Source organism: Necator americanus, chromosome IV (genome assembly GCF_031761385.1).
Source record: "Necator americanus strain Aroian chromosome IV, whole genome shotgun sequence".
NCBI lineage: Eukaryota > Metazoa > Nematoda > Chromadorea > Rhabditida > Ancylostomatidae > Necator > Necator americanus.
The window spans coordinates 20,239,567-20,341,671 of NC_087374.1; the positions used below are offsets into that span (position 1 = coordinate 20,239,567).

At 40.6% G+C, this 102,105-nt stretch overlaps 13 protein-coding genes across 18 annotated transcripts; 7 read left to right on the plus strand and 6 right to left on the minus strand.

The window, feature by feature from the left end:
• Positions 1-16,540: 16,540 nt before the first annotated feature.
• RB195_002058 (uncharacterized protein) lies at positions 16,541-24,118 on the minus strand (the record flags this gene model as incomplete). 2 transcript variants are annotated; one of them, XM_064199129.1, is made up of 11 exons in its annotated part: positions 16,541-16,588; positions 17,430-17,627; positions 18,549-18,642; positions 18,736-18,926; positions 19,025-19,158; positions 19,358-19,451; positions 19,509-19,633; positions 21,041-21,133; positions 21,325-21,446; positions 21,750-21,817; positions 24,059-24,118. In XM_064199129.1, 11 exons carry the CDS (start codon positions 24,116-24,118, stop codon positions 16,541-16,543), a joined length of 1,227 nt encoding a protein of 408 aa, XP_064055010.1. The 2 variants fall into 2 exon arrangements, with proteins under 2 accessions (XP_064055010.1, XP_013305237.1); XM_013449783.2 differs by lacking the exons at positions 21,041-21,133; positions 24,059-24,118 and adding an exon at positions 21,879-21,881.
• Positions 24,119-24,949: 831 nt separating this feature from the next.
• On the minus strand, positions 24,950-29,609 carry RB195_002059 (uncharacterized protein; the record flags this gene model as incomplete). 2 transcript variants are annotated; one of them, XM_064199130.1, is made up of 12 exons in its annotated part: positions 24,950-25,039; positions 25,090-25,180; positions 25,359-25,456; positions 25,881-25,999; positions 26,067-26,187; positions 26,273-26,434; positions 26,567-26,705; positions 28,582-28,671; positions 29,076-29,211; positions 29,270-29,369; positions 29,532-29,555; positions 29,598-29,609. In XM_064199130.1, the coding sequence occupies 12 exons, from the start codon at positions 29,607-29,609 to the stop codon at positions 24,950-24,952; spliced, it is 1,182 nt and encodes a 393-aa protein (XP_064055011.1). The 2 variants fall into 2 exon arrangements, with proteins under 2 accessions (XP_064055011.1, XP_013305236.2); XM_013449782.2 differs by lacking the exons at positions 29,532-29,555; positions 29,598-29,609.
• Positions 29,610-30,020: 411 nt separating this feature from the next.
• Positions 30,021-37,126, plus strand: RB195_002060 (uncharacterized protein; the record flags this gene model as incomplete). Of its 2 annotated transcripts, XM_064199131.1 has the most annotated exons (12): positions 30,021-30,110; positions 30,212-30,337; positions 30,934-31,095; positions 31,156-31,274; positions 31,359-31,446; positions 31,668-31,739; positions 31,795-31,860; positions 32,131-32,229; positions 34,562-34,599; positions 34,657-34,679; positions 34,943-34,997; positions 36,988-37,126. In XM_064199131.1, 12 exons carry the CDS (start codon positions 30,021-30,023, stop codon positions 37,124-37,126), a joined length of 1,077 nt encoding a protein of 358 aa, XP_064055012.1. The 2 variants fall into 2 exon arrangements, with proteins under 2 accessions (XP_064055012.1, XP_013305235.1); XM_013449781.2 differs by lacking the exons at positions 34,657-34,679; positions 34,943-34,997; positions 36,988-37,126 and having other exon boundaries at positions 34,562-34,603.
• Positions 37,127-37,427: 301 nt separating this feature from the next.
• Positions 37,428-37,631, minus strand: RB195_002061 (uncharacterized protein; the record flags this gene model as incomplete). The annotated part of the gene is made up of 1 exon (XM_064199132.1): positions 37,428-37,631. One exon carries the CDS (start codon positions 37,629-37,631, stop codon positions 37,428-37,430), a length of 204 nt encoding a protein of 67 aa, XP_064055013.1.
• A 5,620-nt stretch (positions 37,632-43,251) lies between these two features.
• On the plus strand, positions 43,252-62,279 carry RB195_002062 (uncharacterized protein; the record flags this gene model as incomplete). The annotated part of the gene is made up of 6 exons (XM_013449779.2): positions 43,252-43,310; positions 54,139-54,271; positions 59,629-59,701; positions 59,885-60,014; positions 60,291-60,489; positions 62,241-62,279. The coding sequence occupies 6 exons, from the start codon at positions 43,252-43,254 to the stop codon at positions 62,277-62,279; spliced, it is 633 nt and encodes a 210-aa protein (XP_013305233.2).
• Positions 44,132-44,842, minus strand: RB195_002063 (uncharacterized protein; the record flags this gene model as incomplete). Its single annotated transcript, XM_064199133.1, has 3 exons — positions 44,132-44,457; positions 44,535-44,701; positions 44,781-44,842. The coding sequence occupies 3 exons, from the start codon at positions 44,840-44,842 to the stop codon at positions 44,132-44,134; spliced, it is 555 nt and encodes a 184-aa protein (XP_064055014.1).
• RB195_002064 (uncharacterized protein) lies at positions 47,814-50,373 on the plus strand (the record flags this gene model as incomplete). Its single annotated transcript, XM_064199134.1, has 3 exons — positions 47,814-47,897; positions 47,985-48,173; positions 50,056-50,373. The coding sequence occupies 3 exons, from the start codon at positions 47,814-47,816 to the stop codon at positions 50,371-50,373; spliced, it is 591 nt and encodes a 196-aa protein (XP_064055015.1).
• On the plus strand, positions 50,400-50,717 carry RB195_002065 (uncharacterized protein; the record flags this gene model as incomplete). The annotated part of the gene is made up of 1 exon (XM_064199135.1): positions 50,400-50,717. The coding sequence occupies one exon, from the start codon at positions 50,400-50,402 to the stop codon at positions 50,715-50,717; it is 318 nt and encodes a 105-aa protein (XP_064055016.1).
• A 5,874-nt stretch (positions 62,280-68,153) lies between the features above and the next one.
• Positions 68,154-72,581, plus strand: RB195_002066 (uncharacterized protein; the record flags this gene model as incomplete). The annotated part of the gene is made up of 9 exons (XM_013449778.2): positions 68,154-68,224; positions 68,294-68,368; positions 68,425-68,537; positions 68,607-68,727; positions 70,013-70,165; positions 70,237-70,387; positions 70,461-70,553; positions 72,199-72,323; positions 72,422-72,581. The coding sequence occupies 9 exons, from the start codon at positions 68,154-68,156 to the stop codon at positions 72,579-72,581; spliced, it is 1,062 nt and encodes a 353-aa protein (XP_013305232.2).
• A 2,228-nt stretch (positions 72,582-74,809) lies between these two features.
• On the plus strand, positions 74,810-80,352 carry RB195_002067 (uncharacterized protein; the record flags this gene model as incomplete). The annotated part of the gene is made up of 20 exons (XM_013449777.2): positions 74,810-74,897; positions 74,955-75,019; positions 75,109-75,166; positions 75,250-75,383; positions 76,569-76,660; positions 76,877-77,006; positions 77,070-77,178; positions 77,288-77,447; positions 77,608-77,700; positions 77,768-77,846; positions 77,993-78,179; positions 78,238-78,329; positions 78,383-78,483; positions 78,605-78,707; positions 78,782-78,976; positions 79,039-79,149; positions 79,330-79,487; positions 79,740-79,890; positions 80,014-80,115; positions 80,191-80,352. The coding sequence occupies 20 exons, from the start codon at positions 74,810-74,812 to the stop codon at positions 80,350-80,352; spliced, it is 2,370 nt and encodes a 789-aa protein (XP_013305231.2).
• Positions 80,353-81,879: 1,527 nt separating this feature from the next.
• RB195_002068 (uncharacterized protein) lies at positions 81,880-83,470 on the minus strand (the record flags this gene model as incomplete). The annotated part of the gene is made up of 2 exons (XM_064199136.1): positions 81,880-83,226; positions 83,318-83,470. The coding sequence occupies 2 exons, from the start codon at positions 83,468-83,470 to the stop codon at positions 81,880-81,882; spliced, it is 1,500 nt and encodes a 499-aa protein (XP_064055018.1).
• Positions 81,880-88,276, minus strand: RB195_002069 (uncharacterized protein; the record flags this gene model as incomplete). Of its 2 annotated transcripts, XM_064199138.1 has the most annotated exons (5): positions 83,512-84,064; positions 84,174-84,755; positions 84,824-84,996; positions 85,916-86,100; positions 88,207-88,276. In XM_064199138.1, the coding sequence occupies 5 exons, from the start codon at positions 88,274-88,276 to the stop codon at positions 83,512-83,514; spliced, it is 1,563 nt and encodes a 520-aa protein (XP_064055019.1). The 2 variants fall into 2 exon arrangements, with proteins under 2 accessions (XP_064055017.1, XP_064055019.1); XM_064199137.1 differs by lacking the exons at positions 84,824-84,996; positions 85,916-86,100; positions 88,207-88,276 and adding an exon at positions 81,880-83,128 and having other exon boundaries at positions 83,744-84,064; positions 84,108-84,781.
• A 1,407-nt stretch (positions 88,277-89,683) lies between these two features.
• RB195_002070 (uncharacterized protein) lies at positions 89,684-93,065 on the plus strand (the record flags this gene model as incomplete). 2 transcript variants are annotated; one of them, XM_064199139.1, is made up of 7 exons in its annotated part: positions 89,684-89,743; positions 89,834-89,932; positions 90,102-90,281; positions 91,071-91,226; positions 91,285-91,371; positions 91,527-91,685; positions 92,991-93,065. In XM_064199139.1, the coding sequence occupies 7 exons, from the start codon at positions 89,684-89,686 to the stop codon at positions 93,063-93,065; spliced, it is 816 nt and encodes a 271-aa protein (XP_064055020.1). The 2 variants fall into 2 exon arrangements, with proteins under 2 accessions (XP_064055020.1, XP_013305230.1); XM_013449776.1 differs by lacking the exon at positions 92,991-93,065 and having other exon boundaries at positions 91,527-91,760.
• Between the last annotated feature and the right edge of the window lie 9,040 nt (positions 93,066-102,105).

Sequence of the window (102,105 nt, forward strand, 5' to 3'; positions counted from 1 at the left end):
CAATATATATATATATATATATATATATATATTGAATGACAACAGAATAACATAATAATTGCTAGCAAGGTGAATATTCAAGAAATGATAGACAACGACAGAAGATCCAATATTTCAAAACAACGACACTTTCAAACAAAAAAAAAACTCCCTGCGATATCCTTTGACACAAATGCAAATGATAAGGCTACGGATGGAGAAGAATCCAAAAACATACATTTCGTCCGTAAGGTCACTGCTTCTTCAGTCATCTGATGAACACTTTAGAGGACGGAATTTTTTTCAAATTTTCGCGATAGATACTCTATTACAATAGAGTAAATGGACAGTAGAGAACAATAATATTATTCATGATATTTATGATACGGAAAGACAAGGGTAAACTAAGCTGCGCTGATATTCACAATCACATAACCGCGCTTAAATCGATTTTCAAATCAAATAACTTTATTTCGCTTGACGTTATCGATCGATATTGGTTGTTAAAGGCATCATCCCACGAATCTGACGTGATATGGATTTCCGATGGTCAAAGACTATAGGAGATCGTAGATTGCAAAAATGGGTGGGATCGCACTCATTTTCTCCTAATCGTCGTAAAAAAAATGGCCCGAAAGAGGCGGCTTTGAGCGTTCCGGGGCGCTGTTGTCTACGAAGAGTTCTATTGGAGCGCGCCAGCCTTGTGCACGCGCTACATTTTTCAGGCCGTTCCTTTTTTTGGCAATTAGGAAGAGATCACCCTCTTCTCCACGATCTACAATCCCGTATAGGCCTGTACCGTCCCAGATTCGTGGGGTGATACCTTTAGACCGTCGTCCAACGTATATGTGCAGGAGTTCTAATAAATTTGAAAAATGATCATACCATCCTAGAAGATCAGCAGCCAGAGCTGCACCACAATAATGATCCTATTCACTACCGCCTTGAATAAATAATACATCTGCTATTCCTTAAACCCACTCTTTTCAGAAAAAAAAAACGTTAACGTTTGTATGCATCACATCACTGCCGCCTTTCTTTCGTACTTACTTATTCTACGAGAAAAATGCCGTATGCCGCTCAAATAACAGCTACGTATAGCCGAAAAAAAAAACAAAAACCAAAAGAGGACATCATTGTCTCCTGTAAATCTAATTGTCGTATTATTATTAACATTACTATTATTATTATTATCATTATTGTTATTACTATCGGTCTAATTGTTTCAAACATTTCAATGTTGCTTATTAAAGAAAAGAGAGCATGAATAAACAAATTTAGTGGTTCATTTTTGTCCCAAGATGTTGACGGGACGGTTGAGAGACGGTTTATTATGTGACGAATTGAAGATTGCAGCAAACAAACCTAAAAATACGTATGCTTTCATAATATGACTGATGCCAGGTCAATCATAACACGAAAGTTCTTTCAAGGGGCTTCAAGGTGCTTATTTGTGAATACAGACATGATACAAAGTCATTAGTTCGAAGAAAGCATTACCTGTCCCTATAATTTTTGAAAATAGGCAGGGCATTTCATTAAATTACAGTCGCACGAGAACTTGCGAAGACTTATCTGAGGGAAAGCGGACACGAGGAGTTATCAACCTCACGTAGATGGAGTAGGCACAAACAGCTTCTCTCGCATAAGAGACTTTAGAGAAAGACAGGAGAGAAGAAAACAAATAAACATCATAGCCTATAGACCGACAAAATCATACTCCAATTTTGTTATGAACATAGGTGAACACATTACTCTATAAGCAAACCATAATTTTTGTCTTAACCTAAGAAATCCGGGGATTAGTTTCATAACGTTTTCCGCTGCGGCCACTTGTTACGCATCTCTCTTCATTTTTATCCTTTCCTCCTTCAGCTTCACTTTTTTCTCTTCCTTGATTTCTCCTTATTCTTATCCGTTCATTTGTTTTTCCATTCTACAAAGACACCAATGATGCACAAAACAGGTGAAAAACATGTTACTCAATAGGTACCTTATTCCGGGGAACGGTAAAGAGGGTCCCGGCGGATTCTCCGCGAATACCTCCGAGACATTACGTATCCACTGGACATGCCGCTGGATACGCGACCATACCTCGATGAGGTCGCGCTCCAGTCGTTCATAGAGACCGAGACAACCGTCTTAGATGCTCTTCGGGAAATAGAGGTGCAAAGAACTACACAGTTATAAGGAAACATGTAAAGAAGAATGCTGCGAGTTGTCGAAATTACAGAATAAATTTAGAAAATGTAGTTAAAAGTACATATCATTTTGTTTGGTTTTGAAGTAAGAGGACAGGAATAGGTTTTTTCTAGATTTTACTTTCAGGAACTCTAGAAATCTTACCACATTAACTCTTTCTCATATAAGAGGTCGGAGATACAGAGGGAATACCTGTCCGGGAATAAATTAGGGTACAAAAAAAAACGTGGGACTTGCAGGATAACGAAAGTCCTCATTCCCATTACTTTTGAAAGTTGGAATGTTCCGTTTTTAACGAATTTTATCATACTTAATTTGGAACTACTAGATGCACCTTTATCTCTTATTTTACGTGAAGATTTCTCTTGCTTCTGGTATGGTTACAGCGTTGAGGTCACCTCATATCACAAAATTCCAGTGGATGTTTCTAATTCTCCACAACAATTTTGTAGTTTGTGTATCATAACTGAGCCGGTGACGCAGAGTATGATGTTCAGCGGTAACCACGCAGAGTCAGAAATTTAGGTAGTAACGAAGGGAAATCTTTTTCCCGCACCACCGGTAGTTGCTCTGATCAGGGCATGCTCGAAAATCTGCCGGGACCCTCTTTACACGTATCCCCTTATTCTAGTATGGGCACTTGTTTAATGAAGAGCTTAAAGAGCTAAGGAGCTAGCGCAATACACCAAATCCAAGTCATCGCTTCCTTTATTCATAGAAATAAAAGAAAACATTTCCCCTAACGAGTAGATGAAGAGAATGGTAAGAGGTTCGGCTGAGAGTCAACGGCCGAAAGAGCACCGGAGCCAACCAAGTCTTCGGCACATTCAGCACACGGTGAAGCCAGACTTATTTGGTAGGATAACTGACACCTTGACTGGCTCCCGCAAATCATCGTGGAAGGAGGGAGGGGGGGGGGAGTGCTCAGGAGGTACCAAGCGAATTGAGGCGAATTGGGGCGAATTGGGTGCAGCCAATGTGTGTGCCAGTAGCAGCAATCGCCACTACGCCTGTCCACGCGCACTGTCCATCCTAGGCTCCGCCCACTCCTTCCACCGAAGACGCGAATGATATTTCTACCTGGATACCCTGACAGAACGAGTTTGTAAGGAAATGAAAAATTAAAAAAAAATGAAAAATATGAAATGAAAAAATTAGAAATGAGCTCCACAATGGGAAATCCGTTTGTAAATGAAGATTGCTCGGTAAAAATAACGATATATATATATATATATATATATATAAACTTTTCCATTACTTCACTCCATATTTCCTCATGTTTAGAAAAAATTTCTGTCAAGAAACAATCTTTGACCCGCGATCATACGGCGTCCTGTCCGCAAGATATGCTTCCAGGAATACTGTGTGCCTGCAAGACAGTTTTCGCACTTGCCGGGACGATTGATAGCATCAATACCACTCGAACACCAAAAAAAGAATCTAACATAAACTAATATTACTTATTATATATTACTAATACTACATAGCACTTGAAAAATAAAGCGAGTACCAATGGGATTTCAAAAACAAATAAAACCAAGCTCTAAACTCTTTATGTTCTGAATCCGATAAGAAATAAGCTATCTCATATCTCCCCATGCACATTTTCTCCATCTACGCGGATTGCAATGATCATTATCGCATTCTGGAGTTCATATACCTTTGATCAATCTGCCCAGGCTCAGCTGCGGAAAGTAGATGGGCGGGGCATCCTGCATACGTGGCGGAAATATCCGCTGTCGCTGCCGACCGCAGCGCAGTTATCGACACAACTCATAAGGAGATATTCTGACAACCGCTTTGGGTGCCTCCCGATGCGCACCCATCGTGGAGGTAGTCCATGAGTCTATAAATCTTAAACTATTCCGAGTTGAGGTCGAACGCTATGCATGCGCATCTACATAGTCACTGATCAGCCCCATGCACTTTATCCTCTATCTATTTAACTAACGCAATTCCAAGCAGTTATGGTATTAATGAGATCAGACATGATAGAATGAATCACTAAGCTGGAAATCGACCAGCTGTAAATAAAGTACGGCTGTCATCCTCTGCCGATGTGATTCCACAAGTTCGAGGCGAATTTTTTCGAGATTTATGATGGACGGTTATGATTATATGATTTAGTCTGTCACGTTTGCGTGTTTGTTTGTGTGTGTGTCACGAAATTCGAAAAAGGGAGTGCTGCTAGTCCCAAGGCGTTGCATTGGTGCACCGGCAACAGAAAGCTGTAAAAGGGGTTGTGACGGTCCGGTGTTGTGGAATTGGTGTTTCTTGGTGTAGTAGTACCACGCAGTAACTTCGTGTGGATGTTGCAAAAGGTAAATGTGACGTTGCAACCGTTTCATATTCGTGCCCACTGGGCGTGTGGCATTTCACCTCCACGACAACTACACGCACCTACTTCTTTGCACGTTTCCTTCAGGATGGATGCCGATGGACCCGTGGCTCCCCATATTGTAGCTATCTGGCGCCGGCGCCCCAATCCGACGCCGAGTGGACCCGTCGCACCCCCTTTTTCGAATATCGTGACACACAGACAAACAAACAAACAAACAAACAAACACAGCCTAAGTTCGTTATTATGTACCAGTCTGAATGTCCGGCTAAAGCCGGACTTCAGACTTTCGGTGGTTTCAGCTTCGCTTCCCTTCGCTGATCAATGAAAGTTAATAGTGGTGGTGTTTTCTGTAAAATTAGATTTGTGTTTTTTTAACAACGCTTTCCTTCTCTTCTTTATATTATAAATTAAGGCGGAAGATTACGGAGTACGGAGTTTTCCTTCTAAACGCGTCAGTTCTCTATTTGGAGAATATTCGACCATCAACTACAAATACTCCTTCGATGCCAGAATAATATAGATACAATTTGAAAGCATTACTCGAAGTATGGGTATTCCTTCTGGTGTTGCTACTATTTAAGCAGCCGTTTGGATGCGTGTTTCCACTTTCTGAGAACGGCATGCTACAAACTTGAGGCGAACGAAGAAGCAAATATGCACACCGAGGAGTCATAAAGGTGAAGAGCAAAGCGCCAAGTGGTTACGGCTATGAAACGGCTGCAACCATTTATCTTTTACGTCATGCACACTGAGTTATGGCGCATCAATGACCGGGTCCACCGCCGCCGGTGGATCCGCCGCACCCCATATCATGGATATCTGGCGCCGGCGCACCAATCTGATGCCGTTGGACCCGTTGCACCCTCTTCCATAGGTTTCTGGCGCCGGCGCACCAATCTGACGTCGTTGGACCCGTCGCACCCCCTTCTATGAGTATTTGGCGCCGGTGGACCCGACGCACCCCATATTATGGATATCTGGCGCCGGTGGACCCGTCCCACCCCCTTCATTAGGTATCTGGCGCCGGCGCGCCAATCCGACACCGGTTGGACCCGTCGCACCCCCTTTTTCGAATTTCGTGACACACACACACACACACACACACACACACACACACACACACACACACACACACACACACACACACACACACACACACACACACACACACACACACACACACACACACACACACACACACACACACACACACACACACACACACACACACACACACACACACACACACACACACACACACACACACACACACACACACACACACACGTGACAGAATAAGCCCGTTATTATGTACATGATCATGATCAGAATGACTGTCAAGATGAGCACCAAAGGATCAATTCCGAGCCCATTGGATGAGTTGGGAAAAGGTTCTGAACTCTTCTGATGATCCATGATCCTTCCAGCCTCAAGATCTTATTCCTTTTTACTTTTGTCAGCTTTACCTTTTCTATGCATACACGTATTGTGAGAAATATATTGTTTTTCCTCTAACGTGCTATATGATTAGTTTTTTTTCGTCAATGCTGCATTAGCATTAATCGTTGATTATATATGTATATCAACATAGATATATACGTATACTTATATATGTATATATATATATATATATATATACATATACTTAACATAGATATAACTTAACTACTAGATACTTAACATATAACAACATAGATATATACATATACTTATATATGTATATATATATATATACATATATAAGTATATGTATATATCTATGTTGATATACATATATAATCAACGATTAATGCTAATGCAGCATTGACGAAAAAAAACTAATCATATAGCACGTTAGAGGAAAAACAATATATTTCTCACAATACGTGTATGCATAGAAAAGGTAAAGCTGACAAAAGTAAAAAGGAATAAGATCTTGAGGCTGGAAGGATCATGGATCATCAGAAGAGTTCAGAACCTTTTCCCAACTCATCCAATGGGCTCGGAATTGATCCTTTGGTGCTCATCTTGACAGTCATTCTCCTATGAATACCAATGACTTTTATGGAATTGCTATTGATATCCGTTCTACTTTACCTGACCCTTCGCAATCTGCAGCTGCATTTTTAACGAGAGTATCAGCATCGAACTCCGGTGCTGAAACTGCGTGCCACCTTATACTAAAGACAGAGAAGTATGTTTAAAGAACGTACTGGATGGTAGTGTTTTAAAAAATCCACTGATTTACACTAAATTTACACCTCTTGTCACAATGAAGATTACTGACACATATACTCACGAGGGACGAGAACATTGTGCAAAGATGAAGAACTTTGCAGGAGCAGTGCTTGATATTTTAAAGATAATTAAATCAGTCACAGAAGATTGTTCCAACATTCTCTTTGTGGACTATCATCCACAAAGAGAATGTTGGAACACTGTGCCTGCGGCAGAAAAAATTACAATTTTTCTGCCGAGATGCCATTGATGTTACGTTCACTATGCTAAAGATCTCTTTGTGATTCACGTGGAAAATAAATGTTTTTTTCTCTGTAACTTGGATCACATTTTTATGTAATCGTGCCATAGATATACATCCATTACAGTAAACCCGCTCAAGCTCATCTCCTAATGTCTTCCAATTCCAATGCTCTGCCATTAGCTCGACGTCAAATTGACACTCACCTCGATTGCACGTCGGGGTTGTTTTGGCAGCGGATAATTCAGTTAGAACTCAATGAATGGTATCTTTTTGAAAATAGAGGGAGATGTATATGAGAATCAGAAGTTCCATGACTGGAAGGATTTCCAGAAATCACAAAAACAAGTGAAACATAAAGTAATTCTTTGAAGTGATGCTGGCTGCACGGCCCATTGCAATTCTGTACCTCTTCCAGTTAAATCCAGACCTTTATTGCTACCTCACAATAGTAGCCTGCCCAAAGGTCAATAAAAGGTTTGCTTCAAGGGCAGCTAACAACTTCGCTGTACGACTTCTGAAAGGAATAATGGCTCGGTTACCGGTAAACGCTAGTATGTATGCCACAATAACAGCGATACAATGGGAGCGGAGTATAGCGACGGAGCAGAGGAAGCGTGGCATGTGGAGAACGTGGACTTGCTGCGACTGCGTAGCAATCGCCAAGCCAATATTACGGACGACTATACATCGCAATATACACATCACCATATGGATTAGAAAAATTAAACCTTCAGCATTTATTCCAAGGAATTTGCTTTAAAAAAACCAGCTTTACTTCATCACCATGCAGTGAATTATTCCAAGTTAAGTGAAAATAAGGGAATTGTCGTTAAAATGTCATAATAGTGGAAAAGCAATGCTAAGATGCTGCATTCCAGGAAAAGCCACATTTGAAACTGTGGCCGGTAACAGGATAACAACTAGCTAGAAAAAATGCCATTTCGCAGCTGAAGATACGTGAACTACGTAGTCGTCGAAGCCTTACACGGTGGAGTGGAGAACATTGTTGCTCGTCTGTAAACAGGATACATTTGTTCACTTTGCCATTACGGATTAATTAGAAAATGTTGTTGTGGTTAGGACTGCACATGTAAAAAATCAAGCATACAAAATGTCATGCAGCATGTGTAGCGGCACATTACGTTGGAAAATACGGGCGATACCAACTTTCCTGTGGCGTTCCTATTAGTAATATCAACCTGCGACTTGTAACAAGCTGATTTTACCACGACATTTTCAGATTTCTGCAAAACCATAGATTTCGGAAATAATTGCTTGCTTTATCAGCGTCACAGTTCTGCAAATAATAGTCGTAAGGTGTTCTTAACAATTAGCAGGTCACACATAATTGTTCACTGGCTACGTTCTTCATTAGCTTAAAACGAAACATATAGTAGGGACAAAACTACATGAAGCACGGTGCAGTTGCGTAAGCGGTAGCACTCGATTAGAATCGAAGGAAGACCCTTGCCTGCGCCATACTTCGCTGAAGTTTGCGATGGTCCCACCTCGATTCCAGCAGCTTTCTCTGCTGAGTTGCGCAGAAGTGCGGTGGGACCCTTAGCTATCTCATCAGGTCTTAGATCGTTTTAACCCAATTGTATTTCTCGGTTCTAAACTACCCTCCCTCTAGGTTTAACCCGATGTAAGATCAGTACCTCATTTAATCATGAGTCACGCGTTTCCTAGAAAATGGGAACTTATTCCCATAAATTTGCATTAAAACATAGCATCCTTTCATTGGACGCAGACATTAGCTGAGAACCACTCGTCCGCACACTGTGCTAAATTTATCGAGCAAATGCGGTATACGCAAACACTAGTCACCATACGAATAACGAAGTGCGTGGTTCTCATTTCATCATTATCCATAAACGCATAAATATGCACAAGGATTTGGACTTTCGTGCTCTCGGATCACTATCGTTGGAAGGAAATGCCCGCCGGCTTATGAAAATTGAAATATGAGCAAACAGCATATGCGATATAGAGAGTGAAAGAAGGCCGTAACCGGGGATGCCGCAAGCAGTTATAGGGTCCAATTATTCTTAGCCGTTCAGAGTGGGTAAGAGGGTACAGAGTAAAGAATTAGTACCAAATGAGTGGTTGGAGTGTTACTATCTATGTACTAAGAGTGTTACTATCCATGTACCTATGCCACTATTAAAAGCTATTCTGGAATAGGTAAACAAATAAATAATGCTAGGATGGTGCTGCTGTTCAACACATGATTAGTCCCACATGATATTTCGTGTTTTATTTCACATACTCGTGTGATTTTTTCTTCACTGCGAAAACGATCCTATAATAATAACTTGTTTCCCATCTTTTCGTAGCATAGAACAGCTTTATTTCCTTTTTTGTAGTTTTTCTTTTTCCTCGAGGTCATAGTTAAATTTTACTTCAAACTATTTAAAATTTCCATGCATTTTCAGAGCTGCGGTCAACCGCAACATTCTCAAAATGGAAGTGGAAATTCTAGTAGGCTTCCTTTGAGGAGTATGATGAGGAAACGAAACTAGAGAAGAATGGAAGACGATTTAGCAATTATGCTGATCAAGCAAGATCCTCCTTGTTGCCAAAAAAACATCAGTTCGTCGTATGCTCATTTAAGTTCATGATAAACGAAGACGAAAAGAAAAGTATATCAATAGCCTTCGGTCAATGTTAAAAGGTGAGTAATATCGGAAGTCAGAAGAAAAACGGAAGAAGAAATCTTATCCCCTTCTCACATATTTTACTTCATATATTTCACTTCATTCTTTCAGACAGTGTCTGTGGAGAAAAGTTACAGCTCTAGAGGACTGCTGTTCAGGTAGAACACTTTCTAAGCTGGAACATTCCAAAAAAATATCATGCAAAAGGTTGCATCGTTTTCTGATGGAGCGGGAGACTGTGTGCAAACTGCTGCGAATAGATTGACTTAGATCGAATTCCATCTTCTGTTAGTTCTGGATGCTCCACGTTTTAGTGTCGATTCAAAATTATGAGAAAACAGACACATTCAACAACAAAAAACAAACCAAAATGCTCATCATAAGGGAATGAATTCTATTTCTGAAAAGCGGGAGAACAGAACACGATGAAGATAATGTTTGTCTTGAGAACAAAATAAATTAGAAAAGTAGTGCGAAAGTCCATTTTCCAAGTCTTCTGATATTATCCCAAGACCATATTTTTGCAGTGACGCTAGGAGGCGAGTCCAAATATCCTCCCATCCATACATGAATGGGCCTAAGGGAACTGTCCTAATGGAGCACCTCAGATCAAAAGCACTCTTTTATGAGAGTCATTTTGTGGAACAAAATGGGTTTCTTAAAGCTATGAGCTACGCTGGTGCAGCGTGTAATTTGAGAAGTTATAGCGCAAAAGTGGTCTACCCAAGGGAAATTTTGAAAACGATGGAATAAGAAAATGGTTGTGGAACTTCATGGGAGAAATGCGCAGCCTTATGGCTCCTCGTTATCGTTTTTCGTTTGTTTGCCTCACTAGTCAATGAGGTTCGAAGAACTGCAGAGATTACAGACGTACATGCATAAGTAAGATCGCGAGAAAGTCATTTGGGCGAAACACCACCGTCGCATGGTTGGAATCGCTGCGTGTGTTAGATCAGTCTCTGCTACTCGCCTGTGTATTCTGCTAACCTTTTGCGATAGCAATTTCTCGACAGTATCTCTAGATGGTTGATTTCTAGAAGTTTTAGCGGAAAAGGAAAGCGAAGATATAGGTTTTTTCTTCACGAAAAGTGGAAAAAAGAAAAGAAGAAAAAGTGTGTAAAAATCAAATCAAAGCAGTATTTTGAGAACTTTCTAAATCATGTGATTCCAAGCCGAAACAAATCACTAGCCAGCATGGACATGCTGCTGCGAAGGAATTCCCACGGAGTTACAAAAAAATCTTTCAACTCATCCACCGTAACCTAATAACAAAGAAAACTTCACTAACAGTTCTTTAATCACTCTGATTCACAATGGGAGAGGAAAAGAGTAACAAAAAATCCAAAAAATACCCGGAAGTCTACTGAATGTTTAAGTGATGAGCTTCTGCTAGAAACTCAAGTCTCAGTTATGCATACTTAAGTCCTGTCTCCACATGAATCATCCAGAAAAACATGGATGCGTCCAATACAATTCCTCCTCTTTAAGCCACGTCAACACAAATATTACTACAAAAGATATGTTTGTAAGAAATTTTGATTGCTATACTAGATATTGTGTTTACAAAATTAAACGGCATTACAAATGCTCGAAAGCAGCAACGAATTTGACGATGTTGGGATCTCCCCACCAAAGGTAATGGTGTAGATCAGAACTATAAGCGCATTTACGCTCAATTCTCCTTCTAGTTGTGATTGAAAATGGCGTGGAAAACGGTGTTGTTAATAGAAATTTCCTAAGAGGGATGAAATCACGTGTCACGTACGCGAACTCAGACGACATGTCTGACAGCGAGCGGGAGAGACAGTGCTGGCGCTTCAATGATTGTCCGCTCTCTCGCAGACGGCGCGTATGCGTGTGCTCGCGTACGAGATACGTTCCTAGGTGCTTCGTGGGGGAATTCGCCTGAAAAAGACGTTTCTTACTCCGCTTCTCAGAAGAGTTAGGAAGAATATAGCGCGGTCCTGCCCGGTACACGTGATCTATACGCCTACGGCCGCTCGCAGAGTTCACAGCCGCGCACCCTTGCGGATCTGAACTCTGCAGGCAGCCTTATTGAACGCACGGTTGTGAACGGTCAATAACCATCAAGCGCAGTCCCGTGCGCGGCTGTGAGCACTGCGGGCAGGCCAACCCTATCATTTCGTTGAGAGGTCTCGACAAAAGTCAGTTTCTTCATATGCCGCTTTTAAGAACGGAAATACAAAATAAGTAAGAAGGACACAATGACTGTTTGTAGTAATTAGCCGAAATATTGCTTTTAGTGTATGTTACATCGTATCATTATGTGGTTTGCGAGATGTTTCATGCACAGTTTTTTCCTGAATTAAGTCATAGTGAGCTTTAGCTCACATTTCAACACTCACATCACTGTATCATGACCCATCAGCCATAGTATTCGCTCTACGGAACAAATTCAATCTCAAAAACAATATCGAACAAGTCAGGACATCGGATCGATAAGAGCGAGCTCAACATCAGTACATCCTTCGTCGAACAAAAGAATCGAAATTACGAAGAAAGAAGTTAAAGAAGTCAGATACAGAAGTCGAAATTACAAAGTCAAGTGAGATCAAATTGAGCTATTAAAGTTACCAATCTGTATATTGCTGGAAGCGTATCCTATAAAAAACCTGCAATATTTTTTTCCTGGTTCACTAACACTAGAAAAGTCAAGAAAACGACATAGTAAGATAACAAGCATGAAGTTCCTCCCGATGAAGACGAAGGAAGAGTCTTAGGAAGGTCCTTAATACCTTTATACCAAAAGAAACATCTACGAAGGAGTCTTGTAACCTTAGCGAAATAGAAAAACCTACTAAACAGCATTTTTCAATCAGCATGTATTACATATTGATCTAGAATCACAAAACAACCGATATATCATTACTTGTTAAGACTGATACACATGTCGTGTTACACGTGCAAGTTAATGTATTTTCCGAGAAATCATTTTCAGAAGGAAAAGTTAGTTCTAGACCGAAAAATACTCAACAATAACAACAAAAACCGCTACTGGAGTCAAGGTCAAGCTAGTTAAAATTCCTGAAAATTTTCGTTCGCTCATTTTCTACAGCCTTCTCATTTCACAAAGTTTTAATCTCGCTAAGCATAAGCACCATGAGACTCGACATGAGGCTCGAATTCCACCTCATGATTATTGATGGGTTTTTACGAATGAAGTGTTTTATGAGGACGAAGATCTAGTGTGGGATTTGGTTCTGTGTGATCCTGAAGAAAAGACGTAAGAGTAAGCAAATATAACAAAAAGGAACGAATGGGCAAAAGTCATCATGCAGCTGTATTCAGAATATTCAATATTTATTTATTTAGTATATATGTAGGTAAAATTATTGAAATTGAAATCACTTGTTTTTCTCGCAGTTCTTATGAACAACTGTTTTTCTCGGAGTTCTTATGAACAACATGTTATGTACTTAGGGAAACTAACGATTTTATACATCAGCTTCCTTTTGTTTACGCTAAAAACAGGAAAATCCACGCCAGGAGCAATGAAATCTGCGAAAGTAGTCAACGATTGCAACGTAATAATGAAGTAATGGAATCGCCAGAGGGTGTTTTCCTGTGTCACCGCTCTGATGACGTGTTTACCCATCTTCAATAAATTGCTTGCAACAAAACAGCTATCCTTTTATTATCCTTAGGTTATCTTTAGGATTTAATAACATTGAGAACATAGAGAATATAAGAGGCAGTAAAAAATGCGCGTTTAAGAAAGCATCATTTACAGGAGTATAAATGATGATTTGGCTTTCGTGAAAAAATGGAAGTATTTAGGCTCTGTTAGAAAAATCAGCAGCACTGTCCTTTTAGGTACTAGTAAAACGTGGAAATGCTCTTTGAAGCGCTTTAGAGGAGTTAAACATAGTTTCTGTGCATGAAAAATCGTGCATTTATTCTCAACGAAAATAGCGACGGAAAAGAAACCATAACATTTTCCGCCCCATTGTTGAGTTGTACTTCTTGCATCGGGTTGAAAATCGGGTAAGATAGGGGTAGTACATGAAACCTATTTTGTTCAAGGTCTCTACCTCATATTTTTCAATGAAAAAGTACGTTGTGCAAAAGTACGTCAACGACTTTATCTTGGACAGATCCGAATCTACTATTAAGTTGCAACCCCAGAAATGTCGAGAGTAGAAGAAACAGGACACGCAGGTAGTCGACAAATATCCATCACTCGGAAATGAACTGATTCAATTAAATATATAAACTAATGTTCCGTCGGCATGACATGGTGATAAACCCTCCTTTAATTTAAAAAAAAAGAAAGCTTGTAACCGACGTGCAGCTAAGGAGACTAGCTCCGAACTCCCCGTATTTTAGAAATGTGAACCAAAAACGTTTCCCAAACCATGTTTCAAAATCATCTTATTTGGTGTGAATTGAAGGTGTTCAAATAGAGAGGAGTGGTAAAAATAGATGATAGCATCCGTCATCGAACCACTTTTTTACTCGTTTTCTCTCTTCTCAGTTTCGTTGAAAAGAAGTAATGTGAAATATGAAGACTTCGCTAAGCCTCTTACTATCTAGCTCATATTTCCCTTTATCTCTACTAAAAATCCTACATGTCGCTGCTCAAAGGGCAGGTGTAGTGTAGCGGTTAGAGGCTCCGCTTCCTGCACGATCAATCGGAGGTTCGAATACGCTCTAGTGCTCACCAAGCCTTTCATCCCTCCGGGGTCGATAAATTGGTACCAGACTCGTCTGGGAGGATAAAAACACTGGCTTGACACATCAGTTAGCCACCGCAAGTTATTGTATAGGCCAGTTACATGTTCGTAAACCTCAAATGGTTCTGAATCGAAGTGAACGTGGGGGCGCATCCCAAGCGGATTGATTAACGCCAGAAGCTTTTTATGCTTTATCTCGGCTGAAAGTAATACATTATATACTAGGAATAATAGCTTATTGAACATTGCTACAAATTCCCGAGTTTTGCATTTTGTATTTTGTATTTTGGGCTATTATCTGACAGACAAAGAAAATTCCTTTTCAGTTGCAAACAAAGAAATGGCAATGTTAATTTTCTCCAAACTTCTGTGACCAAGATTCCCCAAAGATCCGATAACGTTGCACCAGTACTCTGCCAATCCCTAATTCGAAAAGGTAAACAAGGAGGGCGATACAATCCCGATTCATACGGTCGATCTGTTGCGATGAAAATCTCTGCCTGCTGGGAAGCCATGACAAAATCACATGCCAGAACAATTATGGTTCATCACATAAAGGACATCTCACATGCTATGTCTATACGCTATTTTCTCTCCAAACACTGGTACATTCTTTGTCAACACGACTGAGATGTCGCCACATTGCACATTCTACAATACTCAGAGCATTCTCACGCAAATATTGCTCGAGAAGTTAAACCCTGACCAACTTACACCACGAGTGCGCGTGTCGACACCAAATGGTTCAAATGTTGTGATCCCTACGTGCTACGGATGCCCTTTTCCGTATCACATCTGTTTCCTCTTCGTTTTTTTTTTTAATACATCTCATTAATTCCGCACAGACTGTAGCTGTGACCGTAATCCTTTCATTCAGGGCGAAATCGATCAGCAAAAGATCGTAAGGTTTTTGAAGTCGATCAGTACCCTCAAGGACTCCATTCTATCGGAGCTTATCACCCCATAGCCTTTCAAAATGCTCACAAAACCCCATTATGCGATCAGCACCTTTGAGCCCCTCCCACTTATAACACAGGATCGCAGTGAACCTTCCGGGCACAGGTCTGAGTGGTATTAGCCATTAGGTTCTATTGTCGTAATAAATTAGTCACTGCATAGAACCAGTTCCTATGGTGTAGTCATAACTGTATGAATATACGAAGCGTCACACATCGTTGGTAATGGCGTTCTAACGCAGTGCTAGGCCAGAAGTTGCTCGGAACGATTAAAGCACCCTTTGCGCTGTACTTTTTACGAGATGAAGTGAGACGTTTGGTGTATTATTCAGTTGCGACAGTTCGTCAACTACAAACAGTTCCACAGCTACCAAGCTTCAAATTCAGAAAAGTCAGTACTGTCCTCTCATCATGATGATATAAACTGCTGCACATTTGCGCAGTATCATAAATTTTCCTGTCATACATGAACTAGACCCATCACTGTTAAATATCTATATAAGAAAATAATAAACTAGCCAAACTTGCAAGGAATCACTGGGTGGTCGCCCCACATGCTCTACAACCAACATGTTAAAAACAGAAACAATTCCCAACAGCGGTTACCCAAAAGGTCAAGAGCGAATTTATGTTCTAGATATGTTGCTGTACATGCTATACAACAAATCCACTGTCACACTTTTATAAGCACTCCCCATCGATATCCCAGATTACAGATATCTGAGGTATTTGACGAGAATATATTAATAACTCAATAGGATAGAGATAACACCAAAAGCAAGTCACAACACCTAATCGCAATTAATTTCCAAGCATAAATGATCAACGAAATAATATTGTATCAAATATAACTACATTTCTAATCTAACCAATCAACAAGGCAAGCTAATAGAATCGCAGATTCGGTGTTTCGGCAAGTCAACAACACACCACCATAAGGGCAAGAATGCTAGTTCTAATATTGAATAAATAAAGTAACAATATACAACAAGCAACAAAATTGAATTTGGGAATAAATGCCTTAGCTAATAGCGTATTCGTTCGTATAATATTGCTTAACACAACAATCAGAAGCACGCAATCAATAAGTGAGTAAGAACGCAGTTGTAATTATTATCCATACCAGCTAGGATAAGGAGAATAATAAATATCATCCTGCTACTATTTATACGTATGCTAGGAGAATTAAATAGAAAGGAAGAAATGAAAACGTTGAATTGAAAAAAGTGAAAAAAAACTAGAAAAACTACTCATTTAGCTTTGACAGTAGCGGCGAACCCTGTGGTCAGTTGAAACGCCTAAAAAAAAAACTTTTTTTTTTTACAGAATGAAAGGTTGGATGGGAGAAACAGTCAAGCTCTAACAACAGCTTAAAAACCGCCTAAAAATCATAAGTGTGATAAGGAGGAGCCGGATCCTTCTCAGCTGAAGGGGGTCTAGTTAATGAGATGCAGCTCAAGTGATAAGGATCCCTTCGAAAACCGTCCCAAAAGTGAAGGGTGTCCTTTCGCGAACCATCCAAAACGTGGAGGAGACCCGTATAAGACCGTCCAAAAGTGAAAGGGGTTCCGACTATCGCATCTATGCTAAAAATTCGACTTTCTTCGAATGATTACCACAAATTAGTGCTAAAGTATTTGAAAGTTATAAGCACATAAGTTAATATTGAGTTTGAAACAACCCATAAGAGCTAGACTATTATTCTCGTATTTGCACGTTTCGCGCTGAAAGTTGATTATCTGAAAGCAATTGAGCTGCCTTTATCAAAAATGAAGCATTAGAAAAACAATTTCTAAGCTAGAAGATACACTAACTGCTCAACACTTTATCGTTATAAGTTGTGAGAAAAACCAAACTTTTGAAGAGTTTTAAGTATATTAAAAACCCTTCGTTTACGGTACAGTTGATAGATGTGTTAAACCCAACCCATCAAAAAATTCACCAAACTACGGCCTTTGTAAACTGAAACAGCATGTACTTTTCTCAGCGGAAAAAAGGACTACAAGGTACCGTCGAAAATAGACAGAACTATAAAGCAGAGTATGAATAATTTCATAGTTTGCGCGAAGCTTCTGCCGTATGCATTCTAATAATTAGTCACACCATCCTATTACTTATTTCATTTTGAAAAACACTTACTTTTACGATGGCATTATACACATTGCTGGTTTCGTATCGTCCAACGCCATAAAAATGGAATTCTTCAGGCTTAGCATATTTACGTTTTATGCGGGAGCGCAGTGACATTGCGGGATTGGTCGCAAAATCGTACATCATTAGAATCCAGCTGTCATGCGATTTCAAGCTGTCGTAGTACTCTGGTGCAATGTGACGAATCTTGAAAGGTATATAGAAGAATCAAAGTTATGAAAACTCCACCAATCATAAGGTTGATGAAAAGTGCATAAACAGCTGTATATAGAGCAAAACGCACTACATCGCTACTTAGAGTTGGAGTTATTTTTAGAGGATGCAACAATATACAATGTCTAAAAAGATCTAAGTGAGATCCTTGTTATTAGGACAACGTTCAATTCTCAATGAATGGAACAGATACATTCAAAATAGTTTGAGACTTTCAAAAACTGAATAGTTAGTTTCAGAACTAGGAATATGTTTTTGATCAAAGTTTTTCTATATCACAAACAACGATGAATAATCCAATATGAAATTTCCGAGATGCGCAATACACAAAATGTTGCTTTCCAAAATATTTTCTAAACAAACAGTCAGCAGATAGAAAAACAAATGAGTCATTACGAATCATGATAGAAATCACTGTCTAAGACTCAGCTGAAGAAAAAACAACGCTTTTGTATTAGGGTATTGTCATCGGTATGAAGTTGACGTCATGACATTAAAGGCATCACTCCACGAATCTGAGGTGGTACGGATTTTAGGTGGAGTATTCGTATTCGGGATGGGAGACTATGGAGAGGGGGATGATTCCGTCTATTTCTTCCTAATTGCCACAAAAAAACGGCCCGGAAGATACAGCTTCAGGCGTTCTGGCGCACTATTTTCTACAAGGAGCTTGATTGGAGCGCGCCAGCCTTGTGCGGCGCCGCATCTTTCAGGCCGTTTTTTTACGACAATTAGGAAGAAATGGATGGAATCACCCCCTCTCCATAGTATCCCATTTCGTATACGAATACTCCACCTGAAATCTGCACCACCTCAGATTCGTGAAGTGATGCCGTTAATGCAATGTTTCAACGTAAAATGCAAAGCAACACCATGGCAAGAGATTACACCCACCTTTGGCAAGTTTGCACCAGAAACAAATGGAAAATCGTGGTGTTCGACGTGATAGCCGACGTTGAACGTTACGAGATTGATTGGCCCATAGTAACTTAATGAAACATTGCATTAGATATTTCCATAGTAATTTAGAAATTGGAAAAATTGGAAAATTCAGCACCAGTTAGAATCATATGTTCTCTACCTGTAAGTTTCTTGTCCGGGCTTGAATACATAATGCTCCGAAACAAAATGTCCAGAGAGAGGATGCAAACCTAAGCCGATGACAAAGCCGACGAACAAGTAGACAAATGATTTAACGCCGAAATATGAGTAAATAATGTAATCGAAGCTCAATTGCAACACGATATTGACCAGTTCTAGATCCGTTAACGACTAAATAAAGCATATTGAAAGCATGATTGCACATAACAAAATAAGTATAATTACATATTTTTAAAGAAAAAAAGCAGGGGTCTAATCCTCAGAATAACCTTTGGATAGATAACCAGTGGGCGAATCCCATAAAATACCGGTTGTAGCACCATCCAAATCACTTTTCCCAATGTCGTACAAAACGTTCGTGCCTCCCATTCTGTTGGTACATCTGTATCTATTTTATCCTCTCCTAAAAAATTACTCAAAACAATCTTGGAGGTTTAAGGACGTAAACTCACGTTGACGCTAAATCTGCCTACAATAATCGTCTTATAGTTCCTAACAAAATTTTTTTTTAGTTATTATTAGAGCTCCCTAAGCAGAAACACTTGCATGATTAGGTGTTGCTAAGAAACACCCAGCCCCACCGACGAATACCATTCACTTACCAAGATTTCTATGATGTTCAATGTGATATTTTTTGAAGGAGACTGACATTGGTACACACATTGGTAAATTAGCAATGAAGCCAAACAAACGATTCTAAAAGAGTCGAAATCATTTAATGAACCGCTAGTACCTAAATGTGAGAAAACATACAGCAAACGGTCGAGCAGTCCCGTATGCTTGGTTATGGCTGATTTCGTGCACTGCCAGTGTGAGAGCATGGTTGAATGTACCAGAGACAAAGTATGCTTGCAACAGAATCAAAATCCAATCAGCATCTTAATTGGAACTTTTGGACATAAACGAACGTATCTTTAAGCATGAAAAGTTCAAAAACTTAATGGATTTTTAATATGGCTAATTATAAAAAGGAAACTGCGTTTTCCATTTTTGACAGTGCTTAAATTATTTCTTTTTGGTGCCGTTGTTTTAAATGTCTCACTATCAGCAAAGTAAACATATGAAACAACCAGATTCTATTATTACTACTTGTTATTAATACTTTATTACTTGTTTGAACCATTTTGGATAATTTCATTGAAAAGTGAGATTAAACTTAACGGTACCTCCAAACACAATATTACACTGCTTCAAAGAAAGAAGTATAATTAGCAGAAAGAGTTTTGGACCAATAATATTAATATACAGGATTTTAAAAAAGCGTAAAAAAAAGTGACTTAGTTATCGCACAATCATGCAATTGACACGTGAGAGTAATATAAGCAAATTTGGACGAATGTTATTATTCTGATAGTTTTTACAAGCGCAAAAGTTAGATCTTCCTTGAATCTTGGCGTAATCACTGAGGGTATTTGATTGATATTGTCAAGCATTATCGGCTACTGAGGTAGGTACAACGATTTGGGCTCTTTTGGTTTTTGTTCCTGGGTATAATATCTTAGGGGATGATGACTTGTTCTAGATGAGGCATTTGAGAGGATGTATTACAAATGTTCTTACTTTCCAGGCTCTGACAAAGGCGACAACACCAGAACGTTAGCCTAAATAAAAGAGTAAAATCTTGGCTGTTGCTTGACAATATCAATCAGATGTTTTCACTTGTCAAAAAAATTGACGGGTTTCGAAACTGAGCAAAAGAGGCAATGAGGTACTTGAAAGGGCAAGAGCCAAAGAACGCCTCTTGCCCCTCTTCTGCTCGGATAACTGAGAAAAAAATCTTCCGATAATGACTTGCAGGAATGTTTGCCAGCAACCAGAAGCAGAAACAGTGCAACTCCCTTCCTTCCCCCCTCCCACCCCCAATCACCCAATGCAAGTGATGAAGTGATTACAAAACTCCTAAACTGATAAGCCTGGCAGGTTCCTCTGCTTTCTAGTTTTTTCCGGAAAGGGTGTTCTTTTCTCCGGAAGTACTGTAAAGTTCTATGAAGAAAAATAAATGTTGAAAACGCTATGATAATGACGTCACACCTGAAAAAGAAAAAACGTGTACGTAGGAATTCCCCCCTCCCCTCCCACTACGTCCTGGTGCAGTTATCACTGTTTGTATTGTGTGAACTTGTCCGCGCTCGGCAAATAAAAGATAGTGAATTTCAGTGGCAAAAGCAACTAGTACTAAAACAGTCTTTATTTTTCAGCTTTGTAACGTCCACGTGGCTTCAACTGAACATTCAAAACTACGTCTTTTATAAAGATTGGTCCTTTTGTCAAAAAAAGAAACTGACCAGAAAAGGAATCACTGAATTTCCTAATTAAGAATATCTCCAGTCCCATGAGTTTTAATGTGTTACCTGTTGCAGTAGCTCTGATTACGATAACTGCAAGAGAAACCCATTAATTAATAAGATAAGAGATAACGTTAGCCGTGAAACTTGAGCGTTCACACATCGAGTTTTATTGCAATAGTTGGAAGAAATATTGTTTGTACAAAGCGAAAAAATTGCACTATGATCAATAATAGATGTAGCGAATAAGAAGAGAAGCGGAAGATCAATGGCACCAATCTTACCTCTTAGCAACCAAGCATAGATGATTTGTGCGAGCACCATAAACACAACGACAATTTTGAAAGAAGAGTCCTGTCCGAATAAGTTTTTGATTTGGGGATATTTTCGAAGCATCTCTTTCCGTCTTAAATATACATACAATAATAGAGAATTAGTTGCTGATAGGGCTACAAACTGTGCAGCACGTGCAAATTGTTTGTCTAGCACATATAACTTGTACTGCGGTCACTGGATAACCACGCATAAATAAACCACACGAAGTGTTACTGTTCTCTGATCGAATACTCGATGTTAAACAGCTTTGCAACAAAAGATGCGCGTGAGGAGTCGCTTTAACACATGTTGGATAAATAGACCGCAGAAGTTTTTTTTGTTCCTTACTCTTGTTAGGACATTTTTTCAAAAGCAAGGATAAGTACTTTGACACCTGCTTGCGTGCGGCTCCTCATCGTATGACCACACGAAGTCCGCCTTTGTCACGGCCTGACCCATCTCCTGGAGAGAAGTGACGATTAGAATATGAAAAGCAAAGGCAATCAGTGCACCTGATGCGCACCATGCTTAAATTACTAAAATGTTAACTCATTCATAGCATCAAAAAGTGTGTCATGATGAAAAAAGAAGCTATGAGCGGAGTAACTGTAATCAAATGCCTGTAATTGTAAAGCTTATAACTTCTAATATATTGGTGCTAAGCACATGTGATTTCAGTACAAATGAGCAACGTAAGTATAAAAGATAAGAGACAGGGACAAGCAACAACAAATCAACAACGGCTTAAAATCAAGTGTTTTAAAGATTATGAAGAACTATGATTCTTAACACCACTGTGCTGGTTGACTGTTAAATTGCTAACAAAAGTACATTCAGTTAAACGTAATTTAAAGGCATCACCCCACGAATCTGAGGTGGTACGGATTTCAAGTGGAGTACTCGTATACGGGATGGGAGACTATGGAGAGGGGGGTGATTCCGTCCATTTCTTCCTAATTGCCGTAAAAAAGGCCCGGAAGATACGGCTTCAAGCGTTTTGGCGCACTATTTTCTACAGGGAGTTCCACTGGAGCGCGCCAACCTTGTGCGGCGCCGTATCTTCAGGGCCATTTTTTACGGCAATTAGGAAGAAATGGACGGAACCACCCCCCTCTCCATAGTCTCCCATCCCGTATACGAATACTCCACCTGAAATCTGCACCACCTCAGATTCGTGGGGTGATGCCTTTAAGAATCAACTAGTCCCACTGCACGTCAGTCCCACTGTATGTGTGGTATACATGGTAATATGGTGGTATGTCGAATAGATGTTGACGCAAAGATTCTGAACATTCTGCTCGAATGCCCGTTTTTTTAAAATTGTTTCTGTCCATCTATACTATTATTCTGTGTTATATATTCTATAATACTGGGAGAAATAGAAATTTTGACAGCAACACTCTCAAGAAGTAAAAGTTAAAGAGATTTCTAAGTTTTACAGAGCGATTCCTGCAAGAATTATTTTCGAGCAAGCAGCTCCAAACCAACGATATAACAGTTTTTGAAGTAAAAAATTGTGCTATCTCCTGAGGAGAGGACGTCCTTTGAAAAATCTAGAACTGGGAGGAGCTAGCATGAGATGTGAGCGGATTTTCCGCTGACATTGATAGGTCATCACTTGGAAAAAAGCGTCATGAATACCACCCATCCACCCTAAAATGCAAAAAAGAAACCATTCGCTCTGAGAAAGAGTTATCAAGAACACTAACTGAAAAGAGGTTAAGCAGACGTTAGGTTACGACACGTGCCATATATTCTTTGCAGTCAACGACGTTTATTCTAACACGCGAAGAACGCGCTTCGAATGTTTTCATTTGCTAAAAAAAACGGACAGCAGATAAATGAATATCACGCATTCATTAACTACTTTTTAGTGAGCAAAGCAGACATGTAGAAGAGCTCATGAGAAATAAGCCCTTTTGGAATATTTTAGAAGACATTTTTGGCATGATCGTAGATCGTATGATTGAAATTAGTAAAACAGAAGTAAATGGAAGTGGACTAGCCTCTTCAACAACCACACTACTTTTCAATGACCACGAAATAAGGGTGTGAAAGAGATACTCGTAAAATAAAATGTAGTACTCCGGAAGTCTTCAGGCAACAGGTTAGGTGGGTCCATCCGTAACTACACAACTAGATTAAGACTATGAATTTTGGCGGAATTCAAGCTTTCGGTTGAGGGAGCGCATTATCGCGAGACGGAATGGAAATATAAGAATTCATCGCCGTCTGTCTAGATGATCAGTTATGAAATAAAACCACCGAGAATTGTATTAAATGAAGAAGAACCAGGGGACTGACAGGAAGGAAGAAGATAGCACTATCATATCGGAGCAAGTTTTCGGTGGCAGCGTCAGTCAGTGCTTGTGCGAAAAGGGTAGCGCGATACGAAGGACGAGAAGTGAAGTGCTTCGAGAGGTACAACTTTATGGACAATAACAACAACAACAAAACAAACAAACAACTGGTAGTGTCACTGCTGAGGGCTACACAAGTCAAACAACGTTTAGATACGTAATTTCGCAACGTGTTTTACGTGTTTGTTCACAGAACTTCCTCAACGTGGACGTCTCTGATTTACGCTAGCGTTTCTTGAAGTTTTATGCAAATCCCACTATCCGTAATCACCATGGTGGAATTCCTGATGAGTGTTCAAGAAGAAAAAAGAACGGACGCGCCTGTCATTGCTTTCACGCCCACCTCTTCTGATACCACTATGGAATTACAGACATGACAAAGGGGCTCCACTGCGTACACCATTCTACATCGTCATCGGTTAGTCATTTGTTCATCAACACTCACACTGGATTTCTCAAATATTGAAAATGTTCAGCGCAGAAGTTATTTTTGTCGACTTTTTATTTTTGCCAAAAAAGGTAATACGCTTTAGCCCACTACGTCTCATTTCTTTTGAAATGATGTCTTGAAATTCTCCATGAAATCCACTTCCCTTTAAAATTGAACACTCATGAAACTCTCAGCGCAATTGGACAGCTCATCGCAATGTTTTTTTCAGATAGGCTAAAACTCAACCAAATCAGTACAAGCATCACTATAGTTGTGTCAAAACGACATAAAGCACAGAGAGTTGCGTAGGCGGCTGCGCTCGAAGCGGCGCGGTAGAGCATAGCAGTTGGGGTCATGTAGGCTACCGCCTCTGCAGTTCGCCATGGTCCCACCTCGATTCCAACTGCTATCTGCACAGCACTGCTTCCAGCGCAGCCGCTTACCCAGCGGTCTGTGCTTCATGTAATCTTGACCCAACTATAACTCTGCGAATACTGTCACTCTAATTCTAACTACTTAGAACATTAAACACAGCATACTTCAATAAAACGGAAAGGTCTGTCAGCATGCATGTGTCAAATAACATTTACGAAGATCTTTTATGAGCAATAAGTAAAACATGAAACATAACAATACCAAACTATGCCGAAACAGAGGGAAACGTGCTCCCTCTCCCAGTTGCCGTACTCAGAAGAGCTAATAAATCTCACTAAACAACAAGCTACTAAGTAAATAAATACAGCGCTTATTTGACTGCATCGAATTTTTCACTATTCTAGACTAGAGGAAAATACTGGACCACTCCTAAGCTTCCGCAGCTACTGGTTCCTCATTTCCTTCCGTTTTCTTTTCTTCCTTCTTCTTAGCGGACTTTTTATTACGGCGCCTCTCAATCTGAAGTGGAAAGTGATTTGCATATTAAATCAGACGAAAAATAAGTGAACCTTCTCAATTTCTTCTTCTGATGCAATCGGAAGCCAAGTGTCGATGTTGAGAGCATAATGCTCTTCACCAGGAATCGTCATCAAGAGCGCTCTGCAAAAGAAAAACATATGTTAAAATTCCACTGATCATTTATAACAATGATACATCATTCTTTCTTCGTTCAGATGCAGTAACAAATAGTGCGACATAAGGCTGACTATTCCATCCAAAATTCAAAGAAGTCTTTAGAATTTCCTTTGGAAATTGTACGAAATAAGCTGATATAAACCTGTTTATGAATGGTCCCAATGCTGGACTCCGGTGTGCACAGACAGCCTTCACCACTGCAGCAATATTCCCCTCGACTTCTTCATCAGGCATTCCAAGCTGAACAAACCACCCTTCCCAGAAATCAGACACAAGTTGTTCAAAAAGCTTACAGAGAGCCTGCCAAAAACAACTTTTGGAGACCTATGTATGAAAAAGTAGGAACGTTCCTAACACCGTTTTTCTGGACAGTTTGGGGGAATTGGGCGTGGCCACGCTCATGCCCGTAATCTACGCCCGGACGTCTATGTTTTACATAAGGTTTCCACACCACGTCAATTTTGCGATACGTTGCCTTTAAGAAAAATGCCTACATCAGTGGACAAAAAGAGGTTCTGAAAGGATGTCAAAGTTCGAAACAACATACTTCACTAATTAGGGAGAAAATAAAGAAAAAGATTTTTTATATATTCGGTCCTAAGATTTAAGAAATGACCAAAGCAATCATGGAATATGCTCATTCGAAATCTAACAATGAGCTCACCCGGCCAATAACAGCATCAGTGAGCCCCCAAATAGGATATACAGGATCCCCTTTGATTGCAAGCTTCACTCCGCTCTTGAATTTGTGTATCACGTCATGCAGATCTTCACCAAGACCTCCTAGGCAAAAATAGCATGACACTGAAGTAACGGAAATTCACGGGAAAACGGCAAAATTCGGACCAACCATTAGATCGAGTGGGGAATTTTGTCCTCAGTATTCCTCTGAGAGGAAGAATGAAAGACGCCATGTCGACATGTGCAACACAAAAATCGTAATCATCTGTTCGGAACTGTCCTTTAATAATCTGCAAAAGTTGTTGAAGTCATAACTGATCGAACAACAGAGCTGCAAAAACATCCAAAAGAGCAGGAAACAAACTGACCACAAACCTTTTTAACAACATCCTGACCTAATGCTATCTCAGCACCCGAATCCACTGCCAATTCCTGGAGTTTCGGATCATTAACGAACGCCAAGATCGTTCGCTTTTCATTGTGACTGAATGGAAAAGGAACAGGGACAATTTCGTCAGAATTTGTGACCATTTTAGTCTAAAATAAAGTAGAGCATTTCATTTTAGTCTACAACAAGGTAGGTAAAGTACCGGTAAAGTAAGTACCCTTGAACAAACAAAATATTACCAACAGGAATACAATGTTGGAGTTCAATATAAGAAACAAAACCTGTCTCTCTGTTTGCATGTTCAGCTCCAGTCGTAATCGCAGCGGTGCATTGGGATGGTTATAAATAGAAGGCCGCTGCAGCTCACGATGCATAGCTAACGCTTCAGGTACCGAATAAAACTGCGTCTTGACTTTTTTTCTGAAAAGACTAGAACATGTGTCTTATGAAAGATAACTAAAGCAAGTGTTTCTTTTCAGCCTCTTCATCTTTGTCTCTGAAAGTGATGCAGAAAAGCGGTCTCATATAAATCTGCTTAAACGGCTGCGCGGGCGGTCGCGTCGGGGCGCTGGCCCACAGCCACTTCTGCAAAATCGGTGGCCCTTTGTAGGGCCTTTTGTGCTAAAAAGCACTCGTAGCTATTCCAGGTGAAGTAAATAGGTGAGAGTGATAACCTCTACCTTCGCTACACCTGCTACATTAACTATTCTAGCTTTAAGTGTCTGCTAACTAGGATAAGTTATTTCTAGATATGTGTTCTATGTTGTGACTTCTTTCTTACTTGAAAAGTCTTTATTTCTTGACATGTGCTGGCATGGAGTTGTTTTTGGTAGGAACGTTAATGATTCGTGGCTTCTGCAACTCACGGCTCGCACAATCCTGTCTGTTAACGCATTCTTTATGTAGTTGAAAATTGGGTTTTTTTTTACGAGTTGTTACCATATGTCCGCACATTTACACTGACGTTTATCTCTACCCTTAAAGACTGCTTTTCACTTTAATCTCCTTTTCCGTTTGTTTTTAATTATTGACTTGTCGAAGATACGGTTTTCGGAGAGCATACTGTTTTACTGGAATAATGATTTACAATCGTTCGAAGTAAGGATTTCGTGAAATCCTTAATGATTTTTGTCTATTGCAACACTCGTTAACATCCATCTATGTCCGTATTTCTTTCCTCTCCATCTACTTTGGCTTGTACTTTATTTTTTATGTATTATAAGAGTGTCAACATGTTAAATGCATGGTTATCGTTATTGAAAGTCTATTTCGGAGTCACATAATTAAAAATCGTACCTTCAGTAATTCAATAATTATTTTCGTAGATTATGGAGAGGGGGGTCGTTCCGCTCATCTCTACCTAAATCACTGCAAGCATTCGGCGCCTGAATGCTGTTTTGTACTACGCCTTCTATTGCAGCGCGCCACCCTTGCATGCGTAGCCTCCCTTACTACCTATCGGGGCAGTCCCAATTGATTTTCGACGAATCTCAGGGCGGAGGCGGCGCAAGGCGTGGAGCGTTGCAATAGGTGGCGTCGTACAAAACAGAATTCTGGAGGAAGATGTTTGCAGTGATGCAGGAAGAGATGAGCGGAACTACCCCTGTCTCCGTACCGTCCTATGACCTCGTATACGGATACTCTACCTAAAATCCGTACCACCCCAGATTCGTGGTATGCTGCCTTTAAAGGGTAGAGATAAACATTAGTGAAAATGTGTAGGCACATGGCAACAACTCCTAAAAGAAACCCAATTTTCAACTACTTAAAGAATGCGTTAACAAACAGGATTGTGCCAGCCGTGAATTGCAGAAGCCACGAATCATTAACGTTCCTACCAAAAACAACTCCATGCCAGCACATGTCAAGAAATAAAGACTTTTCAAGTAAGAAAGAAGTCACAACATAGAACACATATCTAGAAATATCTTAGTTAGCAGACACTTAAAGCTAGAATAGTTAATGTAGCAGGTGTAGCGAAGGTAGAGGTTATCACTCTCACCTATTTACTTCACGTGGAATAGTTATGAGTGCTTTTTAGCACAAAAGGCCCTACAAAGGGCCACCGATTTTGCAGAAGTGGCTGTGGGCCAGCGCCCCGACGCGACCGCCCGCGCAGCCGTTTAAGTAGATTTATATGAGACCGCTTTTCTGCATCACTTTCAGAGACAAAGATGAAGAGGCTGAAAAGAAACACTTACTTTAGTTATCTTTCATAAGACACATGTTCTAGTCTTTTCAGAAAAAAGTCAAGACGCAATTTTACTCGGTACACAGAAAAACATATTTACCACACCTCATAAAAATGTTAGTTAGAGGTTTATCTGGTAAATCGACCTCATCGTCTCGATTTAACCGGCCAGGGAATTGTTGCGACGGTGACAACCTATAACAGGAAGGACCAGTCAAGAAAGCCATATTCGAGTCATGAACATTTTCGTTCCAGTCAGCCAATTGTTCTGAGGAAATTGGCAGTCGTAAAAGTTTTAAATAGGACGTTCAGAGTTTTACACACTAGACATCATCGATTTTCAAGTAAAGTCAACACAGGTTGATTCCGAATAAAGAAACTACTTTTATCATTTTTGTCAGTTTTCTATGGAACTACTTTAAACCTGGAGTAGACAAGTATACTGTTACAATTCATTTACGATAGCCTTCCAAAAGAAACAAACATTTCATAGTACTGTCAGAGTCTTTTGAGCATTACTATCAATTACAACAGTTATTCATAAGTTGCGTTAGAAAGTTGTGCGCTTAAAACTTCACATCTAGAACGGCGAAACTCACAGATTCTTCATCCTACGTATGTTTACCCGTTCCATAAAAGTGTACTGCTTTCGAGCAGCTTCTCTTTCCTCCCTCTTAAGTCGACGCTCAAGTTTCTGTTGACGTGTGATCGTCTGTTTCAATGCGCGCTTACGACCTGCAATAGGATAATAAGCTATTTCTTTCGCTCCCACACAGTTAATCTACATGTATACCTCTTTGTTGAGCGAATTCACCAACAGCTGGTCGCAGTAGATCCGTGGAAACGAGAATGCCATATGACGATGCCACTGTGGTTCGTAATAATGGTAACATCTGAATTACCATGTGTCGTCACCGTTCAAAATAAAGTTTAAACATCCATGTGGTATCGAAACGAGACATAAAGTCGTTCGAAAAGAGCGGTTCGGGAGAAAATAAAGGTAGTGAAGCAAGACTAGCACAACACTATAATGATGAGGAACGGTAATAACAAACCTTAGTAGCACATTGCAGACCGTACTGTTAGACAGGACGAAAAAAAGCGATGTGCAGTACAGAGACCCATCCAATCATGCAAAAAAAAAAAACTAACGCTGACATACAACAAACGTAGTCAGTAATGTTTCTGAGAAAGTACGTTGGTTTATCGGAGAAGCAGGGAAAAATACGTGATTCTGCACACTAGATACTGTACTATTTCATGAAGTCCGCCATTCGTGAATCGATATCGAAGCTGCACTCGACGTAGCACCGGTCGATTTCGCCATCGATCATCTACGCACCAGAACGATTGTATGAGTTGCACAGTTTGTTTAGTGTTCTTTCAGTTGAGCTGGTTCATTCTGTTGCTGCAGTGATTGCAGTGTTAGAGTTCCTTCGACGCAATTTCCACTCCTGTTTCTATCCGTGGCTCTTGTTCTGATGCTATAGCCCTGACCCATCCCTTCATACAACTTGAATTTGTGTTGTTTTCCGGGAAAGAGGATGACTACTGAGGCGACTATTCCGGACAGCGAGAAAGTGCGCATTGTCTCAGATTTCCTTCAACATGCTCCACCGGGTGAATTCAATGAGGTGAGAGTTTTTGTGTGATTTTACTGTTTCTTGTTTATGGTTTGTTATATTATAATATTGTTATTTCTTTTATACATCAAGTCAGTTACCAATTATTTGAGGTCTTCAATGCCGTGCGCATGCTGCTTAACAATGATCAGTTACTGAAGGAAGGGTGTGCTCATGCCATTACCAAATATAACGAAAGCCAATTTATACCAGTGAAAATTGAAGGAGTTGAAAAGCAGGTATCTTTTTTTTCACTTTTGTCTTTCATGACCATAGTTTTCAGTCGTCAGCATTCAAGTTTTATTGGTTTTTTTTTCTTAGGAAAAATGCGGATGACTGTTATTTTTAGGTTATGAACTTTTCAAACGTTTCAAATGTACAAGTTCATGATTCTCTTTATCTCTTGTCCTGTTAGAAAGAAATAACTGGCATCTTCGCGAAGCTTTTGCCGATTAAGGGGTCTAGAGTTTAGCGGCTCAAGAATGTTGCGGCTATTAGAAGAAAGATTATTTGATACTTTGCAGTTTGGAGCCGTGTTACTTCATTATATTTAATTTTCGGTTGCGAAAGTACCGAATCTCTGTATCTGGAACTTTTAGCAGTACATGGTGTGTTTGTACATATACGAACTTGTAGCCTCTCGCAAAATTCCATGCTAATCACTTACATGCCTCTTTCTGGCGGTTGAACAAGTTTTCCAGCATGTTTTGTCCTAAGCTATTATAACAACCTATAGCTTTCTAATTAATTTTCAAGACTTCAAGATGACAAATCTCATTTGCTTTGTTCCATAAAACTACGAAATCCCGTGGCTTTTATAAGAAAATCTCGTCAGACCTTGGTCACGCCCTTCAACGACATTGGTGGTGGACGCTACGTCGATGATGCCTCAAAGAAGTCTTTCAAATACGACCATCTTCGTAAAGAAGCAAGCGATATCCAGTCAAGTGCAGCTGAGTCGGGCCTTGTTGAATCTTGGCGCGCCGCTTTGCAAAAGGTAATTGACATCGCTTTTTTTATATGAAAAGAAGTTTCTATTTTTGCTTTTTTTGTGAAGGAATTGGATGCGTATATCGATGATCACTATTCTAAATCTGGTGTCGGATGTGTTTTCATTCGTCACGGCAACTTTACATTGTGTATAGAGTCACATCAGTTCCAACCTAAAAACTTCTGGTTTGTTTATTTTATTGTTTCTAATTCTCTCAATTAAACAGCATAATTAGCATAATTCTTCTATTTTATTTCCGACATGTTTAGCAATGGACGCTGGCGATCTGAGTGGAAAATTCCTGTTGGTGATGGTAAAACCGGTAGTCAAGAATTAGTTGGGAAAGTCAAAGTGCAGGTAAACTTCTCAGAAATTCACATTTTTGTTGCAGTATGTCATGTTACTTCTCAGAAATTCACATTTTTTTTGCAGTATGTCATGTTACTTAACCTTATTTCTTTGCGAACTTTCATCCGTAGTTTATTTTTGTGGAGTTCCCTTGTCATTTTTCTTTCTTTTTTTTCTAAAAAGAAAAAAGTTTTTTTTCTTTTTAGAAAAAAGAAAGTTCCGATTTTAAGGTGCACTATTACGAGGATGGTAATGTGCAACTGTTTTCCGAGAAAGATTTCAATCTGAAGATACAAGTTACTGTAAGTTCTTTGTTCCCGAAGAATATTTCGCAGATAAATCATTTTGCGTCTTCAGAGTGATCTCGAAAAAACTGCTAAGGACATACTATCCACGATTCGTGATGAGGAAGGAAAATATCAGGTATTTTAGTCGTACTTAGAAGTCGAATTATTAGTTCTCTTTTTCTTACCTTTGTCCACTGCCTTCCATGTGCAATTTTAATATTGCATTGAGTATTGCATGCTGCGTTGTCCGATAGTAGAAATCTTTTATCACGTTTTTGTTAAATAAACAGGATCGGGCTGCTGTTTCGTCTCTGATTGTTTCATCTAAGTGTATTATTTTATTTCGGCATCAATTTTGACTGTTGATTTCCGGATGGTGTTTACTTACACCATGATTATATTTCAGCAAGCTGTACAAGAAAACTATGCCTCGATGTCCGACAACACTTTTAAGGCACTTCGGAGACAACTACCAGTCATTCGTGCTAAGATGGACTGGCACAAGGCAAGTACCATGTTTTGTTCCATCTCTCCGTAGTGACTCATGACCGCTTTTGAGAATGGACAAATGAATATGTTTTTCCTGCAACGAATAAAAAGGAGAATTAAATCAGTTATCAGATCTCTCCGCTATGACTACAAAAAATGGCTTTGAGCTATAGAACAGAGTTGACACCATTTACAGTGGTATTCAGGGAAGAAGTTCCGGTGAAACTTTTAGAAATTTGGGGAAAATTGATGTGTTGAATTGAGTTAATATAGTGCGACTCAGGTAATTTTTTTTGGACAATTTTAAGCTGTGTCTGTTTCTGTTTCTGTTTAACCATACATCTCATAGTTACAGATAAAGACAAAAACAAGCACTTGGGTTTTGTGAAGTGGCTTCCAACTTTTTCCAACTCACCTATTATTATACTCCTAAAACATTTATGAACATTCTCGCAGTTACTACGCTACTCTGGCATGTCCGTACTTGAATGCATGTACGTTAGTTGTTGAACCGTTGCAAATTTTATATCTGATAGACACGGCACTAGTTTGAAATCTTTTTTCTGTTGCTTCTTTTGAACGACTCCCTCCACAATATTTCGTCAATTACTTTGCACTAGTGGAATATGTTCGTCCTCAAAACTATACATCTACGTCTTCCCCGTCGTAGTGCAATGTTGTGGCTCGCTCTTTCCCTAACAAAAAATTACAGGAGAGGCTTAAGGATTCAATGTCATCCTTTCTATGTGTCGGTGGAAATAAGAAGTTTACCAATTGATCTCGTCGCGGAAAAAAAAACTTCTATTTAAAGTGTATGACATAATTTTTTTATCCGATGAAGCTATACGGATTATGATCATTTATGAAATGTGTAAAAATATTAAATTTGCTGAAATTTTTGTAGTGTATCTTATGTGCTATAGAGAAACTGAACCGAGTATTGTGCGGAATAAATATCGCGTTTATTCAGAGATATGTTTTGTCTATGTTTGAAGAGCCAATTAATTAAATGACATTTTGAGTGATTGCGTGCGCCAATGTATGCTAAAAAGCGCCAACATATCGTTTTTTTTACTACGTTTTTGCTTATTTCTCGCTCACTTCCCCATTAATTCCGGTCCAGTAGATCGATGATTGTGGTAAAGAACATTGCTGTATGTTCTGTCTAGTTGATTTTATATTTATCGTATTCACTGCTTCAGGATCCATTCGTCACAGTAGTTTTTCAGTTAAAGGCATCACCCCGCGAATCTGAGGTGGTGCAGATTTCAGGTGGAGTATTCGTATACAGGATGGGAGACTACGGAGAGGAAGGTGATTCCGTTCATTTCTTCCTAATTGCCGTAAAAAACGGCCCGAAAGATACGGCTTCATTCGTTTTGGCGCACCATTTTGTACAAGAGGTTCGATTGGAGCGCGCCAGTCTTGTGCGGCGCCGCATCTTCCGGGCCGTTTTTCACGGCAATTAGCAAGAAATGGACGAAATCACCTCCCTCTCCGTAGTCTCCCATCCCGTATACGAATACTCCACCTGAAATCTGCACCACCTCAGATTCGTGGGGTGATGCCTTTAACATGATCTGGCGGTTGATTCGCGCGTATCCGTGAATTATTTCGCGGATATCGATTATTTTGAAAAAAAAAACATGAAGAAAGCAGAAAGATAGTTCCCTATTGCGATGCCTAGAACGTCATGTGTTATGAAAGCTCGGAAAATTACATTATTAACGTTTTCGAAGAGTTTTGGGAAACATGCTTGATTAGTTTGCCCGGAAAGTAATAATACACTTGGGAAAGTACCGCCTCCGTACCAAACCGTATTCGCATCTATCAGTTGTGTAAGAAAGTAGGCGATGAAGAACGAAAGTTCTACTCTCTGCTTGATGAAGCTCAAGAAAATCAATTAAAAACTGGAAGTTTAACTGTTATGTGAAATCTCACAGCGCTCTTACCACTAGCCAACATCTTGTAGATGTCAGCCGTACTTTAATAGTGCATCCGCCAAATATCCTACGACTCGGCAACATTCTATTTTATCGTCTTCCTGGTTCTCACACAACTCGTAATGAGCATGATAAAGTGGCAAAGAGAATGCATTGGTTATTGGTTGCATTGTTATTATTCGGTATAGCTCAGAATACCACCATATTCGTTTCTTAGCTAATTAAACAGAGCTGAAGGAACGCAGAAGACGAATTTGTAGTTATACCGTTCTTTGCTAAATGAAAAAAAACGAAGCAAGTTTGTTCCGGATCTAATCTTTGAAATAAACGTGAACAAACATACTCACTTTCGGGGTTTGATGAATGGCTTTCCTTATATTTTTAGCAAGGTGATATCTCTTTCAGGTACAATCCTATAGGATTGGTCAGGAAATGAAGCCGCAGTGAGTATGGCTCGTCGAAAAATACCCTCGCTTAAGTGCTGTTATTTCTTCGTTCAGTTCCAGTTTGTTAATGTTATTGAGTTGGTTCTCAACACTATATGCGTGATTCTCTTTCCGCTTTAGTTATCTGGACTAGACTGATGAATCAACGTTCATCACGTTTCTCCGTAAATTGTGTAGATCTTAGCCAAGAAACCAGTGTTTCAGTAAACCGCAATGATTACTATATGTAATTTTGCTAATTTGTTCTGATTGGAAGGCACGTTCCTCATCGTGCTGTTTTCTCCAATTTTTTCTCTCTCTTCTCTCGTACGATTTCAGCTATAGGTGTTGTTTTGTTTAGGTTGCTGCTCCAAACAGTCGATACTGCTGAAAAGTTTTACAAGGAAATTTTTCATGTTTCTATACACATCCTCATATTTAAAACTTTTTCTGTGTCACATGTGTAAAGTTTCTTTCCTCAGTAATATCTCGCTGGCCAAATACTTTTTGAGTAAAAGTTACCTAATTATCGAATGCTTGTATATTTTAATAAATTTTTTACGTTTTGCGGTGATTCTCTTTTCTCCTAGAGATGTTTGGCATTCTCATACACTTTCACACTAGATATTTGATTACAGTATGCTCCAGGGTTTTTAGTCGGGTCGAAATGACATGAAGCAGTTGCGTGAGCGACTGCGTTCAAAGGAACACGGTGGAGACAGCGGTTGGAATCGACGTGGGACCATCGCGAACTGCAGCGATGGGTGGTGGTAGTAAGGATCCTCACTCGATCCTAACCGCGCCGTTTCCGGTGCAGCCGCTTAGGCAACTGCACTGTGCTTCATTTCGTTTTGACCTTACTATACCTTACTATATGTCTCCGTCAGAATTTGGTTGACATTGTGATCAGCTGTGTTAGGAAATTTTATGCTTTTCTATCTAAGACTATTTTCAGCGGAAACGTTTTCATTCTTGTTTTGTGATGCAGAGTTCGATGTTTTGTGTTTGGTGTCTCTGCGGTTTTTCTTCTATGCTATTGGTATCTAAAATAGGGATAGATAGCGCACTGCAGTCTCATGCCATACGCATCCTCATATCCTTGGATATTTTGTCACTTCTGGACATCTTTTCTTGTTCTCAAGTTCTTTTGCGATTGAACAGGGCTCAGGAAAAGAAGTTTTGGCTACAGGGACGCGAACCACACGAGACTGAAGGAAAATCTATTATGTAGCGGGTAGTTTCTTGTGCAGTCCAGTTCTGCTGAAAAACACCCTAAATCAAGGGTATTATTTCCAATGATTTGCGTGTTTACTACTACTTTTCTTATTCTGAATCATCCTTTGACTGCGATTGCCCGCATTCTTGAGCAGAACTTTGTCAACCTACGATTTTCAGGTGAAACTTGCACAGAAGTGTCGTTATTCCATATTCTGACGTCTGATCTGAACAGTCTCTCGATGACGAATATCTTCAAGTCCTTTATCATCTCAGTCCAGAACTCCTGTTTTCACTGAGGTGTCCTTTTCCAGCTTGAACCCGACAGACTCCTCAGAACACTTTGAAGAAGGCAGTCTGCTGATCTTCTTAATATATGACCAAAGAAGCGAAGGCTGTGGCCAGTTTCAATAGCGGTGCAGCATGTTGGTATCTTCCATGTGTTATCCGCCACTACACCACATCGATTTCTGCATAAAGAGCTTTATTACAGCATTTTCTGGGGCAGATGTAGCCAAGCAGAAGTATAAGCAGTTTCCTTTCCGTGCAGTCAAGCTTCTCCACCACTCGTGGACAGTGCAGCCGAAGTCTCCGATTAGTACATCATCATGGGACGAATTGCGGATTGGTAGACTCGCAATTTGACATTGTTAGCAATGAATTTCTGCCACAGGAACTTCGTTAAAGAGTTGAATCCAGAAGTGGTCTTAACGCATTAGGCTGCAGCTGGCTTCAATGTAAAGTTGACAGTGTATTGAAGTTTCGTATTGCTTTCCGCCAATATAACAACGTCGTGGGCATTCTCAGGTCGATCAATGAGCATCCTGGTGGTGCTAAGACGTTGTCGACAAGACACTGATCGACTGTTCCTCGCATGATGTCATCTATGGCGAAGTTTGGCAGAGAACTTCTTACAACTATCCCTTCTCTCACTCCACTTACCACTTGGCACGAATGCTGCAGTTATTTGTTTGTTCAGCTCAACAAGTAGGGGGGGGGGCGGACTTTTCTGCTTCTCCATCGGTGCGTAGCACGTTGAGAAGACAGCCTCCAAGACTCGAAAACGGCTCCAAAGTCCGGGAAGACTGTTCGCACTGGCTTCGAATACCGCTGCCAAATTTTGATCACTCTTCTGGCGAAAAACACCGGTTCAATCGTAGATGGGATAGGGCGAAGCCAGCTTGCTTTTAGGGCTTCGTTTCTTCGCGAAGCTCAACAAGTTGGTCCAGGACAATCTGCTCCAAAGTCGTACATAACACGCAGCAAGGAGTTTCCTCGATTGTTCCAATGGTCCGTGACGGATAACTTCTTGTGTGGGTATCTACGGTAGCGTGTCTACATTAGTCATCCTTCCGTCTATCCATGTTGAACGGATGATCTTAATCTCACAAATGGCAGACGAAGGAAGAGATTTCACCACTTCTGCGCTACTTCCGTTGTCTCCACCAGATTTTCCATTTTTCATCTTTTTGATGCAGGCAAGAACTTCCTATTCGGTCGGTGGCTCCCCGATATTCCAGTCTATAAACGTGCTCGATTTCGGGAAATGACGACACTTGTTCATTCGTTCGTTCATTAAAGTCTTAAGATGATTTTTCCAAATTGGTAGGGTTGCTCCATCGACACTCACTTCATACGGCAGTGTTGAGGACTACTGAACACCTTTTCTTCTTGCCGCCATAATGTTTTGGTAAAGCGTAGAGCTTCCGCGGGTTCTTGTCTTGCGACGCCTTTTCAAACTTCTTCGCTCTTCTTTTGATGTCTATTCGTTGTTGTGGTCTTGTTGCAGCCGACGACGCAACTTTCTTCTCAAGCGCTTTTCCGGTTGAAATCATCACGGCTGCGAGCAGCACATAAGCAGTTATATCCAGATTCTGTTTGACAAACAGATGCAAAGACAAACTTCTTTCGCGACATTAGAACCAGCAGCGTTTCTCTTGCAGCATCATGTTTACACTTTGTGAAGTAATCTGCATCGCACAGTTTCTTTCTGGTCCGTACTCTAACATGAGTAAACACCCATTGGCAGAATTTCCTTCTGCATTCTTCATCTTTCAGACCTGCCATGTCGATTTTCGATTGAGTTGGAACACCTAAGTTTCTCTTGGGGAATCGCATCTTCAAGCTGAGAAGAACTCGACGGTGGTCAGTTTCAAGTCCGACGTCCCTAACAGCTTTACATTTCCTTACTTCCGACTGAAGAATATTCCTCGTCAGGTGTAGTAGAGCTGAAGTTTGAGAGTTCTCGTCTTTCGCTCGCGCTGCTCTTCAGGTGCCAAAAATGTTCACCTTTGCAACGTAAGCTGATGACGTCGATTATCCTTTTGTACTTGAAAGCGATGATGAATCATGTCTGTTCACAAAAGTCGACTAGACGGTTACCCGTATCCGGAGAGAGCTAAGCTTTGTGAAATCATTTCTCTAGTACATCGGACTGATGTCGTAGATGCGATAGTCTGAACCGCTGCTCTGACCCCTTTCAATTTTCGACGGTTGACGTAGGGACTCTCCTCACCTGAGGGGGCCCGGCTTCTTCCTATTTAATCTATGATTGCTGTTCAAGTCCAGTCTTCCCATTCGCGTCGATTTCGTCAATGACCACCTGTTGGCTGGGTATTCTTGGCGTAAAAGCACTGAATTCATCATAGAAAGCGTCTTTATTGTTGTGTTCAGCGTTTTCCTTAGGTGGATAAGCGCTTATGATCCAGAGTTTGGTCATCTGCGATGCCGGCGTAGTATGATCGGGTCAAAAAAGTATGAAGCACGGTGGAGTTGCGTAAGCGGTTTGCTCGAAGCGGCGCGACGGAGATAACGGTTAGAATCGATGTGGGAGCATTGTGAACTGCAGCGATGGATGGTGCGAGCAAGGGTCCTCCTGCGATCCTTAACGAAGCCCTCCATCGCGGGGCTTCGAGCGCAGCCGCTTATGCAAATTGCACGGTGATTCTTGTCGTTTTGACCGTATTATACAAACGCAAATCTAAACGTTCAGCCAAATTTCTCCACTCGGTTTTTGTAGTCATTTCTGGCAGCTATCACTCAGTCTCCTATCATCTTTTCATCAGCATCGCCGCAGTATAGTCGAATCAAAACGACGTGAATCGTGAGTGTAGCTGCAGTGCATTTGCGCGCGCTCGAAGCGGCGCTGTGAAGGCAACAGTTCGAAACGAGTTGGCACCGTCCGATGGGTGCTGCCTGCAAGGGTTTCACCACGCTCCTAGCCGCTACTCTCCAGCAAAGCGCCTCGAGAGAAGCCGCATACTTAATTGCATACGTGCTTCATGTTGTTTTGACCCTACTATAGATAGTGTAGCATCCGACACTGATGACTGGCTGGTCTCTGATGCGTGTTTCCTGTAGTGCACCAGACGACAAACAAAGATCTCTTAGAAGCCTAGACAGGGCGGCTTGTTGGAGCTCCTTTGACATTGACGAATGGTTGTTGCCAAAGAATCCAAGCTCCCTCAAAGGGGTTGATCTTTCGGGTTATTGGCGCCGGAGATGTGCTGGACGACAGCTTTTTGTAAGGTATGGGGACTTGGCGCCATATAACTGTGCAGGTTATATAGCTCGTACGTTCTCAAAGCGTACACTCGAATGCGTGATTGCGTTTAGTGAAAGCACGGCACCACGTGCAGATAGCAGTCAGGCTTGTGTTGGTGACATCTTGTATTGCAAACAAGTTGTGCACTTTGTTTTATGTTCTTCATCCTATTATGTCCCTATAAATTGCAATTCCTAGCTATTTTGCTCTAATTTTGAGCCGTATTTTTTTTTGAAAGCAGTTGTTCTGTTTTTGCCTGCGCGCCTCGAAGGAAATTTTTTGCGTTTCCATTGCATTTCGATGAGCGAGTTTTATTAATTCACTATCATGTCGGACGAGCACAACACTTTCGTCTTCTGACTTAGACAGCCCAACTTTTGACGTCCGATGTTTTTTTTTTTTCATTGAAATGAAAGACAGGAAGGCTAACGGTGGACGTGTTTTAGAATGTTGTTATGGTTCTTTGAAAAATACATTTAGTTTTCTAGATGTTGTAATATATACAAGTGTGTAATATGCTGCTATATCATGCTATAAATAGCGGGCTTAGTCTGTCGCGTGTGTGGGGTGTGTGTGATGTGTGTCACGAAATTTGAAAGAGGGGGTAGTCCCAAGGCGTCGGATTGATGCGCTGGCATAGTAGAGCGGTAAAATAGCGTGCGACGGGTCCAACAGCTTTGAATTGGTGCACCGACGCCAAAAAGCTATAAAATGGAGTGCGATGGGTTCACCGGCTTCGAATTAGTGCGCTAGCGCCAGAAAGTTACGAAATGGGGTGCGATGGGTCCAATGGCGTCGAATTGGTACGCCGGCGTTGTTGAGCGATAAAATGGGGTGCGAAGGGTTCATCTGGGAATTGCTGCGTCATAGTGCAGTAGTATCGCGCGCTAACTTCGTGTGTATGTCACAAAAGGTAAGTGGGACGTTGCAACGTTTTGGGGTGGGGAAAAGCAACGCGCCCAATGCGCGCGTTGCTTTTCCCCACTATGTCTAATTCTCGCCTTTGTTTCCTTGCACATTTGCCTCAGACTGATAACATGCCGTCCTCAGAAAGTGAAAACACGAACGAAACCGGCTGCTTAAATAGTGGCGAACAGCTTATGTGATCTGACGTGGAACGTTATCTTTATCACCACGATAACATTGTTCACGTTATTCCATGTTAATACATCATCCTGTGATAACTGTTGGGAGAGAACCCACACTTCGAATAATACTCTCAAATTGTGTCCATATTATGTGGGTATCGAGGGAATGTTTGGAACTGAAGTTTTAAATGTAAAACTTCTCTAAATGTAGAACTGACGCGTTTAGAGACAATCTATAAAATCTTTCGCCTAAATTTATAGAAAAAAAAGAAAGGAGGAAGCGTTGTTGGAAAAACACAATCCTAATTTTATAGAAAATGCCACTTCTATTAATTTTCGTTCATCAACGAAGGCGAGGGAAGTGAACACCACAGAAAAAATATATACCACATATTATATGTACAAGTCAATGTCTCTCTTTTTCCACCCAATGTTCTCTTTTTTGAATCATGACAAACGCGTGGTCGAACTGTATTAGCTGGCTGAACTCAATATTAGCAAACAATTACTGTGAGAAACTGAACCAGTCTTTGAATTATTTGCTTCCGGAATGTACTAAAATTTTGGCTTCGTTGATTTTGAGACGGTTATATGATAGATTCCGAAATTGAAGAAGCCTTTTTACGAATTCTCTTTTTGGATGCACGGTGTTTTTTTTAGACTCGTAGAGGCTGTCGAAAAATAGATTTTTCTAGTGTAACCTAGCATTCAAGACATGAACCGTTTGCAGACTCAGCAATAAAACTCAAAAACATGTAGCAACGATGTCAATTTCTGTTTTGCCGTTCGACTTGAAGTCCTCGATAAGGACGTTAGCAATCGACGAAAACATGTTGCGCTAATCGATGAAAGAACATTTATAGCGAACCGCGCTGGCAACGAATTCTGTTTTTGCCTGAAATGGCGACATCTAGATCAGTCTTGTGTTCCATTATGCTTCTGCGCGTGTTCCTATTCGCTAACGATCACGGACAAGCTTCGTTTTTTTCCGCGGGTAATTGTTTAGTGGATTTTCTTTTAGCTTTTTCCATAGCTTTCAGTAGATTTTCTTTTCTTCCGTAGTTTCATGATATCTGCGCTCATACCAACTGACTATTTCTTATAAGTAGAATTTGGTGAAAGTTGATTCAATTTTTCGCAAAGAAAAAATATTGCAGTTGCTGCGGTAAAGGCCGTGCATTCTTTGGTTTACATTTCATTCCAGTTTCTTTTTCTTTTGTTTTCATATTTACATTGTTATTAAAGCTTTGCACTTTTCTGACTCATTGACGGTGTCGGTGTCATCAAGGTTGACGGATCTGCTACGTTTATTTTGATTGCTTTTCAAAAGTTCTGTGGTTCATATTTGCCTCCGATCAGGTGTTCTACCCTCTAGATGCTACTTTTGAAAATAAAAAAATTATCGTCGATTAAGGTTCAGTTATAGCCAAGAGATGCAATCAATCTCGAAATGCCGAAAATGTTCTATTAACGACAATACTGGTTTGGAAATGTTATTTGTGCGAGGGTATACTATTCACATAATTGTCATCAGCTAATTTCGTTGACAATTTTTCCAATTTCTCGTTCTGTTCTATTCCACAACAATCACCCACCAAATCCACTCTGAATGGATGTTAATGATTGAATTTTTTTGCTCAGTATGTTATTCGCCTGATATGCTTGTTGTTCTGTTCGACCAATTCAGTGCTATTCTTGTCAAGCTACCCTTGCAATATTGATTGGCTGTCATTTGCATCCAAACCAGATCTTCGTAAAAAGAGAGCGCCATCTGACTAGTTTCTTTTTTGACTGGAGAATTGATGAAACATTCTGTAACAGTGAAATATGAATATATTCCAGCAGAAGTAAATATAAGATGATAAAAATCATCTAATCATAAATACAAACCATATCATAGTATTACAAATCACTGTCGTTCACAACTATTGTGTATTATATACAACTAACAAAAATGTACACTTTTGTTGCTGTTTACCCCTGTTTATGCTCTTTTTCTTTGAAAGTGACAGCATTTTTTTTTTCAATGACTACTAACATGGTACTGCATGTGATCCTCATCCCATTCTTCAATTTTTTCATAACCTCAACTTTGCGGATCGGTTGTGTTTATGGCAGACCGTAGTTGCAGGATTCGGAGTTCTATTTGAGTTGATTTCTAGGACTACGTATTTGCACTACGTCGCACGGAGTAGAGGCTGTATTGTTCTGATTTTTGCTCTTATGCGTCGAATAACATTCACTTTGATTCACAAGAGGAACTGTTCGTGACCATTGAAAGGACAAACCCCTCTCTAGGGTTGTAGATCTTTGAAACATTGCCATAGAAATTTATATCGCAAGAGGCAGATCGTCTTTTATAGCGTCGAATTCCTTCATTTTGTGGGATTATTGTTTCCCTACTGCGTCATTGTCCACAATATGTATACAAAGCAATTTCTACTCATTAGTTCATATGTAAATTTGCCTCACTCTCTCTCTTGTGAATGCTCGTATTTCTAGAATAAGAAAAAAATACTGATTCATCACTTCCTTTTTTCTTCTCTTTCCGTCGTTATGCGTTTCGACTCTACTGGACATTAGGCTTCAAATTATTCTACAATAAGTCAAACTGCTTCCCGAGCTTTGCGATGCCATATTAGCGTAAAATGTTCCCTGTTTTTGTTCCCTCCACTGCTTTTTCTCTCCTGATTGTTATGTATGGTTCTGAGTTAGATAAAACTCGTTTTTTTAACTCACTTCGAGCCCTTTGCAACAGCAATTTTCTATTTTGTTCTTCGCAGAATTCTAGAATGATTTTAGTAGTTTTAGTATATTTCAGAAATGGCATACGGAACTTTAATTGCGACAGCTACAGCAAGTATTGCAACTAATATATCAAAGTAAGTAGAATTTCTTGTTCGATTCAATGTGACAAGTTTAGCTGTGAATCTGGACTATTGTCTAAATGCCTGCGTTTCTTTATTCATCTCTGAGGAGTTAATGTAAACAAACAAGTTAAACTAAGAGTTGTATGGGCGCCTCCAAACGACCTGAGGCCTCATGCAATTGCGTAAGCGGCTGCGCTCAAAGCGGTGCGGTGGAGCCAGCGGTTACGATCGAAGTGGGACCATCACCAGCCACACTTGGACTGCAGTGATCAGATGGCGAAGTTCTCACCTAGATTGAACCCACTATTTCCACCATGCTTGGCCGTCATGCTGATATGGTAGGGCAAAACGAGTTGGAGCCTGATTCGGTTGAGTAATGCACCCATCTTTGCAGTCCAAATGTGGCTAGCGATGGTCCCACCTCGTCGTTTCGAGCTAGCCTTCTCAACCGTACCAGTCTTCGGGTCGTTTCATCATGGCGGTCACAAGATTTTCTTTATTACACTTCTGCTTTATCATCGGTCTTCTTCTAGTTTTCTGCCTCATGATTTCTTTTTCTCCCTACATTACTAACAGTTTGCACCTCACGATCAAGAGTCTTCTTCTTCTGCCTAACGTTTGTCTCGCGTTGTTCCAGGATCCGCCTTTTTGCTTCTCGTGTTCCATTTGGTTCGATCTATCGCATCAGCCGTAGACACACGCGCATCTATCATATCCAGCTTCGCACGCTCCAACCAGCGAATCCTTTGCCCCCGCACGGCCTCACTTTTCAAACGTCGAGCTTCAGAGCGATTTTAGCAACAGAAAATTCCTCTCGCAGCAAGACGACCAAATCATCTCAGTCGCACCCCCTTCATCTTTTCAGTAATCGGGAACATGCCGAAGATGGAGGGCACAGTGTCGTTGGATACTTTGTCTTTTAGCGTTCCACCTACCGTCCACCTCAACATCCGCGTCTCCATAGTGTGCAGCACTTTTTCCAAGCCTTTCGTCGTCGGCCAGCACTCGCATCCGTAAAGAACAACAGGACGCACAACCGTAATGTAGATCTTCAACTTCAGTCGAACAGGGACTTTCTTTTCGCTCAGTACGCCTGTTGCCATTTTCCATTTCATCCATGCCGCATTAACACGTGCTCGACTTTCTTGATCAATGTCACCTGTGGAAGTCACTTTGGGTCCAAGGTACTTGAAACAGTCAAATTGTTTAATTCGCTGTCATCGTCACGAACTGAACCATCCTCTATCCTTGGTCCGCACTCCATGAACTCAGTTTTTGATACATTGAGGCGCAATTTATGTTGCTGCAGCCGATCCTTCCAACACTGTACTTGTTTTTGAAGATCATCTCGAGACACCGACGCGAACATGATATCGTAGGCAAAGAGTCCACGGACGCTGCTTCTGGATTCCTTTCGTTATCGTCTCCATGCACAGTAGTCTACAGCAAGGATGAGAATGATAAATCCTGATAAACTCCTACCTGTACAGGGAATGGCCTGCTTGTTCCAGCAGCACACCGTACAACGCTGGTAGATTTCGCATAAAGCAGCTTCGTCCACCGCTATGCGACCTCATGGACGTAACAGCTCATGTGCGGTACGGTCGAAAGCTTTCTCGAGATTGAGACAAGCAAGATGCACACCGCGGTTCTTCTCTCGATGTTTCTCTAGGAGGATACGGGCATCATGGATAGCATCTATAGTGCTGCAGTCCTTCACGAAAGCTGCACTGGTTGAGTGAAACGCTGACAATCTTTCCCAGACGAACTTCCACGACACGCTCAAAAAACCTTCATCGTATGCGGTCAGCAATGTCTCCTTTCCCTTTCCAACGTCTGGAGTCCGTCCTTCTGCAACGATCTTGTTAAATAGAATTGCGAGCCACACGGACCCTCAATCTCCCAGCAGCTTCCAGACATCAGTAGGTATGTCATCAAGACCGCTTACTTTGTTCGACTTTATTTGCGAGGCTAACACTGACATCGACTGCAGTAATTGGTGAAACAGGACCCCCGACGCAGGGAATAGTTGGAAGGATGGCAGAACTCTTCGTTAAACAACTGATCCACCTCTCGAGGATCTGACTAGGTTATCAGCTCCCTTAACGACCTTGGTGTGCCCCATTTCCAATGTTGAGCGGTGAGGGAGTTGTGTGGTTACGCGTGAAAGTGACTGCAAAAGTGCCCTGTCCCCGCATCACAATTCAATTTTTTTAAACCATATCATCAATATTGTGAGTACTACTTTCCTCAGAATCCCAACACTTTTGGTATTGGGCTGTTTAAAGTGTTAACAATTATTAATAATTGATATAGAATTTGATCGCTTTGATAATTTCTGTCTTTGTTTAAGCATATTCTTCGTCTGTATGCAGTAAGTCTTTCATGCAATAAGTTTTGAGTCTTTCGCTGTCTGTGTATTTAGGATTATAATTATGATAACATAAACTTTAAAAAAATGGTGATAAGAACGAAAGTGCTGTAAAAAATTTAACCTGTAGAACCCAATTTCCAAGATCTCATTTTATGTGTTTTCTTTCAATTTTGCTACCAATGCTTTTACAATAGTGATGAGGTTAGAACTATACGTGCGATAGAAGAGGAGTTAGACCCCTCTCAACTGAAGGGGGTCTTGCTCATGGGGTGCAGATCGAATGATGAGGATTCCTTCGCCAACCGTTAAAAAGCGAAATTGGTCCTTCGTCAACCGTTCAAAGGCAAAGAGAGTCGCAGCACTGGCTCCCTTCACCTTTGGACGGTTGACGTATGTGTGGTCAGAGCTGTTATCAGACTAACTTGTCGAATGTAGTTATCTGTTTTTCAGATTAAATCAATTTGTTACCAGAAGATAACATACTGTTAAGTATCTTCTCTAATGTTACAAAGTATAAATACACAACCGTAGGGTCAATAACGATTTAAAAGATTTTGATTTAAAAGCTGAAAACTTTTCCTTTTGTGCTACGTGAATCGTTAAGTACATCTTATGGCTGGTGTTTAGTTGCATCTGGTTGGTGGGAAAAGTTCTCATCATTTACACCGGATTTTTAAATCTAGCCTATGGAATTCATGTTGGTCTGCTGAATAACAGTTTTCCATAGGCCGCATTAATTTTTCATATCAACTTCTTTGCCTCTGCTCCTCTGATAAACTTGAAAAAAATATTTTGAAACTGTTCGTTGATTTCGCTTCACAGCCCACCTTAGTTAAAGGCAGCACCTGACGAATCTGGAGTGGTACGGATTTATTTCCTACAAGGAGTTCGACTGGAGCGCGCCAGCCCTGTGCCACCGCATCTTGCGGGCCGTTTTTTACGGCAATTACGAAGGAATGGACGGAATCACACCCCTCTCCATAATCTACTATCCCGTTTACGAAAATTCCACCTGAAATCCGTACCATCTCAGATTCTTGGGGTGATGTCCTTAAGAAGTGGCATATACTTCTCTCAAATAAGCAAACTTCATTGTTTTTACCACTACAACTACAACTAACAAATGACGGATGAAAAATGAAACAACGCAGCCAACAACACACTGTTGTGATAACGAACAAAAAAAAAGTGAGGCTGCCGGCGCGGCTGTGAACTCTGCGAGCAGCCTAAGGACGAACTTCTCCTGATCAACCGCTGCTCAGATAGCATTGAAACAACACAGAATAATTGCTTTCGGAATTGCTAGGAGCACTTACCTCCAATATAGATTGTTCGGTTTTCAGAGATAGGATAAATTTTTTTACGTTTTTCTGAGGCTTAGCAATCCAATTAAGGTGAGATTCAAGGTGACTGAAAAATGTTGTCTGACATAGTTTTTCGGTGGCTTCGCTGTTTTTGTTCTATTTCTGGTCTTAGACTCGCACTCTTGTTTTGTTTTAACTCTTACGGTCACCTTATGGTACTCCGCGAAAGCATTGTTTAATAGTCAGTATCCCGCGGCTTTGTTATACTTCAAAGCGAATTCTACAAGTTCAAAAATCCAAGAATCTGAAAAGTGAAATCTCTATGTTTTCTTTAATCGAGATATAGGATGTTTCGAATTTTTGTTGCATTGGTTATTTAGTGTATAGTGTATAGCGTGTAAAAGAACTAGTGTATCTCAGCGTAGTAGCGCACTCTAACATTACTTTTTTTTAGATATTAGGGTGTTCGGAAAGTATCTGCCGAAAACTTCGCAGTAGCGCAGATTTTTTGAGGTGTTCTGGAAGTTACCGTTTTAAATATTAGGTTGAGTCGAATGTTCTCGGACAATGTGGTAATGATAATTTCTAGAGATCATTACTCTGCAAAGAGCCGGCAAGAATGGATGTGTTAACCACCGTTTGATAGAGTATAAAAGGCTCTTCAAAGTGTAGTTCAACAATTACACTGAGTCAGTTCTTTTCCTGCCACCATGCCGCGCAATTTCAAGCCGTCGTCACTCCACCACAGCAGCGTCATACTCTTTCTCCATCTATCTCTTCATGAAGCTCGCGTCGGGCAACTATTCCATTGAAGATGAAGACCGTTCGTGACGCCCGATGGAATTGGATTTGGACTTGCTGCGGAGAGAGATGGAAGCCGATCCGTATCAAACCACTCGCGAACTGACAGTCGCTCTTGGGGTGAGTCAAACCATAGTTGTCATCGGATTGAAGTCAATCGGCAAGGTGGGAAAACTAGGTCGATAGGTGCCACTCGCTTTGATGCAGCATTACATGGACTACCGCGCTGATACGGCACTTTCTCTCCTCACGCTCAAGCGCACCCACACTTGGCTTGAGCGCATAGCCACCGGGGATGAGAAGTGGATTTCCTACTCTAACATTCACCGGCGTGCCCAATGGGTTGGCAAAGGTACGGATGCAGATGTCCCTAAAATCAACGTACACGTTAAAAAGGTTATGCTCTGCATCTGGTGGAGCGTACACGGTTCGAATAGTGGAAACTGCTCACTGAGGAGTGTAAACTGACCGCAGACTTCTACGTTGAGCAACTCAGGAATTTGAAGACAAATCTCGAAAATGCACGCCCGCAGTAGCGCGAAGTCTACTTCCACCACGACAACGCTCGGCCTCACATTGCAAGAACGACTAAAGTCAAATTGGTGAAATTCGGTTGGGTCATTTTACCACACCCACCGTATTTCCCAGAACTGGCTCCCTCGGATTATCACCTTTTTCCCTATCTCCAACGTCATGGTCATGGTCAAGACTTCCAAACCTGTGACGACATCAAAAAGGCAGTTCTTCAAGGAGCAGTTCTGGAGCAAGGGCATCTACGATCTACCTAAACGTTGGCAGAAGATCATCGATGCCAATGGGGCATACTTCAAATGATTCACAGTTATCGTTTAAGGATTGTAAAATAAATAAAAATATTGTCAATTTGTCCGTGGACTTTCGACTCATTCTAATATCATGATATATAATAACGGGCTTATTCTATCACGTGTGCGTGTGTGTGTGTATGTATGTATGTATGTATGTGTGTGGCACCGGCGTCGAGTTGGTGCCTTGACTCTAGAAAGCTATAAAATAGGGTGCGACGGGTCCACCGGGGTCAGATTGGTGCGCCGACGCAAGATACCTATAAAAAGGGGGTGCGCAGGGTCCACCGGCGCCAGATACCTATAGAAGGGGGTGCGACGGGTCCACCGGCGCCAGATACCTATAGAAGGGGGTGCGACGGGTCCAGCGGCGTCAGATTGGTGCGCCGGCATCAGATACCTATATGGGGGTGCGACGGGTCCACCGGCGCCAGATTGGTGCGCCTGCGCCAGATACCTATAGAAGCGGGTGCGACGGGTCCACCGGCGTCAGATTGGTGCGCCGGCATCAGATACCTATATGGGGGTGCGACGGGTCCACCGGCGCCAGATTGGTGCGCCTGCGCCAGATACCTATAGAAGCGGGTGCGACGGGTCCACCGGCGGCGGTGGACCCGGTCATTGGTGCGCCATAACTCAATGTGCATGACGTAAAAGATAAATGGTTGCAGCCGTTTCATAGCTGTGACCACTGGGCGCTTTGCTCTTCACCTTTATTACTCCTCCGCGTGCCTATTTCCTTCTTTGTTCGCCTCAAGTTTGTAGCATGCCGTTCTCAGAAAGTGGAAATACGCATGCAAACGGATGCTTAAATAGTAGCAAGGTGTTTATGTGATCTGACGTGGAACGTTATCTTTATCAGTAGGATGATGTATTTCACGTCATTTTATGTTAAAACATCATTCTGTGATAACTTTTGGGAGAAATCAAGAGTAATACCCATACTTCGAGTAATGCTTTCAAATAGTATCTACATTAATCTGGCATTGAAGGAGTGTTTGTCGCTGATGGTTGAATATTCTCCAAATGTAGAATTGACGCGATTAGAAGGAAAACTCCGTAATCTTTAGCCTTAATTTATAATATAAAGAAGAGAAGGAAAGCGTTGTTAAAAAAACACAAATCTAATTTTACAGAAAACACCACTACTATTAACTTTCATTGATCAGCGAAGGGAAGCGAAGCTGAAACCATCGAAAGTCTGAAGTCCGGCTTTAGCCGGACATTCAGACTGGTATTATATAAGGGCACTACAGCTTGTATACACATAACATATCTTGCTCCCTCTTCCTTACCTATTTCATCCTATAATGGCCGAGCACTCCACCCATATTCGACACGTACTCCTTTACGAGTTCGAATCTGGCCACCCCGCTGCTGAAGCCCATCGAAACTAAAGTGAAGTATTCAGCACTGAAGCCCCTTCTGAGCGGTCTGTGCGCGCCTAGTTCCAGCGCCTCAAGCTCGGAAACAAGAATCTCGAAGACGGGCCTTGCTCTGGTCGACCGACTGCAATATCGTTCGACGAACTGAAGAATCTGGCGGAGCAGCATCCATATGAAGGTGTGCGGTATTTTGCTGCCAGTCTTGGCTGTTCGCTGTCCACCGTGAGCAAGGGGCTGCGATCTCTTGCAATAGTGAAAAAGCTCGGTCAGTGGCTCCCACATGCATTGAGCGGCGGCAACACTGGAGATCAAAAATGGGTTCTCTACCTCAGCCACACCCACAAACGTGCGTGGTGTGCTGGCGATGAAATGCCGGATCTTTTGTGAAAGGTGAATCCATGAGAAAAAAGGTCATGCTGGGCGTCTGGTGGGGAGTTCATGGAATCTACCGTTGCGAACAGGTGCCGGACAACACAACAGTTACTGCTGAGTTCAACCGTGCTCAACTGCAAAGACTGGCCAACAAGATCCGCAAGGAGCTCCCGAAGCTCGACAACGTTCGCCTGCTGCACGCGCCCTCACATTGCGAAGAAGACTTCCCAGAGAACTCTGGAGCTCGGATGGGAAGTTGTACCGCACCCACTGCCTGGCCTGGCAGTGGACCTGGCTCCGAGCGACTACCACTTCTTCCGATCGCTTCAGCATCACGTGGAAGAGAAGCGCTACGATGATCGTGACCACCTCGAAAATGAGCTTCGGGCTTTCTTCGCCTCCACCGCCGGAGTTCTACGCCAAAGCAATCCATGATCTTGTGAGACGTTGGTAGAAGGTTGTCGATTTTGATGGAGATTATTTCGTCAAATAATAAAATGTTGTTAAAAAGTTGTGTTGTTTTGAAATCTTGCCGTATTTCGGCAGATACTTTCCGAACACCCTAATATAATAGCTTCATGTCTTTGGATTGGAGTTGGTAGGTCTTTTACTTAATATCGTTCTATTAATCCAGGTCATTGTTATCACCACAGTTACCTATTGTTATTGTTATTGTTATTATTACTTTATTCTCCCACTGCTTACTATTCACAATGAGCATCAGCATTATGAATACTGTTGACTACATACATATTGTACAAGTTTGGTTAGGTAAAACAATCCCGGAAAAAATGTTTTCAAAGCAGTGGCACCGTGTGGAAATCTTTCTTAATCAGGTCTGATATGGCATCGAAAAAAGTAGTGCGGCTGTGAAAAATGAGGATATAAGTGATATTTCGAAGGAAAACTTAAATTCCTCGCCATGTTGTGACGCCGAAGCTATGTATTCAGTCTTAGCTTGGAATTGCTCGTCACGCGAGCGAAGTAATGGCACTCCGGCCGACAGCGTCGCTAACTCCGCCCTAACGAATCTCCGAAGTCCATACATTACGCCTACTTAGGCGCCCCTTCTCGGGGCTCCTTTATCCTGAGATCCTGGTTTCTGCCTAATATTTTGGCTACTACAACACAATGCCGATGTTTGGCTCGTTTAGCCTGCTCAACTCGACATCTATCGTTCCATTCAAGTGATTTTCTTTTTTTCACCGAATTGAATTGATTTTAAATTCTATTGTCACTTAAATACTTGTGGGGCAATGATAAAAACATTGACTTGATACATTGCGTTGCGAACGCAAGTATAGGCAGCAGACTCATTCATTAATCTCTAACTTATTCTGAATTGATGTTGAACGTAGGCGCATCTCCATAGGATTGACCAACGCAGTGCACTTTATCTTTCATATTTCTTTTATCTACTTCTACTTTCTATCTTCTACTTTTTCGTGCCGTCGTATAGGAATATATTCTTTGATCTATTCTTACTAGCTTCGTTATACATTTGGGTTATGATATTGTATCTAGCTTCGATTTCACTGTTTCACCGTGTGATAAAAAGACTCGTCTTCTCTCTGGCGTACTTGTTATGGGTAATTCTTTTGCGCCTGAGAAACGGAATTCGATCAGTCAATTATAGTCCCACGAAGTCATGCATGCGGCTAATTGGAATTGTGTTCCGTAGGAACTTAAGATCTTCATAAGATTTCGAATATTTCCTTTTTCCCATGGAAAGCAGCTGACTTTAGGCATGGAGGATTCCTGGGATTGGAGTAATCAGCAAAAATTTGTTTATAGTCTGCTTGGAATTTTGCGAGAAAATTTTCACTTAAGTTAGTCCTGTAGAAGCGGAAATAATGAGAAATGAGAAGGGAAAGGCACAGATTATTCGAAAAGACGTTATTTCTGAAAAAAAAGGATGTTCTAAAAAATCCCTTCTTATGGACCTCAGATTTCATTTAGTCGTAAAGAAATCACTGGTGAGTTAAGAACTCCGTTGTAGGCGTATGACAGGTAGGCGTATGAAGTTGTTGTGAGGAAAACAAATTTGTATTTTTGGGGTCACGTAACGGAAAAAGGTGGAGTATTTCATTGAACATATTCAAGGGCACGGTAGAGCAGATCGTTGCTACTATTTCTGGAAACGCGTGAATTTTTCGAACTACAAATTACTTGATTTAATTTGAATTAAAAGCAGCAGAGACATTGATCTCACAATATTCAGTATTCCAAATACATTATTTATCCTTCTTGCAAATTTTTCTTGGAGCCCTGTGCTGTGCACAAAATTTAACGAAATTACAGGATAAAAATTGTATAATTTTGTCCTTTGATATTGCTAAACATACACGTTGAGTTTCACTCCTGAGTACTAAGGTAATAATAAAACTGATTACTGAATTACTCACCACTCTCTTACAAATATTGTTCATCAATCTTGTATAAGAGGCTAGGATAGTTTTTATATTCCTCAGAAATTTTATTTTGTTCCTTTTGTCGTTCGGTTGATACATATGAGTTAATGGTGATATCAGTTTTTCCAATTAATATCGCATACATACTTCGTTGACCGATTTTGTTGTTCACTTTATATAACTTGGATTGCTTGGAACCCTGATTGCGGTTATTTGACTTCGGAGGTCAATGCGTTGTCCAGAATTATTTACATGAATCTGCATAGAAAGCGTGGTTTTGAATGCTCATGTGCTGCGAGACACAAAGACGGATGTGAAGTACTTCCTTTTCGAAGGTTTTTTTCTGAAAGAAATACATTTGATCATATACGTGCTCGCTACCGCTTCTAACGTACACCTTTCTATTACAGTAAGAAGGTTTTTATAGGAATCTGCAAGTGTGAAAAGACACCGATTACATTAGGGAAGCAAAAAGTGGTTGAAAGACCACAGCAATGACGTTTAACACGACTTTGTGTTTGAATGACATGTATTGGAGCAGCAATTTCCATCACTCTGCACGCCCGCTGCTGTAATATGTTTACTACTTACAGAACCCGAGGTCGTGGCTTAACGATGCTTAATCATTAATATAGCTAGAAATGTTACCTGCCTATATAGGAATGATATGGTATGCAGTAGTTATCATAGACTGAAAGTTTTCAATAGCCATCATTTTTGAGATTCTTTTTGTGCAGTTTTTTTTTTTGCGATAAATAGATTCTTTTCCTTCTAATCTCTCTGTTTTGTGGTTAGCATAAGAAGAAAATAAAATGTGTTTTTTGTTTAGTTCAATCTTTTTCTATAGGCAAAATCAACGTGGCATGGAAGAACAATGTTACGATTTAGTTCGAATTTTCGTTAGAAATTTATGAGTCATTTCATTGCGTGGACAAAATAGTGTTTATTGGGGATTGATGTTTTTATCTTCGAAATATTGTTTTATTGAATTCTTCGTTTTATTATTCTTCATTTTCATAATATTCGGAGAACGAATCTTACTATTTTGTTTCCTTTTACTTTTAAAAAGATCTGTTTGTGTATGACGAATTTCTGAGATTGGCAGAAGGGAATTCTTAGAAATTTAGTGTGAAATCTACAGTTGAAGTAAAACTTCTAGACCCATTATAACTTGAAAAGAAAACTGCTGGAAACGTGTGATGTAACTTCTCAACAACTTGCTTAAAATTCACCTTATTAGACATAGGAACGAATTGAATATGAATTGCAAACGTTTACGTGGGTGGCGATAGAGCCGAGAGAACGACCATACACAAATGAAGGACGTTTTCAGCATTTATACTAGTGAGTAATTTTTTGCACCTTTTAGAGTCGTCAATACAACATTAGCAGCTGTTACGACCACTGTATTGCCGTTGAACGTGAATTTGACTGCCATAAACAGTACTGTTCACTCGAATATCACTAGTACTGCTGCAGCAACCTCTACTGTTCCGTTATCGGTTTGTATTCGTTTTCTTTTTTTTTTACTTTTTAAATCATAACGTCTGATTTATACATTTGCATAAAACTGTTCGTATATCTCTAAATACCTCTTCTCTGAAGACTTTTTTTAGATTCCTGGTCAGATTTGTACGTACGTATTTCTTCATTTTATTTTTGCAATCATAGATGTTCCTGTCTGTTGTCAATTTATTTAACCTTTTTTTATTTTTCGCCCCTTCTTTTTTTCCACCTACAGCTTCGTTTCTACACTCTCCGGGTGGATTTTGGCGATTTTTTGCTATTTACTATTGTTTACTAGACGGATACCGACATTTTCTCTCGCTAATCCGTCGGCTGTTTTTGTCCTCGGTTCCTGGATTTTGGCTTCGAGAGATGCGAATTTTCTGTGTCTGCTTTATTTATTAGAGATAAGTCCTCCGTTTTTCAGAGACACTTTCTTCGGGCTTCGACCCACATGGAATTAGCCTATTTGAGGAAACTGACTTGTTTTTTGGAACTCTAGGCATCATCTTTCTTCTCTTCACTTGTCTACGTTTTTCTTTAGACTCTCGTAATCTTTTATTTTTCTGTGAATATGGTTTTCTCTTCTTTAGATATAGTCGTAGTAGAGTAGTAGATATAGTTTAACAATATTTATTACTGCATCGGTTCTATAAATATACCGCAGCAGAAGGACCTTCAGAATCAGCTATGCTCTGTCGGGCGAAAAAATGGGTCCAGCACGATAGTCTGTTTAAACGTAGTGTAGGATTTGGGAAACGTTTGATCAGTAAATAATTCTCTTTTTTTCATCCGAATATTGTCGAAGTTTGATATTTTGGATGTGAATCATTGATGTCTATGGGCAGCAAAGTTTTTAGTTAACAATCAGTGCAGATGTTGCTGACTTTTTATAGAGCGATCGATGAGGAATCGAGCTACAAAGAGTGCAGGGTAGAGAAGTGGCAGGAAATATATTCTTTTCCAACTCGATTCTATTCTCTTTTTTCCTCTATTGAAGAAAAGTTTAAGAAGTGAGCTTTCCTGAAGCAAAATATTTGCTACGTAATAAACCACATAGTGAAGTGTCTCTCTCAAATAGGTGTGTTAAAGGCATTACCCCACGAATCCGAGGCGGTACGGATTTCAGGTGTAGTATTCGTATACGGTATAGTAGATTATGGAGAGGTGGGTGATTCCGTCTATTTCTTGCTAATTGTCGTAAAAAACGGCCCGGAAGATGCGGCGCGTGCACAAGGCTGGCGCGCTCCAATCGAACTCCTTGCAGGAAATAGCGCGCCGGAACGCCAGGAGCCGTATCTTCCGGGCCGTTTTTTACGCCAATTAAGAAGAAATGAACGGGATCACCCCTCTCTCCATAATCTACGATCCCGTATACGAATATTCCACCTGAAATCCGTGCCACCTCAAATTCTTGGGGTGATGCCTTTAAGGAAACAACGTCATGTTACTGACAGCTCGCCATCCTCAAACGGAAGTCCTAAATATTTAATTCAACCTATATCTAATGGGAAAAAATCCTGGCATCTCTATGACAACAGAAAAGCGCAGAACGTTTTGAACAACTACGTTGCAGAAATTCTTCTGTAATATTCTTTTCCTCGTCTCCTTGTTGTTTGTCTGTTACTTTTAAATGCTGTTGTCCACTTGGAGAGGCGAATACCGAGTAAATTGAGTGAATATTAGTGCATTGTTGCTAGTTTGACTAAGTAATTATTGCTATATAAAATACACTTTTTTAAACTGAGGAAATCTGATTTCTGTTCTACCACGTTATTGGCTTTCTCCATCGTTTCAACACGTCTATCTTCGAAATCATGCATTCATCCGAAAATGTCACTTTTTTTGTTTCTGGTGGATTTTTCGCGTCATCTTGACCAATTGCTTTGAATTTTAAATTAGAACCATAAATGCGATAGTCGGAGCCGGTGTTCCAACCCCATTCACTTTTGGACGGTTGGCGAAGGAACCCCTCCACTTTTGAACGGTTTGAAAGCGAAGGGATCCTCATCAAATGAGCTGCACCCGTGACTCCCTTCACCTGAGGAGGATCCGGCTCCTCCTTATCGCACCTATGATTAAGACGAATAAGTTAATTCTACATGCAACAACTGCAGCGTACTTAACATTCAGATGATTTTTTTCGTCCGTGAATTAGCTCAAAGACTTGCTGAATAAATAGGTTTTTTTCCAAAGTTGTTCTTTTTTTCTTCTTTGTTCCGAAGTCTCTTCCCGGGGTCAAGCTCGGTGATGGGAAGCGATCCCTTCAAAAGCCCTACTTCTTCTCCCCCTCCCAGAATTTACTAGATTTCAAGTGAAGAAGGCAAGGTGAATCGGAGGCAGTAACAGGACCATCAGCGTTCGATACCCCGTGGGGCCGAAATTTTAGCAAAAGAGGGAGAAACCCCTGAACTCTACTTAGAAGCTTAATACCTCACCACATACTTTTTTACAATTTTGGCATGGATGTAATAGCAATTAATTTTTAAGCATGCCCAGATTGTGAATATTGTTGGGTTCAAATGGTCGGTTGTATGAATAAATTTGTACCACCGCTTCATAATTTCATCGCTTATTCTAGAGCTATTCAAGAAAGAAGAGAAAGGCACCCACATCATTTTTCTACTGCCATTGTTTTGAAGTATTCTAGAAACACATTGCTACCAACTAATTTTTTTTTTAGATTTTGTTTTTTTTTCATTAGAATTTTATCTATATAGGACGTGTGAATCTTACTTTTTTTTTGTTCCTGCCTTCGTACTTCCAGTTTTACACCACTTATTTGGGTTTAGTACATTTTCGTGAAGAAACGATCAAAAATGGCAATAAAAATTACAGAAAAAATCTTGTAGTTTTAGTACAAGTCTAGTTTAGTAGTCAAAACCGGCAGCTAAAAGTAGGGGACAATGGTATCGAATATGAAGCAGAATTCTTCTAACTTACTTGTGGCTATATGCTTTGCTAGTTTGTAGTTACTTTACTGTTGTATATTCAAAGCATAGGCATCTTTATAGAATTGGTCATATTAAAAGTTTGAATAGATATAAACGGTGATTCTTCTCTAGCGCTTTCAAAGTCATGATGTTAATCTGATAAGGCAGAAATAGCCGAAGCAAAACACGTTCGGTATGAATTACATTTAAACGTTTGTCTTTCAAACTTTTGTGTTAATCTTGATGTCCAATTCAACATCCATTTGACTAGGAAAGCGAGATATTAACTCATAGAATTACCACGATTGTTCTTTTTTTTCTTTTCCTTTCTTTCAAAAGAGTTATCCCCAAGCCAGCTTTGGTTAATCAGAAAATTGCAGTAAATCCATGAACGAAGGTGGATTATATTTCTCCATTAGTTGAATTGAGACCGACACGTTAGTGGTCCTTGATGTTTTAGAACAACAAGACAAACGAGTCGAATTTTTTTCTCAGGTGGCTATGTCATTTCTCGTTTCTGTTTTTCATTGGAAATTCGCTTTTCTTCGTTAATTGGTGCATCATTTCGAGAAGAAATCAGAAATGATTCATGTGCGGAGATAGGGAGGGAGGCATCTTGGCTGGTGACTTTTTGTTCTGGTAATATCTGTTCTTTGTTGAGAAATATGGTTCTTCATCGCACTTTCTCATTCGATTGCATCTTTTCCACTAAAGCGAGTCTACATAACGTCCATATGAATAGGATTCACAACATCCTCGTTGTTCAGTCATGGTTTGACGTGCTTTGGAACTGTACCGTTTTGCCATCAGCTAAAGAGGAAGATATGGCGGTTGTTTTGCCCCCTAACTTACAACTTCGTTTCTTGTTTCCCTCCTCCTCGTTTCACTCCTCTTTGTTTCCCTCCTTCTCTTCCTTGTTGACTTCCTCCTCCTCCTCCTTGTCATCCTTCTCTTTCTCCTTCTCCTCCTCCTACAATGCAACTCATTACGGGTGATAGAGCATGAGCAATCCCGAATGCGTCTGCGATTGTGCAGACAAACGAGCTTATTTGATTTATATTGATTGGATAATAGACGATGTTTGCGCATCCCATGCGGATTGATTAATGTCAGACCCTTTTCTCGTTATTTTATCAATCCCTCGAAATGAGGCATGATTTGACGACCCAAGTGTATAGAAAATAACTTTTTTATTTGCAGTCTTACCACTTCTGATTTTTTGTCTTTCAATATTCTGTGGAACTTTGACCCCGGGCAACCTCATATTTCCATCAAAATGTTGGCTTTGTTAGAAAATTTAGTCAAGTTTCGAAAAAAAAAATCGCATATATGAAGTCTTAGGAAACCTAAAGGTGCGACCCACCAGCAAAAAGCATGCAAAGGTTCTTGATAAAAAAGATAAATTGTATCAAGGTGGAGTATAGTATTCAAAAAATAACTTTAGTAACTTTAGTTTTTTGCTTTTTTGCTTTTCTTCTCGGAGATCTGTATAAAAAGAACTCAGAAGTTTGTGGTTGTTCACAGGTGCTGGATTTGTCGACCTTGAAGATTTTGATACCAATATGCATAGAACTAGGTGGTGATCAGTGAAGAGATTATGAAGTAACGATTATTATGAGGAAGTGGCGACTGCTGTGAGTCCGCGGATCTTATATGTCGGAAGACTACAATTGTGCGGATCCCGAGCACCATCAAAGACTATAAATTTCGTTTTTGGTAGTTAGCACAGACATTCCTCAGACATTTTTCAAAGCTCCTTTCGAAGAAAGAGGACACATTTCTTTGCCTCTTCTTTGCTGTTATTATTGTTACTATCACTGTTACCTTTACTAGTTAACAAAAACTTTCTTTCGTATACATTGAAACACAATACTCAGATGGTATGGTTATTGCAACAAGCAAGCAACTTACTCATGTGACAACTGACATAAAGAAGAGCATAAAAATACTTGTTATTTGATTATCAGTTTTTATCAGTGGTTAGTATTTGTTTTGTTTTTATTCTCTTTACTATTCATTAGTCATTAGTCATATTTCATTATCTATGTTTTAGTAAATCATATATAATCTGTTCCGAAAAAATAAATTCTATGAAATGTATTTTAAATGAAAGAGATGTATTTTCTTGCTGATCCCGGGGAAGATTGCCCGATAATGCTATTCCGATTATCTTAAACCATTTCCTAAGCTCCTCTACTTCAATTTTGCAAAGCTATGGATTTTTTCTCTGAACATTCTTCCCAGAACATACTTATCTCTACGATACATCACTTATCGGGGATATAAACTACCAATAAACTACCACTTTTCAAAAGATCGCTTGCACTTTAAGGAAAACATTGAATCGGGAGCGATTCATCTGACTACGTTTGTAACCAAAGTCACGAATCTTCCATAAAGAAACGACACTGAACGTTCAGGCAAGTACGGCTGTTACGAATTTCACTACAACGACCACAGCAATGTCGGCTACGAACCCCGCTACAAGTGCAGGTTAGCGTAAACGTTGTTGCTTTTCACATTTGTTGTAGCAATTAGTGATTTCCTGCTTGTTAACGAGTAAATTAAATGATTGAGTTGAAGAAGAACAAACGATTTTTTTTTCGGAAGAAAGACTGCTGGTATTGGAAATCCAATACCAAAACTCACTCTACTTAACCCTCTTTCTGTTTCCAGGTCCCATTCTTACCACAGCTGCTCCAATACCAGCAGCAGGCTCATCCTCTGGATTAATATTCCTTTCGATCATACTCTTCGTGGTTGCAGTAGCTATAATAGCAAAGATCATATATAGTAACAGTAAAAGGTAAGGTACTTGCATATGGCTTTGTGCAAAACTCGTCCTCATCTATCTCTTCCTTTGTAGGAAATTCCTCTAAGGATTTGAATTCAGGTCTAACAGCGGAAGCTCCAATCTCTCCTCATTTTAAGAGCAATAAACATTCTAAATTTTAAAATGTTTCTCATCTGAGTCTGGGAGAAAATTGAGAAAGAAACTTCGGAAAAATCTCGGGCGAGTCCGAGCGTGTTTCTTTTCCATCAAATGGTGTTACAAATATTTAGTTACAACAAATCCTTATAGAAGGAGCGATCTTATTGGAGGAACTGCCCGCTGGAGATTAGCGGCATCACAACAGAGCGGAGCAGGACCGCAACAGACTGCCGCCAACTATACGCCAATGAGCGGTGCGCGACAAACTAACGGTGCAAACGGATTGGACACGCCTGGTCCAGATCGGTTGGACTGGGAACGACAGTTCTTTGATGACACAGAGGCTACGGTATGTATTTGAGCATTGAGGACTACTTTCATCGAGTTTTTTTTCCTTTTTTGATCGCATTTTCTTTCTTTTCCCAGTCTTCCTCTCCCTTGAACATTGAATTTCCTTTTTGAGTTTCGAAATTATTCCTTTTATAACAGCTTCAGATTAACATGGATGTATAGAAGTCGCGCCAAGTTACTGTAAGTTAATAACCGTTGTGTAGTATGTGTATTGTGCATGAAATATGTGCACGTATAATCTAGTCACTACTTTGTGGTGCGGTGGGACAGATTCCATAAAACTGTAGAAGTATAAAACTATATTGTGTTGCTTTATCGCAAGAGACGACGAAAGTAGTGTTAGTGAGATTCTTAAATATGTAATATGTGCTTAACTAAGGCATCTTTCTTCACGTGTGAGATTGAATTGAGCTATTCGGCTAAAATGCTTTAGAGTGTGCTTTCAAAACCATTCATTAATGGCATTTGGAGCTGAGTTGATCGGAGGTAGCAAACCACGAGAATGGCAATGTTGGGATCTCTCCGGGAAGAAATAGAATTAGGGGTATAGATTACGGGTACGAATGTAATCGCGCTCAATTCCTTCTACTCGTCTTGAAATACAGCGTTGGAAACGTCTTTCCTGCTCGAATTTGTCTACGAGTCACCTTTTAAAGTCACATTTGTATGCACACCTATTCTCTCCATAGACTATCCATTTGTTTTACTTGAACAGATTGCCACGGGAAGCTAGCTGATTATCCTCTGCTCGCTCGCGGGTGTGTGTAGGAATGTAGCTGTATGGAGCGTTGTAAGTTTCTTCGTGGGAAAGTCCATACAAGAATTCCGTTTCCAACGCCGTTTCTTAGGGCCACTGGGGGAACTGAGCGTGAGTACGCTCAGTCTCGTAATCTACACCTCTTATGTTCATATTTTCTGTCAGGTCTAAACGTCTCGGTTTCTTGATATGCTGTTTTTAATGCCTCTGATTAGATTGTATGATATACATATATAGTTTATATAGTTCGAATTTTTTTGTGAATCCATTATTTTCGTTTGCTGCAATCTTCGTTGCAGATTCCCGATTTGTAATGGATATTCTCTCATCTGAAGAAGTTAGGATCGCGTTTTGATTAGTGTTCGCGTGTCATTTTGTACGAGGTGTTGTTAAACGCAATGGACGTGAACCTCGTAGATCACACTTTCGCTGGGTACCCTCAAATCAAGTATTTCATTCTAATTGCGGATGATTGCCGTGAACCATTTGTTCTCGTAGTTTGCTATTAAATGTGTTCATAATCGCAAACAGTAACATAATGAGTAGTTGACAATTGACTTAGAGCATGGTATTGATGTTTATACTTGCGTGAGCTTTTGTGCTTGCTGAATTTGTTGTCGTATTATTTAAATCGCTTAGCCAATGTGTACTTTAGTGGTCTGCTCCAGATGAAACTCAAAAAATGTTCTCTTGTCATATGACATAAATTCGCCCGATGTGAGGAACTTCTCAGTTAACAGGGAGTTTTATAACATCTTCAACCTGACTACGAAATCCGTTTTATACTGAAATGAAGGGTGGAATTGTGTTATTTGGCTTTCAAACTCACTTGTTCGTTGTGCTACGTTACCGATCTTGCATACGAACAGCTTTTTTAAATCTGAACACTACTCGTATAGATGTAGTTGAGTAGATGAATATTTACTACTTTATTTATTTTATTATATTTTATGAACAAAATCTCTTAATATGTAAATTCCCCTTCAATTCAGGTCCCTTCTCGGCTACAACTTGATCTCAGCCGCACATAAATCATCTGGAATAAACATATATCTGGTATTCGTCTTGATCCGACAGGATTTCCCTCACTAAAGCAGCTAATTTCCTATATTGTTCTGCGATTAACGGTTTATTTATGTTATAACGGTATTTATGGTATTTATGCATTATGTCGAGGCGGTTTTCTGTCATAGCGTTGTTTGATAGTTTTTGGTCGGGTTTCACATAAGTATTGCTTTTGTACTATATTGCCAAAAAAAATTCGATAGGGTGACTTATACTAAAATTTTGTGTCGTTTCTTTTCTTTTTCACGCTTTTTTCATCGACTCTTTCCTTGCAATTCCGGTGACCTTCCCATTGTAGCTTTAACAGTGTATGAGGATGTTTCGGAAGAATACTTCCTCAGCAGGCCTTCACCAAATGAATGTTGTCTTTTTCGATGCACTAGTCACCCAGTCTGCAGTGATTCTAGGATTTCGTCTACATCATTTAATTTCTCTGTGTAATCTATGTGTGCCTGGTGCTTCAAAAAAGATGCAGCACTTAGTAATTGTCATATGAGAAAATATCGTCAGATTCTTCACCTGTGATCATATCATATTGCTGAATGTATGTGATAGCAGTGCACTTCGCGTTGCACCTGTAGATTTACATCTGCGCCTCTATTACTGTAAGCATAATTGTTACAGTGATTAACATTCACAATTGTTGGTTTCCATAGAAAATGTGCATTTCGAGTTGCGAATCTATTGTTTTACAGTTTTTCTAACATTTTCGTCCCTTTAAATTAACTTATCAATAAGGTTAGTAGAAAGTTCTTTGCCTCTTATCGCGTTATAAATTTATTTATTTTCACAGTTGAGTAGAACTTGATTGATAATTCTAGCAGAATTTAGTTGAGCTTAACCGAAATGCATTAAGATTTCCAGAATTCTCTTAATAGTTGCTGCGAAATGAAGAGTTCTGATGGGATCCGCCGAAAGGTTAATTACGTGTTAGCAAATGGATTTAGTTTAAATAGAGTGGGAGCAGGGAAGTGGGAAGCTGTGGCAAAGTACCTATGCTGTCTCAAAAATGGAAGTACACCTGTGATAATAAGTAATATGAACACTATTTTTATAAACCATTCGCTTCTGCAGTAAATGGCACAACTTACGGTGCATGAAATAAATAAATAAACGAAAAAAAAAACTATTTTAGACTTTCATTGAAGCATAAATTCTCTGTGATCTTGTCGAGTCACTAATGATTGATGTGTGATGAAAGTCTGGACATAATCAATGCATATAGTTTACTATACTATTGTTGAACGAAACTAGAAATCTGCAGAAGCTATGTAATAAAGTGGATTTCTACGTAGAATATCAATATTTCACTCCTGTGTGATTTTTTTTGATAGAATTCATTCTTAAAGTTTGGAAAAGGATGTTTTGGACTCTAATTATTTCTAAAAGACAGGTTGTAACTACTACCAATAAATGACGTCAGCCATGGGATCGCCTACAGCCGGAGTAATCGTAGAATCTAATTAGAGTGCATCGGTTCTACTAAATTCTTAGGTCACTGAAACACTTGCTATTAAGTAGGGTTATGAATTAAGTTATTTAAAATGTCACCCAGAGTCTTAGTTAGTTTTTTTAAAGGTTTCTTCCATTGAAAAGTGATTAGTTCCATTGAATAGTTCCAACAGTGTCAAAAATTCTAGTCGAAAAGGTTCCACCTTAAGAATGGTCGGTGCGTCCGAAAATGGACATCTGCTTTCGAAATACCGTCATATAAAACAAAATTTAATTTAAACAATGGGAAAAATACTGGAAGGAAATGAAAAGTAGGTTGAATGTGAATTTTTGACAATTTACCGTTTCGAGAAATATGAGGAGCTTTCCAACGAATTCTTTCATTCTCACATTGCCGGTGACTTTTTGTGTCTAGACAGACATTATAATAATGGAATCTTCGGTTATTCATAGGAGAAAGTTTTAGCGGCCGCACTTAAAAATGGATCCAAATCTTGGGACCATTTCTCTTTGTGCTGTTTTTCTTTCAAAACACTTCTACCACTACTCCGTGAGAAGAGTTTGTAAGCAACGAATGCAATCTTTAATGTGTAGAGATCCCACCAACGAACCTTTTAAGAAACCAGCACAAAGTCCTGGCCTGGTCTGATTCAGACTACAGTTCGTTGATCATGATCATTTTCTGACAGAAGGAACCTGCTTCCTTAAATACTTGAAACTCCTGGATATTCTTAAGATATTACTGGAGAAACAGAAAAAAGTATTCACGGAAACCTTGACAACGTCTTATATTTCTGCGGAACATTACAGCACCGGAAGAGAGTGACCGGGTATTCCCCATGCATACGTTCCCACATTTCCTCATTTCTGAGTATTGCCCATGTTCGACTGTCTTTGAATCTCGGCATGTTGAAACGTAGTTTTAACTGATTTCCTTGAGCTGTAGCCAAGATTGGTATCGATCTTTATTAAACAGCGGCTAACGTTTCGGCGAAAAAAAAAAATTATTTTTTTTTTTCCTTTTTTTTTTTTAATTAAAAAAAAAAGGAAGAAACCCCCTCCCTTTCTCTTTTTTTTCCCTCTTTTTTATAAATCACCCCCCTAAAAATTCCCCCCCACAATTTTTTGGGGTTTTTCTTTATTAAACAGCGGCTAACGTTTCGGCGATATCGCCTTCGTCAGAGCCTGGAAAACTCTAGCCTGGAAAAATTAATAAAGATCGATACCAATCTTGGCTACAGCTCAAGGAAATCAGTTAAAACTACGTTTCCTCATTTCCCCTCACCTAACCTCAAACAAACGTTCGCCGTTGCTGGATATTGCTGACCCTTCAATTGTCAGCAGTGGCCGGCCGCGCAGGCAAAATGACACATATGCACGAGACGACGTCACGGACGGACGGAGAGATCTGGAAGACAGCCAGGCAGCTGTCTGCACCCCTGTGTCTCTGCCCTTACCCTCGTCGTCCGGACCCAGCACCTGCTTCTGTAGGGTCAGCGCGCAATTTTTCCGCATCCACCACGGGAAGCTCTTATCGATTTTTACGAGGATGAATTGATTAAGGGGTCGTTTCCATTTTTATCGACACTAATTTCTTATTGTCGATTCCTCGTCATTCACGTGTTATTTTGTGCCCGGATTCCTAGGTACGTATGTAATTCCCAGTGCTTTCCTTTCGAAAGATCTCATTATTTAAGATTTTGAAATAATTTTCACAATCCTTTCGTTAATATTGCTTGCTTGCCTACTACATTTTCATAATATATACCAAGGGTCGTCTGCAATTGGCTGAGCCACGCTGTAGCAGTTTTCCAGCATTATCAGCAGCCCCGTGCGGTCTGATAAGCTTACTGTAACTGCGCTCTGCATGTTCCTGTCTGTTCTTTTCCATATGAGTGGTTTCACATATTGAGGCTCTTCGTATTCTTGAAATTTTCGGGAGACTCCCGGCTTAGAGAGTCGAAGCGTAATTTTGCAATCTGAGGAGTGATTTTCAGCTTTTCTTTATCTGAGTTATATGTATTACTATTCAATGAAATTTTTCTTTGCGGAAAAATACGCCCGTTAGTGGATGTACACACCTGTCCTAGCACTGTAAATATTAATATGATGAGCGCTTGTCTCCCATACTAATCTACAGCGACTTGACTTAGCGCCAAGAACTGAAACAAATTATATTTTGGACCACGGTTTGGAAAAAGAAACGAAGCTGGCTTCATAACCATCACGTTCATCTTCTGAAAAATTAAAAAGGCGTATGGAGACCCTGTGTTACCGATGAAAAAAGGTTCCCTCGAGGTTTCATCCAGTTTTCTCGGCCTAATCCATGATCTCCATGAATAAGTGAACAGCTTCCCGTCTAACATTCCAAAATAAGAGCTGTCATCAATCTAACAGCCTCCGCTCTGAAATTGTTTTTCTCGCCTCCATCCTACACGTTCTGCTTGAGCATGGTAATGCTTCCTCAACCTCGTGAAAGGTACTACTTAGATGCGCGTATCATTTATCAGACTTTTTTGTGCAGGGCTCATTTTGGTCCTTTGTTTTCGTTGTAAACCTCAGATGTATAGAAAAAGAACTTGTGAAATGGAATATTTTATTTGGATACTTTTTACTTTTCATATTTTTCAAATTTTGCTACACAATCCATCCATTTTATTCTCTTTAATCCTTGATTTGGTCCAGAGGAAGAATATGTGAGCTATAAACATCTTACACAAACAGCTCAAAATCCACATTAACTAGCAATTTAATACGATGTAACGATCATGAGTATTACCTCAAGCGTTTTTTCTTTTCATAACTCTCCCTCTCTTTCTCATCCAGAAATCTTCCCAAGGTGTTTCTTCATTAAAACTCCGCTGATTTCAGCAACGTATCGCGCATTTCATATTCTTCGTAATCCTATCTCGAGTCCTTGACTTTTGAAAGTTCTTCTTTGGAAGAAAAAAGCAATCAAAAAACCAAGATCTGTTCACTGCAAATGCCTTCTTTTTAGTAGAGTACCTTGATCACCATGACTTCAATGGTTTTTTTTTTAAATTGATTAAGAGGGCGCTAATAATTTCCATTTCTATTAGACGGACGATGGAATGATGACTTCTCGTATAAAAAGAGGCGATTAGTGCCATTGGGCCACATCCACCATTTCACTTCTTTATTTTCATATTATTTATTTTTGTTTAACTTTTTTCCTTGTTTTCTCGTCTGCCAGCTAGTTCGTGCGGACCTGTTTAATCAGTCTCCCCATAGAATAACTATTCAAAATGTTGTGAATCATTTCATTATCAGGCTCATCCCTTCCATATCCTCAGATTCGTTTAGACGTCTTCTTTCTTTCTAATATTTTTGTATTCGTTTTGAAGCACTTGATACCTCATACTCCGAAAAGTTTGCCCTCACACATTCATACATAACGGGCTTCCTCTTCTCTTTCACCTGACTCGGTACACCCCTCAGCCTCAACATCTCGCATTAAAAGCTACTTCTTTCTATGATAAATAGTTGATTTTGCAACTCGGCTGCAACTACAGCTGTAAATACTTGAATTTTTTGGTGAGGTATGTCGAGGAAATATCGCAAAGGAATCGGAACTGTCAGTGCCGATATTTTCATACATGGAAATGTCTGTGTTCGACTTTTCATACGTGGAAATGTAAAGGCCCAAAATTGCTTAACATAGCTTTGGCTTAACTTATCATATCCAATCATCATCCTTCCTAATCAAAACCTTTACTGAGCATTGTCAGTTGTTCGCATAACTTCCCTTCATGCAACGAAAAAGAAGGATTCGATGAAAGGGTGCGTTTTTGAAAAATATGCGACGAAATCTAAGGTGAATTTGCAAATCGAAGCTGGATATTTAAAAAAAAATGTGATTGGACTGGAGAATTGAAATTAGAAGAAAGAAAATGATAAGAATGTCGTTTACAATTTTTGAATAGGGCATCAGTTATAAGAAGCCAAAATTGACTTACTGTGTGGTATCAGACTGCATAGTGAGTCAGTTTTAGCCTCCTTCGCTTATCGACGATATCTCCTTGTTACCGTACTTTTGTTGTCTGTCTTCGATTGTCTACATTCACATGTCTACATTTTATGTAGGTCACCCTCTCACTTCCGATAACATTCGAAGGGCAGAATTTATGGCAGTAGATCATTTGGTCGGTATCGACGAGCATCTCATGTCTCGCCCCGGCATGCTTCCGATCCCAGCTGTCTATTACAACGATTCTGCGCTCAACAATAAACTGTTGCCAATTGTATAGCAATCGATTAGCCAGCGACAGCTTCTTTCCCTCTCTCGCTTTCCATCGTTGTCGTCGTCGAATTTCTTCGACATTATCACCGTTCCAAAACCGTTCTTTACAATTCTCTGAAATCATCAGATGGTTTGTGCGGGAATGGATCATGTGAACGGGGAACTTGCTCACGGGTTCGAAAATCTCGTCTGTGTGAGGTAAGCTGGACAATCTTATCACTTTTGCACACCGTCCCTCTGCTGTGGTCGCTCATGTCGAGATTTTAGATGTAACGATGGTTTCTCTCTCCAGGACCAAATAGTGAATTCATCCGGACAAGTGTGGCATTCAGAATGTTTTGTGTTCGTCCATTACTCCATATTTTTCTCTATATAATTCAAGATTGATGCCTTTTCAGGTGCGCTCAATGTTTTGAACCTTTCCCGGATGGGATTTATTTTGAGTTTGAGGGTAGGAAGTACTGCGAGCACGACTTTCACGTACTCTATGCACCGTGTTGTGGAAAATGCAGTAGGTTTTGCGATTGTCCTTGCTGTTCCTCGGCGAAGTATAAGGCTAAACAGCCACATTGATTTCCAGACGAGTTCATTGTGGGTCGCGTGATCAAGGCCATGAATGCCAGTTGGCATCCGGACTGCTTCCGTTGCGAATTGTGCTCCAAAGCTTTGGCTGACATTGGATTTCTCCGCAATGCCGGGAGGTCGGTGGTGCTTTTGTCGAATCAAACGCTCTTTGTATGGATATTTTAGAAATAGCAAAATGTTCAAGAATGCGCACTCAGTCTCAGTGTCATTTCACGTATTTAGGCAGCGGATGTGTTATCTGTTCTAAATGTCTTTTTTAATGAGTGATTATTTATCCTCTGAATTTGAGCAGCGCATCTCTTCCGGTCAGCGAGGTTAGGGCAGGAGTTAGTTGGTTATGAGACAATCTTTTTTCGCAGAGTTTTCGCTGCTGACCATTTTAGCTGGATTTACTATTTGACATGCATGTTGGAAGCCGATACGCCCATGGAATTGCTCAAATCTCACCCCCTTGTATTATATTGCACCCACCGCAATTCGTCGCACTTTTACTTAAGCAGTGAAATTTGGGGATGAATTGGGAATAATTTGAACATTTGATTTGAATCGAACATTACTAACTTGCCGTTAATACTGGACCTTGAATTTGATTTGGAAATACAACAAAAATCCTTTAAGACGAACTCCGTTCCTTTTCTCCAGGACCAGATATACTTTGTAGAGGCCCCTTCAGCATCAGTTTAAAAGCTGAAGGTTTTTTTGTGTGTAGCCGTGCGCGTAGGTAGTTGTGGTGCACAAATCATATTGTTCAATCATTTTATCTACTTTTCTACATCATCCCACCTGTTAGTTTTGCTACAGTAACCTTGTCACGGTAGCACACAAAACATGTTTGCATTTTTAGGAAAAATTCTTTGTGATGCTGAACATTGCAGTGTTGTGATATCTTATACGCTTTCAATTCCACACACTTGAATTCTCAAAATCTGCAAAAGAGTACAGTTCGATTTTTATGCCCAGTAGATTCAAATACAGTGGATTTTTGGGCAGAAACATATAATAGATTGTGAGAATTCTCTGCTTCGCTCAAACATTTTGGCAAGTTCGCATTCTCTCGAGTTTCAGTGCTGTAAGAGTTGTTGCTGCCGTTAACAACTGATCATAGAATAGCAAAGTGTAAAAGTAGAGGGGATGTGTATTTCTGCTCAGAGATGTGTTATTCCTTTCGAATTTTTACAATTTACTCTGCGTGTCCGTGCCATGATAGTACTCTTACAGGATAAACACACATGAGCATTATATGAGGTGGTTACCTAGATCCAAGAGTCCTGTTCAGTAACTAACAAGACTTATACAATTTGCTACAGTATGATTTAGATTTCCATCTTTTTATCTCTAAGAAAAATCCACTTCACTATGGATTCGATTCCTCTAACTCTGAGAAAAATCCTTCGATTCCAGAGCTTTATGCAGAGAATGCAACGAAAGAGAGAAAGCAGCTGGTTCGGGGAGATATGTGTGCCATCGTTGTCATGCGATGATAGAAGAAGGGCAACATATTAAGTTCCGTGGCGATTCATTCCATCCGTATCACTTTAAGTGTAAACGATGCAAGTACGTCTCTGAAATGAAATAATCAATTAATATTTCCCTTTCATCTGGTTACAATCCCGAAAATACTTTAGTAACGAACTAACAGTACAATCTCGTGAAGTTGGCGGCGAGTTGTATTGTTTGCGATGTCACGATACTATGGGCATCCCAATTTGTGGTGCTTGTCATCGACCTGTAGAGGAACGAGTAGTAACCGCTCTGGGGAAGAATTGGCACGTGGAGGTTGGATACTGCAGGATAATGTGGATGGTCCTCTGCCGCCATTTCCTTTATTCTCATTCATGTTCCTTTGCAGCATTTTGTTTGCTATGTTTGCGAAAAGCCTTTCCTAGGACATCGCCATTACGAGCGGAAGGGATTAGCGTATTGTGAGCAGCACTATCACAAGGTGAACTATTCGGCTTATTTTTCTCTCAATCCTTCGTTCGGTTATACTGCTTTCATTATTTAAAGTAGATCAGTCTTCTTGAAATACTGGTTACTTTCAAAAGAAATTAGCGAATTGAAGAACAAAGCCATCATTCTTAATCCTCGTCGAACTCCGCAGGGCAGCCGAAAATTGTCAGTTCATTGTGCAACAGTACTGAGTAGTTGCAATCCGCCGTTCTAACCGTACAGAGATGAATATGATCATATTATTGCAAGGTAGTGCAAGTGCTTGACTTCCACCAGGTTCTGAGTTGAATACGATGACCCGACTGCATCACTTCGAACGCCTGCGTTTGCATCACACAACACCGTAAGCCTCCCCGCAGAGTTTAAAAAAAGCGATGGCTTAACACCTCTCACGCCGCACAGCGTGCAACTTTAATAACATCTTTAATAGTCGCAGAGCTTGATTAAGGTCAGGGTGAAGCACTTGAACAGCATTTTTTGTAAGTATTAAAAACGTAGGAGAACATCCATTTTTCTCATATATTGAAATAAATGTCAAGAACTCAAAAGAAAATTAGTACAAGGAAGAAGAATTCACTTTTGAATACCAGTCCACGAAGACCAACACTACATGCGTATTTTCTTTCTAAAATTCCCTCTAACACATCGTACTACGACCAGTTTCTGCATTAGCACCCATTCTGCCTGCTGTTTGAAAGTTGCTAGCCAAAACAGAAACGGATTTCCTTTCTGGAACAAGATCGCGGCGTGAAGTATGCAAATTTAGGCCTAAAGGCATCACCCCACGAATCTGAGGTGGTACGGATTTCAGGTGGAGTATTCGTCTACAGGATCGTAGATTAAGGAGGGGGGATAATCCCGTTCATTTCTTCTTAATTGGCGTAAAAAACGGCCCGGAAGATACGGCTCCTGGCGTTCCGGCGCGCTATTTCCTGCAAGGAGTTCGATTGGAGCGCGCCAGCTTTGTGCACGCACCGCATCTTCCGGGCCGCTTTTTACGGCAATTAGCAAGAAATGAATGGAGTCACCCACCTCTGCATAATCTACGATCCCGTATACAAATGCTCCACCTGAAAATCTTACAACCTCAGATTCGTGGGGTGATGCCTTTAATTCAGATGTACTTCGACAATCTATTAAATTTGCTACAACGGCGGTTCGTCGTTTTCAGTGATTACTAAATTGTCAAGTCGAAGTGTAAAAGGTGAACGTCACTGCCACCTGCTTCCACCATACCAGATCCTTACGAACGTATGGTTTTGGTTTGACATCACATCTACAAATTAGTACAAAAAGCTCGCTTTACTCATTCTTCATGACGGTATCAAAGGACTAGTCCCAACTCGTCCTTCTTTCGCTTGCGGCGACGCGTCTATGCTGCGCCACCATGCTTGTGAACTGTACGGGAAGCCTAAGTCAGAACGTTTCGACTGCACTGTACTTGGATGAGTCAGTCAAACGACAATAAATAATGTTCTGAGATTTCTGAAAACAGGCGTATTGAAGCAATTCATTCAACGCTCCTGCTGTTTTCTCGAATAATTTCGAGCAGGAACAATAGTTTTGATGGGCAACGTAGTCCTAGCTCATCTGGAAATGCATCTTACAATGTTTTCACTTTCAGTTTCTAATTTTAGCTGTACGGCAATGTGTGCTACAAATGTGGCGAAGCATGCGGTGGCGAGGTATTCCAAGCTCTTCAAAAGAGCTGGTGTATCAAATGTTTTGCTTGTTCGCTTTGCGACAAAAAGATGGACCACAGGTAACGTTATTTCTCTGTAATTCCCATTCTTTGCAGTTGTAGGGCCTGGTAATTTTAATAATTTAATTTAAGTTATTTTAATAGCGATATCCTTTAAGGACGAAATTCTACGAGTTCGATATGAAGCCGACATGCAAACGATGTTACGATCGTTTCCCGACCGAGCTCAAGAAGAGGATATCGGACAGCCTAAAGGACCGAGATATCGAAAATCAGCGCCGGCGATCTCAGAGTCCTACGGCCATGAGACAGACTTGAACGAGCAGAGACTATTCAGAGCCCCTCTATTAATGACGATAATTGCATAAACCTCACATAATTATTCGTTTGTTATAAATTGAACCATAATAACATGTGCTGAATGAATTCAATCCAATGAGGAAGAATGGCGGTAGAAGTAGAACTTCCCGCTTGCCGGAAATGAACCGCTTTCAGCATGAGCCAAAGTTAAGCTAACTATTTTATTTGAATCTTCTACTGCTAGAATACGGTGCTACTGCAATTATATTCATCTTGTTTTATATCTTGTTATTTCTATCGGATACGAAAATATTGCTGCCGTGCGATGCAGTTTCGCTCATTGGAGTCTTCAAGTTTGCCGAAAACGAAATAAAGCATTGCTTAACAGTGATTATTTCTTCTATCTCGTTAGCGATCACTTGCATATGTACGCGGATTTTGTGTGACCTTCCAAGACGGAGTCATAGCTCTAGAACTTAGAAATGATTCATTGCTGTTCTTAAGTTTAAGGGTAAGAAATCCGTAAGTTTTCTACTGCTATTACGTTTGAGCGGCGGGTGTAGCACAGTCAGCAGAGGTTTCGCTGTGTGCATGATCGATCGGAAGTTCAATTCCGCCCTATTGCTAACGAAGCCTATCGTCCTTCCGGGGTCGATAAATTGGTACCAGACTTGTCTGGGAGGGTAAAAACACTGACTTGACACATCTGCTAGCCCCCGCAAGTCATTGTACAGGCCGTTCACGTTGTACACGTTCGTATACCCCAAACAATTTTGAATTGAAGTGAACGTGGTGGCGCATCCCAAGCGAATTGATTAACGGCAGACATTTTATCCTTCATCCTTATGTTTGCTACCTATTGGTGAAGGCATTGCGATATCACAAGTTAACCTAATCATCAGCGGAGAGTGAGAGAATGCGTTATATACGTTAAAGTCATCACCGCACGAATCTGAGGTGGTACGGATTTCAGATGGAGTATTCCTAGACGGGATCGTAGATTATGGAGAGGGAGTGATACCGCTTCCTAATTCTCGTAAAAACGGCCCGGAAGATGCGGCGTCTCACAAGGCTGGCGCGCTACAGTCGAACTATCATCGACCCCGATGATGTATAAGGGGCGTGATATAAAGGACCGTTCGCGGTCATGGTTATGCTAGCACATTATGACTTGTACGGTCAAAGAGTGCGGCAGACTACGCTCTGCCCACTTTTTCATCCAATCCTATTGCTGACAATTGTTCTACTCACCTGTACTCACATAATAAAGACATTCCACTGAACCACCTCTTTTTGGTCTGTTCAAATAAGGTTATAAAATACCCTAAAGTCTCTAGTCACCCACTCACACACGAACTCCTTGTAGAAAATAGTGCGCCAAAACGCCCGCAGCCGCATCTTCCGGGCCGTTTTTTAACGGCAATTAGGAAGAAATGAACGGAATCACCCCACTCTCCGTAATCTACTATCCCGTATACGAATACTCCACCTGAAATCCGTACCACCTGAGATTCGTGGAGTGATGCCTTTAAAGCTCGTCAAACTACGTCTTCCCCGCTGTTTACGATGTATCTGACATGATTTTGACAAAACTAGTGCGTTGTAACCAACGTTGTATAAACCTCCAATATGGAAAAGTTTTGTTTTATTTCATATTCAACGCAGTGAATATCCGTTCAATCAGGGATTTCGTGATTTGTTCAGTACTTTCTGGCTTCGAACGTTCTACATTGTGATTGTGCCAGCTACTTACTATTCTTTTACATGCTCAAAACAGCCTTGACATCCTTTCAGATGTGGATCACACATATAGACTTATAATTTCCTTGTAAAGCTGACCACGGGAACCACAACGAATGAATCCGTAATTTTGAAGCAGATTGTGCAATACCATCAATTGCGCAAGGTCTACGTCATGAATTTCCTCGTATCAAATCTTTCCGCTTTTTTGTTCTTCTTCTTCTTTCTTTCTGCTTCTCCTCTTTTCCTGTATTTCTTATGGAGATTGTGAAGATATCGTGAGAACTTCCTGGGATCTCATGTATTCACGCACGCACTATCTTCTACCGAACTACTTTACCCACTATCTTCTCCCTCTCAAAAAAAGAAATATCTACGAACGTTCTCAGATTTCCGTCTGACCTTCTTATGCTCATGATTATTAGCCAATTTCCGATTTGCTTTGAAGTTCCAAGGTGATGTTGTGCAGTTGCGGAACACATTTTTTTTTTCCTGCAGAAGTTGCGATGTCTGAAGACGAAGAACAAGATTATTCACAACTTCAGTCAGAACAGAATCGGAAACAGAAAAAAGCAGGGGGATGGCAAGCCATGGGTCAGTACATGCCTAAAGTTTTCGTTTTACTTTGACTACACTACATTCTTCTTTCAGGATTGGATCACACGGTTTTCAAAGGAATAGAAAGAAAGGGCTACAAACAACCTACTCCTATACAGGTAGATGAGTTTCTGCGTTATCTTCCTGTCCTCTCTTATTTGTTTTACTAATGCAACTGTTCATCGTATCAAACATCGTATATGTTCAGAGAAAAACAATTCCTTGCATTCTTGATGGCAAAGATGTGGTGGCTATGTCCCGAACAGGTATGGATTTGTATTCAAATTCTTAAATCCTTTTTTTAAATCCTATCCGTTTTTCGTCAAACACTTTATAAATGTTTGTTTAGGCAGTGGAAAAACAGCTGCTTTTGTCATACCTATGTTACAACGGCTTAAAAGGAGAGACACCAGAGGTATTAGAGCACTTTTGGTGTCACCGACTCGGGAGTTAGCACTCCAAACTTTCAAAGTTGTTAAAGAGGTGAGATATTTAATCCTCTTACTTTTAGTCGTTGGCAATAGTCAGTTGCTTATTAGTGGATGCAGTAAGATATACGTTTGATTTCTCGGAATTGTGAGTTTGATTATTCTCCGTCTTCTGCTTCAACTCTAGCCCTATGGAGTAAAATGTAGTTGGGGGTTGGGTTATTTTTATTTTGCTTGTTTGATGTGGTCTGGTCGTTGTTATAGTGGTTCCTTTCATAACCTCATGTGAACTTTTTTATTCTTCTACCAGTCTGAACGTCTGGCTAAAGCCGGACTTCAGACTTTGTGTAGTGTTCACTTCGCTCGCCTTCACCGATTAATAGGAAATAACAATAGTGAGTTTTTTGTAAAGTTATAATTGTAATTTTTTTATTCCCATTCTACCGTTGGGGCTTCCGCGCACGAGTCCGACGCAGTGGAACCCTTCCCACCCCATTTTATAGCTATTTGACTAAAGGGCAGGAATTCGACGCCGTATAACCCATCTCATCGTATTTTGCCGCGTTGGGGCTCCGACGCCGTGATACCCGTCTCCCTCTCTTTTTGGAATTTCGTGACTGAGATACACACAGACGCAAACACTTGACAGATTAAGCCGTTATTATATAACATGATAACAAATTTGGAAGTGTACATTCACATAAACGTTTGTTCACATTCACTGTCATATGAGAGGAACTAAATTACCTTATCAAAGCCAACATACATAACAACTTAGATTTGGACAATGGTGAAAAGGTAGAGTGCTCGCTTATCGGATACAAGGTGATGGTTCGGCACCTCAGGCGATGCAGAGTTTTGCATCATGATGGAGTATTTTCGTGACACACAGGCAAACACACACACGGACTAAGCGCGTTATTATATAGTATGATGCATACGATAACGATCCTTTTCAGGTTATCCGGTCAGGCAAGCCCACTTCAAACTTTTGGGTAAAGTGTAGTTGGTTTCACTCACTGAGGTCCTTGCTTTTCGAAGTAAATAATTGTATTTATCGGGGCCCTAAGGCCTAAGCATTATTCTTAGAGGATCTATGACATGCAAGCTAAAGTTACTAGGAGAAAAAAGTACGTTAGAGCGTCGAGAAATAAGGGCGCGAGTCAGTTCCTCCCCTCCCAACTACATTTTCCCCTACTAAGTAATATGTATAGCATTAAAACGTGCGTCAGAGTTTCAGCTTGGACGATACACTGGTTTGCGATGTGCCGTATTGGTAGGAGGAGATGCAATTGAAGACCAATTCTCTACTATTCATGAAAATCCCGACATGTACGCTTACATCATATTTCTAATTTCTTAAAATTTGTTGTCATGTTCCAACTGATCAGGTATTCACGAAACTAAGGAGAGGGGTAATTGAGCGAAAACAAATTCTAGATAGAGCAATTTGATAAAAATAAGATTTTTTTTGGCAAGACTTACAAGATGAAATAATAGATTCGGATGTATATATAATTTGCTAGTGACTAAGCCAATATGTTTAAGATTGATTGCAACTCCCGGACGACTTCTACATGTTGTCGTCGAAATGGATTTGCGGCTAAGTTTTGCCCACTACGTAGTTTTCGATGAAGCTGATCGTCTTTTCGAAATGGGCTTTCAGGATCAGTTGGCGGTGAGCGTCCCTATTTTAACTGTAATCATTTGTTCTCCACAAAAAAGGATAGATTCATTCCAGGAAACTCTGAAAAGAATTCCGGAAAGCAGACAAACTTTGTTGTTTTCTGCTACTCTTCCAAAGATATTGGTAGACTTTGCAAAAGCTGGTCTTTCAGATCCGATGCTCGGTGTGTGCAATCGCAGTAACCATTTTTTAAATAGCAGCTAGTAGTAGTAGTTTGAAGTAGTCACATTGTTTGAACCAAATTCCAGACCTAAGATCGTAAATGTATTTAGTTCGCCTCGACGTTGACGAAAAGATATCAGATCGTTTGTCTATGGTTTTTGCAACCTGCAGAGCTGATGAAAAACTTGCTGTCCTACTTCATTTATGTCGACAAATGAATAGCGAAGGAAAACAAACCGTGGTGTTCTGCGCAACAATGAAACATGTCGAGTGAGTTCGTTATCAGTACTTCAATATTTCCTCTAAAAATTTGTGTTTTTTTTGTTTATTCCTTCCGTATTACCTCGACAGATAACTCTAGTTCACGAGTTCTTTTTTGCTTCGATTTTTGAAATCATTTCTATACATTGTGTAACTCTTTGCGTTCTAGATACGTTGTTGGCATAATGAACCGTGCTGGAATTGACAACTCTTTCATCTACAGTCAACTAGACACGACCGCTAGGAAACTAAATATTCAGAAGTTGGCGAATATTCTTTTTTTTTAAATTACTGCGGCACTACCACCTTTGATTTTGTTTCCATTTCAGATTCGCTGAAAGGAAAAATAATATTCTTATTGTTACTGATGTCGCCGCTCGTGGTGTGGATATCCCGCTGCTGGACACTGTATGCTTTCTTCGTGAGAGATCAATTCAATCGTTTTAATCAATTAATAGTAACTATTTCAAGGACTTTTTCTCTCAGACGATGAAGACTGGATATATGGATTAGGTTTTCTTTTTGATGGCTGCATCTAGAATGGTGTTGTTCAGGTCATTAACCTCCATTTTCCTCCAAAAGCCAAATTATTTGTGCATCGAGTGGGGCGTGTAGCGCGTGCTGGTCGTAGCGGTACTGCGATATCGCTAATCGCTCCTGATGAATTACCCTACCTTGCTGATCTCTTCCTTTTCCTAGGAAAACCAATGGAATTTGCACAAGATAATGATAAGTATAATGGTGAGATAAATTTTTCTCTTGACAGTTTTAGATTTTCTCTTCATCGGTACATTTTCAGAGCAAACTACTCTCATCGGCAGAGCTCCTGAGGACATTGTTGGTCTGGAGTTTGAGTTCTTCAACACAATCCATGATAATAACGAAGAAATGGTATGGATACGGTTTTATACGTGTAGATAGTTACAAAAGAGATTAGATTTCAGGTTGATCTTAGGCAGAAAGCGACTAACGCCATGATGCGATATATCCGTACTCGTCCACCTCCGTCGGCCGAATCTGCAAGGAGAGTTAAGGATGAACTGAGGTCAGATAGCAGATCCTTCTTATTTCTTTCCAATTATATAATCGAAGGGATAGGGAAATATCTTTCACTTATCTGCAGTGATTATCTTCACCTTGTACATATTACTGCTACTCGCTTTAAGGATAAAAGTGTCGGAGTGTGCCGGCCATCCTTTTTTGCGGCTACCTGGAAATACTCAACGCTACAACATTTTAAATCGGTTAGCCAACTACAAAACTGCTGCGGTAAGCTCACTCACTGTCTATCTTGATTTCTCATAAATTTTGTATGTTTTTGTCTTCTAGTCTCGATATTGCAGACAATTTTCGAAGTCAATGTGGGGAATAAGTCACACTCTGCTGCTGTCATGAAGAAGAAGCGTCGGCAGCATCAAGAGCGTATCCGTGAGATGCAAGAACAAAAGGAGAAGAAAAAAGAAGCGCTGCTTGATGGTCACGAAAATGATCACGATTTGGGAAACTCGAATGTTGAACAGGCAGATGATGCAGCTATCGTGAGAAGCTTCTACTCCTTTCTTTTTATGCTTTATTCATTGAGAAATTTCCTGCTTTCTAGTCTGAAGCTTTCACAAAAGTTATTGGTCGCGGGCTACGCGGCTCTGCGGAGGATGTTGAAGTCAAAACATCTAACAGGATTGATAGGGCGGAAGAACGAAGGCGGGAAAAGGTATTTTAGGGGGATAATTATGCAAGTTTGATTTAACTTACATTTTCTCACCGCCGAAGGTATTTCCGATTGCTAATTCTCCCTGAAAAATTGATCTAACTCCATCTAAGAACGATGTTCATATGTAAAATTGACGTTATAATGCTTGACATCAGTGGCACTAATAAAATGTATGTCAAGGCTCGTCATTTTATCGCCTACTCATCAGCGGACTATCAGTCAGAAAAGCACTTAGCTCTGGATAAGGTGGATTTCGCTAGACAAGCTGATGGAGCAACTGTAGAAATATTTGCTGATGACGATAAAGGAATGTACAAGCAGAAGAATGCGAAGCGATGGTGAGATAATGAAAATTTATCTATACTTACTAGCTTCGTTCTCCTGATGCAATTCTTCAGAATTCTAAACAGAATTTATTTGTCTTCCGTGAAATAGTACCATCATACTTAATGCAACAGTGTGTACTTAATTTTTTAATTAAAACCACTTGCTTCATTCAAAGTGAATATGCTTCTTTTTTTATTTCCATAGCTTTCCATAAGTTTTGCTAATTGGATTGATACGAAAATCTTCTGCTCTATGTTGTTCAGGGACCGTAAAAAGAAACGGTTTGTCGGAACTTCTGGTGATGGGCCTGATAACAAGAAAATCCGCACCGAAGATGGCACGTGGTTGCCTGCGTCATATAAGACAGGTCGCTATGAAGATTGGAAAAAGAAGCAAAAGCTTGGTTACAAAAAGGTGATCCATACTATTCCTTGAAAATCTGTCGCTATTTGTGCTTATTTGTGCTGAATTATAGTTCAATAATACTCCAACCTTTACAGTGATTATTAGTGGAAGTGATTATTCCGTATATATTAGGGCTATGAAGACGGTGACGATCAAGAAGCAAATAGATCGAATGAAAATAAAACTGCCAGATATGATAAATGGAAAAATCATAATAGAAAGCAGCAAACAAAAGTAAGTTGTAGTGTGAGTAGTTAAACCAATAACAAATCGGATTGGAGGACAAGAGGAATAATCGAAAATTTGCAGTTCTCAAGATCGGAGATCAGAAACGTTAGTCAGATTAGAAAAATCCGCAGAAAGTCCGCGAAACTCCAACAGTATATGGAACATCGAAGGCAGGAGAATCTTACAAAGAAAGCTGATCGTCCTGGCGGGAGGAAGGGAGGTGGTGGGAAAAGACGGAAATGACCTCTCTATATCATTTTGTCTACTTTTTCAATTTTTTTCATAGTTAGGCATGAGTCCATGGGTCATGAGAACATTCCTAGTTAGGAAATAGCACTTGTTTGTTGATATGCTCGCATCATTGTAGGTCTACATTCGCATACTTCTCATATATTTCGTTACTTGTTATCCCTATATTGTTATGCATTTGTTGTGATAAATTTCTACAAGACTCTTTGAGCTATTCTTTTCTGATGCAAGGCCTCACCTTCCAATCCTTATATATATTTGACACTATCTTGCAAGCGCTTCAAGGATAAAGGTCAAAGTTCACACGAGAAATGAGGTAGATTTCTATAGAGGATATGGTTGTAATTACTACATAATTCGCATTTACCCTTTTTGGATTAATGCCCATACGACCATACACGTCGTGGTTCCCAATATCAATAGTATGGACGAAGTAACCCCACAAGTACAGATCCAGCACCAGGGTCAAGCGTGGTGATGGGACACGACCCTCTCGAATACGACCCCCGATACCTTGTGTCTTACGCCTGTGCTATTAGGACACATTGTCATATTCGAGTACGGTGTTATGGTCATTCTCCTTGCGCTCAAGTTCGACTCCCGGCTGAGGCAAATTTTTGCGAAAGAGATGAAAATTCAGAACAACTTCAAAAAAAATAGCAGGAGTTGAAAAATACAGCAAAATAACCGGGCAAACCTTCTCTTAAAAACCACCTCAACTTTTTCCTTTGGTTCTCTTATAACGAATTTATTCGCGATCTCCCACACCCAACAGTGTGCACAGAATCTGTGCTTTTTGGGCGTTAAATTTTGGTGTCGAGCCTAAGAGGTGAATTGTCATAATGTCCACAAATTGTGCAACAAATGTCAAGAAAAAATGTTAATACCTTTTTTCGTTTTTCCTGTTTGCTGTTCATCTCTTCATCCTTTTTTGTCCAGTTCCACGATGTCTATGTACATAGTGCTTATTTTGTCAATGCTCGATCGTCTCAATCTCAGAATAAATCTATATCTGGTCAGAAGACAATGATGCGTGAATGCCTAACAGCTGGCGGCTCACCGACCTATCGTTGTTGCCGCTACCGTCTTACCAGCTTGAACAATAAATTATTTCTCACGCTACATATTGTCACCTTGCGTCTTCATTTTTTCTAGCGTTTTTTTTACCACAAGAAATCAATGCTTTCATCAGTGCTTCATACAAGAATTAAATTAGCTTATTTTAAAGACATAGAATTAAGTTATTTAGATTCATACACTGTTCTTCATTCTTTCAACAGCCGAGAGAGAGTTCCGAGAGCTCGAATCGAACAATATTGGCTTCTGAAAGTAAAAAAAAGAAATTCAGAAAGGTTAGTTCTAATTTTTTATACCTCCTGAAACACGTTTAAGCAAACTCAAAATTCATTTTTCAGTGCTAAGAAGTGTGCAAGGCCTCCGTTTCATGTCACTGTCCTATCTCTGAAACTTCGTAATATAATATTTTGTACCTACTTACTTAGATACTTAGATGGCCCGTCTTCACTGGACGTGCGGGCTCCAGCATCTCTTCCACTCGTTTCGTTCCCTCGCCATTGTCATCCAAGATGTTCTCAAGCTTCGTGAGTGACGTTGACGAGGTCCTTGAGCCGTATCCAGCTGAGCTCTCAGCTGGTCCATCCGTGTAGCGAACATGTCACCCCATCTCGTTGGCGGTCTCCCTCGGGAGCGTTTAGCGCCCCTTGGGATCCACTCTAGCGTTCTTTTAGTCCATCTATCGTCGATTCTTCTCATGATGTGACCGGCCCATCTATGTTTTGTTTTCGATACATATTCCGCTGGGTCGCGAAGACGGGACATTCCTCTTAAGTCGGAGCTACGAAAACCGGCTAGGTGTTGTGTGCGCCGGTTAAACTTCAGGAGACATCTCTCAAGGGCTCTGTGGGTAGTAAGTAGCTTCCTAGACGTGGCCGCGGTGTCTGCCCACGTCTCCGCTGCGTAACAGAGCGCTGGAAGGGCTGTCGAGTCGAACAGATGGGCACGAAGATCTTGGTCCGTCAGTTGGTCCGTAGCTTCCCTGACGGCTGCGAATGCTGCCCATGCTGCTCTCATTCTTCTATTTAGTTCTTCTTTCAAGTCGTTTTCCATGTTCATTGAACGTCCAAGGTATACGTATGACGGAGTTTCCACGATTTGGGAGCCTTCAAGTTGTACTCCTCCGTCCTCGCAGTAGGCGTTCTTCATGAACTGTGTCTTCTTTCTGTTTATTCGTAGTCCTATTCTCTTCCCTGCTTCGTTCAATTCGTTGAGCATCGTTTCTGCTTTATTGGTACTGCTCGAAAAGAGAACGATGTCGTCCGCGAAACGAAGGTTCGAAAGAAATCTTCCATCAACACGTATGCCCCTTTCTTCCCAGGATAGTGATTTCATTATCCATTGCAATGCAGCTGTGAACAGCTTCGGCGATATAGTATCGCCTTGTCGAACCCCCTTTCCAATGGGTATGGTGAGAGGGCGGTGGAAAAGCTGTATCCTAGTCGTGCATCGATCGTAGCGATTGGCTAATGTCCTCACATACGAAGTGTCCACACGTTGGTCGACCAGCGCTGACAGTATTGCATTCGTTTCTACGCTGTCAAAGGCTTTCTCATAGTCGACGAAGGTTAGAACAAGGGGCAGGCGGTATTCCCGGCAAACCTCTATGACCCTCGACAAGGTCTGGATGTGGTCCAAGCAGCTGAACCCCTGGCGGAATCCAGCTTGTTCTTGAGGCTGGGCTTCATCCAGCGTTCTAGATATGCGGGTGAGGATGATCTTGGTGAATACTTTGTATAACACGCTCAGCAAGCATATCGGACGGTAGTTCCGAAGGTCCTCTCGGTCACCTTTCTTATGGATAAGAACGGTTCGCTAGGTCTTCTACTGGGTCTGGGATCCTTTCTTTCTGAAGGTAGGATGTCATGTGCGCTGCTAAGATTACATGAAACGGATGGCCACCAGCCCGAAGAAAGTCTGCTGATATAAAATCAGGTCCGGAGGCTGTGCCAGGTTTCATGCTCTTGATAGCGACTCGTACTTCCGAAGGGAGAATCCGTGGTGGAGCTTCACCAGTGGGGATGATTGGGCTTGACATAGGAGTTGATGAACGGAAAAGGTTCGAGTAGAACCTCTCCGTTATGATTTCCATCTCACGACGAGAACGAGAACCTTGCTGAGCGAAGACGTGCGAGTCCCGTCTTCGCTCAGCAAGGTTGCTAGCGGAATATTATATTCGCGGAGATCCCTGCGGCACTTTTTCAGACTTGTTCTTCTTTGTACTGCTTCCAGAATCTTCTTCTGCCTGTACTTCATAAGATCCTCCTGTAACGCTTTTCGTTTGCTACTTTTCTTTTTGTTTGCTACTAACCGCTCAGTGTGCGACGCATTCGGATCAAGCCTCAAAGCCCTTCTTCTTTCCAACAATTCCTTGGTGGTCTTCGAAATTCGATCCAAGTTTGTCGTGCGGGGCTTCGAGGCACGTTCAGCACAGGCTCGTAATCCTCTGGGCAGCATCTCGTAGTCCACGTTTGGGTCCTCCTCGATGTGCCAGTCACCTTGGGACAGGGAGTCCTCGAGTACGCAATCGTCGTAGACGACTTCTTTTCTCCTTCGTTGCCGATAGCAGATGTTCTTTTCGATCGTGTGGCTAAGTCGTATTTTCGCACGAAGGAGACGGTGATCAGAACCACTACAAAATGGATGGTACTACTGAGACGTCAAGTAGACACCACCTCCGGTTGGTGAGTATGTGGTCGATCTCCGCACAAGTCGCGCCATTGGGCGATTCCCATGTCCACCGACGATGATCTTTTTTCATGAAAAGAGAGTTCCCATGAAAGAGGCGAGCGGCGGACAACAGCCCAGCGAGACGATTGCCATTTTCATTCCGGTCTCCTAGTCCAAATCTTCCAATCCTGTATTCCTCTTCTGTGGCCTTTCCTAGTTTTGCGTTGAAGTCTCCGATAACGAATTTGTAGAAGGACTTCTCGTTGCGGACTACTTCCTCCAGCTCCTCGTAAAACGCGTCCAATTCGGATTCATCAGCTGCTGATGTTGGTGAATAGCAGTTGATGATACTGATGGATTTTTGGCGCAGAGGGCGGAGGCGAAAAATGGCCAGACGAGGTGACAGAATCTCGTGAGAATCGACGAGATGGGCGACAGATGGGTGCACAACAAAACCAACACCGCCTACATTTCGCGACGCAACCTTCTCTCCACAAATGATGAGTGTACCGTCATTCATCTGTCGTACGTCGATCCTTCTGCACTTGGTCTCCTGCAGAGCAATCACGTGAAATTTGATACGCTCTGCAGCTCCGAGAAGGGCATGCAGGTCAGCGTCTGTGGGAACTGTTCTCGCGTTGTAAGTACACAGTCTGAGACAGTCTCCATGGCGAGTCATGCGTGTATCGCTTGGTCCAGAATCAATGACGTCCTGAGCAACCTGAGATTTGATCGCCTCTCACCGGTCGCCATACCGTCCGACGTCTGAGACGGCAGGGCCCAGTGTGCAGGGTACTGAGGCAGTGTATATGCTGGAGTTGCAAGAAGACTTTTCCCCAAACTGAGCAGCCATGCCACGGCGAGCTTAGCTTTCACCACAGGTCGTCGCCCAACCTATATGGATCAGGGAACCACCTTGCGACATTTTGCCAAGACGGTGGTGAATCTAAGCAGTGGTCTACTCTTAGCTAGGCTTCCGATTCCGAGAAGTCGGAATGTCGGATATGTCGAACTCCTTCTCAGCTTGGGAGACCCTGCCGGAGGACGAACCTCCGCTGTGCATCGCAGTTCGACGCCCAGTGTCACCTCCACGCCACTATGAGGCGGTAAACCGTTGTGGAGGATAATATTTTGTAGTGTATGTAATTAGAAGCATTTCTTAGTTTAATATAATATTTTGTAACACATCTGATTGATTAATATTATTTAATATTTTTCATTATAATCATGGTATGTTCCGTTCACCTACAGCTCCACTTCTCACTCGTTTACGACCATCTCTCTTACGACCCCCCACCTTGCAATCCTTTACGACTCCCTGATGGGAAAATCCCATCACTCGCTTGACCCTGTCCGGCACTGCTGCTTTCTTAGACCTACATCTTTTTTTTTTACTGAGCAAACGCGTTTCTTCCATTAGGACGCGCAATTAAAACTTTTTTATGGTTTGATCCATCATCCTACTATATAAGTGGGTGACTAGAGACCCAGGGGTTTTATTACAGTAATTGAACAGACCGAAACGGTGGTTCAGTGGAATGTATTTATTATACGTTAGGCAGAGAATAATGTGAGCGAAGTAATGAGTGGGCAAAGCGTTGTCTGCCGCATTCTTGGACGGTACAACTCGTTATGTCACGAAAATAACCATAACAGCGAGCGGTACTTTATACCACGCCCCTTATATATCATCGGGGTCGATGACACTGCCGCGGGCGACAATAGCACAAAGTAATAAATTACGAAAACAAATTCTAGTTCGACAAATCTTTTCCTTCGTACGGCCCGACTGTTGCGGAGTTTGTGGAGTGACGTGGGTGGCTGACGTTGAGTTGATAGTGGCTTCTCGATAGCGAACTGCTGATGGTGGTTTGAGAGTTCGGCTTGGTTCAGGTGCGTTGATGACGGCTGGTGGCTTGCTGATGGCTTGTTGATGACGGTTGGCGTTGAGATAGTGCTTACTTCTTATATGGCCGCTTGGCGGGCGGCTGCAGTCTTCTGGAAGAGCAAAGCAGGAAATTGTGGCCAATTCCTGCTTAGATGCGCGAGTCAAGTTGTCTTTTCTTGCTTGTTGAAGGTTCCTCAGAGACTGTATTGCCACTGTTCTGGTCTTGATCTTTTGCGCAACTACGTATTTCTAGAGGGAGAATTTTGTTGAGTGGACGTTGAATGATCCGCTGATTTAGCATGAGTTTTGCTGAGCTTATTAAGCCATCAGCAGAGGTCATGACCTCCACTACTTTGCCGCAGGGCCAATTTTCTCTAGCTGTTTCCTCTTCAAACTCTTGTTTTTCTATTTCAATGAGCATTGAATCATGTTCGTGATCTATTTGTTCATGCAATGCACTTCCATTTGGGTTAGAATACGTAATGTTTCCTTGCAATAAATCAATGGGAAGTAGAAGAAGTTTTGTGATGACATCTGTATCACATTTTTTAAGCGATCTGGTGTTGAGAATTGTGTCTTGTTCGCTGCTTTCCTGTACAGCAGTGAATTAATAGCACAACAGAGTATCTGTTTTGTTCTCTGTATGAACAGCTCTTTTTCCGTATATCGCAGGTCCAAATATGGCCTTTGCGATGTGGACACCACTGAGGGTCTTTATTAGGTGAGAAAGACCAGATAATAACTCATGATAATAGTCTAATCCTACCAAAACATGTGGGGTTTGTTCGTTGTGTTCTCCTCTGAGTTTCGCGTTTGTTATACAAACATTGTTCTCTTTGAGAAATCCGATGTCATTTGGACTTAGATTGACGCTTGGAAAACCACTTGTTATCACAGCTTTAGTTTGGATTTTCATGTTGATCACTTCACCGAAGGCTGTACCAATTATCATATGTATGTGACTTTTGAAGCGCTCAGTATGTCCACCAATTCCGGACATAGTGCTTATTCCAGTTTTCTCTCGAGGAAGGCCAAAACGTTCGACTAGTGATTCTTCAGTCACTGTTTTCTGTGCCCCAGAAAAAAAGAGCACTTTCTCAAATTTCTTGTTACCTCAATTCCAAATGTTCCCTTCACTTGTCATTAAAACTAACTGGGTTGCGTTATTTGTTGGTTCTGAATCTGAGGGTAGTTCTTCCGTACCCGTGTGAGTATTATTCGACGTCACTTTTCTTCCGTCGTTGTGACGGATTTTTCCGGTCGCGATTCGGCACGTGTATCGATCTTACGTTATTCTGACCATTTATATTTCTTTGACTTGATTTGCATGTTGCTTTGTTTCCTTATTGAAGCATAAACTAGGATTGCGCTTTTGTGCGCATTGGAACCAGTCTGGTTTTTGACAATGAAAGTTGGCATGGTTAGGTGAACAGCATTTCCAGCATCTGTTATCATCTTTTATTATTCTGCGCCGACTGTTCTGGTCAGTCACTATTCCGCACAAAATTGGTGCATGATGGCCCTTCTGGCAAAATAAGCACCACTCATTGGCTAAAGGTCACTGACTGATGTACTTCTCTTTTGAAGTACTTACTTTACTGTTTATTGTTTATTTTTGTGTTTTCGATATAATCTTTTGCGGCAACTTCTTTCTTTATTTGCCTCAGGAGGTCCTCGACTGTTTGTACTCGAGTGCTTGGCCAGACATTGGAACAGGTCTTATGATGTCCTGTGGGAACTTTGCTATGATGGTTTCGCACCATACTGGGTCACAGGTATTTGTACATCATATCCTGCCGACATCATTTGACTGACCAAAACTTCAGTTTGATTAAAAACAGCTAAACAACTATCTGAAGAGTTGTTTGCTGGTCTCATATTAACCAGTTTTTGCACTATTTGAGACCTATTTGTGGTTTTATTGCAGTATGTTTCCTGCAGTGTTTTTATGATCCAGTTGTAGTTTTCTGGAATTAGTTTTATGCCTTTTATGGCAGTCTGGGCTCTGCCTCTCAAACTTTCCCTGAGTAGCAGTATTTTTTCTATGACATCTAGCTCTTTGCTTTTGTTAACTAGTGTCTCGAAAATCGCTCAGTATTCGGCGAACTCTTCAGCATCTCCGAGAAATTTCGGTAGAGATGCTTGTGGAGGTTTAATCGATCGATAACGAAATTGTTCTGTTTGATTCTGTTCGAAATCGACTGAATTTGGCAAACCTGATTGTGATGTGCTCGGTTCACTCTCATATCGCTTGCTATTTTGTTCGCCGTCATCATTTTGTGTCATCTGTCATTTTGTTGCGTTTCTACCTCATCTGTATTTTGGTTTTTACCTCTTGTTCAGCGGGTGGTGTACCAGAGTTTACACTCATTCTATCCAAATGCAACTGCTTTCGTCTCTTCGTGCTGTTAACATGAATATGAGGTCACTTGCCTCTGCTATGGCTATTTAACAACGCAATTGAGATTCATCTTTCTTAATTTGTTCTATTTCGAGCATTAAATCTTTCTTCTTTATTTTTACAGTTTTTGTGCTCGCCCCTTATTTCATTGTACAGTTTTTGCAGATTTTCTCTGCCTTCTCTAATCTGCCTGATAACGCTCTTTAAGAGCGTAATTTCTGACCTACATTTTTCGTAGCTCTCTTCGTCTACGGTAGGATAATCAGCCTTTGTTGTGTACTCCTTATATCTGGAGACTAAATTTTTGAGCGTTGATGCGCTCAACACAATTGATGTATCCTATAGTAGGGTCAAAACGACATGCAGTGGTTGCAGTTGAGCAAGCAGCTGAGCCCGAAGCGGCGCGGAGGAGATAGCGGTTGGAATCGAGGTGGTACCGTCGCGAAAGCAGAATTGTGTCAGTAAGAGTCTCCCGTAGATTCTTACTGCTACGCTCCATCGCAGGCGCTTACGCAACTGCACCGTGCTTCACGTCATTTTATTAGAGTCTTAGACCTTTAATCTGAATCCTCCTTTCTTTTCTATGAGACGCATTAAACTCTATCAGAGGTCAATCCATAAGATTACAGTGTTTTCTGGAGAAGCAAAGTGTGTTTTTGACTAAAAGATTCTGTGCACTGAATGTGAAAGGCAGTTCCGAGTTGTCCGTTCAAGCGCAATCGAAAGTACGCACATATGGATTTCTTTACATTCGATTATTATGCGCAGAAGAGCTGCAAGAGCTATACGCAGTGGAAACGATGCCAGAGGTCTTATTTACTGTCCTTGACTCAATGAGATGACGTACTCTTAGATGGGAGTATTGCCGGAGGAGATAGTCCGGAACTATGATGACCATCTGTTGGTAGTACGTGTAAATAGCGTGCCCAGTTTTCGTTTTCAAACCCGATGCGAAAAATGAACGCGGGAAAAAGGCGTGTGCGCGCGAAAACGGCGTACTCGAATTCTCTGCTTGTTTATCCTCGTTTGTCTGCATCATGACGAGCGCGGTATTTTTATATTTCTGTCTTCTCGTTTTTGTTTTCTGTTAGTAACAGTGGCATTTGGGTTTAGCTTCGGGAGAAGGGAAGAAGTAAGAATTCCCAACATTTCGATGGGGGATTCGTGACTGTGCGTTTAATCCTCGCTTTGCGCTTTAAAAGCGTTCGTTCTGCGCATCGTTAATGCTTTTCTATTGTATTTCTGCTTTCTCAGTAGTTTTGCTCTATTTCAGGTACTAACCCCGTCTCGCTATGTTTGAAGCCAAACTCGCAAATGCTGCCCTTCTTAAGAAAATAATTGAGTCGATAAAGGTTGGTTCTACTTTTTTTTGTAGTATTTTTGTTTTTCATTTAAAGGTTTTACTAGCAAGGCAGGTTTACATCACTTATCGTTCGTTGTAGGATCTTGTTACTGATGCTCCTTTTGACTGTTCTGAGTCGGCAATGTGCCTTCAAGCTATGGACTCGTCTCACGTGGCGCTCGTTTCATTGAAGCTTGAGGTAAGACCCTACTTACATTTGTAGAACATTACTGAAGTTGTGTGAAGTTGGATACGTAGAAGTTTGTCTACCTATGGATAAACTGTAAAGCATACTGTAGGCTAGTTGTATTTGTTTAGAGCTGCTTAGACCGTCAAACGAATGTATGGCTGAAGGAATCCTTTTTTAGGTCGGGTTGTTTGACACATACCGATGCGATCGAACGATCAATCTGGGTATGTCATTGGCGAACATGTCGAAAGCGCTAAAATGTGCCAATAATGATGACACCTGCATGATCAAATACGAGGAGGGTGATAGTGACAGTATCACATTCACATTTGCTGATACGAAGAGAGATAAGACTCAGGTGGGTATTATCGTGGAATTGCTAACATCAACAATTGCTATACAGCAGAAAGGGCAGCGAAACCATGAATGGTACACATTCTATGGAATTAGCTGAATGAGATCTAATCTCTTCGAAATACAATGCAATAACGCATCATTGATCCATTAATTCTAACGGTTCTAATGGTGCTCTCTTCCTGTATATTCATGCGTTTCGTTATTGTAAAAAAAACCCTGCATTCTAGAATATTCCGCCCTGAAAAAAACAATCAGAATTGATGCCGGTGGTGAAGTTGAACATAATTATAACGTTACCTAACTGCAACAGGACATCTTGAAGTTGGAGATCTAATTATTAGGATTGGTTTGCTTGTTTATATTTGCTGTAATGAACGAGAAGTTGGAAATAATTGATGAATATAATGATAGTATATAACAGTAAATAAGTACTTAATGTGGTAAGAATAGTAATGAATATACCAGTCGTCGCCCAAGTGGAAGTGTTTGAAGAGATCGGTCTCGTATATCTTACAATAGTCGTAATGTGGTAATCAGTAACGGTCTTTTTCCGTCTGTAATGCACTGTTAGAATTCTTGCTAACTGTTTGATACTTCTTTGTTTATCCATGTAGAAGTGGTTTTTTGCTTTTTGACATGTGAGATTTTTCAAAAACTCATTAGCCACAGCTAGTTTCGAATAACCCTGTTTATGACCTTGAGAAGCGCATCCAAAATGGATATTGGTGAAACCTGAAACTGGATGTGGTAAGTTTTTCATCATTGGTGTCTAGAAGAAAACATTTTACAGGATGTGACTGTGAAAATGATGGATATTGACAGCGAACACCTTGGCATACCAGAGCAAGACTATGCAGTAGTTTGTGAAATGCCGTCCTCAGAGTTCCAGAAGACTTGCAAAGATATTTCAATGTTCAGTGATTCTCTTAATATCACTGCTACTAAGGTATAGTTGGAAAATTGGTTGCGAAAAAAATTTGTAGTGGATGTCTGATAAATTACAGGCTGGTATTGTCTTTACTGGCAAGGGTGACACCGGTCAATCCGTAATCACTTACTCGCCAAATAGCAGTGCTGATAGCGAAGATGAGGTAAGAACATCGTTGAAAAAGAAAAATTAAAAAGTCTATGATGGAACTCCTTTATGTTTTTCATGTGGGGCTTAACTAGAACATGAACTACTGTTTGTGTTCAAGAATTCGTGCTAGCTTTTTATGCGTGAAAATTCAGGATTTCCTTTCTTCAGGCAATTACCTTAGAAGTAACAGATCCAGTAAATGTGAACTTCTCGATCAAGTACATGAACCAGTTCACCAAGGCCACATCTCTTTCAAGCCGTGTTCGCATTTCACTGTGCAACGACGTTCCGATTGTGATCGAATATCCTTTGACAGAAGATGGCAAGGCAAGCAGTCAACAACATGGACATTTGCGGTTCTACTTGGCTCCTAAGATAGATGATGATGATAACATGGACTAACTCACCTCCCTCTTTTTATTATCGGAACTCCTGTAGTTCAGCTGATTGTATTGTAATTTGAACATTTGTCGAGTTTTTACATGTTCCCAGGTTGTTCTGGAACCCTACTAATACTAATTGTTCGGTGTTCATATAAACTGATCTCTACGTTTCATTTTATTGAGGTGCAGTGAACTAAAAATTAATTATTTTACTGCAGATGTTAAAAACCCCTTGAGAACTTCTCATCTTGAGATTTTTTCGGGAATACATAAGGGGGTAGGATAAAAAAGTCTGGGGAGTGTTATGCCCATTTCTGGGTCCAAAACTACTTAGGGTATCATCAAGTGAGATGTTTTCAGCGCGAGCTATTCCGAAATATGTTCTAACGAGAGGTAGGTTTCCGTGAGGTAAATGCGAAATCCACCTAGTGACATTTGGTATCCTCCTTTTGATCCATCAGCGTATTCATGATTGGAGGATTTGGCTAAGTTGTTTGGAACAGCTCGGGTTTGTTGTCGTACTTGTATCCTTTGTAGCAGTTCCGAAGTAAAGAACACATTAGAAACTGGTAGTACGGGTTACTTCATCACTCTGGTGATCTAGTGCAAAAGCATGATAGGCTTCGAAGTTCTTTGAAAGTAACGGGATTTTTTCCCCTAAAATCAATGCCTCTGATGCAGTCCTTCATCAGATCGATTGGATTGAAATGGGGGAAATCGACATGGTGAACATGAGATGAAAAGCATTAGAGAACGAGGTCAACTACGTTCCTGGAAATTGAAGGCGGTCTACAGCTTTTCTCCCCCTGTCTCTACCTTTGCTTTATTCTGGTAGAAAAAGAAAACATTCTCGCACCAGTTGCTTCTTTCGAAAGCTGGCCAAGCTTTCTTCCCCTCTTTTGATGCTTCTCGTTCTTTGGTTAAAAAAGAGTTAACCTGGGACTAAACAGCAGTCCTTTCAGTATGCACGAATTACTTGGGTCCAAAATTTGTGTCTGCTCTTTCTTGTATCCGAATCCTGCCTTCTTAATTGCTGTGAAACCATTTTGTGTAAGCGAGAAAACAAATCGGCATGGGTTCTTCTTTCCAGCAAAAAGGATCTATCTTACTAAGCGGAATATTCTCCTTTATCAACATTTTCTTTGTTGTACTGCTCAAAAGTGTGTTACGATAGTGTTTTGAGCTCCATCTAACAATTAGAGGTGAACTCTCTGAATATTTTTCACCTTCAAAGGCTTGTTTCTTTCAGCACAAGATTCCTCTGCCTAATTTGGGCCTGAATGCATCTGCTCACCAGGTTGGAGGACTTGAATGTGCTATGTAATGCAGAGAGGAACCGTCGTTGACACAATTATGGTGGTTCAATCTTAAATCTCTTTTCTGAAATTGAATCGAAAAAGGTGATTTTTCTAGGAATTTATAGGGGAACAATTAATTTGTGTGGACTTACTTTATAAATAACACAGTTAGCCTCTTTTTTATTAGACTCATACTTATTTCAACTGCACGAATTTTACATTCGCTTAGGTTCCGGGTTTTCTTTTTTTATTTTTATTTGTTTCGTCAAATTAATTGTCTTTAATCTAAGCTTTATTTATGAGATTCGCTTCGCTTGCCTTATTCGAGTAGTCGCTCTGCTTTCCTTCCCATTGTGTTTTCGTTGTAATGAGTTGCCAGATTTTCTATATTTGGTCGCCTTCTGTGCATATAAAAATCTTTTTCAGGATTTCTCTGATATTACTCGATTTGGATAACCATGCTGATGCTGCTTCTGAATAGAACCATTCTCAGCTGCAAAAATTGATTTTCGTCCTTTTTTTAATCCAGTAGGAGGCGAATTCCACTAGACGCGAGGCAAACTTGTGAGGTCTCAGTGTGGGTATGCAGAGAGAAGGCCCGCCTAAAGCTAAAGCCATCTCATTGAAATTAATCATATTATTGCTCCATACCGCTATTACTGACTCTTTTCAGAGCATATGTTTTGATAATTTTGCAGGTTTAAATCTTTTGGAAGTCCAAAGCTTTTCTGTAAGATAGATTGCTTTTGGGAGGATTAATAGTACTACCAAAGATGAAGAAAGAGGAGTATTAGCATTAATTTTCCTAGAAGCAAGCTTTCTTATGAAGGTATACAAACCTTTCCTGCAACATTGTAACAGCCCCTTTGAGTCATTGTGTAAACCAAATATGCGTTCATAAAACCTCAGAACAGTTCCGAATTGAAGTCGAACGCTTTGACGCATTTTTAGCGGACTTTCAATACCCTTTACACTTTTTCATCCCTTTCATTCTCATATATGCTAGGGTGTGAACTAAAAATGATTGATTGATCGAGCTGATTGTAAAGATGTAGAGCACAGGAAGCAGCCTATCCAAAGAGCAGCTCCTCTCACCAATAACGAATTTTTGCCGCTCTTCTGAGTTTTTGAATTGCAGGCGAAGCTTATTCGGCGAGTCTCCGCATTGTCTTGCATTCAATCACAGCCCATTCAGACGTTTCACGCTTTTTCTTCATTCGTCTGTCGTTTCATTCGTTCGAAGTGCTTGTGAATCTCCTAGAGATGGTTGGACTTCATTCTTCAAACTACTCCAGTTGATATTCAGTTCTGATAAGTTTTTTTTTTCAATTTGATCGTTGGAATTTTCTTTGTGCTCATTGTCAATGCGGAGAAATGCTGTTATGGACTTCTTTTTTTCGTTGTGAATACTGCAAATGCTCCTAGGCTCACGCATCCTACAATTTTCCCTTCATTGGACTGCTTCCGAGCTCAGCTATTCGGTAGTATCTTTACTCCCCACAACTAGAGTCAGCTTGTTAGGCAGTCCATGATAACCAAGAATACGACGTTTTCAAGGTAAATGTATAAGGCAAAATGTATAGGATAGCATTTGTATGGAAACGGGTGACTTATTTATATGGCATCGAACACCGTCTTCACATAAACCCTCCAGAGGTCGTTGTCAACATTTTTCAGCGCATTTTACAACCGTCTTCTCTTACATTTCTAAGAATAACAGACAAGTTTAAATGAGGTTTCTTCAAGGCAGTTGGCGTAACAATTTCGAGCCTGTCGAAGAAGCATGTGTTTCATAGCTATCTTGGTGACTTCTGGCCTGCTTATTTTCGTCAGTAATATTTTGATAAGTTAATGTAAATCACAACCGATTGGACAGGACTTCCGGAACCGTGCCTCTGTAGAAACGCTATGTTAGTTTCCCGAAAGAATAAGTTCCAGAACTCCATTTGCTGGCGACGTTCGGTTTCTCTTTTTCTTTTTGAGTATCTGAAGAGGACGAAGTAATTCAATTTCTTCGTCTTCGAAACTTTTAGATTTTCTTTACCTACATTTCTCTCGGTTTCTCCATAGCTTCTTTGAAATTACGGAGCTTTCTCCACTTTTTTAAATTATCTAACTGCACCGTTACCCATCCTCTCACGGATTTCCACCTTTCTGTTGCTATAATTTAATTCTGCTTTCGAGGCTGCTGTGAAATGGTAGCTAATTTTAGTTTTTTTTACTGCTAAGGACAGAAATCTAATCTCCAAACCAGTATTGCATCCGAATCATGGGTCTACGTTGATTGGATTATTGAGCTGCATGGGCTATCCAGAGCTGCATGGGCTCCTCACTGGAAATTCCTCATTTCGTATTTGCAATGTTACTGTGTCTCATTTTCTCTTAAAGTTTTCCAAAACATATTTGCAACTTCAGTATCGCTTCATATGGCGATTTCTTCTAAAAGTTTTTATTGCTCGTAACTTCAATTTTTTTATTTTTTTATTTTATATTTTTTATTTCCTAAGCGAGAAGAAAAAAACCTAAATATCCTACCTGAAAAAATAACTGTGGTGGATGTTCCTCTTTACGAATTTGGATTTTCCCGTTTCACAATTAATTCACTGCACTACTCTGAGCACCTTCGAGCTTTATAGCTTGCTCAGTCATATGGCGAAAAATATCCAGATATAGCCAAAGGGTGCTGATGTCCAGTACGCAGACCCAACCCAAATAGGTCAAATACTTAGAGAGAGCGTTGAAATCATCGGCATAACTCGCCCTTTCGTTACGCTAAGCTGCTCTACGCTGCCTAGGTACTCGGGTCAGTCGATGCCGATAAGATAGTTCGCATGATACGCAACGGTGACGACAGGATGGATTCCGTGCAAATTCTTGTTGAAGGTCGAGATGGTTGGGAGAAGCTGTGTTCAAGGACGACACGCCTCGGCGGAGATACGGACAATCGCATTAGGCAATAATACCAGCTCGCCGATTAAGTCAACGTACTCTGAGATTTTCTTCTCTTGATAGCTTTTATCTATTTTGGACGTTCTTAGATTACTTGCATCTTATTTGCGCGGCTCCGTATATTCTCACTTTTCTGTGGACCACAAGCAGCAAGGGCAACAAATACGTCAGTTTTTAGCAATCGCTAGGCGCTAGTTGCTATAAGGATGCTGTGAGGATACACAGTCCTAGCTGCCTGTGATCCTACTTCAGGAACGGTATGTTTTTTTTTGTGTTGTCAAACACTGAAGGTTTTTTATTCCAAAAATAATGCATTGAATTTTCCCGCATGTTTCACAAGGACTCTAGTCCCTTTCTTACTTTTTGCTTTTCATCCCCTTTTCGTTCACTGGTTTTCTTAATTCAGAAAATTGAGATGAGCTCTTAAAGGCACCACTCCACGAATCTGAGGTACGGATTTCAGGTGGAGTATTCGTATACGGGATAGTAGATTATGGAGAGGGGATGATTTCGTCCATTTCTCCCTAATTACCGTAAAAAACGGCCCGGAAGATGCGGCTTCAGGCGTTCTGGCGCACTGTTTTCTACAAGGAGTTCGTCTGGAGCGCGCCAGCTTTGTGCAGCGCCGCATTTTCCGGGCGGTTTTCTACGGCAATTAAGAAGAAATGGACTGAATCACCCTCCCCTCCATAATCTACTATTCCTTATAAGAATACTCCACTTGAAATCTGTACCACCTCAGATTCGTGGGGTGATGCCTTTAAATGAATAGATTCGAGCCCAAAGTATGGGGATAACCCAGAATTCCGACAGAAACCGAAGCCTTGGCTTAAAAACAGACATGAGATTGGAAGGAACAACTAAGCTGGTTTTGTGCCTATATATAATCGGACAGAAACTGCGTAGAAAATATGCGTATCGATCTCCACTTTGCTTCTTGCCATTCTGATCTACATGTAATTCACGTATTCACTCGCTGTAAGACCTTAGCCTAAACCAACCCTCCTACGTCAACCCTGTAAATGTAATTGTAATCATCTCAGGAGCATACAGGAGTTCTGCAGTGTTGTCGCGCAGATAGTTATTCTTTTTTTATTTACATATTTCTCAGTTATAGTTTCAGACCACATTCCACTCGATAGCATACACTTAACATTCATGAGAATGAAAAACAGACAAAGTCTCAAGGGAGTCTGCTTTGCGTCAAACTACTAAATAGTAAGTTTTTGAGCGAAATTAAAGGCTATGAAAGGGACGTGGAATCTCACATTCGATTAACGTAGAGCGCTAGCGTTCGCTAGAGTTCTGACGTAAGTATTTTTGAACTTTTAAGAGAAAAAAGTGCCATGTAGTTACCAATGGTGTGAATTGGTAACCTACTGAACAAGTATTATACTATCTTTTGCAGTTTTCTTCTTCTATTTTTTTTGCAAGAAAAAAAGAAGAAAAAAGTCTAGGGCAGTAGTCGCGATGAAGTCACATATAATTACCAAATTGGAAATACATAAACTTGACGCTCAGCTTTCTTAGCTATCTTAACTTGGCAGGATGTAGCGCAGTCGGTGAGAGATCCGGCTACGACCTCTGTCATTTTAGCCTTGCATACGGTTTCAGACACTTCGAGCGATTCTGACTTGCAGTCGAACGCGTATACGCATCGCAATCTGGTTGATTGGAGCCACTTTATCCTTAGTTTCTTCAATGTCTTAGCTTGTCAGTACTTTTGAAGATCTCCCATCTTTTTCTAAGTTGTCTCATTCAGAATATTTGAAAACTCTTCGGACCCACCTCATTTCCATAAGCGCTGCTTTAACTGTATTTAATTATGCCAAAAACGTTTCAGGATGGAGTGCTTCTCAAGAAGCAGTGTGCCCTCAACTCTCACAGTCTCTTATTTCATTCCTACTCTCCCAGTTTATTTTATTCCGATCCATTCCATCTTGTACTCCTATTTGCTGATCTCTCCCCTTTCATTCATATCTTCTAATGTGGATTGTGTGCGGCCAGGTAATGTTTAGTGAGTAGTCACGCTTGAGTTCGCAGCGCTGTTAGCAGCAGAATTTCCGCGCTGGACTCCATTGTTCATACTCATTCACGGTAGAAGCTGGGCGTGGCAAGCGCTTTTTTGTGGTCTAAACATCCACACATAAAACACGTGCAGGTATTTTCCGAACCGATCATCTGTGGATGAAAAGTATCCATCATCTTGTTCATTCGGAACTCAGGAAACGAAGGAAATCAGCTGAACTGGCACATGTCCACGCTAACAGACTGCCATTCTTACGAACGGGACTGATTTTGCACCTCGTCACATGTCAAAGCGTTTTTCTTCGCTCTGCCTCTATGCTTTCAAGAATATGATGGATTGCTTCGATCGTATTTTCGTCTCGATTACTGTTGACGCATATGAGTTGTGGATCCTATGAGAAATGCAGAGTTGCTTAGTGGGATTTTGTTTAATGATTGCCGTTTGCCCTAATTTTGTTCTCGGTGTTGGTCTTTTTCCATTATCTTTTTGAGGTGAATATGCGAAGTCAGAAGGTATGGACTACCGTAGTGTCTTTTCCTTCGCCAACTATGAACTTACATATGCATATATTTATATGTATTTTTTTGTCGCTTTTACTGCTGCTGTAGATTAGTGTACTGTCGAGATTGCGTACAAAATATGGTCTAACACCGTAATCAGTAGATAAGCAATTGGGCACGTTGCTCGTACAGTGTGATTCCTGGGATTCTCAAGTCTTTGTTATTCGACACCGTGATGAAATTGTCGTAGAGAAGCGACTAGAGCTAGAAAGCTGTTCTTGTGCTCCTTGGCTATAACTTCTTTAAGAATCCTGTGCAGACATGAACAGCAAAAAACGACATGCGGCAAAAAAACCTTTCTGTTGAATTGGTAAAAAAAAAGTTCTCTGTGTATAACTTTCCAGTTATTCCTTATACTAAACGTTAAGCTTCATTGCTCCTAGAAGAAGACACTCAGAAGCTTTTAAACAAGAAATAAGCTGAAATATTCCATGTAAATTACCTCATAGAGTTTAAGATGGACTTTAGAATCACCTCTTATCTTTCACCAACTCTACTATCCTTTAAATCATAGTGTTCTTCAACGGAATCAGTGGGATAAATAGCATGAGATGCAGACGAGATTCCTGGACTCACAATTACGAATCGAATATGTTTTCTGAGAGGAAAGTAGAAACTAATACTGGCTTCTGTTTTATCGAAGCTAGCCTTGTCAGAACAAAACCGCGTGTTGTAAGTTGCTGCAGTACAGGGAAAAATGTTTGTTTGGAAATGTAGAAGAAAAAGCCAGTTCAGAATTTGGACGGTTAATCATTGCTCGCCCCCAAGACCGATGGTTCGCATTCGCTGAACGCTTTTTTTGCAAACAACTGAACTTTCGTAAAAAAAGGAAAACATCGAGATAAAGCTGTTTTCGGGAACAGATGCTAGCAGATGCTGCTCGACAGATCAGCAAATCCTTCTTAAGCAACAGATGTTACCAATGCAGCCTTTCCTAGCAGTCTATTCAGAGAAATCGTTTTTCCATGAAGTATGTTCAGAAGGCTTTAGAACGCAGATGTTTGGCAGGATTCAAAACTCAACACACTCGCTGCGCTGGGAATTTTATTGCCCGTGTATCATAGAGGAATTATGGGATGATAATTCTCCCTGACGTTGTTGCTTGAAAATTGTGTCCACCCATCAGAAATAACCTATAAACCTATGATTATGGCACAAATTGCTTCGATGAGAGCTCACTCCAAGCATTTCGTCAGGTTTAAGGTCAGCTGTCTGCTGGCACCACTTCATCATTGTCGATTGCTTCATGTGCAGCCTTTTGCCGACGAACAAGTGTTTCATGAACGATTACTCACACACCAGCTGTGCTGGAGATAGAATTTCTGTGTTTAAAACTTGCTTGGCCGAGATTATTTGAGCGATTCATTGAATTAGTCCGAGGTTTTCATGAAAGCCTTTACGCGAATACGAAACTGCAACACAATTATTTGATTTTCTCTCAATAGGGCATCGAGCTTTTTCGAAAGAGCAGCTGAGATTGGTCTGAATCCTAGCAGCGAGCAATGTGCGGATGATGATGCTTACAATTAACCTGTGAGTTTTCTCTCGGAGTTTCATGGAAGTGAAGCGGTTCGCGTCACCTGTCATCGTGACCTGATGCTGCTGCCGCCGGTGGCAGCCGTGGACAAGTCGCCTGCTCACCCTTCACCGCCCCGGTTTATGTTACAACTTGCTCTGCCACAATCCTCCATTTGAATGAGTAGATTCCGAATCTTCTCGAAATCGAAAAAATGTTGAAGATGAAGCTTTGATGCTAGTTCCCCAGCGCAGGAAATGTAATATCTCTCCTCGGCCTCTTCCTGAAAACTCTTAAAGTGGGCGATTAATCCATTCTCATCCGTAACCCCTATATCAGGCATCCCTCACGTGCTCTTCTATTCTCTGCTCTCTCCGTTGTTGTTTAGTACTTTCATGTTTAGGGGATAATGTAAAATTCACGCGATTTTTTTGCAGTTAATAATTCATCAACATTGATGCTAAGCCACCGAGCAGCGCAGTCAATTAGCGCATTTATCAAAATAGAGGATAATCGTGGTGGTTTTCCTGATTGACGTAGAACATAGAGTGAAGCCCAATGGCTTTAACGTCCTGGCTTAGGAAACGAGTGACGGTCCCAGTGGTTTTTAAGACGTATGAAATATAGTACTTTTCAATCTTTTAATTGCGCTTGGCGCTGAAGAACTGAGTATGAGATGGATTCGTCGAAACGATGGAAGAGATCTTTCTTCTCTCTGCTTTGCTGTTTCTTGAAACTTGACAGATCAATCTGAGAATGCATTGACTGATTACTCTTCACTTTCACCACTATCCACATTAATTCCTATGTTGCCCTCCTTTTTCCAGACCTTGAACATCAACTTTTTTATCCTAAGGCGCCCGTAAAACTCTTTCTTTAGATTCTTTACTTTGTTAGAATCTATTGCTGGTCAACTACCTAGACCTTACCAATAGGATTGCTGAATATTTTGCACTCCCAACCAAACATTTCGATCGTGAGGTCTGGTTCCTAGTTCACTGCTATTTGTGTTTCCTTCCTTACACAAGTAGGAGTCCTATAGGAAAATGTTATTTCATAGAAGTTCCAGAATTAAAACATGAATAGGTGACATAGTCACCGGGTCCTCTTGGTACAATTGGAATCAACTTTATTATCTAGTTCCTATTATTGGCTACAAATAATCATTTGTTTTGAAGTAGGGAAGTTGGGACTGATTAATAGAAAACGTAGAAAATCATTCTTTCATATTTCCTATATATTTCTTATCTGAAATTTTCAAAACGAATTATTCCTCTCATTCTTTAAGCTAAAAATAGGATTCAAATGTCAGCTCACTTTTATCTTTCCATCTGAAATTCGTGCGTATAGCAGAAAAAGAGAGGCGTAGAACAAAGTCAAAAACCGGGGACCAGTTCTCGCACAACTTCATAGATTATTGATTGCATGTAGATACTCTCGTGAATGTTGTGAGATTATAAAGCCCCTCTGGTTTTTTTTGCTTTGTTCCCCTAAGGTAAAACTTTGTACAATGGATAAGTCTTCATAACCGTTCAAAATAGCTTAGTTGCTTGTACTTTTGAACGTGGAAGGAGTGGAATGAAGAGTTTTTTGCCATGATGGCTCCGTGATGCCTAAATCACGGTTTGTTTCTAAGTTCATGTACCCAAAAGTTATGAGGACATTTCGAGAAGTTTGAAATGTTCGGTGTATGTAACCGAGGGAAACGAAGTGTTCAATGTAGCACATTCATGAAGGCTATTCGACTGGTTTATTTACATTTCTGTTCCACATTCTCACTGCCAGTTGCTTTTGATTCTAGCGCTATACAAATTCCAAAGGATTATGTGCATCTTTCTGTATTATTGTCTTAGAAAAAACATTTAGAAAAATGCGATAACTTCTATACATCTGTACATTATTACTTTTATGACTCAATTCACCTTTTTGGTGACGGAGAAATTTTACAGAAATTTCTTTTAATTTTGTCTGGCACCCACTTTTTTGTAGTCATCGTCTGCATAGATTGGAGT